Here is a 144,179-nt window from a genome sequence, read left to right as displayed (position 1 = left end):
CATTGTGACTCTAGCCCCAAGTATCTAAATCTCATGGAAATGAAATGAGAGCTAAGCACCTTGGCTCTTTTGGGAAATCCCAGTAAGCATCTATCTGCAAATGTAGGTGCCTAAATACCTTTAAAATTCTGACCCAAAATATTAATTAGAAAGAGCTAGCTAGGATATTCTGCTTTGACTCACAGGTTGGCATGGCACAGTGTATATCAAAGGAAACAAGCCCTTCCTGATGTTTTAGATTTACACTTCTCTGATCTGGTCACTTTCATCATTTGGGGTTTGCTGTCACACTATTTCTTACCTTATAGGATCTGAGTATGAAAAGCAGAGTTCAAAACCCATGACCTCACTAGGACAAAGAAAGAGAGAGGATACAAATTTAATACATTAATAATTTACAAAGAATTTTGTCCAGTTATTTCTAATAGAATAAAAATCAATTCATTCTTTTTTTTTCTTTTGCTTAATCTCACCTGGCTTCAGAACTCTGCGTTTGCTTGCTTTAGTTTATAAAATGTTGTGGATACCGCAGAAGTGGGAGGGTTGGCATGCAATTTCAGTTGTAATTGTTATAATCTTGATGAGATTAATGTTTTGGGCAGAGTAGAAGAGAGAGGAGAGGAAGGACGAGAAAAATGTAGGAGAAGTACAAGGAGGAAAAATTTGAAGATATAAATTGAAAGATCCAGGAGAAAAACAGGTGATTTGTCTAGTGGCTAGAGAATTGGAGTAGACGTTAGGGAACAGGTTCAAGTCTCAGCTCTGTAATCTTAGGCAAGTCATTTCCTCCATCTGTGCCTCTTTCCCCTCCCACCCTTTGTCTCTCTTCTCTGTTTAGATTGTAAGAGCTTGAGAACAGGAACTGTTCTTTCATTATGTGTATATATAGTGCCTAGTGTAAAGGGACCCAGTCAGTTTGGGCCTTCTGGTGCTATTAAGATGAAAGAGGAAAGGAAGATTGCAAAAGAAATAAAAACAAAAGCTTTTTATTTTGTCTTTATAAATTTCAGGTATTATGTATTTAAAACCATTCTAGAAAAAGAAAATTCGAATTAGATTAGAATTTACAATGAAAGATGTGTCCTGATGGGAGGAGAACTGGGAAGTGCTATTTTAGGAATAACATTGTGGAATACATGGAAGAAATTAGTGATAATGAAGGTACAAGGATTTGATTCACTTACTGTTTGGGAATGAAACTGTGTGCCTAACTTGCATGGGCAATTACAGTAATTGTGCATGCAAATTGGGTAACTGAATATGCAAATGTCTATTTACATCTATAATTATCTGATTGGGATGCACAGCCATGGGAATTGCTCAGTCAATTTAGGAAAATAATTACACATGCATTTTATGAATTGCATGGCTACACTATATGAAAATCAGTCTCTTCAATCCATCTAATCTGAGAGCACTGCAGGACTGTTATGCAGTATATGTAATTTAGTTTGTGCCTCTATGGTACCTGTACTTTGTACTGTGTTCCCTATAATACATTTTACTTAGACCTTTCCAGCTATGCATTTAAATGTATACCCATGGAAAGAAGATCATATCAACCATGTTCTTCCTGTTAATTGCAAATCCTTGTTATATCTGCTTTGTCTAAATTAATTTTACTAGCAACCTTTACTTTCCATGATGGCGGAATAGTCCATAAATAAATTACCAGTCCAGAAAAGGCAATGTTTGGGCATAACAGTGAGACACACAAGGTTAGCTATTAAACCATGACACGTGTGGGCTTTTAAAATAGTGAAGAACACTATGGATTTCCAAAAATTGCTGAAGGAATTTGGAATCTTAAGTCCTATTATCAAAAGTGACTCAGGCACTTAAGATCTTAGGTCCCACTGACTTGTGATGAGACTTGGGCCCAGATCCTCAAAGGCATTTAGGTACCTAATTCCCACTGAGGTCAATAGGAATTAGGCACCTAAATATCTTCAAGGATCTGGGTACTCTTTATTCAGACAAACTCCCTCTGAAGTTAATGTGAGTGAAAGAAGTTCAGGACCAGGCCTCCCCTTGTGTAACATTAGGGCTTTTAAATATGGCCAAGCTTAATATACAAGTACAGTAAGAAATATTGGGGAGTTAATCTGGTTTTCCAAATATAGACGCAGCTTAATAACCACATGTTTTCTAGCTCTGATGGCAAAAAGGAGTCCATGTTTATTCACAAGTGTCAAATTACCTGTGTGCCACTGATTTACAATGAAAAGAGCTAATTAATACAACATATTTCAAGCAGCAGGACAGTTTTTGTTACATCTTAAACAGATCCCTTGTTATAAACTAACATACACAAATACAAGTAATAACAGTAAATGCTCGGCCGGTAACAGTGAATTGAAGGATTTGAAGTCCGGAGCCCACAATCCTGACACATTGGGAGAATCAAAAGACAATAAAAAGAAACTACAGTACCATCTCTCTTCTTGTCCAGGGGATGAACCCCTATGGTCCCATGGAATGAACCCCGACTACGCAAGGAAGATGGTTCTGTAATCCTGGACAGAACCAATGAAACTGGAATGCTGGACCACAGGAACACCAAAACGTTGGAACACCAGGATGCCATCATCACCAGGTAAGTGGCTTGTCCTCTTCTTTCTTCTCTCTTCCATCTCCTATGCGTTGTCCTGAGTGGTAGTACATGGACTTGCTGATGGAAACGGAAACGGATGCGTGCAGTGTTTGACACAGAGGTAACTTGGTATCATACACTACTATCCTGGCCTACCTAGGATTCCTTTCAAAGGCTGGCAATGTGGGAGACACTGACTGTCACTAGGATGGACAGCCCTGAGCAGGACTGAGGCTGCCACCTAAATAGTCTGCAGTTGCTAGGCAGATTATTCAGTCACGTGATCCTAACTGCTCCATGCCTTTTCCCACTCTAATTTGAAAAAGGCAAGGGATGAGGGGTAGAAAGCTCTCCATGAAGAAGGGGGCCTAAAATGGAGTCCTAGTTGTTGTTTTGTAAAACAAGATGAAGAACCATGCCAATTAAGATTTTCCCTCAACAGTGCCTCCTCAGGAACTGCATTTTAGCTCTGTTAAATGAAAGTATATTCAATGTATGTGATTTAAACTTGGCATGCAGAAGTTCATTGACTCACCACCAAGAAATGGTTCTGAAACTTGAATAGACAGGCCCAAGTTTTGTAAAACTTGATATGTTCTAAGTTCACTATCAAAGCCAGTCTCCCTCCTTTTCCTCTTAGGATATCCCCCAGGCAGACAGGGTTGCTGGAACTGGAGGTGTTGGGGTGTGCGACAGCACCCTTTGCTTGAAGCAGTTTCCATCATGTAAAGGGTTTACAGTTTTGTTCAATGGCTTTTAGCACCTTCACTATAAAAATTATTCCAACACCACTGCAGGCAGTTTTCAAAAGATCTATACTATTGCCATATATATGGGAAAATGCATAAAATGATCTGGAAAGCACTATAAGAAGAATACATGTTCTTTGTTTTGCCCAAATGATATAAAATCAAAAAAGTGCTCTTTAGCCACCATATCATGGAGAAGACAGATATGCAACCATGGGCAGCCCTCATGAAACACTACCCTTACAGAGGCCCTATTTTAGGCTAAAGGAAGTTTGGCTGACCTGGAGTCATTTTCTAAAGAGAGATTCCACTACATCATGAGCAATAAAGTCTCTCCTCCACAAGAAGGTAATGTTTCCTACAAAGGAATGTTCATCTGCTCAGTTCAGGGCTCAGTTATTAGACCTGTAGGCTATCATATTTTAGTCCACAGCCAGGAATGAATTTAATTCCTTTCTGTGAATTTGGAGGCAGCTCCTCAGCTGACGTAAATTGTCACCACTCCATTGAAATCAACAGAGATATGACAATAGACATCAACTGAGGGTCTGCCTCTAGGTTTCATTGTCTTGTGTCCATGATTCCACTCAGCTTAATAAGGTTAGAATTTGACTTGAAGACTATGGAGAGAGTCCTTGGATGAGCAGAACTCTAGATTTTATTTCTTTTAGGCAAAGAAATTAGGGGGGAGAAGGGAGGTGGGTCAAGATGGAAGTGGCATGAAAATTTCTGAAATGTCATTGTTTGCCAATCTTCTTGAATGTTAGAAGAAAGCAGCAGAGACGCTTATCTGGCCACCTTCTTTATATCCAAGATTTAGCCACCATCTCTTGGAAGTCAGAGTGTAATATTGAGGCCACTGAAAGCAGGTCAAATGATTTGTATTATTGGATTACAAATCACTGTGAAATGGAAAAAAAAAATCTTAAACCACAGGATAATTTATGCAGTAATTGCCACATAATGAGCAAGTTCAACAGCAGATAATTACATGGAAAGTACTTTAATGATAACTATGTACTTTAAAAAATTGTTGCAAAATTGGGTTCATAATTAAATTATAATTATAGCAAATGCTAGACATTTATCATTCACAGAGAAACTTGTATGTTTCATTTTCAGTGTTTTGTAGCTTATTCTTTCTGTGTGATTCATCTTCTTTTTCATATTCACTGTGTTCCTTTTTCTAATGCATGAAGGATGTTGCCCTTTAACATTAGCTTGCAGATTACCAATTACAGACAATATTTTCAATTAAATATTAAAGTTCCTGTTAAAATAAGGTTCATGAACATGTAAATTCTTAACGATGCATATTTTGTAGGCATTGGGGGAGGAGGGAATCTGATCATTTAAAGTATGTGAAACAGCAATAAGCTATGATTGGGAAAGCTTGGGACTAGCTCCTCAGCTGATGTAAATTGACATAGGTCTGTTGGTGTGACATTGATTTTTACACCATCTGAGGATCTGGTCCTTTAAGTCTAAGAGCAATACATCCAATTGATCTTTATTTAGCATTTTCAATAACATAAGTTTTCTATATGGGGTAAAAGAGTAAACTACAGTACAGCAGAACTCCTATTTGATGAATTAATTGGAGACTGAGAAGATAAAATAAAAATTCATATAACTGAACATCTCAATTACAGTAGGTAAAGTGCATAGGTTAATTAATAAATCATTCAGTGATGGTCTACATAATAATGGTAACCAATATATACAATGTACCTGGTTTTTCTTTGCCGCCAAATCTCAGTGTTTTTAAACCTGTACAGACAGTTGAACGTTGGCTGAAGGACTGAAGTCACATTTGGTGTCAGCAAGATGATTTCAGCAGTTGAAAAGAGGTTAATCTTTATAGATAAATCTTTGTAAAAAAAAAATCAGCTTTCTACTCTTCTTTACACGTCAGTTGTATCTTTATATGAAATAAGGTTCTTTAAGGAATGGCATCAAGCCAAGCTGTCTCAGGAGAAGATCAGGGAAAGACTGTGCCTCAGGGAGAAAGATAGAATGCAGTGTTCACTATCTGTTGAGGAAGTGTATTCCCCCACAGGCACACAGAGGGAGAAGTCCTGGTCTCCCTCAGGCACAAGGAGTATAATTGTGACTGACCCTTGCCTGGGGTGGGCAACAGAGGAGTCTTCTCGTGTTCTTCAAAACTCCTGCAAAAGGACCATTCATGATCTGGTGCTAATTAAGCCACTCGGCTCTACTTGTAAATAAACATATTTCCCATTGAGCCTGTTCACTAATTTTCGAGTGCCTGACTTAAGATGTCTGATTTTCAGAGTTGCTGAGCACCTGCAGTGACTTCAGTTGGATCTGTGAGTGCTCAACAATCCTGCTGTCATACCCTAGATTTCTCATGTTTGGCCACCCAAAAGTCAAGGCACCCAAGTGAGTGGAGCCCTTTTGAAAATGTTGGCCTCATCATTTTACAGGTAAGTAAAATAAAGAGTGCATGGGTCAAGTGACTGACTCTAGCTCACACAATGATTCAATGATAGAGCTTGTAATGGATCCCAGATGTTCTGGTCACTAGGCCGCATTCTGTTTCCCTCTGAAATCCCTCTTACAAGGAAATTTATGTTTTGGACATAGAAGAACTATGGGGATCTTCCCATCTTGGATTAATTCACTGATGAAATAGTGGCTACTCGTATGGCATTTATCCCTTTTTTGACTGAGCCTGTTACTACTATTGTTAAATGGAAGCCACTATTTTTAAAATGATGCTGCTGTAAATGAAAAGAGGTTAATGCTCTCACTTAAGTGAGAGAGTTTGATCTTTGCAGGTTTCAAAGAGGAAACACTTTTTAATTGCCAGCGCAAAAGATCAAACTTGATTTCTTTGAGTTCTGTTCTGCTGATAAGAGATCCTTTTAATGAGCTAATAGTATGAACAGGATCTAGTATTTGGTCAGTTTGTGTGGGTGGTGAGGAATTTTGAGGAATCTGTAGACCCACCAATAGCAAAGAAATTAAAAGTCCACAAAGCAGAGTCAGGGCCAAATCCTCATCTGGTACAAATAAATGTAACTCTACTGGAATATATCAATTAATGCCATCTGAAGATCTGGCCTTCAGAATTTAAGCAACAAGAGAATAAGCACAATACATTGCAAGACTCATAAGGTCTGATTTGGTTTCACTTACAAGCATTTTATATAGGTGTGGCTCACTTGGCTTTCATGAGGTTACTCTTGGCTTATACCAGTATAAATGAGAGAAGAGGAAAACAAACCCAAGGCAAAGATTTTTTTTCAAGAAATGCCATCTCTTAGTGAGTCACTCTCCATTAGTTTAAATATATCTCTACACACAGATGTCTGGTAAACTGCATTTCTCACAAAATTAACTGTCCTTAACATCTCCAGCAAAACCTCAAATAACTATGCAGTAAATACTCATCTCCTGCTCAGTAACACATTCACAAACCCTCTCCCACTGACAAAGGAGGACCTTTATCAAGGGTTGCACAGCCCCCACCTCCCCAGGCATTTGATTATGCTCTCCAGTGACTAATGACAATATTCATTTCCCACTCACAGGGATTCCATCCCCTGCTCTTAAAATATGAACCCTGGACCAAATCTTCCTGTGAATATATGCTTATGATATGAATATGACATAACTGATATGTACTTTATGCAAGATGGGTCTTGTAAGATATCATTGGAAAGGTTGTAATTTACTGAATGTGATTATCCAATTTGTATGCCTGTATCATTTCTATATCTGAAGTTAAGAATATTGACTTTGTATCTGTATTTCAACTATGCTACTTTGGTTGACACCCACTGCTAACATTTCAGATACAACAATGGAAAAGACAGACAGGGCTGATGGGCCATCAGCAAGGACAATGGACTGTGAAAAGGCTTGGCCTCCTGTAGACACTCCATACTGACACTGACTCATGGACATTGTGATACTACAGAGTCAGGTGGTCTTGTCACCCGATACTAAACATTACCTGTGACTTCTTGTAACTTTCCACTGTAAGGGTCGCGGGTCAATTTTAGGAAACAAAGGATTCCCACCTTATGTAAATCCTATTTAAGGGTGGGGAGGAAGGCAAATTGGACTCTTCCTCTCCAAGACCTATCTGCCCAAGAAGAAAGACTGCTAAAGCCACCTGCAGGGAAGGCAAGGGTGAAGTCCAGACTGAGACAGGGGAATATAACTGGAACTCTGAACCACAGAAACTTTGCAATCTGCCTAAAATTAGGTTTAGGGTGAGAATTTATATTTTGTAACCTGTTTCTTAAGAATATTGAGCTTAGCTTGCGTATTTTGCTTTATTTGGTCAGTAATCTGCTTTGTTCTGTCTGTTATCTTTTCTATTCCTTTAAAATCCACATTTGGTAGTTAATAAACTTATTTCTTATTTATAATAAAACCCAATTTATGCAATTTCTAACTGGGGGGGCAAGAAGTGTGCATATCTCTCTTCACACTGAGGAAGAGGGTGGATTTTTATGAGTTTGTGCTGTGCAGCTTTTTCTATACAGCGCAAGACAATATTATTTTGGATTATCTCCCCAAAAGGGGTGAGTGCTGGGGGAGGCCTCTCACACAGAGCTGACTTCAGTCTGTGTCTGCAGGGAGGTGTAGCCCTATCCGTGTGTGTGCTGCAAGAGGTCGGAGAGCTAATTCAGCAAAGCAGGGAGAGGGAGCCCAGCAGGGGCATCCCAGAAAGGGGGTCCAACCCATCATACTCCCAACTCCCACTGAGGACAAAGACATTGATCTGCCTCCAACTAATTGGTCCTCAATCACAAGCACATCCATGCCTTACTACATGACACTTCATTCTACCCACATATACACTACATGTGGGATAGAGAACTTGTCTACTCCTCCCCATATATAACCCAAAGCAGTTCAATAGGCAAGCCCAAGGCCTAGGGCTAGCCCAGCATTTATATTTGCTTTTGTTTCCTTATAGAGACATTTTGTGGATGTTTAAATGAGTGGGGAATTTAACACAGTCTTTTACAGTATTTTTAAACATGTCGTCATGCTGGTGACACACCAAACAAATCTGCTAACCAAAGAGATAACGAACCTGTTTAGTTAAAGGCATTTTTTCTTTTCTACATTTTGTATAGTTCCATATTCACATTTATTCCTGCATTTACATGTAGTTATGATGATTCTATACACAACTGTTTTTTCTGCACAAGTGTGGCAATTGCGTGAACGAAATTTGGTGCTTATTTTAACACAAAAGCATTCATATAAATTTCAGGTCTTTGTCAATTTGTAGCTGGCTCATGTCTGCTTTAAAGGGTATACAGGAGAAAGACTTGTGCTAAACTCAGAACATCTCTCTCAAATTACATTCCTTCTATCGTCCTCACCACTTTTACTTAGGGTGAATGAGCCCCAACCCCAGAGCTATACTCAACATAAATCAAATCCATCACATTAATGTCAATGGGAGTTACTTATGCCCATAGAGAGAAAGATACCCCTTTGGAGGTTTCTCATGCACAGAGAAATCTTAAATTATTATTTTTAATGCTTTGATTGAATGACACATCTCATTTGTGTCATCAGAGCCCTTTCCTCTTGCCTCTTCTTTCTGTACAAATCTATCAATATTTGCTTTAGGAAGAGTCACGTGGAAAGCAGTGTGGCTTTGGGACTATATGTGGGTTTTCTGACCAAGTACAATGCTTTAGCAATGCCACAAGGGAAAACAGCTCCTTGCTGTGAAAATAACACAACACAAAAACATTTCCTGTTACAGGTATTATTTTGGCTTTTGCCATATTTTTGCTACTATCCAGGGTTATGAGCAAAATGGTGACACTTCCATTCTGCACTGAGTTGATTCAGAAAAAGATTTGCTTTTTCATAAAAAGAGTGGACAATATGGTCCCTTGGTTAGAGAATGAGGAGGACAATGGCAGTCAGGCTTTGACAATGACTTGCTGCTTGACATTGGACAACTCATTAGATCTGTGTCTTCTCATTTGAACAAAGGGGCTGAACCCACCTAAAGATGTTGAGGCCTTTTCTTGCTCATTCAGTGCTACTGGTAGTTCTTGTGGCTCCTGACACAGTGTTCAGGGAATGCAAGGAGCTATGTTATGAGTACAGAAAGAATGAGTTCCTTATGCTCTTTCCAACCTGCCTACTATGTATCTATCCAAGGGCATAATTTAACTTTAAACAGGTATTTGTACAGATTACTACTGGCCGAATCCGTTCCTTCATTGTATGGGGTTATTGGAGGGAAAGAGATTTGTTTTGAGTCATTCTGCCCCAACCCAGTAAAATAGCTCTAAGGGCCAGATTTAAACATGAGCATTAGCATTACTGAAGATACAGCTAGGTGCCTAGTAAGATTTAAGTGCCTGCGCAGGTTAGCACCTAATATCCAGTAAATATCACACTCACTCAATGCTAGCACCATTCCAGTTCAAACTCTGTTCCTCATGCCTCTTCACGCATTTGGCCTACATGGAATATTGCTCTAAACTAAATATAATTGTATAATTTATATAATAAAATAATATAATTAACATTTGCCTTCCTCATCACATGTACATGGTATCTTTATAGCAATGATGCTTAGTGATCCAAGAGTACAGTCAGCACTTTCTTCTACTTTGCAAAATCAAGGCAGTCCCAGTTCCTATGTGCAAACCCCCAACTAGCTGTTGGCATCCAGGTTCTTCTATCCAGCCTTGAAAGCTAATCATATTAGCTGCCACTCTGTGAAAATCCTAGTGACGGTACTAGTTTCATTCTCTCAGATAAGAAAAATGTGACCCTGATGGATATTGTCCACTTCCTCCATACGAACAGGGTAGGGTAGCTCTGCTATTGAGACCAAAACACAAGGTTTAGTTATACATTATCCATGACATTTGAACATAAACAGCTTTTGCTTCACAATCTCTCATGAAAGAGAATAGAGATAATGAAATAAATCAGTATGGCAGCAGAGCGGCCTTCTGTTAAACCTTTTATTTGCATCATTGTGATATGAATCTCTATCTCTTAGTTCTGATAAATATTTCACTCTCTGCCTCCTTCCTGCTCTAGTTTCCATTAGCACTATCCCAAATCCCTCACATTGTATTACAGGCTTGTTTTATTTATAATTAAGCAGACATATATATTGTTGCATTTGATAAATATTCTCAACTCCCTCTGTAAGTTGGGGATTCTAAACAGAGTGCATTAAGGTTAATTACCTAATAATTTACATCACAAAATGCATCCGCAGACACTTTGATTTTCACTAATTGTGGCATTGAACAAAGTAAACAAGAGTTTGCTCATATTCCAGTAGAGTGAGTCCGTCAAAAGGAAGCTTTATAGGAATTTGTGATGTCCTTTCTTTGTCCTTGAATGCAGTTGCACATGAACAGGCTTCTGTAGGGCATGTGCTAGAGTACTGGAATCTCGCCATATTGGTTTTATAATGATTTTCTTTTCTTAATACAATTCAGATGTCAAATATAGACCAACCAAATGTTATTGCATTTTAGTATATCAAAAGTGTTATGCTACAAAAGCAATACTAATAAGGTTTGATGATAATTCCCGGGGTCTCGGATCTAAGTAGAAGGACATACAGCAAAGGAGCTGAATGGAAAGCAATGGAAAGAATTCTGAATGGCAGGGTCTTGCTTACTGTTCTGTTAATCTGAGACTTATAACAGAGCATGAGCCCCATCTCCAGCTACTGTAAATCATTGTAGCTCCATTGACTTCATCAAAATGTTCAAAACACTAAATGTTACAAGAGAAATGCTTAATGCTGGTAATATATATGTGTCACTCAACCTGTAACTCCACTCATCATCATTTGGTTTATATAACTAAATAATTCTTTCTATCAAATAGAGGCTGAGGAGCCCAAACCTGCAGCCTTTGCTTCCCACTGAAGGCAAAGTAATTTACTCAGAGGATCGAAAGATTGAGGTCAAGCCCTAAGGATTCAGTGCACTAGCAATCACATTGGTCTGACTTTTCCAAGCAAAGCAAAATGGGTGTAGCTTTTGCACCTGCGAAAGCATTAATTTGTAGGCACAAACATGCCTGGCCCCTGAGCTCCTGGCCCAGGAGGCTCGCCCTCGGCCCCTCCCCTGCAGTCTCAGCTCGCTTGCTCCTTTGCCAGTGCAATGTTGTGGGCAGCGGGGCTGTGAGCTCCTGGGGCAGCACAGCTGCAGAGCCTGGCCTGACCCAGTGCTCTGAACTGTGTGGTGGCAGCAGCAACATGGCTGTAGTGCCGCCAGTCACTGGTGCTCCGAACAGTGCAGTAAGGGGGCATGGAGCAGGGGGAGTTGGATAGAGGGCAAAGGAGTTTGGGGTGGTGGTCGGGGGCGAGAGTGTGGATAGGGGTCAGGAGGGGAACAAGGGGTTGGATGGGGGCAGGGGTCCGAGGGGGACAGTCAGGAAGGAGAGAGAGTTGGATGGGGCGGCAGGGGACAGTCGGGGCAGGGGTTCAGGGGGCAGTCAGGGGACAGGGAGAAGGGGTGGTTGGATAGGGCAGGGGTCCTGGAGGGGCACCATCAGGAATGAGAGGAGGGGTTGGATGGTGTGGCAGGGGTCCAGGGGCGGTCAGGGGACAGGGAGTGGGGGGGTGTTTTGGGGGCAGGGAACAGAGTGGGTTGGATGGGACAGGAGTCTCGGGGAGGGGGGCAGATAGGAAGTGGGGGTTGGGCCACAATCCAATCCCCTCCCCTAACCAGCCCTCCATACAATTTATGAAACCCAATGCGGCCCTCAGGCCCGCCCCTGATCTATAGCTATATGTAGATATAGATGACATGAGTTTCCCAACATTGAACACAGACACAATACATAGGAGTGATGTAGATTATTTATAGACTCCTGTGAACATACTACATTAGTCTTTGGAGTAACTGTGGGCTATCTATATTGGAAACAATGGTAAGCCACTGACTGTGCACTACTTCTTACCCATACCACTCTATCTCCAACAGAAATATTCAATAATTCATGTCACCATGGTAAATATTTATATCTTATCCTTCAGAAAGTTGATATTCTGGCTTCATCATTTGACTACTATTATTTTTTATTTAGATCTTCTCTGGCATTTTCCAAAATAGCTTTTCTTTACTAAATTCATTGCTTTATATTCCCTCCATGTATATTCTTAATTCTCCTTGGAGGAAAATCACCCCTCCACAGATTGCTGCATCCATCTTGTACTAGCACTTAAATTCCTTTTAATCCTTTCCTCTGGACAGGGATGAATTTCACTCAGTTACCAGATGTTTTATAGCTAACTTTTTATGACACTGACTATAACAACAGTCTGACACTCCATTAAAATACAAGAAGTTAAGGGAAATGTAGGTTATTCTTCTCTAGGGTTATAGAAAACAATTCACACATTTTTGACAAACCTACAGATTTGAAACCACTTATTTGAGGTGTAAATTGAAAGTGAACACATTAATTGCATTGAAGAATTCCTCTCCAGCATCTCAGAGGTCTTTGACAATGGTATTTCACTACAGTGAAAGATCTGCACTGCACCAGGTATGTCACCCTGTGTCTAAACAAAGGATAAAAAGACCAAGCACAGGCACATGCTTGTAAAAGGATGCTACAACCAGAGATGAGTGAAGAGTCTTTTCTTTTTCCTATGAGAAAATTTCTCATTCCACGTCCATTTTGAAATTTTTCATGAAAAAATTTGAATGAAAATTTTTCACTTTCACGGCAAAATTAAAAAAAAGACACAGTAATTTTAGTTTCATTTTTGTTTGTTTCAACTTTAATAAAAATTTTTGGTTTCATTACAATTTTTGAAATCTAAAAAAATTAGTTTTGCCTTCAAGTTTTGGTTTTTTTGCAGGGGCAGGGGTCCCTCCTGTCTATCCCTGTTTTAGTTTTTCAGGGAGGGATATAAACAAGTCAAATAAAATTGGAAAACCTCACTTTTTCAGACATTTTTACCACTGGAAAAAGTTGGGGGAAAAGAAAAGTCTTCATATACTTTCCAATTTAAAAAAGTAGAGGGGGCGGTAAATCATCAAGAAAGTGTTTTCCCCCTACTTTATCAGACTTACACCCCCCACCCAACTTTTTCCAAAATGTTGAGAAGAGAAAGTGTATTTTTCACATTTCTCAACTTTCCCAACCAACCTTCCAGTGGAAAAAGGGAGGCAAAGTGAAAAAAAGAGAAGGTAAGAAGGAAACCCAGAACAAGAAATTGAAAACGAGATTTAGAAATAAATGAAAATCGTGCAATTTGAAACTAAACAAAAAAAGTCATTTCATTTCAAAATTGTCTGTTGAATAATTGAAAATTTTCATTTAAAATGACATTTCAATCAAAATGACATTTTTTGTCAACCCCCCGTTTTTCAGCTGTAGTGATTACTCCCTTCCCCCTAGAAGCAAGAGTAGAAAATGCAAGGATTTGTGTCCCTCTGAATCATGAGATCTTCCTTGGACAATGGTGCTTAATGCTAACCTTACAGTTCAATCTCTCCCATAGTAAGTTAGTGGAAAAGCTGGTTATAGCATTTGTGAGTGGGTGGGCATTTCTGAGTTCTCATACCAGCTCCGACATTGACTTTTTGTGGCTAAACTTACCACTTAGCCTTTTGTATCTTATTTTTCTCCATCTTTAAAATGGAGATAGTGTTTATGTAGCTACTTCCTTCGGGGTGGGGTTATGAATATGAATTAATCAAAGCATATACAGCATTTCACAGATAAAACTCATAGATGCTAAGTAGTAGTATTATAGGTTTGTTTTCCAGTACTATATACTAAGCATTAGTATATACTATTTTTCCACCATACATATGCAGACACTCAACATGAGCTAGATTCCATAACCTGACTCACATTGAGCAATACTTCCTTACCAACTAAACTCATAGACTCAAAGGTCAGAAGAGACCATTATTATCATCTAGTCTGACAATGCAGGCCACAGAATCTCAATCATCCACTTCAATAACAAACCCCTAACCTATGTCTGAGTTATTGAAGTCCTCAAATTGTGGTTTGAAGACCTCACTCAATATTACTACTTATGTAAATGTTACTCAAAAGTGTGAGAATCAGGTCCTAAATATGTACATACAATGTTGGACCTGTACAATTATGCTTTAATTAAAAGAAAGATCATTAGAAAAAAATAATGCAGACTATGTATACATTTGGCACTGCAAACTGATTAACTCTTTCTTTTAACACATATTAGAGTTTTCACCATTAAAAAGCAAAAAGCATTTAATTTATGAAGCGACACAAGGTGGGTGAGGTAATATCTTTCACTGGAACAAATTCTGTTCATGGAAAGGACACGCTTTCGAGCTTCACAGAGTTCTTCGGGACTGGAGAAGAAAACCAGTGTGACCAAGCTAAATACAAGGTGGGACAGATTATTGAGCAGACGAGGTTCACATATGTTGTCAGCAATTACTTGAAGTGAAATAGAACAGTATTGTTAAACCAAGGGTGGTTTATTAAAGAGGAGAACTTAACGAACCGGGCAGCATCTTTTTCTCGAAGATACTGTTGTTGCAACTGGAGTTGAACTGTGCAGTCTTTATATTTAAAGGGAAATCAATGTAATTGATTAAACAAAATAAAAACTGCTCCCAAAGAACCTATTACTAAATCTGGCCATTGAAGCAACACTGTTTTTAAATCAAACTGATAAAAATCAGTGAGAGGTTCATATGGCTAAACATGATAACTAAAATGTACAATGGAAAACTGAATTATGCATTTTATGAAGAAAACATATGCCACTAGTTTGAAAGAGCTTCTTATCTTCCTGCTTCTTTCTCATCTAAACATCATCTCTGCAGTGAGCAATGTGCTGGGGGCCTTTATTTAATGGTAACATTTTAATGGATTTTTTTTCTTTTTCCGGAGGATACATGCAGCAGTCAATCAAATTACCATCAAAGCCCTATGCACAATGAAAATATCTAGTTTAGAATGTTTTTTGATGGCACAGCCCACATATTTAGTTTTGTACACCTTTATAGTGCAGTCCTGAGCTTCCATCCCTTAATACTTCAACTTAACGCATTGTATATTGGAAAAAATTTAGTAATGCCAGGAAAGAGCTAAAAGGCTATTTTTCAATTTTAGTAGCACCATTCTAGCCTGGCACTGAATTTCAGTTTTAATAGTTTTATCAGTCTTACAAAGGCTGACATTAGATATTTAAGCTGGCATCCAGATCACCAATGTAAATGTACAATAGAATACTTGAAGGCATGGAATGAAATAAATTATGCCCTAGCCTGATGTAAAACAATTTTTTTTTAATCATACGCAGAGTTTCTGCTGCATAGATTTGTTTCAGGAGACTGTCTTTTTAAGAATACCATCATTTAAAAAAATCAAAGTAATTGTCAGACACTATTAATTTTACATTTTTTCTCTGGTAGTCATCATAAACAAGCTTTTTTTAATGTTTTCACACCTGCTAATAAACAATTTGGGATTTTCAAGCAGAATTAATTGTGGAATTTAAAGAAAGGATTTTAAAATTGAAAATATGGGTTTTGCCACTTGTTGTTATAGCTAAACTCTGTGTGACTTATGTCATAATTAAACTCAGGGGTAACATTTTCAATACATTATTAAGATTTTCATTAAACCTCATGTAGGGAAATATGTACAACAAAAGCTAACACTTCAATAAAAATTATGATGTATTTCATGATTATGCTACAGTAAAACTCAGATGGCTACCTCAGTATGTTTTCTTTACATTTGCCAAAAGAGCTGATTAAATGAAATTTTAAATGAAATTGAATGCTCAGAAATGTAAGGGCGCTACACTTTGTGAAAGAATAACAAAAGGTACCTGCATTTATTAGGCAGTCAAAGCAATGTATTTTTGCTCCTGATTTATAAAACAATTAAATGAAATTAGATAGTTGCAAGGCCAGAGTTGGTTCTGGCCCAGTATACAACACTGTGCATGGGGGGCTGAGGAAATATTTCTCAAGTTGTCATAGGAGACTTTGCTTGTTAATGAATCGCTCCTAAGAATCTCAAAGAAGAGTGAAATTGCATAATATGAGAAAGTTGTTACATTATATTGACCTGTCTCTGCTTCGACAGATGCAAATGCTGCTGCCGCTTCTGCTCCGCAACATACAATAAGATGCATTTTACTAAAGTTTGGAAAAGCTGCTCACTGATAATAGAGGACTAAATCCTGAAGTTCTTACTCAATTATTTATTCGGTTTTTTACTCAGGTAACATTCCCATTGACTCCAGCAATCACTGAGTCAAAATGAAGTAAGGACTTTGAGATTTGGTCCAATATGTGGAGGCGTTCTTAAGTAGGTAGTGAGACTGTCACCAGTCAGTGCTTTTTGATCCATGATTTGGAGATGTCTACTGATTTTGATTCCAATAAGCTTTTCAGCCACATTCTTAGGCTTTTTATTAATAAAAAGTTCTCAGCTACTGATCCTGCATATTTCTTCTGTCAGTTTTAATTCATGATTTCTATCCCTTTAAGTCAGTGTTCACATAGTTTTTGTATTAGTATAACTATGTCTGTTAAGGGTGTGTTATTTTTATTGTATAATTATATCAGTACAACCCCTAGTGAGGCCATGATATATGATACTATAAAGGTGCTTTATGCTAGTTAAGTTTAGTGCCCCTCCCAGATGGGAGAAGTTATACCACTATAAAGCATTTTTATACCTGTATAACTGTAGCCCCATCAGGAAGATTGTACAACTTGTGTATGTGGACTAAAACGTAGCACTTAGGTAGCTGGGAATTAGCTAGCTTCTATCTGCTTTGTACAGGCTTGTTATTAGGGCCCAGGTCCTCAAAGGCACCTAATTCCTACTGAAATAAATTCAATGAAATCATTTCAGTGGGAGTTGCATATCTAAACACCTTTGAAGAGTTAGGGCCAGACCTCCATTATCTAGGGCTCCGTTGCTTAAAGTTAAGCCTATGCTTAAAGTGCTTTCCTGAATCAGGGTTTATTTTTTGGCCACTGGAGCCACTATCACAGGGAGCAAAGAAGGAGGAATGACAAAATTGGACTGTTGCCTAGAGTGAGTCACCAATATTTCACTTCTTGCCAGGACCTCACCTGACATGCCTTCCCACGTGTCTTTCCTAATCTCTCTGTTAGTCCCAACGCATCCCTCAGGCTGGGAACCAGCAGGTGGGAGGCCTTACTGTTTGTGGTTTATACGGTATCGTTTGATGTCTTATTCAGTTACCTGTTTGGGACACTGACTGTATTTTCAGTTGCACGCTGAGCATGGACAAAAGTGGAAATTATAAATACAATTATTGGGACAACATTTCTAAAAGTGGCGCACACACAACTCAATTTGGCTTTTTGTTTTGATACTTATCGTTGCAGGAAACTCACTGAACAACACTCTGTTTGCAAGAGCCATCAAACTATCTCAGCTTTATGTTCCTATTAGTTAGCACTGTGGATTTCCTATGCCCTGACCCCATCCTGGGTGTGTAGAGTGTGGTTTCTGATCCCTATAAGGCAGTCACTGTGAGAGCTTTCTTTACTGTCATCTCATACGGACCATAAGTGTCTTCCCCAACACCCACAGTACAGGTGGCCTTTTACAAGTAAACAGGTTGCATAAGCCAAACTCTTTTCTGTGTCCTTGTCTGCAAACCCCCATGCATTTGATTTTCACTGGCACTGCCTGTACCGAACCACTGGTTCTACAGGCCTTACCCATGCAGAAATGATATTTACCCAAATAGCATAAATGGTGTGGGAAAATATCCATATTTTAGAGGTGGACCAAAGAGGAAGGGTTCAGATCCAGATAAGGTATAGGCTGGGGGTCAAGCATAAAACAGAGATAAAGTTCAGGTACAGATCTGATTGCACTAAATTCTCACATCCTTGTGAAATTTCAGGCCCATATCGTGGAAGATTTGAGGCTGAAATCTACTGAGAATTTCAGCCACATCAAAAAGAAATCCAAAATCCAAAAAATCATCAATTTAGGACTTTGTGAATCAGCCTCATTATTTGCAAATATAGTTTGTGTTTGAAAGTGGTCAAAAACTCTCACATACAAATAATTGCTGGTCTCTGGAGCACAGGCAAAATATCTGACTTTAGTATCCAGGTGCTTTGAAATTGCTCATCCAACCTACATGCTTTTCTTTCTGTTTCCTGATTACTGCTGCTTAAAATAGCAATCACTCAGCTAGGCACAGAATAAACAATGTCCACGGCAATAAGTGGTAGACGAACATTAGAACATGCAAAACACACTAAGCTTTCTCCATGTGTCACTAACTAGAATAGCTAAAGGATTGTCTAAAGCTTCAGGATGAAGACTGTTGTTGACAAGTACACTCCTGTGGCACAATGGAGTAAAGCTCATCTGTGCAGGAGACAGAACTTTCCCTGGGGATGGTCTGAGCCTGTGGAATGAACACCCTCAAGAACAGCCTATCACAAACCTCACCACTTTCAGCTCTAAGTGCAAGGCTCATTTCTTGGACCTAGCTCTCTGCAACACGTACATTTATATATATAAATATTTACTTAAATAAGCCACACTACCAAAACAAGTCACTCCACTGTCCATGCTTGTCCCTCTGGGGAAAGGATGAGAGCTCAGATAATACATGACAGATAAGTAGTCATGTTGCTTAATGCATCATTGGGAGACACTCAAATATTACAATGTGAGCGTGGTGTTAGACCCTAAATAGAACACAACAGAATACTTTCCTAAGGGCATGACTACATAAACGTTTAGTTTGCAGCAAGCAGGGGTATGGATCTACCCGACACTAGCCAGGTTTCAAAGAGGAGTAGATCAAAACTTGTTAACAAGCTGTTAATGAATGTCAGCAGGGTCTACATGGACATTTAGTTTATGGCAGGCTAGTGCGGGGTAGGTTCATACCCCAGCTTGCTGCAAACTAATTGTCTGCGTAGACATGCCTTAAGTCTCCTACTCCTGCACTAATATGTGACAAAGAGAGGCCTGGCACATTTAGGGAAGGAAGTGGAGGTCATGTATTAGTGGCTCAAATACATATATTTGTTGTCAAATACCCTATTCAACCAAAGTCTGTCAGAGCTTTGCAAAGTTGCAAATACTAACAGGTTTGAATGAGTCCCAGTATTTATGAAATGTCCATGATTTTTTTCCCAGTAGCTGACCATCTTTAAAAATAATCCCATTCTAATTTTGATATCCCTTGTATTAAAGCCACAGGGATGGATTTGGATACTGTGAATTGAATCCAAGTCTTCTATCATCTGAAATGTGAAATTCAAAATTCTGGCTAGAGCCTATCTTTCGCTCATCACTGTAACACAGAATGCTTTCAGGTGGAAGTTTTCTATTTCAAGACAGAAGATTGGATTTTAAGAATCTGCGTGTCATTTAGATCATCCTTTGAGTGGATCTGTTCTGGACAGACTGTTATAATACAGCATAAGGCTTCTTGTTAGTGCATCTCTAGGTTGCTATGCAGAAGAAGGTTAGCAAAGACACGTTTTCCCTTATTCACACATTTAGTTGTCTTTATTTCAGCTCTCAGCCCTGTAACTCAGCCTGATCAGCCAGTCCAGCTCCTCTGATACGCAAAAACCTGAGGTCTGCAAATTCAGTAACCAAGGTGATGCTGAGGCCACCTCTTTATTGTAGTCCCACCTAAGCAACTGTTGGTTTTCCATAGTCCCCCTCACACTGCCTGTTTTTGAAGCTATCAGATATTCAGCGTTGTGCTGACAGGGATGCTTTTGTAGTGAAGTAGAATATTGCACACTGATTCTAAAGTATATAATCTCAGGACCTCAGTATATACAGAATGCATTCAAATATATTTATTTATTGGCATTTCTATAGCCTATGGCACCAAAATAATGAGAATATGCATAACTCTACTGTAGAAGGCTCTCATATTTTTATAAAGATAGTGGAAAGACAGCAAGACTGGGAGCTAGGAATTTCTCCAGCCTAATCCTGGCTATGATACTGAGGGATTCTGTGACCTTAGGTGAGGCATTTAACCTCTGTTCCTCAATTTCTCCAACTTCCAGAAGAAGAAGAATTCTTACCTTTCTCATAGGGCTGCTGTGGGACTTAACATTTTTACACTTCTGTTGAATACATAAAGCACTACAGAAATGGTTAAGTATTATTATTATTACTACCACTGTTATACCAGTGGAGATTTGGACTCAAAGTATGGTTTAGGTCATAAATTAAAATTACTCAAGATGTCTCACTCTGGTCTTGATTTTACATACTGTAAAACAATAAGAATACACTAATGAGCAGAGAATTTCTAAAATCTGAATAATAATCCAAACCTCCCATGCCAAATTCCACAAATGACACTGATGCTTTGATCTGGACACACATGTGAATGAACAGACAGCAGGATGGATTTAAGCAGCAGGCCACAATTTTATTAATTTAACACCGAGGAAGGGCACTATATGCTCTCTCTCTCTCTCTCTCTCTCACACACACACACACACACACACACACACACACACACACACACACACACACACACACACACACACACACACACACACACACACCGCTAATGTGAGGAATAACTCAAGTTAGGTCCTCTCTGGTCTATCCCTAGGACTCGGATCATTTCTGAGTCCTCACCCATTTGGGGAGATCTCAGTCCATAAAGATTTCAGGTCTCACCTTTTCCTATAGACACAAAGTCCACCAGCAAAATCCGAAGTCTCTTTTAAATGTGGGATTTGATCTTTTCAGTCTTTTTCTGCACTGGACACTGGCTGCAGGTTATGACAAGCTAAGCAGTCTTACTGTTCCTAATATATATATATATATATATATATATTACAATTTCATGTCCAATTCCATTCAACCTGACTGTGCCTCCATGATACTAATCCCAAACAGGTGATCAATCAGAAAAACATAGCTCCTACACTACAGCGAAGGGGAGAGTGGGCAGGACAGCTAAAGTGGGTAAGATGCTTTTGAAAAGCCAGAGCAGAAGTTAAATAGACTGCAGGGGTGGGGCGGGAAAGGAGGGCAAGAGAGAGAACCAGTCAGACCACCTGGTCCCCCCAGCCCAACCAGAAGGCAGCAGAAGACCCAAGAAGGAGGATACGCCAGGTCTTGCCTCATCAAGCGTGTGCTTTTGCCTTCTCATTCCCTTCCCAGCACAGTCTCTCATCCGCACTGGTCCGATCACAACACCTCTCATTGATGGCAGGATGGCGGGATACGAGGTGGAAGCGCCTTTCTTTTCTCCATCCCTCAGCTGCATTCAGTGGATACTGGGCACTTTGGATTAAGCCCATTGACTTTTCTTGAGTTATGCCTTATTTACAATGGGACAATTGAAAGGAAAGTTGGGCCATGTCATATAAAGGCCATGTTGCAGGAGAAATATCTTCTGCAATTTGTTTCTATAAATGTAATAGCATGACCTAAATGAAAAGTCATCTTTAATTGTCTCTATTGTACTACTCTATTTTATTCATTACAATACACTAAGGCCAATGCTCTAGCAACTCCTCACAGCGTACCGTAAATTAATTATTATTTTACAAACCAGTTCTTGGTATCATTGCAAACAGCCAGTCTATAACATCATCTAGCATTGCATTTAGAAAGCTAAACTGGTTCTCCTTATCTGGTAGGAAAGAATTAGCATCTAGCCACTAAGATGCATAAATACATGAATAATCCAGCTCCTAAATATTTCAAAGATAAATACCAGCCACTAACCTCAATTCATGGAGACCACATCAAATAGAATGCCAATGGGAAGTTGTATATTCCGAATGCCAGTATGAATTTTGACAAAACATCCTTAATATACTGAAGTACAGGATATTCTGTAACCCATTCCCTGCCAATATTCCTCTATCAGTCGCTACCTTGATTGTTCAAAGAATAATTAAATCCTATAGCCTACATGGATATCAGAAAACAGTTATACTCTGCCCAATACCTCATCCCCACACCCCAAAGGGCAATGTAATGTGAAGTAATGTGAAGTAAGTACAAAAATAATGTGAAGATATTCTTTTATCTGCATTATATTAACACCATGCCCATTCCATATGTAATAAGACATAATCTTCATGGGGGAACATATATGTAGGGGCCAGTTTCTGATGAATATCATGTGCACGAACATATGTATCTCCCTTATCCTCACAGCCATACCCCACTACATTCCCAGGAGATCTGTAGCATGGTCTCCATCCCTGCCCCCAACAATATTTTTTTCAAATGCCAAAGTTGCATCCTGCATCCCTGTTCATGGCTACTGGTTTTCTGCCAGGCACATATTCCAGGATGACTTTGTTCCTTTTGCTATATATGACAAATTCAGGCATGTACTAACTTGGCCAATATACCATGGACCTGGTTCTGCTTTTAGTTACTTTTTTTACACCCGTGAAGTTCTGTTGATGCCAGTCCATTTATTCCTGCAACACACTGGGTTATGTGAGACTGGAGTCAGGCTCATAGTGCACAATGTAGCCATGTTTTCATAAGTATTAGATATAGAGGCAATGGTTGCAACAGGGAAGTAGGTGTCACAAAACCTAAATTCTGTGCCCATTTCTGATAGACTCACTGTGTGACTTGGGGCAAATCAATTAGCTTTTCTATGGCTCAATTTCCTCTTCTTTAAAACAGAGATAACTTCTCCTGCCTTCTACACAGTGTTTTGAGATGTTTCAGCTGAGAAGAGCATTAAGCATAGTGTTGTTATCGTCATGTCTCAGTCAGGGAGATTCTTGTTTCTTGAGAACCTGTTCACATGTTTGAACTATTTATGCAGGAAGAAATCAGCAGGTCAAAACACCCACTTTCCTTCTGCTAAAAGGAATCCTTTCTTTTCCATGTTTTTTCCTGACCTGACGTGTATGTAAAATGCTACTTTTGCTCTGAAACACTACTTACTTTGCTGTAACAGTCCATTTCCCAATGCTTTGTCAGAGCAACACTTTTACTCCTGGCCACAAGTACACTACATAAATAAAGCAGGTAAGATTTTCTTTTAGGGAGTGGCACATCTGGTGGTGGTGTCCTATGGCATGGCAACATATTGCTTAGCTCAGCAAAGGTACATGTCTTGGTGCTGTGGCAAGGATGCAGGGTCTCTGTGTGAGGAGCGTGTTAGAAATACTGGCAAGAACAAACGTTTAGGAAATTCCCCATTTGTGTAGGGAGTGTCTAATGCAGAGCCAGCACTGTTGCTCCATCCAATCAAACCAACAAACAAAATACACCCGCACGAGCACAGACATAGTCCTGGAGAGACTATTCTAAAGGCTAGTTTTTAGACAGGCTTGTGGTGGGATTTTCAGAAACGCTTCAGTGATTTAGCACCTACTGAAAGTCAATTGGACTTATGCTTTTGAAAATCTCACTTTTGGTCTTCCCTAAGTGTGGGTTTTTGAACAGAGAAAGAAGGAATAATTGTCTTCACAGAATTCCTGCTGGGGATTCCACTACTTCAACACCTCCCTTTTCACAACCCCTAGAACAGGGAAGTAACTGGAGATGGGAAAGGGAATGGCCAAAGGGCAATACTCTCCTTGGGAACCATCCCCCAACTAACACAAGTTTAATGACAAAAACCCATTGGTGGGCTGCCATTGCTCAGAATAGAAGAGCAGACACAAAGGGCCAAGTTCTGTCTTACAACAGGATAAAGTTTAACTCAAAAAATGGATTACATTGTAGCTAAAGCAGTGTTAATGTGCATACAAAGTTTGGATTAAAGCAGGCTGAATGTATTCTGCACATCCCGTTTCCCGGAAAGAAGGAGTGGTTTGAATACCTTCTCCCTGACCATATGTACACCTTCAGTACAGAGCTGTGGCGCTTGTAGGATGAATAACATAGCCTATGCTCATATATAAAGGTTTCAGTTGGTCATCAGTAGGGTCAGGAAGGGATTCCCCCCACCCAGTGAATTCTGGGAGTTTTTTTAATCTCCTTCCTTTGAAGCATCAGGGTTGGCCACAGGTGGAGTTGGGACATTGGGTGGGGTGATCTAGGGCACCAATCATTCTCTCTCTTCATTTCAGGTGCTTGAGTGGCTGGTTCTTGGTCACATGCTCAGGCTCTAACTGATCACCTTGTGTGGGGTTGGGAAGGTCTGATTGGCAGGTTCTTCCTCTGCAGCATGTGGGTGCAGGTACCTTGCCAGGATTATCTGTATATATTTCATTTAACTATTTCCCTGCCATTGTGGGGGCCTTAGGGCCCAGTGCACCTCCGATCCTCCTATTCACTGCCTGTGGACCATAATCATCTAGTGTCCTGCGGGTCTCATTTACTTTGATCTCATTTCAATTGTTGAGTGCAGTGTGTGGGTGCTGAGTGGCACTGGTGACCTGGAACAGGCATCAAACTAGATGATTGAATGGTCCCTTTTGGCCTCAAACTCCATGACACTTTTGGGACAGTGCATTGTTAAAAAGGAAATGTGAGGCGTGCGGCTGTGCTCACACCTGCCCACTCATGCTGTCTATTTTGGTCCAAGGTGGAAGAAGTAGAGCAGGTGAAATAACACATTACCCAGTCAATTGGATATACATAGCTGCTGTCATGGTACAATTCCCCACTCTGAACCTTAGCGTCCAAAAGATGGGGTACCAGCATGAATTCCTCTAAGCTCAATTACCAGCTTAGTACCCGTAGCGCTGCCACCAACCAGGAATTCCCGTGCCTGGTACACTCTGGTCCCCCCAAAACCTGGCCCGGGGACCCTCAAGACCCAGACCCTCTGGATCTTAACACAAGGAAAGTAAACCCTTTCCTTCACCATTGCCTCTCCCAGCCTTCCCCTCCCTGAGTTACCCTGGAAGATCACTGTGATTCAAACTCCTTGAATCCTGAAACAGAGAGGAAAATGCACCTTCCCCCCTCCTTCTCTCTTCCCCTCCCAGATTCTCCCTGAGAGAGACAGTAATCCTAACACAGAGAGAATTTAGCCTCTCTCTCCCCCTTCTCTCCTTTCTCCCCACCAATTCCCTGGTGGATCCAGACCCTGTCCCCTGGGGTCTCACACCGGAATTAAAAAAAAAAACAATCAGGTTCTTAAACAAGAAACTTTTAATTAAATACACATTTGCAAATAAAGAAAACAAACATAAGCCTAACTCGCCTTATCTACCTAGTTACTCACTATTTTGAATCTATAAGAACCGGTATCAGGGAGATTGGAGAGAAACCTGGTTGCACATCTGATCCCTTTGAGCCCCCAGAGTGAACAACAACCAAAACTAACAGCACAGCACAAAAACTTCCCTCCCTCAAGATTTGAAAGTATCTGTCCTCTGATTGGTCCTCTGGTCAGGTGACAGCCAGGCTTACTGAACTTGTTAACCCTTTACAGTCAAAGAGATATACAGTACTTCTGTGCTATTAAATTTTCTTATCTGTTTATCACAGCTGCATTTTCAGAATTAGCACAACTCCTTTAAACGTGGCCACACACAGTTCAGGAGCTAGCGCACTCCATGTATTTGGAAGAAGCAAGGACTGGGGTACAAATATTTTTATAGATCTTTTTCCACAAGTTTTTCTTCTGTTTCTTCTGTATACGCAAGTGTGTGCAGTGAGCCAGGAGTCTGCCTGACTTACAAAGGCTCCTGCAAACTGGGAGAAGCCGTTCATCTTTGAGGAATGCTCTCAATTTACCACAGCGAGTGATATGATGTTTATTGAAATTAAAATATCAAATTAATTTCAAAGGTTATGGCCAAGTCCTGCAAGGCCTTGCTTAAAGGGGGTAGTCCCATTTAAATCAATAACAGTCTATAGCACCACAGCAAAACAATTAAGCACATGCATGGCTTTAAAGCATGAACTCAACCCCCATTAAAATCAGTGGAACTATTCCAGTGGAGGGTAGGGTAGGGAAGCCTGTGCCCCCCAAACAACCTGCCTCCCATCCCAATCCGCCCTCTCCCACTTCCCGCCCCCTGACAGCCCCTTTCAGAACCCCCGACTCATCCAACCCCACCTGCTCCTTGTCCCCAACTGCCCCCTCCTTTGACCCCCCCAATCCAAACACCCCCCCGGACCCCACCCCCTATCCAACCCTCCCTGCTCCCTGTCCCCTGACTGCCCTGACCCCTATCCACAGCCACGCCCCTTGACATTGCCTCCCGGGACTCCCACACCTATCGAACTGCTCCTCTGCTCCCTGTCCCCTGACTGGACCCTGGAACCCCCACCCCTTATCCAACCCCCCAACACCCACCACTTTACCATGCTGCTCAGAGCACCAGGACCGAAAGCCACACCACCTGGCCGGAGCCAGCCACACCGCTGCACAGTCTAGAGCACCAGGGTAGGCCGGTTGCTCTCGCATCTGCGCTGCAGCAGGAGCTCGCAGCGCCACCGCCCAGAGCACTGGGGGTATGGCAAGCTGAGGCTTCAGGGGTGGGGGGACAGTAGGGGAGGGGCCGGAGGCTAGCCTCCCTGGCCAGGAGCTCAAGGGCCAGGCAGGACAGTTCCATGGGCCAGATGTGGCCCGCAGGCTGTAGTTTGCCCACCTCTGAACTATTCTTATGTTCAAAGATATACAGATGCTTAAGTGTTTTGCTGGATCTGGGCCTACTTATGTGTGTAAGGCTTACTTAAGTTGGAATTGGTATAACATCAGTTCAAATCTCTCTTCCAAACTGAATTAATCTTCATTCAGCTTTAAAGTGTGCTAAATTGTTAAGATATTCTAAAATGCCTCTTCCCTAGGACTTCTGAGTGAAATACTACATTTATTCAATAAAGCAGTCTGGATTTACTAGACCAGTAGTAGTAAGCACTTTTTACTTTCCTCAAGATAAATTAGAGTTGACTGTATACTTTTTTTTTTTGCTACAACTGCACAAGTTTACAAGTCACAATTGAATTACCAAACCGAGGAAAAGAAAGATTATTCCTGGGGGTTCTGTGCAGGTTGCAGACTTGTTTTCTTTTTTAAGAAGGGTTTAAAGAATTAGCAATAAATGTTATCAACTGCAGCTAGAAAATGATGCTGACTTATTACTTTGTGTGGGCCCTAAGGAGGGTCATGAAAAGCAAATTCTTTAGCTCAGCTTTCCAACGGAAAGCAGAAAAAAATATAACAATGACTGTGAACGTCTTAAACTCAGATTTATTATATAGTGAAAAAGATTAAGCTCATAGAAGTCTGTGGCTTGACCCAAGAATTACATAACTCTCCAATGCTTACATGGTTAGTGATTTTTTTTTTTAAGCATCATGTTTTCATTTTCACTAACAAAGTGAGGATTTTTCTAGTGACAATCCTTCATAACACTGGAAAGCTCCAGCTCTTCCTCCTTCCACTGGCACCATTGTAATTAAAGTATAATAGGAGGGTGCCCAACTTTATTTTAAACACATTGGGTTAAATTCTCCGCTGATCTGGGCTGTTCTGAGGATAAATACCTTAAAGATTGTGAGCCGCTTTGACACTCTGGTGATGGAATATTGGATTTACACACACATATATTTTCTGCGCTCTAGTGGCAGGCCTACAACAGGGAAATAACCTCTCAATGGCAATTTTCCTTTAGCTCAAATGGTAGAAACTTGTGCTCATGAAATAAAGATCTTGGGTTTTATCCCCTAATTCCAATACGTGTGGTAAAACTTGAGACCGTAGTCCATAACAACAAATCAATTAACAGTCCCACTGCCAAGCTTAACCTTTTTTCCTCTTGTCTGGTTCCTCAATTCTACCCAGGCTGTCTAAGACTCCACCCAACCTCTAATGCATTTATACTTATTGCCTGGCCTTTAATGATTCACGATCACTCCCTAGTGCCCTCCCAATGTTCTTAACCTTTTTATTTTTCTCTGAAAGCTAATAGTCTAATAATCAGAAAACAGCACAAATACTTGTTTAAATTGTTTACTTAAGAGTTAGAAGGAAATAGTAAAGCTGGTCAAAAACATTTTGTTGATGATTTATTGCATCAAAGCCTAAATGTTTCATAGAAATGTATACGTTTCTGTTACAATTTTGTCAGCAAGGATTCTCAGGTTCAGGATGAAATCTGAAAGACTGAGACTCATTTAGATGCGGGAAACTGAGATTGACAACCCTGCTCCAAATCAGGGGCTCGAATCTGAGGCTCCTACATCCTAAGTGAGCAACCCAAACTCCACCGTACTGTATATTATAGGGTTACACTCGCTCATGTTTTTTTCTTGAATGTTTTTCAAAAGGTGTCTTTTTCATTCAGCATCAGAATGAAAACAAAATCCCTTCGCCCAAAAATATCGCAAACCAGAATTGTTTTCTGGACAGTCCTAGTAAACAGGTTCTGCACATTTTGAGTCTCTTAGAATATGTATATGATAAAATTTCTTATATCAGGCTAGGTATTTTTAACAACACACCCAACCTTTGAACTGGGTCGGGTTTCTATCTTGAATGATATCACTAGAGGAAACCCCATTTTACAAAAGCTGGGTTTTTTTCAGTCAAACAAACACTGACATCACAGCCTTTTGCACATAGTTGTCCTAGTAGATGGAACTGCACAATAATGAATGGTGTTCGGTATAACCTGGATAAATCAGGGACTTGGATCACAGATGGCCAAGAAGTCGGACATCTTAATCTCAACACACACACTGTTTCTAAGATTATCCCTCAATCAAAGTTGTATGGCTTCAGCTATCCCTCGGTGACCTAAAGGAAAACATCTTCCATACTCATTCAGTTAAGTAATTCTTTTACAAAAAATAAATAACAGCTGAATCATGCCCAATGAATGACTGTTTACAACAATCTAAACCTAGACTATCTTACATAAGCTATATTGAAGTTGAGACAAATAAGATACATGATCTTGGAGTTATCTTCTTCAGGAGCCTTTATTATTTTTGTAGCAATCCATTTAAACAGTCAGGTCCACAAAAACAGAAATGTTTGATGCCATTATAGAATTTATTTCTCTTGTACAACAGTGGCTGTCCAAATCTTCCTGTATTCTAGGTAATCAGTCTTCCAGTCTTTTAGTTATTTGGGTCATAGTTTTGCATTCTAGAAATGAACCAGAGCGTCTTTCCCCCAAGGAAATATGCTGTAAATTAGGGGGTGTTCTTGAAGCCATGAAATAAGGTTTTTAAAAAGGTGTTTTCTTTTGCATTATTGACTATAAATCTTTGTCACATCAATAGCTGACAAACTTTGGCACTGACAATAAAGACTGGAATACACACTCTGTGTTACTAAATGTATGTCTATTGCCAACAGAAGATCCAACCTTCATGGTTCTGAGTAGCCTCTGAGCAGTTATTTATGAAATGTTCAGCACCAGAGCAGTTTTGTGGGCACTTCCAATATTTAAAACAAACAACTGTGGAACAACATAACATCAGCTAAGTGAACTGCCCATAGAATAATAACGCGCATGGCACTAAACCCAGCCTATTGGTCAGTATTTCAAATCAGCTCCAATCCTCAACCCACCTGCTCCCCAGATGTCTGAGAAAATGGTTTAAGATAATGCTTCCTATTATACCAGAAAATGCTCTGTGCAACTGTATATACTGCAAAAATAATGAAGTCTCAGTAATGTGAGCCCTTATTACCACACTCTGCTTCTAGTTCCAGAAACTCACTCATTCTAAATCAGCGCAGCTCCATTGACTGGGACAGAACCAGAACAGTTAACTCTAGCTCAGATTTGTCCCTTTGTTCTTTGCTGAAAAGTGTGGCGAGATCATTTGATATCATTATTATTTATTTATGTAACGTTAGCACCTAAAGACCCCAACTCATGGCCACTGTGCTGGACACTGTACAAACACTTAGTAAGATACAGTCCCGTCTCAAAGTACTTACAATCTAATAGACAAGATAGATAAAAGGTGGGAGGGGAAATATAGGCACTGAGAGCTGAAGTCTTTCCCGAGGGGACACATCACTCTGTTAATTCACCCTATATTTCATTTCCCATGTAGTCTGTATGTAGTGTTGATATCAAGTACACTTTGCTACAAAGAACTGGGAGTTAAAGGAAGTAAATATTGGTTCTAGACCCTAAACTCAACACCATGTAAAGCTACAGTTTATGTAAGTAGACGCCCATGATTTTCCCATTTAAATTATGTGAATTCAATATTCAGCCAGCGAACAGTCTGGGGAAGACATGAAATATCAAAAGAAATAAAGGCTTCCAGTCTGCAACCTCTCACTCACACCTAGTCTTTACTCAGATGAGTGTCAGTGGGACTAATCATATCAGTATGAAATATTCATGTGAGCAAGGGGATTTGCAGTACAAAACACTTATTAAGAAAGAATGCCCTGTAAGAACTAGTGAAATGTTTTATGCATTTCAGTTCCAACAGCCAAGTGGATTAATGTTTACAACTGTAAAGGATAGAGATTGGTTTTCTTAATTGAAAGTTTACATTCTGAAGAATCTGAATCGATCATGGGACCTGGATAAATACATAAAGTGGCCTGGTTGTTTAATGTTAGGTGATTTTTAATAAACAAAAAAAGATTAAGTTAAAGGCCACAGTTTTCTATGCAAAATACAATCATGGATGCCTTACTGTTATATTTCCTGAACTGAAAATTGCACCTGTTTCTGGGGTGGTTTTGTGATTCTGTGTCCCAATAACCAGTAAAGTCTTGGAAGAAATGGGCAAACTCATTTTCATTTATTAACTATATGAGAATCAAATTCAGGTCCCAAGAGAAAAACAGTCTCCATATTGAAAGTTTTTCACCGCTAAACCCCCCATTAGCAATTATTTCAGTTTCTATACTCCATAAACGTAATAGGTGCCTAGATACTAACATCAAAAATATAGAAAAATCTCAAACACATGATGTAAATTGCTGAAGTATAAATAATATTTCATAAATATGCAAGATGTGGATTATGAACCGATCTGTAATTGTAATGTTTATTATTTTCCTGGTGAGATGTAGCAATGTTTCAGGAATAAAACAAATATTGACCAATTTTTTGCAAACCGAACAACTGTCCCTTAAACCTTTCTCACTAGAGTTTGTTCTTCTGATCCTATTTTAATTCTAAATTCCCACTGAGATCAATAATCCGCACAACATATACTACAGGATATGCGTGGGAAGAGAGAGACAGGGGAAGGAGAAAGCAATTAGACTTCTGGGGTACCCAGAATGAGAAAAGATATGCACTAGTAGGGATGGACAAACTCATTGTTTCTAACTTTGCACCCGCAGGAACATCAATTCCCATAATGACATAAGCAGTTGAAGTAACTGCATGCACAAAGTGCACAGCTAGGCATACATTTTTGCATGTATCATTTTTCTAAATATTTAGGCCACGCTTCATGGAGCCCTACTGTCTCCATGTGGGTACAGAGATTATCGTATTTCAGGAATAGGGGCTTATACCATATTGAAATATCCTCACCACTGCAATGTCCTCCCAAGCCCGATGCTCAAACGTTCCAACACTCAGCTGTCATCCACACCAGGAGGCCCCAAAGGGATATATGTTAATTTGGGGTGTGCAGTGTCTTGTGGGAGTAAATCCAGGCACACACACTGGTAAAGGGTTAATGTTCTTTTATTTTCAGAGCTCCAGCAACCTGTTCTACACTCTTAAAGTTGCTTTCTTCCAGCACCGCTGGGGTTATCTGATTACAATATGGTGGCCATGTAGGGACCATCATTATATCATTCACTGTAGAAAAATATTAAGCGTACGTAGTACTATATATCTAATCAATCCACTGAATTTGACAATAGGTCAAGAATGTAGTGGGTCAACTCAAGTTGCACGACATAAAGCTTTTAGACTTGTTTTTCTTTTTGCCCCCTTCCTTTTCTTTCCCTCATCAAACACAAGTAAAATGATTCATTCTGCACCCCCACTTCAGAACTGAAAATTTTCTGAAGATTTAGCTCTGTTTATGATCACATATTTTTATAGCTAAGCTGAACCGCAAGGCAAAAGAAAAGAATCTAAAAAAAAAAAAAAGCAACCAGTTTTTGCCTCCCCCAGACTGTGAAGATTAAAACAGTGATTGCTTCCATCAAACGCCTTAGATCACAGCTTTCACTAAACAGACTATTCAAGCCAGATTTCCATTATTCTCATCATCATTTATATAACAGTGGCTGATTTTATCACCACTCTTTGTATGCTTTTCCCATAGTGCTTTAGAGTCGGAAGGATATTTTTCCCCCCATACTAACCAGCAACAGATAAAAACTCCTCAGCCCCGTGTCTAAGTCAATGTGTTTTCTCAAAGGAACTCGTTCAGTCTGGACAAGAATAATGCAAAATATATGCTGTTGTAGCCTGTGACAAACCATAAATTCTGTCATTGGGGATCTTCATTTATGCATATGGCACCTTCTGTTTAATATGGTCTTTAGAAGACAAAGAATTTTAATATTATAAAGACTTGTTGCTATATGCAGAGTAACTATGGAGAGAACTGCTAAGGTAAAGTATTAGCAACTCAGATTATCACAAATATTTAGATACCTAACTCCCACTAATAACAGAGTAAGTTAGGCATCTAAATATATTTTGATGATTTTGCCTACAGAAACTATTATAAAGAGGGTAGATCATATATCATTTTCTTGCTGCAGACTATATTTCATATTAATGGATCAGCTTTTTCTTGTTATTATGACATACTTCTTCTTGCATTTATCTTCTCTATCCTTAATCCTGTGTGCAAAGAGTACTGTCTGCACCATATAGGTATCATTTTGGAAAGAAAAGAGCTGATAACTAATTTTTAATTTCTCTGGGTACTTATAGGGTCTTTGAGGAGACAGCATAACCTAGAGCACTTAACTAGTAGTTATGAGACTTGGGTTCTATTCCTGCCTCGATCACTGGTCTGTTGGGTGATCATGGCAAGTCACTTCAACTCTATTTTCCGACCTGTAAAATGAGGATAATCATACTGACCTCCTTTGTAAAGTGCTTTGAGCTCTATGGATGAAAACCACACTATAAGAAGGAGGTATTATTATAACTTATCTGTTTCAGCTGATTAGCTTTCTAGACATGGAAGTATACGTGATATAGAGCTGAAATACTGCTATGTACCATTCATTCTGACATTGTTCTTTAATTCAAAATGCATTAACTCAGCAATGTGTGATCCAGTGAACTGAGCATGGGACTAGGAGCCAGCAGCTGCCAAGTTCTCAGGCCAATTTTGACACTGATCCCTTCTATGACCGAGGGCAAGTTGTTTAAACTTTGCTGCCTCCATTTCCCAGGTATAAAATGAGGATATCTACACTTGCCTATCCAGCTTCTAGGGGTTCCTGGGAGGATGAGTTAATTGGCACTTGGAAAATACTTTGACAATGCTAGGGTACAATATGAATATAAAACATTGCTTCAGAGCAATACAGAAGTTAATACAAGGAATTACACTTTCATCAAGTTTGCATTTTTCTTTTTTATACCTTAGAGTTAGTTTAATAATTTTTCTCTGTGAAAAAGACAATAGGTAAAATTTTCAAAAATCCACGTAAGTGATTTAGGAGCCTACATCCCATGTTTAAAAGTGATTTAAACAACAGGTGTTTTTGAAATTTTTATCCTTTAACTCATAAATCATGTAGGCATTAGCCCAGCCACTCCTCCATCATAATGGAAGGGTGGTTGGACCAAACCTGAGTGGCACTAAGACCCCATGCAGTATGTCACAATGCCATTTGCTCAAATTTAGCTCACCCACCCCTTTGTCATGATGGAGGGGATGGAAGGGCCAAATTTGAGTGCTACGGGGGGGGGCGCCAAACTGAAGTGTTGCCTAGGGCAGCAGATTGTGTTGAGTGGCCCCTGCTTGGAACCGAGGGATAGCTACATTAATCACATATTTCTCAGTGTTTACTACAGGTGGGCTAGAAAGCTCTCTTGGACCCTAACATGCTCAGCCTTTCTATATAAGCAATCTGACTATAAAATGCATATTTGTATAGAGAGGGAAGATAAGGAATACCAAGCCTAAATTCCTACAACATATTGCAGCTTGATTGCATATCTAGGGTGAAATTCCAGGGTATGTCTACACTGCAGTTACAAACCCACTGCTGACCCATGCTGGCTGACTCTGGTTTTCAGAGCTCAGGCTAACGGGCTGTTTAATTGCAGTGTAGACATTTGGGCTTGGGCTGGAGCCCAGGCTCTGGGACCCTGCAAAGTGGGAAGGTCCCAAAGCTCAGGCTACAGGCCAAGCACAAATGTCTACACTGCCATTAAACAGCCCCTTAACCCGAGCCAAAGTCAGCTGGCATGGGCCAACCACAAGTGTCTACTTGCAGTGTAAACATACCCCAGTGTCAATGAAACCAGTGAGAGTTTTGCCATTGATTTCAAGGGGGGCCAGAATCTCACCCCTAATCTTTAGTAGACAGCTCAGTACCGCATACACAATAGGACAGATTCATATTTTCTTCCAGAACCAATTTTTGCCTTTATTAAAATGCAATATTTCAACGCTTTAAAAAAAATACTAACCTTAGATACCAGTTGACCAGAGACAGTCTGTCTCTTTATCTGTTTTTTCTCCACAATATAAACATTAAGATTCATATGAATGAAAAAAGGAAATAATAGATGATAAACTCTACTTTTCATAGACTAGACCACTATTCTGAATGCCTTTTTCAGTCAAAGCTCCCACTGATGGGCAACTCCCACCTTGTCAAGTTCTCTGTATGTATCTATATCTCCTCACTATATGTTCCATTCTATGCATCCAACGAAGTGGGCTGTAGCTCATGAAAGCTTATGCTCAAATAAATGTGTTAGTCTCTAAGGTTCCACAAGGACTCCTGTTCTTTTTGTGGATACAGACTAACACGGCTGCTACTCTGAAACCTACCATTGATATCACTGAGAGCTTTGTGAAAGAGCTGAGTAAGGCCATCAGGACTGGGACAATGCTAAGAAAACTTGATAACTTTATCCTATCCAGTTTTTAGACCCAGGACCTTAGTTATTTCCAGCTGATAAAGATGTACCAGGGTGCTGTGCCCTAAGAGTTTTTTCACAACTGGCCGTTTTTTTATTCCCACTTTGGCTATGCTGCTAAAGTTTTCATTGCAATTGTCAAATTGTGAAATATGTTCAATGGTCCCATATACACCCTTGTTCCATCAGTTCAGAAGCCACCTTTGAGTTTCTCAGATTATAGATCATATAAAGATACATGTGTCTACATTGGACAGGTTCTAAATAAGAATATAGCAGTCAAAGTAGGTTTTTTGTATGCATTATTTGGAGCTCAGAGGAGAGAGTACATGAACATCTCATCAATATATACCGCCATATTTTAATAACTGCTTGGCCTTCCTAGTTAAATTTTAAATGACTGTTAATGACTGATGCAGTTGGAAATGCTTTGCCAAGAGGAATTATTCTTATATTAAGATGTTTTGGTATCACTGCTGAATGCTAAAGGCAGCCTTGAGAAATCATCTGTTCATAGTTAAAGCACTTATATTTATACAGGGTCCTTCTCAAATAAGGTATTGGATGGGGCCTAAACACCAGACTCACTTTACAGCACATTTAAATGCATACTGCTAGTTTTATCCTTATTCCTTCCATAAATCTGAATGCAGTGTTTTCCTTTATATTATTTATATAATGATGAGTAAGGTGAACTTTCAGATTTTGCAGATTTTATTCAAATTTTTATGTATCTTTCTGGAAACTCCTGTGGCAACGAGACAAATTACCATTCCCATATTCCATACAAATTAGGCACTGCAGTCCCACTTTTTAATGAATATATATACTCATTTTATGTAGTGATATATTTTGATTAATTGTAATGATAAATATGTTCATATTTTTACCAAATGTAAATCAGATACCTCCTGGCCATATCTTCCTGTAACCTACCAATTTGCAGTACTGGAATGTTCTATTTGGAAACACTTTACCATCCCTAAAAAGTGGTACTCTCCATACACACAAACACACAAACACACACACACACAATCTTGAATTGTGTATATGTTCACATCACTTCTGAAAGTATTTTACATTTATGCACAATCTTGTCTAAAGACAATAGAAGTTTTATCAGGGATGTTAATGGGCTTTGGATTAGGCCCCAAAATGAGCTGAATTTCTAAAATGCCAGTTACTGATAGTAGGTAAAATGTGACATTCTGTACAGGGTGGCAAAAGATTACTCTAAGGAAGAGCCTCATTTAAGTCAATGGGCTTAACTTTCTCTCAACTTCAATGGGCTTTAGATCAGGACCTTAATGCCTGGACACTCATGAATACTCTCATTTTCATAGAGTTTCTTCATTCTCTCTCATTTTGGGTCAGATGCTGCATTCCATGCAAACTCAATATTCCCACTGAGGTCAGTGGGGTATTTTAGGTCCACAAGGAATGCAGGACTAGGAGCTTTACTGACAGTCTGTGTAAAAGCACTTTCACTAAGAAGACCATACACTCTCTTATTCGTTACATTTTCTGTGTGACTGCATTGGCTTTTAATTCACAATGAAAAAAATCCCACTATCAAACCCTCTATTCAAAACCCACTGGATCCACTGACTTCAATGGGTTTTAGATTAGACTCTAAGGGTGAAGTCAGTGGGACTTTTTCCATTGACTTGAATGGGGCCAGGATTTCACCCTAAGTGTTTTATTAGTAAAATGCATAGGTTATTTCTAGCTAATGCAGACTACCTTTAGGATTCTGCCAGGCAAAGCTTGGAAGCTTACCCACCTTCTGTGACTCCAAAAAGCTTAACTTTGCATATAATAATTAAAACTAATCAAAGACAGCATGTGAGCATCATCGTTTGAAAACCCAATGGCCAAAAAAAATCCAGCTAATATATTAACTTTTATTATGTAATGCAACATAATAAATAAATCTATGAATTCATACGACCTGTACAAAAAGACAAAAAAGTTAGGTACCAGCTATTTGGATTGAATATTTGCTAAACAGATGATTTATAATTATATACACATTTGTGGCGTTAAGGCAAAGACAGATGATACCTTTGACACAACAGAAGACTTGAAAAATAGACATAATTAAAAACAAGGGGTCTCATCTCCAGCTAATAAAGTGGTTATGTCTAAAGAAGGCCTCCCTTCGGTTTTTAATAAAGTGGATATTATCAATCATGTTAATTAAAGTTGAAGGACAAATGTGAGCTTTCCTGCTGGGCAAAGCTGTTTTGCAGAGATATGCTAGACTGATCACTTTTAACCCTGATAAGCACTTTTTTAGTATTATAATCTGCACTGCATGTCCAATTAATGTACAACTTCTTAGCTTTCAGTAGGGGGGTCTTCATTATGATCATTGACTGGGAGTAAATATATTGTTGAACCATCCAACCAACTACATGTAGAGGAGAAATAAAGTCAATCACTAATCAATAATAATAATTATCTGTCTCAAGAAAATTGAATAAATTATGTCTATAGTGTCCAAAAGAACAAAAATATGTATAACCAAATATATCAATATACAGTTCTTTGGCAGCAACACGCTAACTCTTGATTGAAGTCTGAAATCAAATTTCCTAAATTATAGACCCAGTTGCCAGTCTTTTAAAAAGAAAAGAAAATCCACTTCTCCCACGAATCCAATAAGTCCAGTAAATGAAATCTGAATAAATCTTGCAGGCAGCTTTAGACTGTAACATTAAGCATAGATATTTATGGTCTGCTTTAAGTCTTAATCCAAATATACTGTATTTAAACACACAAAGTTCTGTGAAACTTCATAGTAGTTCAGATAGGGCCAAAATCCATAAATAGAATCCATATTCACCCATGAGAAACCAATAAAGAAACATCAATCCCAATGATGATAAAAATGATCTTCAAATAACAGAGGCAATGAGTGGTCCACACCTGGATGGATGTCACAGGGAAGTTGACTTTTACAGTGGGAAGACCAGAAACCCAGAAAATGTAGAGTACTGCCATCCACCAACTAGATTACCTTTCTCTAGTTTCAGGTAAACCTTATCCTCCTTGTCTAGATAGAGCAGGACTCCATTAGTTGCAGCTTCACGAGTGACATCTTTGTCCCCAGCAAAGGCAGAAATTACTGGTTTTCCATTTAGCATTAGATTAACCTACAAGAAAAAAACCCACTGAAAAGTTGTAGTTAACAGAGAAACATCTACAATACCAAGTATCTAAAGGATGGTGGGGCCTGGGTTAAAATCCCATTGTATAGCATGAATACATTATTTCCTTTCAAATGAGTAATTAAGGTTAATATGACTGTTTGCTCTGTTATCAAGTGTATTATTGTTTATGTGCCTATTGCAGGCTCATTGGAGTCAATGGGATGCTGTCAATGGGCTTTGGCTCAGCTAATATTCTAGTTCCTCTAAGTAATGTGATTTTCCATTCATGATTATATACAAGCTTTAATATTTTAAAGGCATCTAGGAGCTTCCCATCCACTGATAATGATCTGGCAAGATGAAGCTGTAAGACACTTGCATCAACTTAGCCCTCTTTGCATGCCTGAATTGCATAGGTCATTTAGATGTCTAACTGCATGTACACATCAGTAAAGGAGGCATATTTTCAAAATATTTAAGTACACAAAGATGCAGAAAGGGGCCTAGTGGGATTTTTCAGTGGGACTCCCACTGTAATCACAATATATTGCTCTTCAGTTTTTGACTGCAATTTGGTTTTAAAATCTAGAAGAAATCATCATTTTTATATGCCACTCCACTGTATTTCAATAATGATTCTATTCAAACCTTTGTCATGCACAAATGTCTAGGCTTCTGAACCCACTCAGATGCAAAGAGACTCACAGAGCTGGTCAGAAAATGGGGGGAAAAATACAAATATTTTCTAACTTTTAAATAAATTGGTGAAATTTATTTTTTTGCTAAAAATTAGTTACCAAACATTTCTTAGAAGCCTTGACTGTAATGCAGTCACAGAGGGATAGACTATGAAACCATTGTTCATATTAAGCATTCCCAACTGGTGAGAACTCCCATTAATTTTAATTAAATTTGTAGAGTAAGGCAGCAGAATCTGGCCCTTAATTGGGATTTGTTTATCTTAGAAATCCACTTAATCAGATGTCTCCAGGGAACCAGTTTCACTCTAATGATACTTAATGGCACTAACAGATGTTTCAGGACGTGGTAATTCCAGTTATGTGGGAAGCATTCCAGTGATTTAGTGTTGTTCAAGTCTGCGTGGGTCTGAGACTCAAACTGGTTTCGTCTGTTAGTGCCACTCAATAGCTTCCAATCCCTCCTTAGCTGTGATACATGCAAAAAGTGCATGAACAGTTTGATCACTGCCTGTTGCCTGCTACTATCTTATTCTCTGTGCACCAGCTCCAATGTTGGGCATCTCATGGGTGTCCTTGTCACAGTACTGGAGAAATAGCAGGCTTGGTCCCTATCCCACTGGAGAGAAACCTCTTTCCAATTATTTGGACTTTTAACATGAAGGGTTTGCTGAAGTTCAACAGTTGACTTAGATGCTAGCATTATTACTGGCTTAAGAATGGAAGGCCATTTACCAGTACAACCTGATTGAGAGAGTCTGTTGTATTTAATTAAATAGAACTAAAAAGGCAGCTACGCAAAAGATGCAAACTTTGGACCTGTACTACTCACACTTACATGGGTATATGTCCACTGGATTTAATGGAGCAATTCCTGATCTAAACCCATGGAAATGAGAGAAGAATCAGGCCCTATCCATGCAAACATCATAACATTATTTTTAAGTGATAAAACAGATATTTTCAAAGTGACTAGTGAGTTGGGGTGCCTTCGCTTTGGGATATAATTTTCAGAGACTGGGAGAGTTTCAAGGGGTTTCAGGTTGAGCATCCAAAAATTGAGGCACTCAAAATCTTTAGGCACTTTTGAAAATCTTGGCTTCAGAAATTACTCCTAAATACATAATTTTGTTGTGTTTCACATTCAGTTGCAGGCCTGAAGCCCACAGTTCTGAGCATTTTAGCCCAAATACATGAAAAAACATGGAAATGTGAGCTGAAATTCCATGGAAAACCATGCTGTAATTGGCCCTGCATTGTCGCATAACAAAATTCACATATTATCTCCTCCTTTGCCAACAGGTGTGTTAACACAGAGAAGATTAATGGCACAGTGTTTCTAGAATACATTTAATCTTCCATCAAATGCACATTTAATAGGATAGAAAGAACAAAAGTATGAGCTAACTATATAGCCTTTAAATAGATTATGGATGAAATGCTGACCCCACTGATGTCAATGGGAGTTTTGCCATTTACTTCAGTGGAGGCCAAGATTTCACTTCATATCTTTAGGATGAAATTCACTTATGATGCAGAGGATTCTTGCACCAATTTGCTCCATTGAACCCTGCACAGAGGATATACTGGCAGCCCACAGATAGAGCAACCACCCTGGTGCCTGTGCATCATATACCCACTCTCACATAGGCCAGTACAAAAGCCATGTTCAGGGAAGACCAGAGTTAGAAAAGAGGCAGATCAAAGAGAAACCACAGATCATGTTTTCCATGGATCCAGTGGTCTCAATGGAAGCTTCAGCCACTATTCCAGCATACCAGCTCTGACCGTTGGGTGAATTTCACCCTTTGGGAGTTAAGTCTTGGCTTAATGGGAGGAGCTTCATGATCCTAGAGGTTGGTTCTCAGGGCTCGTGTGTATGTCAGACTATGAGCTCAACATTGCTATTGAACTGCAAAGTAAAGCATAGTTTTTTGTGTTTTTCCAACATAACACAGTAAAATAATAGCAAACCCCTCTAAGACAGCCACCACCATCACCATCGTCACTGAAGATTTATAATGTTATAGTAGTGGCCCAGTGAAATCAAGTTAAATAGTCCTGGCCCACAATAAGGCCATTTTTTAAACAGCTACCTGATGTCATCATGTGGTTTCTAGAGGTTCACGTTAGAAAAAAATTACCAATAATGAAAATGATTTATTTATACAGAATGTGTCCCCAGAAAGCTAGACATCATTACAATGGATTTCACCTAGTTTCTAACTAGCAATGTAAGATTGTTATGAGGGATTCACTCAACTGAGTTAAATTAAAAAGTGTATTTTTCATAGGTGACCTTTATTATTTTAAACAGTCTAGCCCAGATCTTCATCTGGTGTGAATGAACAGAGCAATGGAGCTATGAAGGTTTACATCAGCTGAGAATCTGGCCCTACATTTTTTATATCCGTTCATTTCAATGGTATATACTATACTGTACAATTAAGGAATGTAATACAGTAAAGTCACTGGGCTTCTAAAGGAACCAAAAAATGCTCTTTTTATGTGACCCATGTGTAATGATATTTTGTTTAGTCACAATATTATTCTCCTTTTAGAATGTAAACAATTTACATATACATTTCTCATGGTAAATCAACGTACCTGGATTGTTTGACTCTGATAGACTTTAATTACATGAAAACTGAAACTGTAAATTCCTTTTCTTGGTGCTACAAAGACAGACTCCAATGTGAAAAAATTGCCCACATTTACTAGGATCTACAAATAAAAATACATAATGGGAATTAATGCAATTATTAAATATAAAAGAGCAAGACATCCAAACACATTTTTCTCCACTTAACTGCATGACTTACAGAATTCTGTTTTTATTCCTATATTCACTGACATTAAAATATGGAATATAAAATTATGGTTTGGTTTCATTTGCAAGTCATATTTATCAGTACAAGTTTAGTAAAAATCAACTAGCATAGAAATACCTGTCCAACTTGACTGTCTATAGATATCTCCAAATATTAGACCTATCTGTGGATATAGTAGGTATTAGGGCGATAGCATATCTTCCTATTAATCCTACAATACCTACTCAAAACACCAATAATTGCAGACGTAACGTATTAGCACTGGCCAATCAGTACTGGTCAAGGCAATGTCATCATCCCTGAAAGTATCAAGCTATGAGGTAGCACATATATGAATGACATCATTCATGACACTGGGTTGAAGGTGGATTGAGTTGCCAAAACACCTGACCTACCTATTTCAAACAACCCTGGATTTACAAATATTTGCTATTTCTCTCTTCTGCTCTCTCTAACTGTAAACACTTTTCTAACAACTTAGACTTTCTTAAATGACTCAAGGCAAGTAACCAAGGAAAAGACATTAAACAACTACAGCCTTCACACGTTAAATATCTTCTATATCGAAGTGTCTTCTTTCTTCTGAATTATTTATCCTTTATTTTAATTCATATTTTCAAGTTCTCTTCAAGAAACACACTTCCCAGAGTCAGCAGGAATAACCAGGAAGTTTGCTTAATTCTAGCATTCTAAATTACCCTAAGTGATGTATCTTGATATGATACAGTAAGGAAAATAACTCTCAGTCTCAATTATTTTGGATCTGCTCTAGCACCAGGCTGGTAGACGAAACAGGAGCACAGGTGTGTGTGTATTCATAGGTATGACTGAGATGAAAATAGTAGTATTACAAGTTACGGATTTTAGAGGGAAAAAATCATTTGAAATTTTGTGAACTAATTCCCAGGAATTAATGAAACAATGTTGAAACTTTGGGTGCATCAGCTGCATCTGAGAAAACACCTTTTAAACTCTCCCTGTCTTTCCTTTCACATAAAGGGCTAACTCTTGGGTGCTTTGCACATTTCCAAGTCTCCTACACATCCCCATAGGTCTTCCTATATCCTGAAAAGATTATTGACAATGTGGTGAATAAACTCAAGAATTCTAAGCACATTTTGTCTCTACTTTCGTGCAGAAAAGCCTACTGATTGCCATTCTCTAGGCTGAGTATAGGAGTCTCTGAACCTTAAAAAGAGTAATTTAGTGGGATCAATTAACATGCAGTTAATCATTCCAAGAAACTAGCTAGGCTTCATTAGCTATTTTATATAATATCCAAGGGCTGAAATTAGTCTTTCTTGTTACAGAGTGGGTAAGGCAGCTCACAAGACTTAATGTAAATTTCAGAGTGGAGTTGACTTCCCATAATGACTATGTCTATCTCAGCTATATTTATCATTTATCCTAAGATACTTATTCATTTCTGTGAAGGAGACCTCCCTTCTCCTGTATAACTAACATAACGGTTCTAGAAGAAGAGCATGATCTCTTTTAAACCAAAAACCCCACAATGTTTTGGGGCTTGGGGGGTTTTAATTTAAGAGGAATGTTTTGCAAAGATGATTTTATTTTGTCTGCAAAGACTGTTCATCCACTGAGGTTATGTGTTTGACTGGGGAAGGGGGGGTTGATACATTAGGGGGTTTTAAAATATTTAAAAATTCAGACAAAGGATTTTTAATATTGTACTGATACAACTAAGATGTGATAGGTCTTTTGGAAAACTATATATGTACCCTGTGTTTTCAGGATTAACTAAATGTAATCCATAAAAATGATAAATTAGTGGCACTGATTTTCCTTTCCACCTTCTATACTGCACATGTGTATTCTGATATAAGGGGACCAAAAAGCTACTCTGGTAGTTATTGAAGCTGGAGATAGGCTGCAAACCTCAGGGTAGCTCACAGTCTCCTTGAATACTCCCTTCCGGCTTTACAGCACTAAATGAAAGGACGTTTCAGAAACTTCACTGAAATACCACAGGATGATACCGTTTGAAGAGTGTCCACATAAACAATGGGAGCTGAAGACTTTTTTTAAATGTAAATAAAGTCTCTGTTCCCATCCTGAGCTACCTGAAAACCTGCTGCTTGTCTAAATTGCCCTCAGTCGAGCCTTTAGATGCATGCAACTTTCTTAAAGTACTTGAAGGCTGGATGCGAATTAGACTTGGGTGCTGCTCTGGACTTCAGAGCGAAGCGAGAATACTCCTGCCTGGTGTGTGCCCTGCTGGCATTTCGGTGAAGCCAGTCTCGAGCTGGTGAGCTGACTAAAATATCAGACTCCAGTGAGTGTTGGAGACCTGGAAAGTGCAGCTCTGAAATACCCAGCAATGGCCAAGCCTGCCTCTGAGTAACTTTCCAGCCGCTCCCTTTCAGCGGGGACCCTGGGTTTTAACAAGCTCGCAGCTTTGCTCACACCTGTTGATTAGCCCCGTTATCTAAGCCTGGCTCCCGGCTGGATGGCAAGTCCCCTGGCCAGAGAAGTGGGGGCATCCTGAAGAAATGTCTCCCTAACACTTGGGCAAACCCGGGTTCCCTAACGCCTCTCCTCCCGTCGCCCGCTTGTGTTGGATCGATTCAAATCACGCACGCCCCAAAAGCACAATGCGGGGCGAATTTTCTTTACCTGGTCGAAGTAGATGATCCGGGTTTTGTTGCTCATTTCCGAGGGCTCGTGGTTGGTGCTCCTCACGGCCGAGAAGGCGACCTTCGAGTTGGCAGCCCGCACGGAGATCCCCAAGGGAGAGGAGGACGAGCCCTTGGCATCGGTGGCCGGGTTGGAGTCACAAACCACCAGGCATTTCCCTTCCAGGACGATGGGCTCCGTGTCGTTCTGCGCCCAGACCGGCAGGCTGGGGAGAGCCAGGGCGAGAATCACGGTAGGGACCATGGACAGCGCCCTGCTTGAAGCGCCCATGTTCAGCACCGTCGCCAGGCAGCGTGTAGCGCCCCAGCCTCTCCTTCCACCTCTCCCCAAATCCAGCAGCAGCAGCAGCAGCAGCAGGGAAAACAACCCGCAGCAGCAGCAGCTTCGCACGCGCGCTTCCAGCAATCCGAGGGGGAAAGTCAAAGTCTTCCCAGCTGCCTTTTTAGAAAACAAAACCCCCTTTGTCCTTTAACGATCTCCTGAAAATACCCCACAAAAGCAAACAAACATCCGCGCTTCCCAGTGCCCCCCCTTTGACTCCCCCCCTCTACATCTAAAAAAAAAAAAGCCCTAAGGTGAATTATTGATGAGCGAGAGAAGCGCGAGAGATCAGGAAGAAATAAAAACATTTGCCGTGGCCATGATTCCCTCTGTCCGATCCCGCTCGCCCCCTCTTGTCCGGCTGGAGGCAGAACTGGGCTGTTGATTCCAGAGGTGGGCGCTTAGCCCCACCGCTGGCCAAGATTCGGTGTCATATCACTGCCGGGGCGCTCGCAAAGGGGAGTTTTCTCTCTCTTAGCCACAATTCCCAGAAGAGTTATGTCATAATAACCCTGCCCAGCTATCCCCTCTCAGAACAGAGAGCCTGAGACTACAGTCATACACCCCCTACTCCCCCCACATACACACTTGTCCCAGACGTAACTTCTTTCAAGAGCCTAGGAAAAAATAATAAACATTTTACACCCCTTGAATACATGCAACGTTTTGTTGTTGGTTTATTGCTTTCAAAGGGAAAAAAGGAGAAGTATTGACCTCAAAGACGATGAAAAGCTTCCTGGAATACAACTTCCAGAGAAGGGGGGATCTGCCAGAACAATGGTCTAATGCTGCTGTGAATTTATAGCACAATGGCATGATTTGATTTTAACTGGAACATCCTGCAGCGCATACTTCTGCCGGTCACACCAGGCAGATGTCCTCACTCTTCTTCATCGCAGCCTGTGTAGGAATGCAGCCCTACTCCAAAACAAACGCTGACCAATGAGGGGCTAGAAAATGAACATATTCTCTTGGACTTCCCATCTCTGAAGATTAACGGCCCTGGATTTTACTTGACGGCGCTGCCAAGCGGCTCCTTTTGGTAACGTTTTTGTAGGAGACTCTGCATATGAGTCGAAGGGTGTTTCTTTTTAGGGTATCCTGAAAGGATGAACACAGGATGTTGGAGGAGTAGGCAAGTGGCATTTCCTCGGATTCCCTATTTCAAGGTTGTTTTAAACCTGGCTGGGTTTTGTTTTCTGGAGCACATATTTCCTTGTAGTTTCCTCCAGCAAACAGCAATGGTCCATTGAAATTCCAGTTGCACGACCCTCTCTATCTGTTCTGGCCATTGGTTAAAAAAAGGTGCAGTCCTAAAAGCTGAACATGATATACTAGATTTTCTTCCTAACAACAGCAAACAAACAGTGGCCATTGTTTATTGGGTAATATAGAACTATTCTGAGATATAGGTACAGCATATTTCTATGAACTTACCATTACGGTAGCACACCAGTCTTTAATCAAATTGTTAAATAACAATAGTATCCATTCCTTTCTTGTTCAGTAATAATATTTTGTCTGGCTCCAACTTTCCTGTCTCCTAAATGCAGGAAACCCTTAGATGGGATTTTGACTCACATGTCAGTGGAAGATTTGATGCCATTGTGTTGAGCAGGATGCTTGGGAAACTGACAGTTCAGCTGTTGGCTCAGCTCAGTTTGCAAGCAGAAGGTGGCTACCATCTTGTGACAAAAAGACAAATGATAAAAGGATTCAAGAAGCAAGAAGTCTTTCAGGAGTCTTAAGAAGGAGTTGCTGAGAAACCTTCCTAAGTCTGAAAAACTCACCATCTGCTGAACCTTAAGGTCTTCTCAGGGCAAACACGGTGGAGCAGTGTTTTAGGAAGACACACTGGGTGTATTGAAGTCTATGGGACATTAAGGCCATGATTGTTTGCAAAGTCTTAGAAAAGCCATGAGCATATAAAATGCTTAGAATTTAGACTCCTGAACTTTAATAGCAGCAAAGAATCCTGTGGCACCTTATAGAAGACTAACAGACATTTTGGAGCATGAGCTTTCGTGGATGAATACCCACTTCTTCAGATGCATGTGGTGGAAATTTCCAGGGGCAGGTATATATATATATGCTAGCAAGCAAGCTAGAGATAACGAGGTCAGTTCAATCAGGGAGGATGAGGCCCTGTTCTAGCAGTTGAGGTGTGAAAACCAAGAGAGGAGAAACTGGTTCTGTAGTTGGCAAGCCATTCACAGTCTTTGTTCAATCCTGAGCTGATGGTGTCAAATTTGCAGATGAACTGAAGCTCAGCAGTTTCTCTTTGAAGTCTGGTCCTGAAGTTTTTTTGCTGCAGGATGGCCACCTTAAGGTCTGCAATAGTGTGGCCAGGGAGGTTGAAGTGCTCTCCTACAGGTTTTTGTATATTGCCATTCCTAATGTCTGATTTGTGTCCATTTATCCTTTTCCGTAGAGATTGTCCAGTTTGGCCGATGTACATAGCAGAGGGGCCTTGCTGGCATATGATGGCGTATATTACATTGGTGGATGTGCAGGTGAATGAACCAGTGATGGTGTGGCTGATCTGGTTAGGTCCTGTGATGGTGTCGCTGGTGTAGATATGTGGGCAGAGTTTGCATCGAGGTTTGTTGCATAGATTGGTTCCTGAGCTAGAGTTATTATGGTGCGGTGTGCAGTTACTGGTGAGAATATGTTTCAGATTGGCAGGTTGTCTGTGGGCAAGGACTGGCCTGCCACCCAAGGCCTGTGAAAGTGTGGGATCATTGTCCAGGATGGGTTGTAGATCCTTGATGATGCGTTGGAGGGGTTTTAGCTGGGGGCTGTATGTGATGGCCAGTGGAGTCCTGTTGGTTTCTTTCTTGGGTTTGTCTTGCAGTAGGAGGCTTCTGGGTACACGTCTGGCTCTGTTGATCTGTTTCCTTATTTCCTCGTGCGGGTATTGTAGTTTTGAGAATGCTTGGTGGAGATTTTGTAGGTGTTGGTCTCTGCCTGAGGGGTTAGAGCAGATGCGGTTGGCTGTAGACTATGGATCGTGTGATGTGTCCGGGATGGAAGCTGGAGGCATGAAGGTAGGCATAGCGGTCGATAGGTTTTCGATATACGGTGGTGTTAATGTGACCATCACTTATTTGCACTGTGGTGTCAAGAAAGTGGACCTCCTGTGTAGATTGGTCCAGGCTGAGGTTGATGGTGGGGTGGAAGCTGTTGAAATCGTGGTGGAATTTTTCCAGAGTCTCCTTCCCATGGGTCCAGATGATGAAGATGTCATCAATGTAGCGTAGGTAGAGAAGGGGCGTGAGTGGATGAGAGCTGAGGAAGCGTTGTTCCAGGTCGGCCATAAAGATATTGGCATATTGTGGGGCCATGCGGGTGCCCATAGCAGTGCCACACTATTGTGACAACTATTTCAAATTTGATGACAATATATATCTCCAGATCAGTGGCATCCAGAATAAATGTCATTTGTCATAAACTCCGGAAAGCAGGACTCAGATTTAAAGAAGTCTTAGTGTTATTGTTTTCAAACTGCATGTGGATACCTTCTCCTTAATGGGACACTGACAGAGATGAATAGGACAGTCAAACTGTGAAGAGCCAGAAGCAGTAAGAGACAAAAACGAAAAGAGATGAAGAAGACTCATACCAAAATATTGCTGTTTATGTGGAAAGTCTGCAGCTAAAATGTTCTTACATGGCAACATCTGTGTAGTGGATTCTTTTGCCAAATACTAGTGCTGTGTCAAAGCAGTAAAAAAAAAAATTGTGAAATTATGTACATGCAAAAAAAATTACAATTTTATTCCACACCATTTCACCAGTCCCATGAAAAAGTTATCAATTTCATGCCAAAAACAATGTTGTAGTTCAGGAGTATACAGAACTAGTAAAAAATATAGTGAAAAAGTTGTGATTTTTTTTCAAAAAGAATACTATTTTTAAATTCTGAAATTTCAAAATTTTGGAAAGTCTGAAAATTCCATCAAAAATTTCCAAATATTGAAAAAAATATTAAAATGTCTTCATTTTTTCCATTGAAAATCAAAAAATGTTGACAATAATTTCCATTGGAAAAAATCAAATTGAGAAAATTTTGACCAGCTCAAGTGAAGAGATCAGAAATAGGAAAAAGGGAGGAGAGAAATGAAACCTTGTTTATTGTACTGGTCAACATAAGTAAAGCCATCATGAGAAATAAGAGAGCGAGGAAGATAAAATATGATCCAACTTTTAAAAAGTTGGTTTCATTTTCCTTTTCTGAGCCTGCAACTTGCAGGCACAAATATTTGGAGGCTCAATTTTGCAACCACAATTTTCAGATTTAGCATCTCTCACATTGGATGTATAAATACCTAATCAGATAGAGACATGCAGTCACAAAAAGAGAAGCTGGGTTAAGGTTGGTCTGAAAAGCATAGACATAATTTACCTTCTATATTGGGACGGGGACAGCTCCAGCCAGGCCAATGGGGCTGTGCTTGGGGGTGTGAATTCCATGCCTACCCAAGGCTTGCAAAGATGGACCTGCCATGGGGTAGCCATTGGTCTGTGGGGCCAGGCACCTGCCCCGGTGTTTATTCAAGTCTCACACATGGACCAGAGCAGGATCTAACCAGGACCATGGTTTGGTTAATGCACAGGAGCCCTCAGCTGGGGGGGTGGGGCTTCAAAAGACGTGGCTGGAAACCATGCAGCCTCAGGGGCTCGGGGTGGGGCTGCCTCACTACTGTGTATGGGTTTTTCTGCTGATTTAGAGCTGGCCCCATGCTCAGTCACATGGTACACCAGGCCCCCTCCCTGCACAGCAGCTGGCAGAGCCAAGACAGTCAAGGGACCATGGAGACCGGACAAGCTTTGCTACAAGCTGCATCCTGTGGGGAGTGGCAGGAGCAACAACAGGGCACTGCAGAGAGGCACCGCTGCTTTTCAGAAGAGGACACTGAGGGCAAGGGGCGGTCATTGCCTGGGTGGGACTATGACTCGAGCTGTTCAGTCGATGGCCAAACCTTTAAATTGTGTCCCCTGCTCATCAATGTACACAGTTTGATAGTGCCCCCTCCCACTTCGTCCACCAGGCAAGCAAGTGATCATCCCTTCAGGCTAATTAAATGGGAAATCAGGCAAGGAGCTGCCAAGCATGCAGCCTGGCCTCCTCGGGCTCCCACGCATCCACCCAGGAGGGGGGCACCACAGGGCATGCGTGGCCCCACAGTTCGGCAGGGACCAGGGCAAGCAAAAGGGCAAAGGGGTCAGGCCACTGCCACAGCCAGCCCCCACTGACACCCTCCACCTCAGAAGCCCACTGAGTGCCTTGAGTTCATCACCTGGTAGCTCTGCCCCAGTCACCCACCTAGCACCCTGGGATGCCTCACAGGCACCCTTGCCCAGGAATGAGGGAAGGGCCTGGGGACCCTGGCTGCCAGTGCCAGGCAGAGGCAGGCACTCAGGCCAGGTCCAGCCATTACCTGATCACAGCATTGTCCAGGTGGAAACAGAGCAGCACCGCTGAGCCCTGGTCCCTGGGGCCCATACTTCAGGGGAGCCAATAGCCACAGATCACGAGGTGTGGCGGCTCAGAGCAGGAATGGCCATGAACCCTCCAGCCTCCTCCAGCTGCGCTGGGAGCTGCCACCTCTTGGAGCCTGCCTCTTCTCCTCACCCTCTACCTGATGGCTCTGCTTCACTTTCTGGCACCTGACACCACTCCGCCTGCGGGGGGGGCTGCTGGCTGGCTCCTGGCATGAGACTCTTCATCACTGACCACTTCCCAGTCAGACATGGCAGCACCACATGCCCTGAGGGTGGGAGGGGGCCTACCCGGGGTGGGGGATTGACTCAAGCTGTACAGGGGGCAGCTGAACCTTTAAATTAGGCCCCCCACACTAACAGTGTATATAGTTGCAGGAGGGCAATCCCAAACTCCACCCATGCTGAAAAGCAGGCCTTACTGGTTTATATTTTTTTTTAATTGTGCACATATTTTGTGCGTGCAAGTATCTTGATTGCACATGAAAATCAGTAGCTGATCATGAAGATAACTAATTATGGCCATTTGTGTGCACAGCAATCTAATTTCACTACTTAATTGTAGTAAATATGAATGCAAATTAGGAACATAATTAGATATACTTTTTGCATGCACAGCTATATGCCTAACTTGTTTAAAAATCAAACTTTTAATAAACAAAGTACTTCAGCTCACATAATCTATTCTGGAAGAATCATCCAAAAAATATAACAAAATATGACTAAAACTGTCTCTCAATTTGCACAGTAAATTCCAAATAAGAAAAATACTAATAATTGACTTTAAAGCCCTTATCAGTTACTGTCATTCTGTGAACAAATAGTGAGACATCTAACTTCAGTTTCATATTTCACTTGAAAGCTGGCACCTCTAGCATCATCAGGGCTGTTACAGACACTGGAGATGGTGTTGTCTAGTGGATAGGTTCTATTCCTGGCTCTGACAATTTGTGTGTGTGTGACCTTAGGCATGTCCCCTCAGTTTCCTCATCTGTAAAATGGTTCTGCTAGAACTTACCTGCCTATATGAACCACTAGGAGATCTCTGGCTATAATGTGCTATTGACTTCAATGGTCATTGGATCAGGCTCTGTAACAAGCTCATTATTATGAGTGGTATTTCATGTCATTGGCAATATATTTACTCAGAGTAAAAAGTATCTACCACCACTTCCTCCAATACCTGGGTTTTCCTTCAGAGTTTTCAGTCCAGTACAGAAGATCACAGCCAGGAGTTTTATTTCCGGCTAAGAATAGAAACACACTAATAAGGTTTCAATAAAGTACTCTGCTAATAAAAGGAAAAGTGAGATATTGATGACAAAAGTAACATTATTGAATAAGACAAATTCAAGAGCTATGGAACAGAACTAAAATCTTGTTTTTAATAATATTCCACCTGCAGGGTGGAAAAAGGGGAAAGAGGAGAAAGCAGCAGAATAGAGGACCAAAAAAAAATTCCCACATTGCAGTAAAGCTCAATAATTGAAGGGAAAATGGTACCTCTAACATTTCCCTAGCCCTGGGGAAAACAGTGGAGAGGTCATCCAGGAAACTCTAGTGCTGAACAGTAATGTGAAGTAAAAGTCAAAGTGCAACATGATGCTTTCGGATTTTTTTAATGTTTCCCTCCAGGAAAAAATACTAATCAGGTTAAGAAAATGTTGATACTAGTGCACTTGACAGTGCAAAAGCAGATATAATATCAATACCATCAACAAAACAAGGCAAACTCTTTATTATTTAAATATTTGCTCATGGCACCAAGACCCACCAATCTGGCACTCCTGCTGGCAGTTAAAATAGATATTAGGGTGCCTAAGAACTAATCAGCCCATTTACATGTGGATGTGGGCACACTATTTTAGATTCACAAGTTTCAGAATTGGACCTTTGTTACCTTTGACCTTCACCCTGGAAGTAGTTCTATACAGCAGACTCCTGCACTCATACTCAGGGCCGGCTCCAGGCACCAGCGCAGCAAGCAGGTGCCTGGGGCTGCCAACGGAAAGGTGCAGCACGTCCAGCTCTTCAGCGGCAATTCAGCGGCAGGTCCCTCAGTCCCTCTCGGAGGATAGGACCTGCCGCCCAATTGCCACCGAAGAATGGAGCTTGCCCTGCTCATACTAAGCTCTACTCTCTGCAAAGAGACTCCACGCCAGCACGAGGGGCCTATTTGTGCAGAGGTGCTAGCTGGGTCACGGCCTTTGATATTCTAGAACATTGAAAGTATTCCCATAATGATCTATTTAGTTAATAAACAGCTATTAGCACAATCCATCCTCCTATACCATTCTGTGAAGGTGGTTATTAGAGCATCTATTACTACGGTATTGCAATCAGTCCTACAAGAAGCAAAAGACAAAGATACTCTCTTGCTTCCAGCCCAGCCAGTAGGGAGCAAGCTTAAAAGTTATTGGTAATTATCAGTTGCTGGTTTGGGTGGAGATTTTTTTTAGTAAATGTATGAAATGTGGTATGAAGATATATCACATTTAAAATATGTATTTTAACTGCCAGCAGGAGTACCAGACTGGTAGGTCTTGGTGCTATGAGCAAATATTTAAATAATAAAGAGTTTGCTTTGTTTTGTTGATGGTATTGATATTGTATCTGCTTTTGCACTGCCAAGTGCACTAGTACCAACATGGAGATGCCATGGGAAGACTAAATTGAGGAGATAGGGTTTGCTTTTAGTTTTGAAGCAATAAGGTTAGTGGCCATCCTTATTTAATCTGGCAGGGAGTTGCTTAATCTTGGTATAGCTCCCTCTAGCAGGGAGTTTTTTCTCCCTTAAAAAAAAGGAAATTAATAGCAACAATATTACATTAATGAGAAGTCAGTGAGACTAAGCAAATTTATTATAGAGAGAGAGAAAGGCCATTACCAATCTTTAATTAAAACCAACAGTACTTTAGAGCCCTTTGCACAATGATTTTTCTTTGCCATACAGAGCATGCTTCAATACTCAGATGGAAAGGAATGAACTAAGGATGGAATGCCAGGCTTAACTTTAAAATCTTTCTCACAAGTTGGTTTGTAACCTTACATTAAATATAGCTTGTGTCAATACTGCACACAGTCTATTCCAGATCACTAGGGAAATACATGTAACTTTGAATAATTACTTTCTTTAGTTTACAACAGGGACAAGGAATCCACCCCAAATTTCTTCTCTGTATTCTGAAGTGCTAATTTATTCCCAGAGGTCCTAAGAATCCTGCTGATCTCTGGATAACTGAGGCCTTACTTCCTTTTACTTTTTTCTAACTGCATTTGCTGTATCTTTATAACACTTTTTCTGGAATTGCTGAATTTTTAACTTCGGTTTTGACATAGCTGGTTTGACATTGGTGAACGTGCAGGTGAATGAGCCGCACGAGGAAATAAGAAAACAGATCAACAGAGCCAGACATGTATCCAGAAGCCTCCTACTGCAAGACAAACCCAAGAAAGAAACCAACAGGACTCCATTGGCCATCACGTACAGTCCCCAGCTAAAACCCCTCCAATGCATCATCAGGGATCTACAACCCATCTTGGACAACGATCCCACACTTTCACAGGCCTTGGGTGGCAGGCCAGTACTCGCTCACAGACAACCTGCCAATCTGAAACATATTCTAACCAGTAACTGCACACCACACCATAATAACTCTAGCTCAGGAACCAATCCACGCAACAAACCACATGCCAACTCTGCCCATCACAGGACCTAACCAGATCAGCCACACCATCACCGGCTCATTCACCTGCACGTCCACCAATGTAATATACGCCATCACATGCCAGCAATGCCCCTCTGCTATGTACATCGGCCAAACTGGACAGTCTCTATGGAAAAGAATAAATGGACACAAATCAGATATTAGGAATGGCAATATACAAAAATCTGTAGGAGAACACTTCAACCTCCCTGGCCACACTATAGCAGATCTTAAGGTGGTCATCCTGCAGCAAAAAAACTTCAGGACCAGACTTCAAAGAGAAACTGCTGAGTTTCAGTTCATCTGCAAATTTGACACCATCAGTTCAGGATTAAACAAAGACTCTGAATGGCTTGCCAACTACAAAACCAGTTTCTCCTCCCTTGGCTTTCACACTTCAACTGCTAGAACAGGGCCTCATCCTCCCTGATTGAACTAACCTCGTTATCTCTAGCTTGCTTGCATATATATACCTGCCTCTGGAAATTTCCACTACATGCATCTGACGAAGTGGGTATTCACCCATGAAAGCTCATGCTCCAAAACGTCTGTTAGTCTATAAGGTGCCACAGGATTCTTTGCTGGTTTTACAGAATGAAGATGGTGGCTCTAAAATACAATGTAATGGCTCCTGTTCTAAATGGCTCTTTTCTTTACTGGCTGACAGACTCTCAAGCTAACTAGACTACTGACAGACTTGGCTCTTTCCCTATCTGTCTGCTGGCTCTTGTACAGACTAACTTGTCTTTTAGACAGCTGGCCCTATGGTTCTTAGCTAGATAAACATTTTGTTGGCTGAATCCAAAACTAATTCAACTGACTAATTATGAGCTTAATGGTTCTTTTAAGAAGTCCGTAAATACACAAGCAACTTCCTCCAGAAATTCTGCAATATTAACACCCTCCCTCAGAATACCATCCTTGCCACCATAGAGTTTACTTCCCTATACACCAACATCACTCATGATGATGGCAGCACTGCCTCAGATATCTACAAGACAATGGATAACAACACCCAGATATCTGCCCCAAACACATGTCCAAACTCATCCATTTCATCCTCACCCATAACAATTTTACATTCAACAGCAAACACTTTGTCCAAACCATGGGAACAGCCCTGGGTACTAGGATGGCTTCTCAATATGCCAACATCTTCACGGGCCACATTGAAGAAGGGTTTCTGGACCAACACACCAGAAAAATTAATGATATACCTGAGATACACTGATGATATTTTCATCCTCTGGACAAATGACTAAACTCCCTCACAGATTTCCACCACAATTTCAACAACCACCACCCCGTCCATTAAACTCTCTCTCTCTAACACTCCTACACCAGCATCAACTTCCTGGACACCACAATCAGCTTCAGCAATGGAACTCTACAGAAAACTATATACAAGAAATCCACAGATCACCACACCTATCTTCACAGATCCAGTAACCACCTCAAACACACCAAGGAGTGCTGAACAGATCTTAACACTTTGGGCGAAATCCTGCTATCACGTATACCACTGCCAATCTGGAGTTACTCCATGGTGTCACTGGAGGTACTCCAGATTTATACTGGTTACAGTGACACCAATAGAATTATTTTGGATTTACATTCCTGTAACTGAGAGCAGTTTGTGACTTATTTCCTCTTGGCTTTAAGAACTGAGTAAACAACAAATAACAAACGCAACAAATAAATGGAGTCATTTAAACTCACCCCTTGCTAATAATAATTTGTGAATTTCTTCAGTGAAACATTCATGGTCTGTAGATCATAAGAATAGCAAATATGACAATTGAATGTACAATTTTTGCTACAAACGATGCAATTATGCAATTTATAGAACTTGTGTGACTTACATTTATGAAATAGTTAATGTCAGTTGTATATTCAATTGCAGAATTTGCAATTCACAAATGGCCCTGTATTGTCTAGTTAAATAAGTCTTTCAACCAGGGAGAAGAAATAATACCATGTGAATTATGTAACACAGTATGAATGGTGAATTTTACAACTGACTACAGTGTATAAGTCAAAATTCATATTTGAAGACTATTGGACAATTCAAGATGAAAAAAATACTACCCTAGATATTTGTACTACTGACTGAATCAATAAGGGATGCATTTTAATGGGCCATGGATGTGGCTGAAACTCATTAACTTCCAGATATCAAAGGAAAGGATTTTTCATTGCTGACTTAGTTCCACCAACAATCAACATATCTGAGATATGACAACGCCCAACCCTCTATGGATCAAGGACCATTTTTGTTTTGTGTGTTTGTAGTGCACATAACACAATGGTTATTATTGGACACTGCTGTAATTCTAGTAATAATAAACATCAACACAATAAATCTCATTTGGGCTCATTTTAATTTCTGGGTTTAGTGTGCAGGTAATGGTGGTGGTGTGATAGAGAGGAAGTGATACTACATAGGGCAGGTGTCCGCAACCACTTTTGTCGATATAACTTACATCGCTCAGGGGCATGAGAAAGCCACCCGCCTGAGCAATGCAAGTTACATCAACCTAAGCGCTGACGTGGACAGTGCTATGTCGGCAGGAGACACTCTCCCACCAACACAGCTACTGCCTCTCGTGGAGGTGGAGCTAACAGGAGAGCTCTCTTCCATCATCTTAGAGAGTCTTCACCAGACACGCTACAGCAGTGTAGCTGCGCTGATGTAGTGCTTCTAGTGTAGACTAGCCCATAATCTGGTGGTCCCTTCTGGCCTTAAACTTTGTGATTCAATCTATTTTCTAGAGCACTGAGACTAGTAATGCACTATATGATAATGTGTCTTTTGTATTTATAGGCGCTCCATCATGGACTAGGACTCTGTTGTGCTAGGTGCTGTACAATACGGAGCAAGAAGATAGCCCCAGCCCCAAAGAGCTCACAACCTAAGTTGTGTGTGACAGTGATTTTTTCTAGCAAATATTAACTTGCTTTAGCAATTGGTAAGTTATGAAGCAGGTGTCTTTCATATTCACAACTGATCACTTTCCTTTTTTACATCTTATTATTTACAGTAATCATTTTCAGCCAATATGATAGCAACATTTTTGGACTAAAATAATAAATAAGAAGAAGTAGCTGAAACTTTGTAGCAAATAGAACGTGAGAGTCATCTGGTCTAATATTGTAATGACTTTTTATGAAAGCAAAACAATGTGAGATTTTTTTTTTCATGGTTTATTAGCCTCTGGTAGGCCTCAACACTGGCAGCCCTGCATATCACTAGGACAGAATACTAATAGAAAAGAAGACCTTTCATTTAGTGTCAAGGCAAATATTATGTATATTTGAGCTCTTCATCCATATGCTCCCCCTACAAACTTTCAAAACTCCTCTACTGATAAAAGGATTTTGGCAAGAAGAGCAATGCAGATCATTTACAATTTTTGCTTTTTTCACAGAAAGTAGCAGTTAAAAATTAGAATATAAAACAGCATTTTGATTTATCCCTGTTAAAGTATATGATGCGTCAGGGATGAAAAAAAGGGTACACAGATTCTGAGGATTGAATTAAATATTAAGAAGATCATGCTAGGAACGTCCATATTATTTAGCAGCTGCACACTATTTTACCACACTGAATAAGGCACAATGCCATGTGTGCTGCTTTTCCCTTGTACTGTGCATATATCATTTCCTTGATAAAAGATTATAAAAGATATTTTACTTTGTTCCTAAATCATTTTAGCAATTTAAATAGTGCATTGGCAGTAAATTAGATAAACCATATTCCTAACATATCTTGCTATTCCAGTCTATAAACTCAATAAATAAATTCCAATAATTTTTCATTATTACTTTTTTCATTATTATTTATAGACTACTGTAAGTATTTGTGGCACTTTACAAACAGACCAGTGGTAAATGTCCTTGGATCAACGAATTTACAATCAAATTCAGACCACCACAATACAAACAACCATCAGCCACTCTAATGGAGACATATACTGTACTGGAGAGATCAGTAGTGGAAGGCTTTGAAGAAGTGAGTTTGGAGGAGGAATTTCAAGGAGGACAGATTCATCTCTGAGGTCCCCCAAAACAGCCCCTGCTGAGATGAAAAAAAGAATAGCTATTTCCCATAAACTTCGGATAATTTTACCCAATCTTCCATTCTGTAGTTTTCATGCAAACCTTTCTAGTTCAAAGAAAAAGCTGTCAAGTACAACATATATCAGTTATTTAAACTGTGAAAATAAATGCTTTACAAAGGGGAAAGGAGGAAAACAATAAATTCATCTAGCAACTAAGTAGTGTAATGTTTCCGTTCATTCAAATACTGTCCATCAAAACCACTAATTTCTATCACTCAGAGAACAGACACCTTTGTCTACTACTATTCCCCTGTCATTTTTCTTCTCTTAAAATGTCTGTCTCAAGATTTATTGAAATACAGATGATACAACAGTTACTGGTGTATTATATGGGCATACCCAAATAGTAAAGACAAACAACTCAAGAAAGAAAGGAATTGAAGGACCAGACCCAAGTTGTGAGTGTTTTTGAGGATGCCTGTATTGGATTTACAGGAGGAAATCCTGGCTCTGTTAAAGGCAATGGAAAACATCCCATTGACTTCAGCTTGGCCACTATTTAACTCCTACGGTGCTTAGAGGGTTTGTATAGGACATGCCCAGCATGTCTGATGCTGCTAAGGAATTATCTGAACCTCAGTGGGCTAAATAAGATTTTTAAACTTCACAGAACAGAGTTTCTTGCATGATTTCAACATGTCTTGTAAATCATTCAGAAACAAACCTTCTGGTGATAATATTTCTATGCTTGGTCCTACTCTAAATCAGGAAGGGCTAAAAAATGTACAAGCATCTAGAGGTAGACAGCACTAGATCTGCCCCCTTTTTGCTCTCTGCAGGCCTTCAGACAAGTCACAACTACCTTCTGTGTGAGTATGCTGAGGGAATTCTCTCTCGCCCTTCATGCAAATGCACTGAAGTGGCCACTGTATGGGGAGACTTTGGCAAACCAGTAAAGTGCCTGAAACCACTATGGCTTATTGTTAAAGACAGCCTAGTCAGCAAACTGTTAAAAGCAAGTCTCAGCTTGACCAAGGCAGGAGGGGAGGGAGGTTTAGGGTACCACCGAAAGGACAGCTTGACCCCACGTCCTTCCTGATAAGAATTGTGTTGAAGTTGCTGATACATGCATTTTAAAAGAGTAGGATATGCCCTAGGGATGTCTATTGAGGTCTCAAGGCTGCAAGTTCTGGAAAAAAACACACCTGGTTATTCAATAATCAGAAGGAGCCTCTTGCTTGATCATTGAAACTACTTACTTAACATGTTTCTTTAAGGGACATGTCATTCTATTACTAATGTATAAATAAGGGGACTCATTTGGGGACTCTTGGAGACTAGTCTCTCCATCTGGATGCATCGTTTTCCCCAGCAGCAGATGGGCTGCCACTGTATCACTCAAAAGCCACACTCAGCTTTGGTAATTATCAAGGGTTGGGGGTGTTTTACTAATCTTGTTGTGGACGTGTGTGAGTGCTTGAGACTAATAAAGTTTAGCTTTACGTGAAAGCACACTTGTGTTGTCCTGTTTGTGCCAGCCATCTATCGGTCTGACAGCCGTATCTCCCCTGATTTATTTCCTGACGCCATCTCACACAGAGTAAAGTTACCAAGAGCTTTGGGTTGAAAGAACCCTGGGTAACAGCCACAATTAAGTCCTCTACATTATATGTCCAAAGATGGCAGAAAAGATGCAGTTATCTCAGCACATTAAAGATTCTACATGGTTACGCCATCAAATGCAATAACAATTGTACTTTAATACAGAGTCTTTTCTTGTCCTTTGGTAGGGCAAGATCATGACATCCATAATAAAAAAGGGATTGTTTGTTTTTAATATTCTTAATCAGCTTAATTCCTGACAACAAAGTAAGCCGTCAGGTTGTTTTAAATGGCAAGGCTCGAAATAACAAAGTTCCATTTCAGCATTAATGACAGACTGTTACTAGATGACTGAAGTTAATGTTTTGAAGAACCATTGAAGAGTCAAACAAATTTCTATTTTAAATCACTTTTGTGTTTTCTGTGCTAAGTCTGAAGTCTTTTCTTAGACAAAATTTAAATTAGCTACACAGAGAGTTTTGCCTGAGTAAGCATTGCAATATTTAATCATAGAATCATAGAAGATTAGGGTTGGAAGAGACCTCACGAGGTTATCTAGTACAACCCCCTGCTCAAAGCAGGACCAACCCAACTAATTCATTCTAGCCAGGACTTTGTCAAGCTGGGCCTTATATTTTATCCTATGCATTTTTTATTTTATTTTAAGTGAGTTTTTTAAGCAGTGTGTTAATGTACTGTGTGATATAAAGATGGAAAACAACTGAAATAACCAATAAACCCAATCAAAAGTAGGGGATGATCATCAAGAAGTTAATGCTTGGGATTGGAAATCAGAATTCCTAGATTCTTTTCCCAGCTCCGCTCCTTGCTAGCTGTATATCCTTAAGTCAGTCACTTAGTCCCAGATTTTCACATAACTATACACATGCAGAGAGCCCATATTGCATGCACAAATTTGGAAATCTGGACATTAGTCTTTGTGTGTCGCATTTGCCCCAGTTGTAAAAATGCTTGTAAAGCCAGGTTTACTACCTTGTGGGAGTTTTTCATAACTTAATTATTGCTGACTGTTCTTTATTGAAATCAAATTCATAGGTGAAATTCACCCCAAGGCCTTCTTACAACCCTGCAGAGGGCAGGCATTTCACCCTGTAAGTGTAAGGTATAAATGAAAGACATCAGCAGAGGTATTTTCAATTACAGTATGGTTATTCAGAGTACAACTCCAGTCATTTCATTTCATTTTGCTTCAAAAAGAGGTGCAGTAATGTTCCTAGAGCATATTTATGTCGTGTCAGCTACATTAATGTAACTGTTTTCAAAGTACACTGCTCGGGTCAGTGCTGCAAACTCTTTCACACACATGGGCCACACAACTGTGAGTAAGAGCTATGGTGCAGGAGTAGGAAGGGATTTCCAAGAAGGGTCTCCTTGTTTGTTAGAAGTTCTGTGAACAAAATAGACTATTCAGCTTCATAGTATAATGGCTGGTTCTAATTACAGTATACAACAGCCAGTAATAATGAAAGAATGGAAGTGTGAATTTATTTGATCAACAGAACTTTTGGCAATAGAGCTTTTTATTACTGGTAAGCATTCTGGCAGTTAGGAAATTAACTTATGATCAATCTTGGTCCCATTGAAGTCAGTGGTAAAACTTTCATTGACTTCAGTGGGGTAGGATTTCACCCCGAATTTCACCATTTGAATTTATGCCACTCAGCACTAAGCAGAATCAGCACCTGAATTGGATTTTTTGCTGACATATTCTTTTTTTAAGTGAGCCGCTTGAAGTTGATTTGTGGTTCTGCTGAGGAATCGGCAGCAGTGACTTTTGGCATAAGGAAATAGGCATTTTCTAGGAATACTCACCAGCCTCTTTATGCTCTACAGCAAGGGCACAGTATGCGCTCTTTTAGAGGTCCTATGGTTTGATTCTCTTTGATATAATTTCCCTTCTGCCACACTTTGCATTTATATTTGAATTGTAGTAAGTCAAACTAAAAGGCTAGCATACATTTCTGAGTATTAAGGTGTTATTCTCAGAACAATCTAAGAACGTTCATAACTCATATTGTAATTTTATTTACACTATATATTTGCAGGGCAACATTTCTAGTTTTGTTAGCAAGAAGCAGTCTGCATTTCCTGCCATTGGTGACATGTTTGTATAAAAGGGGTCACATGAAAGAGGACTACTTTCATGAATAAGGATTGGCAGGAATGGACTTTCAGAATCTTATGGAAGTCATCTTCTAGGAGCTCAAAGATTAGGAGTCCTTAAGACTTAGAAATGCTCAAAATAGCCAAGAATGCCTAACCAGGGCCTGGTCTACACTACGCTGTTAAACCGTCCACACTACACTGCTCTTTATATCGATTTAAAGGGCTCTTTAAATCGATTTCTGTACTCCTACAAAACGAGAGGAGTAACGCTCAAATCGATATTACTATATCAGATTAGGGTTAGTGTGGACGCAAATCGACGTTATTGGCCTCATTATTTTACAGTAGCTACCCACAGTGCACCGCTCCAGAAATCGACGCTAGCCTCGGACCATGGACGCACACCGCCGAATTAATGTGCCTAGTGTGGAAGCGCACAATCGACTTTATAATATGTTTTATAAAATCGGTTTAAGCTAATTCGAATTTATCCTGTAGTGTAGACGTAGCCCTAGATCAGTATGTCATCAGAAAAGCAAATGAGGGCACGGATGTGGCAGTTCTTTATCTTTACAAGTAAATATTAAATTATTGGAATACTTTTGACTTCAGCAGACATTAGAAAACTCTCAGAGAGATGCAAAGTCAATAAAGGCAGCAGTAGAGGAGGAAGGGATTTCTGAAGTTAAATTAGGGGGAGCTCTGAAACTCCTGGCCACTGATGTAGTAGCCTATTAGAGAAAGCCGAAACGTCTTCATATCAGATTCCACTCAGGAAAAAGCTTCATTCCCTCGATGGGGGCTAGAACACCTTGCCAATGAAGTACTTGGATATTATTGTTTTTAAATTAATGCTCTAGGATATTCACACAAAGATGTAGATATTGACTACAGAGTATGATTTTTTCTAATGGGAAGAGACCATGTCAACTGAGCCACAAGAAAATGAAAGCTGTTATTATTTCTAACAAAAATGGCTATGGGGGTGGGGAGGAAGCATCTCTCAAAAAGAAAACTATTTGCTAACTTAATGGAAGAAAAACATGAAAATTATCATTACCATCACGGATGCTGTTCAGGAACACAGGGATCTGGATACCATGGAAATGGCAATTGTATGCAGGGTTATTTTACCTGATTCACATATAAATGAAGACGATTCAGATTTGGGAATGTAATGATCCACAGCAAACCATGTGGCTGTAATAACTGCATATTTTTGATTATAGAATATGTGGACAATAATAATGGAGATGCATAAAAATGACAAGGGATTGCCTTATGTAGAGGAAACAATTTAGCAATGCATTTAAGCAACATACTTAAGTCCCACTGACTCCAACATCAACCTAACTGTGGTGCCCTAATGCTGATCTGAGTAAAATGTAGCACATATGTTTGTAGATTTTTTTTCCCTAGGGTCATGTTCCTTTTCCTTGTGGGGGACAGAGTGTTTCAAACCTGTTAATCCCCATCTCCTGAAAATCCTTTTGCCTGTTCTTAACTTTAAGCATGAGTAGTCCCAGGCAATAGGTCTTCAAAAGAACAAATGACATGCCAAAAGCTAAGCAAGTGTGTGTTTGCAGGCTGTAAGTGCCTTAGATGCGGAAGTCAAATTCAGCACTTCACTAGAGATAAGTAGCATCTTCCAGGGCTGGACATTTAGATCTAAAATAAGTTGAGAAACATAGTCCTCTCGATCAACATTGCTTTCAGCATCAGTAGACAAAATGGCTAATCAATAAAGGGCTTGTACCACTATTCTCCTTTCAAGGTTACAATATGCAAGACAAAGATTTTATTACAGTTACAGACTTTTTTTCCCTTCTGTAATTTGTTGAGCTTCTGCTAATTATTCAAATTCAAAACCGTAGTTTTCCCAAATAATGCACCCAAAGTGCTTTTCATGTTGAAAATCATGGATGATCTTCCCCAGGATCCGTTACTTAGATGCCTCATGACAAGTTTTCATTCTGCTTTTCTGATGTTGTACCCTGCCTGTCAACACAACTAAAATCTCAGATCGTCAGTCACTCCAATAGCATGTCACCTGAATCTACAACATTAGTCATGAAAAAAGCACAATTTTATTGTACTGCTTTGTAAAAAAAAAAAAAAAAAAAATTATGCAGCCTTACACTCTTCTCATTATTCATTCTTAGTTGCAAGGCTGTAATAGATGCAGATGAACATGAATTTTTGCTAAACGTTTTCCTCTGTGGGTAAAGAGTCCACATTTCATTACAAAGCAGATGATACATTATTTAGTAAAATTACAGTAAGTAGAGTAAAAAATTAGAACACCACACAGTTATTCTTTCCTCGGGAGGACTTCATAAAATTCACTCAAAAGACTGGGTATCAAAGAAAAGTATTAAAAAGAGAATTTATAATATGCTGAGATTTTTCCCCTCACAGTGTACAGACATTTCAGTGGATAAAATATTTTTGGCCCCCAAAATAGATGCATTGGTAAGAAAATTAGAAACAAAACCAGGAAGATTCACATAGATAATCTGGGATTTTGAAGGTCAAATTTTAAAACCTTGTAAGTGTATAGTATCTACTTTAACTATACCACACAGAGCAAAATTCAACCCTGCTCAGAGAGCAAGTACAATTTCTATATGCCATCTAAGTACCCCCAAAAGCTCTCAGTTCCATGGCACAAAATTTAAGAAAAAGTTATTTTCCTTTAACATTATATTGGTGACTTTATGACATAATGTCTGCAGAGACCTTCCTGAATTCCCTAATGAATGCAGAAATCCAGCCAAATAGCTCTTGAGAGTCTTGATCTGGTGATTCCCCAAATTTTACCTGTGAATTTGAAAGAGAAAAAATACTAAATATTTAACATTATCCACGTAGCTTGAACAGCATCTTAGATTTTCATGATCAGTGCCCAAGATTAAATGCATTCATTATTATTGGTATTATGATTACAGGAACATCTAAAAGCCACAGTTGAGACCGGGGCTCCCTTCCACCAGACATTATGTAAATATACAATAACAGGTGGTCCCTGCCACAAAGAGCTTAAAATCTAACATGACAAGTTAGAGAATGGAAGTATAATTACCCCAGTTTTACAGATGGGTAATACAGAACAAAGGGCTTCATCCTAAAACTTCCATTGACTTTAATGGTGTAGGATCAAGCCCGGAAAGATTAAATGACTTGCCCAAGGTGATAATCTTTGGCAGAGCTGGTAACTGAATCCGGATCTCCCATGTCTTAATACATTGCAGTTAGCTCAAGATTATCCTTCCCCTTAATTTAGTATTATTCTGTGGTTTCAATTCATACATCACCAAAATTCCAGGTCCATCCACAAATCATCAGAACTGATCACTGGACCATAGTGACAACTGAGGGAAAAGAGATTAAATAACCACGGAAACTGAGTTATCCATCCCGCTGATTTTTTCATGTCCCAACTGAGACATACACAGGGGGCAGTGTGGCTAAAATTATACAGCTGTTGCCGACGATTTGGCTAAATGTAGAACTTTGTGTTCCAGGGATAGCAATTTAACAGATTACGCAATAACCACATTAAATGTTAAGACTATTTTTAATTCTATATTTTAATTAAATCAATTAGTGAATCCACAAAAAATAGAGCTGTTCATAAAAAGAGGGGGGGAATGGCGAAAAAAGGAAATCTTATCTTATTTTTTATTTGAAAAAAAAACTTTTAAAAATTGACTAGCTGTAGATTTGGTAAAAATAGAAGAATAACTGAAAGTCTTATCTACAGTTTTCTGATTATTTTTTCAAATTATGAAATTTCATCATAAATTTCAAAATTCAAATCACTTCAACCAGCTCAAATAAAAACAGCAAAGTTCTCAATGACTCTTGCTGAAACTGTTCTATTTTGTGTAAAATGCTTGAATAATCACTGTGAAGGACAATGAGGCAGAGAATGACTCTATAGCAGTGGTGGGCAACCTGCAGCCCGCAGGCCACATGTGGCCCATGAGGGTAAGCTGACTGTGGGCCACGAAACATGTTGCTGTTATTGACCATCCACAGGCCCAGCCCGCCGCAGCTCCCATTGGCCGGGAACAGTGAACCACAGCCACTGGGAGCTGCGGGGGGCCATGCCTGCGGATGGTCAACGTCAGCAAAATGTCTAACAGCTCACAATCAGCTTACCCTCATGGGCCACATGTGGCCTGTGGGCTGCACCACTGCTCCACAGCCATGTGGTTAGGGCACTTACCTAGGTTGGTGGCAGAACTGGATTTCAGTCCCTGCTCTAATTAACATTTAACTATTTGCAATAAACAGAATAGCTTCAGCAAGAGAGATTGATGGACACAAACGCTAATGTCTGGTTGTGAGGGTACTCTCCTGGGAGAAAGGGTTCAAATACCTGCTCCAGAGTGCGAATTCAAACCTGGGTCTCCCACATCAGTTCCCTAACCACTGGGGTACTGAGTAGAAGCAGGAGTGTCATTATCTCGTCCTTTGTTTTCTTTCTCTAGCCCTTAATTTCCTTTCGTTAAAACAAAAACACAACTAGTTTGACACAGTTAGCTCAACTTGAAACTTTTTTATTTTGAGACACCAGAAATCCTGAAAAAAATCAGTTTCAGTTAGACCAGAACCAAAATTTTTCTTCATTTTTTTTAGCTGCTAGCAAACTTAAAAATAAATAATAATAATAATCTTAATCTTCACATAGCTCTCCCCATGCTCCCATTGTCTTCTATAGCCCCAGCACCCTGGTCAGACTGCATCTCCTGCAATGTACCATATTCTCTAGCAGCACATCCTGGGAGCTGCTGGACCTGGTTCATCACAGGAGGCGTAGTCCTGGTGCACAGAAGAAAATGGAGACATTTCTGCTTTGACCCAAATATTTCTGTTTTCAGGCATTTGTTTTCTAATGAAAAATAAAAAATTAAAAAAATTCTGTGGAAAGCAGACACTGAGGCCTGGTATAGACTGGGGGTGAGGGGGTCAATCTAAGTTATGCAACTTCAACTACATGAATAGAGTAGCTGAAGTCAACATACATAGACCTACTCACCGCAGTGTCTTCACTGCGATGAGTCGACTGCTGCCACTCCCCCGTCAACTCTTCCTGCACCTCTCACAGCGGTGGAGTACAGGAGTCAACAGGAAAGCACTCAGGGGTCAATTTATTGCATCTAGACTAGACGCGATAAATCGACCCCCGCTGGATCGATCGCTATCCATCGATCCGGCGGGCAGTGTAGACATACCCTTAGAAGAATTTCATTTAATTAAAAACGCAAATTCCACCCAAAAAAAAGGGGAGGGGAAGAATTTTGACTATCTCTAGAGATAATCCACACAATGTGCAAACTATTAGAAAACAAGTCAAAGCAGCCAGCCTATAAAAATCCAGAGCTAGGGATGGGATTCAAGGCTCAGATCAACTACAACCCTATATCAGTTCTCTGGTTTTAGGGCATATGATGGTTCTTAACTTTAAATCATTTACTGGGGTTTAATTAAGGAGGTTTGCCATCATTTTCAAGGGCAGTTCCTCAATGTCATCAATAAGTTAAGACCCTATAGTGCTAGAAATGGCTTTTCTAACAGATCAGAAGAAATCATAGAACTTGCTCAAAAGGTTCACAATAAGAGAAGTTTTAAAAGGCATTTTGTGATTCTTCAAGGCTTTATCTTGTCTATAACTGAGAGCAACAGTCCTCCCAAGACTGAATCATATTCTAGTAGTATTACAAGCTGCAACTGAAACAGAATGAATGATCTGAATAAGGAGATATTACTTGTTCAATTGATTAACAATTTCCTCTCTCTCTCTAATTTATCATTCCAATAATCAGATTCCTATTTGCGACCATGGGTCTACCATCTAGAGAAAAGGAGATGGACCACCCAAAACAATATTGGTTGGTATCGGCTCAGCAGTTTTAACACTGTGCTCCTAACTGCACCTCTTGGGAGCTGGAAGCCTTTGGTCTTTGCCAGGCCTTTCTCAACACACCAGGGGTGTACCATTATTTAAGCAATAATGAGTGAGGCATTTCCTAGGGCTAAGAGCCATCTGGGAGCAGTTGACAGCCCACAGCTACCCCATGGGCAATTATCCCCAGTTTATCATAATACCACAGAAATGCTATGTGCTAAGGTCATTATTATTTCATTTCTACTTATGAAAGCAGTAAAGATAGACCTATGGGGGTCTATTTTATTGGCACTTGCAAGGTATTTCCAGAACATGTATCCCCTGTACTATTGCCTACGGGTGCAGTTTATAGGATAGGATAGGATTCATGCAAACACACACAGTTGTCTGCTTGCTCTAGACCATGTCCTATAAACCCATGTTCCAGAACAGAACCCTCTAGAAAAGAGCACGCCTTTCCTTCTGTTTGAGGAATTTAAGCCAAAAATCGCAATATTGAAATATAATTATAAAACCAAATCCTGAGGCACCTTCTGTCCACAAGACAGCTTGAAACCTGTGGGTCTCCTGTGAAAGGGGGACAAAGAGTTCCTATAGGGGATGATGGCTTATTGGTGCATGTGTATAGTGTAAATCCTGATGGTGGGGCTACAGAGCAGCAGTCCACATCCAGCAGCAGTTGGACCGGGTGACATGGTGCAGCTTCATGGGTAGACTGGCTGCAAGACAATTCTGTTTTGCAGCAATTTGCCAGGTTTCAAAATTTGTTTTCCTTTGGCACTGGAACAAAACCAAATTCCTTTGAATGCTTTTGCAAAAATGGAATGTGTCAAAATATCTGTTTTCCAACCAAAACTTGGGTTTTTCAATTCAAGGAGGTGTATGTCATGCTGGGTAAGGCATGGACCTGGAAAACTTAGGTAGAAGACCCAGGTGCAAGCTTGATTTCCAGCCAGTCCTATGCCCAAGAAGCTCCATCTCTACTCCCTCTCAGGACACATCGCCTGCTTCTCTCATGTTCTCTTGGCTTCCTCTCTCTCACTACACACACACACACCCCTGCAACTATCAGTCCCAGGGAACCCTCTGGGCCCACACAGTCCTGCCTCTGTCCTCGGCTTGCATGCAGTCTAGTGCCTTGGATTGTGGCTTCTATTGTTTCAGCTATCACTAAGAAAAGGGCATTTAATTGCTTCCTCATTTCACCTGAATGAAAGGCACCTGGCATGCTCAGCTTGTGAGATCTGTGATAGCTCACAGATCAAAGATGTTTTCAGGCAGCCATTGAAATAACCTCCAGCATAACACCACTATTGCTACAGCCAGTGGCGCTGAGCCAGTGATACTACGATGCCAGGAGATTTTTTTTAATGTCATTGTGGACAAAGCTTTAGAGTTTTTGCGTCAGTTTCTTCTCCTGGACAATTGGGATAACAGCCTGATGTACTTCATGTGAGTGTTATGACTTAAATTTTGGAAAGACCTTGAAGATGAAAAGTCAATGCAAGTGCTAAATATGTATTCATTTTGTTTACCATGAGCCCTGTTTGTTATATAATAATGGTTTGAATTTTGAAGGTGAGCACCTGCATTTCCTGTTGTCATCAATAGTAGCTGGAGGTGCATAGCGCCAGTGAAACTCAGGCTATAAACCCTCAGAAAAAAGAAATGGCAAATGCTTATTCAAATCATTCTGCCACTGATCTATACACAATGTGGGATATGGTATTTCTTACCAGAGTTATACCTAAATCTATATGTACTGAGGGAAGTGTATCTAAAACATGTGTGAGCTCCATTTATGGAAGTTTGTGCATTTTTAGAAAACAGCTTTTAAAAAATGTAGATTTCTTTCAACTATGTTTTAATATAATATGTACCAGTGTGTCAGCGTAGAGCTTCTTCATTTCATCACATCTTTTTGACAACTGGGAAAGATGTCCTTCATACTTCTGAATTAGATCCTGTAATAAATTTAAAAAACCCACAGTGTTGAGTAGCAACAAGGATACAATATGAAAGCAATACTCGACATCAGTCAGATGATTTACTGATAACAAAAAAGAGAATGCAGGTCAAATTTTCCATGTGCCACCAAGACTGTGAGATGTGCAAAATATAAGCCTACTCACAATCTTCTGCATTTCCATACAAATATCAGATTAATGAAGCCAATAAGAGAGTTTCAGAATTTGAGAGCTCTCAGGAGTTTGTTCACTGAGATGACTTAAATCTATTAAAAACAATGAAAGTAAAAAAGGCAAATTAAAAATTGTTGGGTCTTTGAGCTTTATTAGCCACTGTGCATGTGCACCTGCATGCACTGTTGTTGCATTCTAACACTTGTCCATACAGGATTTAGTGCATCAAAAACACATGGCTTATGTTGCACGTACCTATATCCAAGTTACCTGCTGGAAATAAGGCTACAGAAATCTAAATTTCAAAACTGGGGATGTTTCTTAACAGCTGTTCTCTTCAAATTAGTCTTATTAAAACCATGTATATTATTACAATAGCTTAGTACTCATCAATGACTAAAAGATGACATTCCAATCTGCCCAGTCTAAGGGATAGCATGTGATTACATTGCTTCTGGAGAAGCCAGTGGCGTGGGAAATCAGTCTCTCTGCCAGTCTCCCTGCTGTTTGGGGACAGAGTAAACTCTGCCAAGTCTATTCCTGGGGTAGTGTACTCTCTACTGTGCCAGAACAGCTCTGACACTATGTGCATTGTGAGGGAGGAGGAGGGCTCTGCCACCACACCCTACCCAACTGCATGGGGAAGGGACGTAGCAGCTCTGTGAAGCCTCTTCATTAAAACTAAAATGTTTTGGGAAGGTTTCTCAGGCCCAGGATGGAATTTCTAGTCAGAAAAGAGAGCCCTCTGTGAGCATAATCAATAGTCAGGGGGTTACCACACTCACCAGCAATGTGGGAGACTCAGGTTCAAACTCCTACCCTGCTGGATTAGGAGTAGGGCCTTGAATCTGGGTTCAACACATCCCAGGTGAGTGTCCTGGGCACCAACCTATCAGCTATTCCCCTTCCTTCTCTCATGATAGGACAAGAAGCAATGGGCTTAAATTGCAGCAAAGGAGGTTTATGTTGGACATTAGGAAAACTTCCTAACTGTCAAGGTGGTTAAGCACTCAAATAAATTGCCTAAGGAGGTTGTGGAATCTCCATCATTGAAGACTTTTAAGAGCAGGTTAGACAAACACCTGTCAGAGATGGTCTATCTAATATTTAGTCCTGCCATGAGTGCAGGGGACTGGACTAGATGGCCTCTTGAGGTCCCTTCCAATCCTATGATTCTCTGTATTTTTGCAAAAAGTTTTCACAAGGTCTCATTTTTGTTCTGCATCAGAACAAAACCAGATTCTGAAATCTCAAGAATTTTTGTGGAACAGAAATGTTGGTTTCCAGCCAGCACTAGTAAGTAGCTATCACAGAGACATAACCATCAATTTGTATCCTATTACACCCTGCGTCAGCTGAAAAGTCAGGTTATATTGAGCCCTAACCAAGTAGAATACATTACTCATCAGCAATCTCCAGTCTAAAATAAAGTTCTTGTAAATGTTACCTTTAGTTCCTTGTAGAACTGAGACTCTTGGGTTGTTGTCTTGATAGTCTTGGACTTGATAAACTTTCTGTACTGAATAACATTTTCCAATTCTTTCTTTAACACTAATCACAAAACAGAGAGGAATTGACACATTTCAAGAACTTCGGTAACAAACACTCATTAAGTTGTGTAAAGGCCTGCTAGGCCTCACAGAAAATCATACAAACTTGAACCTTCAGATCCATAGCACTGGCTGCTACCAGTTGAGCTATAGGACTAACTGCAGTAGATGGCAGCAAGAGAAAGCTATTATCTCAGAGGTGGGGTGGACCACTAGATCTGGGTACTGAGTTCCAGAGGGCTGATTAAGAATGTAGTCCAGCCCTGTTTCTCCTCTACTCCAGGAGTTGGGGGAGCTTCTGCCTTATGTGATGCCCCCAAGAGGTAGGACTGGCCCCTGGGGCTGCAGGCTGGGTATGGGATTGGTTGAGTGAGGAGTTTGACCCATCTCTCTTTCTTCTCCCTCCACCTTGGGAATTGGGGAGCTACATCTGGCCGCTAGAGGGAAGGGGAATGCATCATGTGATGGGTTCAGTTGATGGGTGAGCCCAGTCCAATTCTCTTTCTCCCATCCCCCAACACTACAGATAATCTGGCAGCTCCTAGTAGTTCCAAGTACACAGTGTCTGTTGTTGCAGATTTGGCCATGGCAGCATGAGCCTGGCCTTAGAATAGCCAGTGAATTGGGCAGGCTGCCAAAATGCTCCCAAGGAACGCAAGTGACAGAAGGGAAATAATGATTTTTAATAGTTTATAGCTCAGCAAAATCTGAATGAAATTTCATGGGATGAGCTAAAAAGGCACTTCAATAACCCAGGGGGTGTATGCCCGATCAAACGCTCGGTGCAAACAGAAGCATAAAGCTTCTCTGAGAAAAGCATAGAGTTTCTCCATCCTTCATAAAAATGGGAATCTAAATATAGGGGTCACTACCAGCTCCCCCTGTAGTCAGTGCTTCTGTCATTTTGCCTAGCATAGAAGATGGACTTCTTGGTCAACAGTTCCAATTATCATCCATAGCACACTTTTTAAACAGTAGATTAAACATTTGTAAACGTCCTGATTCTGATAAAATTGAAATACATTTGTATTTGTTTTTTATGCCTTTGTTGCTCTACCGGGGCAAATCCAAAGTCCATTCACTTCAATGGTCCTCACACCCTTTACATCTAGCCCCAAATTCCTTCAAAACCCTCTCAACTGCTATCTTATATTTGACCTCTCAGTTTTGCTCCTTTCTACCAGCTTCAGTAGTGGTGCATTTACACTTACTAAAGATACTGGTTTAGCTCAAATGGCTTCTTGAACTTCATTACTTAACTATATTGAGTTTTCCCTTGCTTTTCTGCATGTCTTCTGTGATTCTCCTAGAAGTAATTTTGATAGAGCATCTGTATCTCTTAACATCTGAGTTTAAGGCAAACTTAATGGATTTTGCTATTATCAGACAGTATATTTTGATAGATCATTTCTAAACCATATGGACACATAAATATTTCTTTTTAAAATTCCACATGATAACATGATGCTTATATATAGCCATGGCAACCTCTTACCTCAATATTTTGAACCTCTTTACAAACTACAAAATAAGTGCAATGAAAACCTGTTTTGAGTGACTGCACAATGTATGAAAGTCTTTCTGTGAATTTAGAAAACGTATTTACATACCATCAACTTCAGCACGGAGACCTTTGATGGAAGCTGGAAAGAAACAGAGTGGGAGATTGGAGGGAGGAAAAAAATGTTAATAAAAATTATGCACATAATGTGAAGATGGGGACTTTTGCAAAAGGTTTTTTTTTTTTATTCTATTACCACCAGGAACAGCTTCAAATTCTGTCAACTCCTGAGAAAATTTAGCCAAATCAGGCTCATGTAAGATGATCTGTTCCACAAGGGCATGAAGCAAGGTGATCTTCCTCTCCTTACCCCGCAGCAGCGATAACTACAAATAGAATACAGCAATAAATTGACAGTCTAGGTTATTAGACATTTTTAAAAAATTGGAACAGCAGGGATGTTGATAGCTCCTAGATAAATTTGACAGGAATAGAAAATACAATGGAATTAAACCTTTCTCTTTTCAATCTGCCAACCTACATACATTTCTGCTTAAAATTAACTTTGCATTTTCTCAGGTCCTTTATTGTTCCTTTGCAATGTCTCATTTTTCTTTTTTAAAACTTAAGATATCTTAATTGACTGCAATTGATTCTGCATCTCCAAATATACTCCTGCCCTGGGTCCCATTTAAAAGCATTATGTGGTGTTCATATAGACAGTAAGGTTCCTTAATAGAATCTGGGCAGATGCTTTGTGTCAGAAAATGATTTTGAACATATTTTTCATTATAAAAGATGTGGCATTACAGTACTTATAAAAAAAATTACTGTCTCATAACTGTCACTCGCATTATAAATTACACACACACACACACTAAAGTCTCCTGTGGGAAAAGAAATCCGAATAATTTAAAAAAACCACCTCTCTTCTATTTACAGATGAGGCATAATCTGATAATATTCTTACAAGGTTCAAAGCATCCTACAGAATATGAATTGAATTCTCAGTTCTGGGATCAGACCAGATTCCGTTATTGCTAAGTAGCGTGAGGAAGCAGGTGTATGGACAGGAACTGTGCTCAATGGCAACATTTTCTGCTGGCAAATTTTGATGAGGCAGGGAAAGATGTGACAGAAAAGTTAGTTAAGAGATTGTTTGAAACTAAGGGCTAAATTATGGTTGTCCCATGGCAAGTGTGGCAAGTGCATAGGATTGATATGGCTGTATAGGGTTAATGTGCCTAGCGGAGCCAGTTGGGCACTAAATTGGCCAGCAGCTTTAAGCAGCCCAGAATGGATATATCAGAATGGACAGCCTGGTGAGCTGTGCTGGGAGGACTGAATCCTTTGCCTTTGCAGGTACCACCCCCAGCCCTCACACAGCTCTGCCGCACGTGGCAGCTTTCCCATAGCCCTTAGTTTAAAAAATCCTCTAGAACCTTTGTAATGTTACATGCCAGCAGTCTGGTGCATTTTGGTTTAGGTGGAGCCCATCCTTCCTGCATAGGTTTCCTCTTTCCCAAAAGGTTCAAGGTTCCCCAGTTCTTGATGAACCTAAAACCCTCCTCCCTGCACCATTGTCTCATCCACACACTGAGACCCCGCAGTTCTCTCTCTCTTCCTGCCTCCGCATGTGGGCCACTTCAGAGAATGCAGCCATGGAGGCTGCGAAACAAGAGTGCTGCAGCTGCAGAGGTTCAGACTAAGGGGGTAGTAAGTCCACATGGCCTACCCTGTGCACAGGACCGGCTCCAGGGTTTTTGCCACCCCAAGCGACAAAAACAACAACAACGACAAAAAGCAGCAATCACAACCGGCGGCAGTTCCACTGCGCCGCTTTCTTCTTCAGCGGCAGGTCCTTCCCTCCGAGAGGGACCGAGGGACCCATCGCCAAATTGCCGCCCCTTCCCCTTGGCTGCCCCAAGCACCTGCTTGCTGAGCTGTTGCCTGTGCAGGAAGAGTCAGACCCTTGGAGGTCTGGCACACTGAAGGGGTTCCTCCTAGAGACTATTACAAAGCTATGGGCATAGAACCGATCCTGTGGATCTTTGACAGGCTGTCTGACTGCAGGTGGTCCCTGAATTGTGTCCCTGAAAGTCTCCTCTACGTACCTGTCTGTCTCCCTTAGCTCCTCCAGTGCAGCCACTCTGGCCTCAAGAGCCCATACTGTCTCTCTGAGAGCCATGAGGTGCTTGTACTGTATATTCACCTATGCCACCAGCCTCTGAGGAAGGTAATTGTACATGCTGAATTGAGGGCAATAAACTAGATAGCCCCCACTCTGCTGCTGAGCTTCTGTCTGCATTATTTTTACTTTTGCAGGTTTTTTTGCTGGGGAGAGTTATTGGCCTAAGTTTAGAGTATGTTTGTTAGATGTATGGGAAGGGGAGAGTTCTCTCTCCCTTCCCCCTTTCTTCCTTCCTGTGATTCTTTTCTGGCACCCATCTAGTACTTGGGTTATAGTCCCTTAGCCTCCTCCTCTGCGGCTAAGAACTCAGCAGCCAAACTTTCTTTACCTTGTTAGCTCACTCTGTCTTATGCACTCTCACTCGAGCTTTCTAAACTCCCAGGCTTGTTAAACTGCTGCACTCCCTGAGTTGGCCCTGCCCCCTTGTCAAGGGATCCTGAAGAGGTTATGGATCAAGGGACAGCAGACTACAGCCTTGTTAATAAGCTCTCAGAGGTTAATGACAATTAGTTACCCCATTTTTAAACCCAACTGTGCTTGCCCACGCTAAAGGAAAACCATGTTTAACATTATGTTAGTTAATATGCGCTGTAACACAGTGTTTTCAATGCTAGGAAAAAGTATTAATTCACTTTGGTCAAAGAAGACAATTGAAATCCTTTAGCCATCTCTCTTCCAGCCTTTTCATTTAAGTAGTTCCCAATGGCTAAGATGTACTCCAACACAGCAACAAATTTCTGGCTGGTTTGCAGCTCTTTGCACGCTCGGATCTTCTGGTTTATTAGCTGAAACACAAGAGCCTGACTTCAGTTCAACTGGAAGGTGTGAGTACAATGAGGTCTTCACCTCTCTCTCTTTGATAGGTCTAACTGTTCCTAGCTGAAGTACACAAGCTATAGTTTAGCTGTTGTAGGCCTGTCTTTCCATTAATTTCTCTTGGAGAACAGGCCAGAGGTTCTCATGAACCCCTTGTTAAAATTCTGCCATCAAGATAAAAGGAATGTTGGCACAATTTCCTTGCTTCTGACGAGGACATGCCCTTCCTGAATTCTGCCAAATTATCCATGCCAGAAAGGATTTATCCCTAGTCTCACAAAAATGCCATGAAGAGCAAATATTTTGCTATTGGAATATGCCAGATTGCACCAACTATCAGGGGAAATGGATATCCTAGAGCCCAGAAGAATGTCTCTATCCTTCACCTCAGTCCTGCCCATTTCTAGGTATACCAGCTGAGCACTGTGCTATCTTATCAAAATACTCCAGACATTTTTTTTCCAGGAACAAACTTCATCATTTCCAGCAATCAAACTTAATATCACTGTTTGCTCAGTGAGGCTGCCTTCTTTCTACGGTTAGGGATAAGAGAGCTTTTTTAAAAATAGGAAAAACAAGTGAATAAATTCTCCAGTGCCTCACGCTTCTTGTGTGCAAGATACAAAGCATACAAAGTTTGTAGGAAGGGGGGGAAACCCTTGTTAAAATATTGGCTGTACATCAGAGTCAGGCACTGTAGTAAAGTATATTGATAATACACTACTACTTTATGTAGAAATCCTACACATTACACACCTATGTTATTCAGCCCAAGTAATAAGACACCTAGGGAACTAATACACTGTGCAGTGAGTAATAAATCACCCTTGATTGTATTATAACTTCAAAGCAGTCATTATACCACATTCCCCAAATATTCATGGTTATTTGGTTTCAGCGTGGGATGGCAGGAGTGTAACACTGAGCTAGACAGGGTCAGATGTGTGTGTATCACCAGTGTTCTCTCTCTATTCTTGGTCTGAATTGTGCTCAGTGTTACCATGGTTTTAATTAGAGCTAGGGTTGCCAACTCTCCAGGACTGTCCTACAGTCTCCAGGAATTAAAGATGATGTCATGTTGATGGAACCTCCAGTAATACATGCAACCCTAATTAGAGTTGACGGGGGACGACAATTCCATTTTGTGGCAACTTTCATTTGTTTTCACTGCAATGCAGAATGAAAACAAAATCTTTTGAACATTTTTGCAAAAAACAAGTTTGCCAAAATGTCCATTTTCAGCTCAAAATGTATGTGCAGCCTGATGGTTAGGGCTCAGGCCCGGGAAGATGCAGGTTCCAGCATCTACTGTAGCATGGAGGTGTTTTTCCTCAGCTTACTCTGAATCAGAAAGAGCAGGGACTTAAACTTGCGTATTCCACTGCTTTGGCCAGTACTCTAACTAGGCCAGGACGTCTCAAACTTCATCGCACCGCAACCCCCATCTGACAACAAAAATTACTACACAACCCTAGGAGGGGGACTGAAGCCTGAGCCCACCCAAGCCCTGCTGCCCTTGTGAGGAGAAGCTTCGATTTGGGCTTTGGCCCTGGATGGTGAGACTCGGGCTTCAGCCTCGGGCAGTTGGGCTTGACTTTCAGCTTCAACCCAAGCCCCAGCAAGTCTAGCACCAGCCTTGGTGACCCCATTGAAACAGGGTCGCAATCCACTTTGGGTTCCCAACCCACAGTCTGAGAATCACTGAACTAGGCTATAGAGTCAGCGAGTACCTAGCTCTGAGAGTGTGTGTGTGTGTGTGTCTCTCTCTCTCTCATCAAAACCAATACATCTCTGTGAAACATTTTTATTTCACCAAATTGTCCCAACCAGCTCTAGTTTTAATGTCATTCCTGCAGCTATAGGGGCAAGAGGCCTTGGAACGCAAGAAGAGATTTAAATTAACAAGGGAGCACTTCTCCTGCTTGCTGGCCAATGGGAGATGGAGAACCTGAAGAAGCGTGTGAGGGGGGCCCAACCCAACCATCACAGGCATACAGTCTCCCCTTGCCACTCTACTCTGGGCTGTCCTTCCCACTGCCAGTCCGATCAACACCAAGGTGAGACAGAGGAGGTAGCATTTAAAAAAAAATACTACAGTATTTTACCATAGCAGCTCCCCAAACACTGCAATGTCACTAATAGATGCTGTTCTAGTTTAGGCTTTTTTTGGAGGGGAGACTATTATTGTGGACTACTGTGGCTTTAAAAAAAAAAAAAATAGAAGATTCACCCATCTAGTGCCTTAAAAATTTATTCCAGGCAAAATGTCAGCTGTGCTGACTGGTTTGAACTGTGTCTCGTGTCACTCCTGAGATCCTGCATTCTGCAGGTGGCACTGTGTTAATAAATGACCTCAAGTTTTGGCTTATCCTAGGGTATTTTAAACACACCAGCAGGTAGTACATATTGTATTTCAAATCTAGCCCATCTCTAATTTAGTTTCATACTAGTTTCGACTCCCTTGGCTATAAAAACCATGAGCAATATAGATCAAAACCTTTTTGCACATTGCTTTTGAATAATGCAGTGAAATGACATCTTATACATCAGACTGTCTGCATTATTACAATATGAGCTGTCAACATTATGGCTGGTGAACTGTTTTCCCATCGAAAAGCTCACCTCACATACACCGACTTTTAAAATTTGCATCAAAGACATCTGGTGCTTTAATATGTAACTGGTGGATTTGAGTTAAACGCAAACCATAAGCAAGTCATGTCACTTACAGGCTCCAGATCACCCATGCACACGGGAAGTTCTCGTATCGTAAGCAAAAGATCCAATCTTTGGCCTAAATGAGGAATTTTACACATCTGCATAGAACAAGATGGAATCTGAATCAATTGTGAAATGATCATCCAGCAAATACTGTGTTCATCAAACATGTACTTTTAATAATGGGTTTGCCAATTCAGACATAGGTGCAGATTTTTATAGGGCTATTCTCATGTATTAATTTTACACTACCCCTTAAAAATTTAGTCACGCAATTGCACACATAAGGAGCATGTGCAAATTAAGCACAGAGATACACACACATTTGGGGCCAGATGTTATTAAAAGCAATGACACTGACCTCTTGGGAATAAGAATGGGAGGATCATAAGATTTGCTTAACTTTTCTCCATATACTCTCCTCCTGAGTGCCCCTCCATATCCCTGGCTGGGATTAGAAATATAAATGCCAAAATATCATAGGAAGGGCAGTTTCTTGAAGTGTTTTAACCCATGCTGGAAAAGAGAATCCCAGAAATCTCATGTGACATGTTTTTAATGACTGCTACATTTGCTTACCTCTAACATAAACTGATCAACCACATGCAGCTCTGCAGGAGATCCCTTGAAGGACTGATACATTTCTAAATCTTTTGGAGTTGGCAGATATCTGAAAAATAATGAATGAAAATAAGACATTCTCTTTCCCAGAAAAATATTGTATTATGATACAGTTTGTCCATTCCATATATTGCACCTCCGGTACTGTGTATTATATTCTACTTGTTCTGTTTCAGATTATATAGTAAGGTTACTTTCCCCGGAGTTCAATCTAACTGCAGGAGAAGCTAACAACAAGTGGCCACAGTAATGATTACAGTAATCAGTATCTGGTTATCACAGTAATCAGTTAAACACATACATGTGGCCTTGGAAATAATAATAATATGCAGTACTCAAGCAGTGGCTTTTCATTTGTAGATCTGAAAGCACTTTACAAAGGTGGGTAGGTAGAATTATCCCTGTTTTACAAATGGGGAAACTGAGGCAAAGACATTAATATCAAATTTTTTTAAAAGTGACCACTAATTTTTGGCATCTCCACTTGGTGGCACCCAGTTTGAGATACCTAGGGTCTGATTTTCAGAGGTGCTGAGCATCTGCAGAAACTTCTGAAGTCAAGTGAAGTTATGAAAAATCATGCCTTAGGTGTCTCAAGCTAGACACTAAAAAATAGCATATACTTTTGAAAATTCTGGTCCATGTGACTTCTCAAAGGTATCCCTCATAATACTGCTTAGAATAATCAAACTCACTATAGAGATGGGTGCAAATCCTTGTGTTTTGCTACTGATTTCCAAACATTAACAGAGAATTCACTCACAGAAATAAGGAATGGTTTCTGAATCAAAATAACGCTTATGTTTGTCCAATAATATTCATCTAGTTCCTCAATGCAATTGGTTGCAATTATTTTATTTCATATTTACGCCAAACTAAAAGCAGAATTTTGTCCACTGGCCACGACCTTAACATTTTAATGTTGCATTTAGCTGTAAAATTTTGTGAATTTTCCTTTGGATAGTAGGATTTGGATTTCCCATTGATGTTTATATACTGTAACATTTCTGTAATATAGGAATGCTTCAGAAAAAGTTTCCTGACTCATTGTAAATATGTACAGTATTTAGATTCCTGTTTTCCTAAATAATTTGGGTCAAGTTTTCAAAAGTTCCCATTTCAGCACCCAGATGTAGTGGGCAGATTCTCAGAAATGATCATTTTCTTGCAGTTTCTATTGTTCTGAGTCCAGTGTTCTGAAGAGAAACTGCTAGGTACTGAAAACTTTTGAAAATCTGCCCCCTTCATTTAGGTGTTTAAATGGGAACTGAAGGACACCGAGCCTTTTTGAAAACCGGTCCTTGATTCTGAAATATGTATTGTCTGTTCAGTAACATTTTGAAATCTGTTTCATATACAGAGAAAAAAGCTCTCAAACTCTTGCTGAAATTTGTAACTCTGTTAGACTCTGACAATACATTAGCACAGAACATAACACCTGCCCTTCTATAGAATCTAACATTACATGCAATTGCATCTCTTAATGCTTCCCTCAACATCATCGCTATACAAAAGAGCATTTTGAAATCTTGAAAAAAATCCTCTTCCATTTTATATCATTGCTTAATAGGCTAGAACCCCAGCTAGTGTAAATCAGTGTAGCACCCCTAACTTCAATGGAGCTGAACTAATTTAAATCAGCTGAAGACGCTGGTGTAAATATAGCGTGGTGTCTTGAGGTCCGGACACTGGGTATATATTCAGGGATTATATGTATTTGCAAATACAGGGTAGGTCTACAGCAAGGGCATTGTTTAATATCCAGGGTCATGGGCATTGTTTAATATCTGAGTTATTCCTGATAAAAATGCTCCCTGAAAACCCTCCTTTAATTTCAATGAGAGTTCCCATAACTAGTGCTTTCTCTCCTAAGAGAGAGTTTACATTAGTTGCCACCTGCAAGTAGGGTTGAACTTGTTCTGTGCACTCTGCCAGATTATGTGACCAGCAGCATTTGTTCATTCCTGTTAGCTCCACCCACCTGTTTGCTTGTATTAACAAAGTATTTCAGGAGAGTTAATTCTTGGTCAGCATGTACTTTGGTCAGGATAGTTAGGAACTAGAGAATAAGGTCACTTTTTGAAACCAAGGCTTTGGAGTCAGATCCTCTGCTGGTGTAAATCAGCATAGCTCCCTTAACTTCCACGGAGGTAGGCTACTTTTCACCAGCTGAGAATCTGGCCCACAGACTGCATAAACTAGTAACTGAGTTGCACCCAGGTACCAGGAAATCTTTCACCAGAATATCATTGCCTTTAAAAATGTTAATATGACTTTGTTTGTGCCTATGATACAAGGGAGTTATTGAATTTTCTAAATCTTCTTCTATTGCAGGCAAGTTTTTGTACAAACATCTCATTCCAGATATGCAATACTACTGATCTTCCAGTTCTGGTCATCTTCTAAGCATACATATAATTCCATACATTTTATAAGTGATGTATGATGTGGACAAATGCCCAGTGCAGAGTAGATCAGGGTTCCAAAATCACTTTTCAAAGGGCAGATCTAAACCTAGGCTCTAAAGCAGAAGGAGCAGTATTTTAATAACTCTTTAAACACCTGCTTCCTTCACCTCTCCAACAATGTCTTGATCAAATAAGTTGGAGATGTTCTTGATTGCGGAAGAGAAGCAGCTGCTGTCAATTTTTCCAGGAGAATTTTACATTTATGGCAAAGGTACCAAACCTCTGGAATAGGCACATACACATCTGTATGTATTATGGGGAAGATTTTCAAAGGCAAAAAGGGCAGTTAGGCATCCAGGCTCACAAACTATTTAAAGGGATACTACCCAGTTCCTATACACTGTAAGTGGTTATGTCCTACTTGTGCTTATTTATATCCATAGGGACAGATTTTCAAAGGCACAAATTTAAAAATTACAGAAACTTCATTTTCAGTGTTGGATCAAAAAATCTCTACCCCTAATAAATACTGTGTGTGATGTCCATAACATCCTGTCTGTCCAAAAAAAGCTTTTATAAGACCTGCCTACCTTGCCCCTCTCCAAACCAGTATTCAAAAGGGAAACAGAATTCTCTTTTCAGAGCAGCAGCTGTGTTAGTCTGTATCTGCAAAAAGAACAGGAGTACTTGTGGCACCTTAGAGACGAACAAATTTATTTGAGCATAAACTTTCATGGGCTACAGCCCACTTCTTTGGATGCATGTCCGAAGAAGTGAGCTGTAGCCACGAAAGCTTATGCTCAAATAAATTTGTTTGTCTCTAAGGGGCCACAAGTACTCCTGTTCTTTTTGAGAATTCTCTTTGTTTCTCTTTTTCTCAAACAAATAACTGATGGCATACCAAGCTAACATTGTATCAAGGTGTAGTGGATTTTCCCCATAAAGATAATGCTGTCACGGACATGGGAAATCCCACTGACCCAATGCATTACCATTTCACTAACATTCCACTACACCCAAAATTATGCCTGACTTGCTGTCACTTCCCAAACTCCTGCTTTCCTGAAGCTTGCACTAGCAAGAGCACGGCGGCTGCTGGTTTCTTTGGAGAACAATGGATAGCAGACAATGACATTTATACATGCTCCTCTAATTTTCAATGCAGCAGTCAGGGTACATCAGATGCCTGGGTAAACACTTTCCCTGAATTTCCCTTTATTTGCAGAAAACGAATCTGGTAATAGATATCATAAAAAACTGAATCCAAAAGGTTACCTTCTTAAGGCTGTAATCTGCTCATCTGTAAGTCCACCACCATCTTCATGTAGAATGTATAATTTTTCTTTCAGCTGGTTTGGTTTTATATGAAAACTTTTCAGAAAAATGTCTAGAGGGAGAATGATTCTTTGATTACTTGGAGATAAATGTACAAGGGAGGGAATCCACTGGAACATTTCACATTCACTTCCCCGATAAAATTAGTTTTCACTTAGCAGCCATTAAAAGTTCAAGTGAAAACCCTGGTCTTTATATTCTCTGCAAGTACAAATAGTGGTAGAGCATCAAAAATCCATATTATTTTTTGTTAGAATGCAGTCATTGCATTAGACAGAACTATCAAGATACTGTCAGCTGAAAGCACACAAGTGCTCACTATTAAATATTCCTGTTGAATTCAGTAGTCAGAGTACACTTTCATTTGTTTGGAATAAAAAACAGCATATAATTACATATTGATCTTTATTTTATTTCTCCTGGTGCTTTAAACATCAAAGATATTAAACCTACCATTTATTGTTATTTTTTTTAAAGCTCATGAAAGGTACCAATTGATAGCCCTGCAGACTAGTCATCTGTTTATCCACAAAATAAAGGCAGCAGCAATGCAATCTTCCCCTACACTGCACTTCAACCCTCCCCTGGAAGGGCTACCCCTAAAGGTATGTCTACACTGCAAAAAGTGTGCTCTTAAGTCAGGTTAGCCAAGTCATCTGCAAATAGCATTGAAGACATGGCAACTCAGCTTTGCAGCTAAAGTTCAACACCAGCCTCTACTATAGGCTTTCACTCAAGCTGCTAACCTGAGTTGTCACATCTTCACTGCTATTTTAACTTGGGTTAGCTAACTTGAGTTAAGAGCACACCTTTTTAGCAATGTAGACATACTCTAAGGGACACAGTTTCCTGGGGTTCCATGCTCTGAATATGGTAGTTTGGGGTTTTTTTTTTATAATGTGCTAGAGACAGCCTGGTTCATATTAGAAGCCACAAAAGGGAAATGGGAATAGTCAAACAGGCTTATTTGTCTGTTCCCAAAAATGGTGGGTTAAGATCCTGCATTCTAAGCTAACTACCTGAAAAAAAGGACTGTCAATCTCTCTGTGAATATCAAAGTTCAGCCCCTAAAGGCACAGCCCATAATACCATAACTTGTTTGGTATTGTGTTCTCAGCCTTCAGCGTCATCACCACAGAGCAAAGGGAAAAATACATCTAGAAAGAGATGGAAAAGTGAGAAGCTTAAACATGCTTCTAAATGTTGCTACGGACTTTGGCTCAGATTCTCTGCTGGACTGGAGCTCAACAGAAGCGGGTTGTCAGGAACCACACTTACGATTCACTGATTCTCTGCCTGGTCCCAAGCCAGGTTACAGTAGCTTTGGGAGGGTTGCACCAGCTGGCAGTGGACCCCAAGGGACTATCTGCCAATTGAGAAGAGATGGAATATAGAATGTTCAATCTGTGCCTCCTTCCCCCACACCCTTTTCCGCCCACTGCATTTGTTTCATGGCAGCCTACGAAGGATGAATCAGGATTAGAATATATTCCTGATCCAACTCTCTCTTAAGTAATACTGTTGGCGTGAGACCTGAAATACATATGGATCAGAACTGTGACATTTTATACACATGTTTGGCCCAAAGTGAATCTGTGGAGACAGGAGAGTAGATGGGAAGAAGAAATGAAATTTTATGCACTGAATGATTTATTCAACAAATTTAGTCTCTTCCTGATCACAAACTGTCCTCAAACGGTTCACGATTTTCTTGAATGTATTCAGACTTTGAAATTAGTCACTGACTAATTTTTGGTCTGCAGACAGGTGAAATTTTCAACTCAAACTTTTTTTTCTGGTGAAAAATGCAGATTCACCAACACTATAATATTTTATGAATTTACTTCATCAAATTGTTTTGGTCAAAAAGAAAAATTTTTAATTCTAAATAAGTTAAACATTTTTGTTTTGACATTTTCACAATAAAACATTTCAGTTCAAAATGACTTTGTTTTGAAATTTCTTTTAACTTTAAAATTTTTCAGACAAAAAATTCTCAAAATTGAAACAATGATTTTTTTCAGTTGCCGACGAACCAAAAAAATCCATTATTTGCCTAACTCTGGTCAGGAGCACTCCAGTGTAAGGATTTAACAGCTAAAATTCAGCGGCTGTATGCTGGTTAGCCACAGAGGTCACATGGGCTTGCTTCAGTTTCTGGAACTCTTAGAATCAGGTTCCTGGTGCAAATATTTGTGATCTGAGTTCAGAACTGGCTTTCTACTAATATTCTCTAATAGGTGCTTAAAATTAATTGTCCATAAACATTGGTGCCATTGAACTTATTTTCTAGAATAATCAGTGAAATCTGACACAAAAAGGATGGACACAAAGGTGAACTGAATTGAGTTGTTTATTCAAGGGAATGTCCACAATTTTTTTTAGGTGTCCCCCTAACTTTCATAGTATTTGAGCCCAAATCTCCACTCTACTTCTCCTTCCCTAACTCTATGTCACCATCAGAAACTTTTACAGTTCCCTCAAAATTAAATTTATTACCAACAGCTCCTCGGAATAATATTTTGCTCCCCTTACAGAGCTTTCCATTTACAGATCTCAAAGCATTTCCAAAGTCAGTTAAAGGATCATGCCTCATTTGCACATGGGAAAACTGAGCCTCAGAAAGGTGAAGTGGCAAGCCCAAGGTCACACAGCACAGTCTGGTTTTCCAACTCCTACACCAGTAATTTATCCATTAGATTAGACCACACATTTTCCCATTAGCATAAACTTTTCATTGTGGCCCTAGATCAGTGGTTCTCAACCTTTCCAGACTACTGTACCCCTTTCAGCAGTCTGATTTGCCGTGCATAAGCCAAGTTTCACCTCACTTAAAAACTTGGGCTTTGGCTTCAGCCTCATGCAGCAGGGCTCAGGTTTCAGCTTTCTCCCTGGGGTTCCAGAAGGTCTAACACCGCCGTAGTGACCCCATTAAATGAACTTGCCCTCGGTTTGAGAACTGCTGATATAGTACATCGAACAGTATAAGCAAATCGTTGTCTATATGAAATTTTAGTTTGCGCTGAGTTCACTAGTGCTTTCTTGGTAGCCTGTTGTAGAACCAGGCAAATATCTAGATGAGTCGATGTACCCCCTGGAAGATCTCTGCATACCCCCAGGGATACATGTACCCCTTGTGGAGAACCACTGCTCTTGATGTCCACTTCCCTGGCTGACTGACAGTACTGTTCTTGTCTCTGTCACATTGAGACACATAAGCAGGTTCTAGAGCAGTTTATTTCTTCTACAGGAAATAATGAAATAGCTAAAAATAAATTAAATAATGTAAACTATATTAGGCTATAATTCTAGCTATATTTTAAGCTATATTGTGTGCTTTATTACTCTTTTTCCTCTTCCAATTCCTTTCCAACTCTCTTTGCTTTGAAAAACACGCAAATTTTTAAGAAATTATAACCTAACGATTTTTTGAGACTCATCTTGTTATTCATTAATTTATTTGAGAACTGTGGTTGCCAGCACTTACTGTGGGATTAATCTAGCTTCCTTTTTAGAATTAATTTAACTTGTGATCAAAGTTTGATCAGCTTGCAAGAGAAATCAAAATAGTCTCTGAAAAACAATTATTCTTGATCCCTTTACAACTATCCTTCCTCATTAAAGTACTTGAAAGAGTTTCCCATCATCTTACTAGTCAGGCCAAGTTAACCCATTGATCTGTTTCATTAGCTGTGAGAGTTCATTCCAGTTTAGGTCTTCTGCAGAGCCAATGAGTAGTGCCCCAGATACAAGGAGGAAGGCTCTAATTGATGATCTGTCATTCAGACTGGAATCTTACATTAGTAGTCTGAACTACCTGTGCCTGCATGGATAAAAAGCCAGTACTCTCCCTGCAGGGGTCTGTAAATAATCCAAAGCAGTGGTGGGCAACCTGCAGCCCATCAGGGTAATCCCCTGGTGGGCCACCAGACCATTTGTTTACATTTACACAGCTGCCTACAGTTCCCAGTGGCCGCAGTTCACTGTTCCCGGCCAATGGGAGCAGCTGGAAGAGGTGGCCAGGCCCATGCCGCTTCCCGCAGCTCCCACTGGCCAGGAACGATGAACCACGGCCACTGGGAACTGTGGGCAGCCATGTAAATCTAAACACAGGGGTGGCTCCAGGCCCCAGCACGCCAAGTGCATGCTTGGGGCGGCAAGCCGCGAGGGGCACTCTGCCGGTGCCGTGAGGGCGGCAGGCAGGCTGCCCTCAGCGGCTTGCCTGCGGAGAGTCCGCTGGTCCCGTGGCTTCGGAGGACCTCCCGCAGGTGTGACTGTGGGAGGTTGTCCGAAGCCACAGGACCAGCAGACAATCCGCAGGCAAGCCGCAGAAGGCAGCCTGCCTGCCGTGCTTGGGGCGGCAAAATTCCTAGAGACCCCCGTCTAAACAAATGGTCTGGCGGCCAGCCAGTGGATTACCCTGATGGGCCGCGTGTGGCCCGGAAGCTGCAGGTTGCCCACTACTGATCCAAAGGGTGGATGAACTAGATTACTCCAGCTCTTTGTGTGTCAGTGTTTTAAATTCAACAAAAGAAAGACATTGTACATTTAGTGCACTTGGCACATCTGAAAAGCATGTGTATATTTTATTAGAAATTTAGAGGAAGTTATGAACAATTTCTGCTTCTCTGAGGCTAGTTATGGAGGCAGCTCCACAAATTGGCACCTGTGCTACCCTGACTATGAGTTGCATTCTCAGATTTCCAAAGCACTCAGAATATTAACTGTACCACTCTTTTCCTGATACACTGTACCTCACTCTATCCCCACCACCCCGTACCAGTGACAGGTGCCATTAGCCTCATGCAAAGCTCTTCAAAGTCAATGGGAGTCCCACCACTGACTCCACTGGGTTTGCATCAGGCCCATATGCCCATCTTCTGTGACATCATGGGATGAGATGCAATATATCCACCAAGCACAAAAGAGGAGTACAGCTGTACCATACAGATATATATTCACCTCTTAGAGAGAGCCAGGTTCTAAAAGTAAAAGGTCAGTAAACAGCAACTGAGCTTGCTTTGTGACTTTTAAAGCTAGTTTTTGTGGCCATGGAGGACCCTCCTGAAATAAGACCAAAACCTAAGCAAGCAGGGAGACTCCTGGAATAGGAGCATAGAAAAGAGAGCGGGAAAAGCCTTGTATCATCTAGTCCATCTCCCTGTCAAAGTAGGACCATGCTCCTCAGGGCCTGCTCACATGTTTTGTCTAGTCTAGATTTCAGTGTCCAAAGCATGAGGCTTAAAATTGTTTCGTTTGGGAAAATAATCTACAGCCTAATAGATATCACTGCCAGGAAGCTTTTCCTGATATTCAGCCTACATTTCCCCTTTTCTCAGTTTCATCCCACTGCTGCTAATGATACCTCAGCACCCTAAATAATTCTCCTCTCATTTTGGTGCTTGTGCCCTTCAAATATTTGTAAATAGTGCCCTTGTCCTCCTTCCCAAAGCATCTTTTGGGGAAGGGGGTAGGAGGAGGTGCACACATACACATACACACACAATCTTTAGGAGTCAAATGTAGAGAATTGGGCCATGCAGTCCTAAAATCTCTATTTAGATATTTACATGTGAACCTACCTGATTTACACATGACATTGTGGTAACCGTAAATACAAGCTGCAGGCAGGCTTTGCCTTAGGAATGCAGAATATGTGCACACAGTTCATATTATCACACTTACTGAAGGTATGTGCAATTTTTTGATTTAACATAATATGCCGATTCACTGAAGGTTCGTTGCCTGAAAATATCACCATGTCCTGGATATGAAACTGGTCGTAGATTCTAGATTCATCTATTTTTTTCTTATGTCGGCTACATGATGCCCAGATTGATTTCTGAATCTAAAAATACAGGAGCAACAAGATAAATTTAAGTCACAGTAACATTATCACAAAGTTTCCATGCAAACAGGTTCTTTAAATTACTGTTGTTCTTACAGTGGCAGACCCATCATTTGAAATGACAAAACCAGAAAACAACAGGAGTACCAGCTACATGGAAATATGAAATCACTCTGTGTGCGCCAGGGCATAGCTGCAAACAATCCTCACGTGTGGTAAGTGGTCATAATGTACCCTCCTATGGGAAGGTATGCGTTGAACCTTGCAGAGTTTCTGATACATCCTCCCTTTCGCAGGAGACCTCCCTGAATGTGTTGCAAGTATGCAGCTGAAGCTAGATGCTACGTAGACAACCACAAGGTTCCCAGAGCAGTGTTCTACAGAGAACAGCTGTTCCCAAGTTCCACTTTTCACCTAAGGTATGTTACCCCCAACTGCATGGCATGTACTGTTCTCTCTCAATCTCTCCCACTCACCCCTTTCCCCCACCCACGCACAGATCTGTTTTAGCTCACCTCCTACTATGTTGCTGGAAAGCACAGCACGAGACTCCAAGTTGGGAGACTGTAGGTCAAAAGTCATACATGTTTCCAGGGTTTGAGGGGGCCACTAAGACCAAAGGAGCTAGCTCAGAATGGATGAGTTGGCACAGGTAAGGGCAAGGCCCGGTGTTTCCGCTTGAAGTGGAAATACAGTGCCAACAATGCTGCAGGAGCATTCTCTGTGTAGCTGCTGGCTTGCTGGACGCAGGAAATTCTGGGCATCTCACAGGAAAGCCTGTTCTCATCTAGTGAGCTTCAGGACGTTGGCTACAAGCCAAACAGGCAGAGTCAGATATAGAAAATGGACAGAGTAACCAGGCTTGATCTGCCCAATGCTCCGTGCATAGTTTTCCTCAAGAAGGAAATAGGACTAGCAAGTGGAAGGAAAACCATCATGTATTATCAGGTGCAGCCTTAGGCATAGACTATGTGGCAGCGTAGGGCATCCCATCTAAGGAAGTGTCTGACGAGTACTAATACTGCTGTTATCACTCAGCAGCAGACTAGTCCTAAACTGCTTTTCTCCAGATATGAAGTTTAATTCCCACCAATAACTCCCTCCTTTCATTTCTGGAATAGGTGGCTTGATAGGTCTCTTCCCCATCCGTTATTTCTAGGTGCAGCTGGCACTCTGATGGGCCCCAGAATATTGAGTGCAGCACTGCTTTCTCTGAAGCACCTGTGTCACTCAGGCAGAGGATTCTGGAGAATCCTCCATACTGGAGAATTCAAGGCAACCATCAGTGGCTCTGGCTGGAGGAAGTGACAGACACAGCAGAGCAGGTGGGCTGAAAGATGCCATTAAGGATGTGCATGGGATGGGCAAATCCCATCTTTGACAGATATGGCAATCACCGGCCATATCCATGGGAGACCTTATTGAATTCACTTTAAGTATATTTGGGGGCCATTGTATTAAATGAAGTTTATGTATTATTGTGGGACAGGACTGTATGTAACCTCGAGAGAGGGGAGGCATGACAGATGTGAGACCTGGGGGTTCAAGGGACTATATTGACCAGTGTGCCAGACAAGAACGGACTTTTGGAACAGAAAGTGTTAAGAGATTTTGCAGGAGAATATCTGGAGGGAGGTGAATGCAAATTCCCCCTCTACAGTTATGCGAAAACCCAGCCATTTGAAATTATGCCCTGAGGAGTGCATAGTCATTGTCTGCTGATATCCTGTTATGTGAGGCCAAGATCAAAACCCCAAGCTGTATAACAGGAAAACATAGCTGTTCTGCTTCTGAACCTGAGACAGCTATGAACTTGAAACCACAGGGAAAACCCAGTTGTGGGTTTTAAAGAACTGACATTTACCACAGCCTAAGGCTGGAGTTAGGGTGACCTCTGGTATGCTTTTTAGCATGCATGTTGGTTATTTTGTTGTTTTTAATATATTCTCTCTGTAATGCAGGCAATTACACTGTTCTTAACTCTGAAGAGAAACCAAATCACAGATACTGGCTAAGAATATCACAATGTAGGCAGGGAACTGGGCAGCTTTTATAAAAACCCAGTCCAGAGGGAAAGAGATGCAGGTCTCGGCCCAAGAAAGGTGATGGCTGAGGAGCTGGGAGCCTAGAGTTGGTGCTCTCAAGGGACCGTGAAGAAGTAATACAGGTGCAGTTGCCCTGAACTGAGACAAGATCTTCAGCTAATGTGCCTGTGGATTTTGCCTATTCTCAACATTTAAGAAAAAAACTGGCATGAGAACATTGTCAGGTTCATTCCTTGATAATTGTTAAATACATTAACATATAGATTTTCAACCAAGTGTACAACTGCCTGTGCAAAATGTGCATGTACAACTTCACAACCTATGTGAATGAATATTTGCTGCAATCCTACTTGCAAACTGGGTAACTGCACATGCAATTAGGTAACCAGGTTCTTTCATGGAACAATTACTCCACTTGCATGGATAATTACTGCAGTAGTACATGCAACATAGTTGCATGTCCTGTCATTTTTTTAAAAAATATTTCCGCTTCCCACTCCAGCTACTTGATCATGATGAAGAGCAGTTACTTTTATCCTGACCTTGTCTTGAGGGACAACATCCCAGTGAAAAGCTTTTGTTCTTTTCCATGCTGGAGAGGGGCGGGAGGGCGGAGGGAAAGAAGGTGGTGGTGGCACCACTGCCTGAACTCTGGAAAGCGGAAATGATGATCCTGGGGTTGTTTGCTCTGTGAAGGGGATTGATCGGGGGGGTGCTTCAGAACCCACAGCAAGACAGTGAGCTCCTTCTGCCCGCTTATTTGGAGAGATGATGAGTTTTTCATATACAGCCTCTGAGGTGCCTTCTCCAAAGCCATCCTGAGGTTCTGAGAGCTTCTTCCACAGCATGCAATACCTGTCTATAAGCGATACCCATTCATTTTGGAGCTTGCTAATGTCCTCTGCTCTGTTATTCTGGACAGTAAAGGGTATTCGAAACCTAAAATTTAAGAAAGCCATTATATAAACCCAAGAAAGTGTAAATAACATGCTGACTAACACAACCACAAGTATTTCTGATTTAAGCAGAATGGTGCTAGACAGCTTTACTTGTCAAAGGAGACCAGCGCTGCTGACTCTGACCTTTTCAGTCAGAGTTAATTGCTTAGGTTTCTAAAGTTAGAGAGCTGAAGCTTTGCCATATATTGACTCTATGGTACAGTTTCCTCATAATTCCTCTTCTCCTCATGGGGGAAGATGAACAATCTCCTCAGTATTGCCTTTGTGCTTAGTGTACAAACTATTCAGAAACTATTTACAACTAAGATAGCCATTGAAGGATAAATCCCTCCATGGCCTCTAAAGTGACGACTAGACAGTCTTTGTTACCCAGGTTTAAATGTAGGCATTTGACTTCATTCTGTGGTACTTTGAGACCCACTTATGCAGCTCAGTTACCCAATCATTTATCCACGTGATTTTGACAGCCTGATTTTTCTTGCTGCTATATCCTACTTTTGGACACCTAGGGACATGGTTATTCAACCTTATTTTTAATTGCCCTGTTTATCAAATTATTAATTACTAGCTATACTTACAAGTAATTGTGTTCCTTGGTCTGGACGGAGAAAGTATCATATCCATTCTCTTTAACGATGCTCACATTTCCATCTGACAAATTAATTGTCTTTGCTACAGGGTCTGCATTCTTGTTCTCTCCATTGTTGCCAATGCAAGATAAACTCAGTTCTCCTTCACTTAGCTGCACCAAATATCTCAAGGACAAAGGAACAGAGATATCAGCACAGTTCTCGCTTAACCGCTATCACCATTAGCCTTGCCTTCTGCTTTAAACAGCAGAAGATACATTTCTTTATCAAAAAGTCTTCATACTCCCATTTCACCTTTCATCCAAGGATCACAAAACATCTCACCAACGTTAAATAATTAAGATTAACACCACACCCATAAGGTAGTCTGTACATAGTGTGACAGTCCTTGGGAGTTTACAATCTAAATAGACAAGAGAAGGGGAAGCAGCCACAGATGTGAAGAAATGTGCCCAAAGTCACACAGCAGGTCAGTAGTAGAGCTAGGTTTACAACCCAGGTCTCCTGACTCCTAGTTCAATGCCCTAACCACAAGACTACACTGCCTTCTCTGCCTTTAATTTCAGTGAAGTGTTGTCCTTCTTCTATATCGTTTAACTTGCATTCACTCATGTATTTTCTCTTCCTCCACATTGCAGAGGAGATAGTTCTTAAGTCAGGGAAAGGAGAGGTGGGTCAGAAACGTGGCTAGTATTTAGAGTTGAGGAATTTGAGCCTTATGTTATTATTTAATACTTACATTACAGTAGAACCCAGAGGCCAAGAATCTCAAAACTCCATTGTGCTAGGTGCTGTACTAATGTATAGTAAATTATAGCCCTTGTCACAAAGAGTTTACAATCTAAAAGATTAGAGACAGTAGGGAGATGAGAGAAATAAGCAGTTGGGGCTGAATGGAGGGAAGATGGCATAACAGAAATAGTAGGATGTGCACAGTTCTTAGCCCTTTAGTCAAGCTTCCTGGGTTTTGCTCCTGGATCTGTCATTGGTTCACTGTAATATCATGAAAGGCATTCACCTTCCTTGCCTCAGTTTGCCCATGTATTAGATGGGGGTAATAAAGACTACCTTATGGGCGTGGTGTTAGGCTTAATTATTTATCGTTGGTGTTTAAACATCTAGTCTGATCTCCTGCACAACACAGGCCACAGAACCTCACCCACCCACTCCTGTAATAGACCCACAATCTCTGGCTGAGTTACTGAAGTCCTCATATCATGATTTAAAGACTTCAATTTGTAGAGAAAGTGACCCAGGCCCCATGCTGCAGAGTAAGGCGAAAAACCTCCAGAGTCTCTGCCAATCTGACCCAGGGGAAAATCCTTTCCAAAACCCAAATATGGTGATCAGTTAGACCTTGAGCATGTGGGCAAGACCCACCAGCCAGACATCTGGGAAAGAATTCTCTGTAGTAACTCAGAGTCCTCCCCATCTACTGTCCCATCACTGGCCGTAGAGTATAATTTAAAGAAGTTTAGTTACTATGGAAGAAGAAAACATAAAACATTAAATGTAAGTTATAGCTATGCCTACATGCTGAGTCAAAGTGATAAGAATTATTTAATGGAGCTGGCAATTATATTGATCGCTCCTTCCTTTAGAATGGGGACTTATGGCTTAATAGGATCTCCGGGTGTCTCCACTATTATTTACTTTTCCAAAAAAAGAAAGAGAATTAATATAATGTCGGAAGCAACCAAGGCTTTGATTTGCAAGATAAATAAAACTCAATTTTTGTTTGTTAGCAAACCTGTTAAATGTAGCAGGGTAGCAAATCCTAAGATGCTCTTGAGGATACTGATTACAAGACATACAGTGGTAACCTTTTAAAAATAATTAAAATCATTTCCTTGGAACTCTGAATTCTTTTGAGGTAATTGCTATGTGCAGATAATTACCATGTTAAATGTTTTCTCTCTTTCTTTCTTGCATTATGAGGGGTCCCCATAGGCCTCTTCCGTGCCCCCCCCCCCCAAAAAAAATAAAAAATCTTTTGACAGGATGACCTGGCATAACAGAATAAACTGAAGAGGCATTTAAAGCCTTTGCTGAGAGGCTCCTAGTTCAATAATAGCTCAAGGGGTAACAAAAAGTCATTGTTACCAGCAGATGGCTATTTAGTAGCCTGTGTAAGTTGGAGGTTCAGTCTAAATCCTAGCACATTATTATTCATAGTTTTAAAGTTATCTTTAAAGTTTTAGGGCAGTGGCTGGTCATCTCTACATGAAGCCAAGAGGAGAACAGAGAATGACTTATTGGCTGCAGAACAGCCATTTGTTCAGTGAAAGAAAACTGTCCTCTAGTAGAGAACTTACGGTGTACACTTACCTTCTTTAGCTGCTTTGACAGAAGTTTTACTTCTTTTGATTAGTGGTTGAAAATGGAGTGGTTAGGAAGGTAAAAAGAAAAAAAGGTGAAGATGAAAGAGAAGGAAATTCTCCAGGCTCACCTATTAAAATCACGTTATTATTTATTTGTATTGCAGAGCATCTAGAAGCCTCAGTCATGCACCCGGACGCTACTGTGCTAGGTGCTATTGCAAGCCTACTAACAATACTTACCTTATATGTTCTTCATTTCAGATAGACTGATTCACTAAATTTGAATCCAAAAAGTGAACCAAAACAACATTTCTTGATCCACAAGTTAAAATCCTAGTGTTAGATAATTATTCGAGCTTGTGAAAGATCCACCCCCTTACTGCAACTGGGAGATAGACATTATTGCTACAATAAGAAAAAGATATTTCATACTTCACCCATTTAATAGATGCAAAACTGTCTTGCTGCAGATCCAGTAGTCCTTCATGTATCACATCACCTTTGGCAGGTCTTCCAGAGCAGGACACTGCAGGTCTCCTGTATGAATTACTGCGAGTAACTTTGTTCACCAGGTGTGATATCTGTATAAATGACAGTAGCTAGTGTATGTTTTACATACCAGCACTCTTGCAGCCTATGTTAATGGGTTGGATTTTTTTTAAACATATCCATGAATAAAATGGACATCTGAAGAGGGAGATTAATTTCATCTTACATAAACTAAGTGATGTAGCTCAATGCAAATTTGCTGGTATGCCTCTACTCCTAAACATGTAGATGTGTGAGCATGGTATATCCTCCTCCTAAAAAGGCTTATTGTCAAATACAGATCTCTCTGTTACTGTTCTCATATTGTTTCCTTACTTAATGTACAATTAGTTTCTGCAAATCTCCAAGCACTCAGTTAATACACAGGTAGCATTTGTCTGGTTTGAGGTCTCATTCCAAACTCTAGACTCGGAGAGGCTTCATTGACAACTTTGTGACCCATTTCAGTTGAACCCAGGTCTAGTCTCAAATGAACCTGGACAGAAAAATGAGCAAATCTAAACTAGTATATGGTTTTGTTTGGAAAACCTGCAAACTCTCAAAAGCTTTGCAAGGTTCCAATTAGAGATGGGCCCAAGCGAAAACCCAAGAGCCAAAATCCCTCCACATTTTGGGAGAGTTCAGAATCAGATCTGAACTCTGTAGCTGGCTCCACTTCTACATCTGGCTGAATCAGAACACCCATGGGCATTGTGAAAGTTTGAATCCTAACCCAAACTTTGCAGGTGGCTTTAATGCCTCCCATATAATGGACTGAATCAAAACTCCAGACCTGAGCATCCCTGACCTTATGGAGAGTTTGCTTCAGTCCAGATCTATCTAGACTCAGTGTGAAATTTAGGATTTATCTGAACCTGAAACTTAAAGGGAAACTCACAAGTTGCAAGCCTCCAAACCAGAGAAGGGTTCGCATGAGTCCTTGCAATGTTAAGCTGCAGAGTTACTGCAAGCTCCAGTAACTGTATCCAAGTTGGTTTTCAATTATGTTCTGTTCCCACTACTTTTAGCTCCTGCCACTCACTGTATTTTACTGGGGAAAGACTGAAACCTCTGGCTCTTTCTGCAACCCGAGGATGGCCTCAGCTCATTTTTCTCATAAATATCTACATATTTTTTTCTCATATAAAGATGAAACAGCGGCCTGGAGAAGTTTAGGTTTGAGTCTGAGTTCAAGTACAAGTAATGGGAGAGAAGTGAATTGGTTTGTTTAAATAGTCTCCCGACCCAACCACATTCCAGCTAAAATTAGAGAAATGAATCCATCTTCTTTGTGCTGGACCTCCAATCACAAAGCTAGACATGTTTCTTTAACACTAGAGTAAGTTACAGAAGAACTCCTCAGGTCATATTCTGCTTTCATTTATGGTATGCTTTCCCTACACTAAGAGCAGCCATTTACTTAATGACTTTTGATTTGGATTAAGGAAAATAACACAACAGGGAAATAAGAAATGTGATGTCTCCCTGAGAGAGCAAAGTGTGTCTTCTTGCTAGCATGCTGCACAAACAAAATGGCAGCTGCTCCTACAGACAGACAGCTCCTTAGTCATTTAAAGATGCAGCACGCAAAAGCGAAATATGTAACAGCTACATGACTACATATGCCACATGCCCCTGACTCAAAGGAGGCTGACTAAGAACACAACTGTACAACTGAGGGAATGTCTCATCCATTGACTCGGTGGAAAATTGTACCTACTAGTTAGCTCTCATCATGAGGGACTCTCTCTCTTCAGAGTTAAAGGGTTCCCCTTTCCAATGAGCCACCTTACAGGTCTGTCTGAAAATAGAAGCATTTGATGCTGAATTCTGCCCTACACTTACATTCCTATGTCCCATGTAAACCCAGTACAATCACTAAGGTGTAAATCAGGTGAAAGTCTGTTAAAAAAATATATTAAGTATACATCAGACTCTCCATTTGCACAACACATAGCATATCTTAATATTAAATTGATGAAAATAAATAAGTTATTACTGCAGATTAACCTACTTTTCTTTTATCTTCAAGAGACATTGCTTCCAGCTCATAATCCGCACGCTCATGAAATGCAATGCTGAAGCGCCTCCCTTCACTGTTTTCATAGGATTTAACTTGTGAAAATGGGAACTGTTTCTTGATGATCCCTTTCTCAATGTTAAAAATGGTCTCTGTGTTAAAATCAATCTGGAAGAGAAATATCTTTCTCATTTGATTTCATTCCTTCCCTTCATTAACAAGGAAGGGCCCATCACCAATATTAACATGAAGTATTTTGGTTCCTGGCTAAAGGGAAAACTGAGAAAACGTATCTGTTCTGTTGACAATTAGAATTAAGAACAAACTTTTTCTTATCCAACCACTGTCTTGTATTTACTGTAGTTACCAAAGAAATATATATTTAGTGCATCTGCGTTTTCCTTATCTCTTTGATAAATATACATCAATTCATCATTCTGAAGCATTGTTTTCTTTGAAATAAACCAGTGCAAGAGTTTGTTCTACAGCAGCAACACAGGCTAGTGGAATAATCTTCTCACTGGAGCATTAATTACTGGGCAAAGAACAGGCTGATGCCTCTAGCCAGGTGTCAAAGTTGATTGGCAATCACCAGTCAAGTGGCCATTCTTTAGCAATGGAGGGGAGCAAAAACAGATTGATCTGCATTTTAACAAACAACATCATGGAACTTCTTTCACCATGAGGCTCCATGTCTCTGTCCTCAGAGTGGGAACAAACTTTATTTACGGGTAACGCTCAGGAAAATACATTTCGAAGGGTGACTGTTCTATAAAAGTGAGGGGCAAAAAACACCCCAGATATACTCTCTCTCTCACACACACACTTTCTCTTTCACCTAAGACAACAAAGGAACCTGCCTTTTGGCCTTTGAGGGCAGATCCTTACTTGAGAATTTGATCAGCTATATTGCTGAGAATATGTGGCACTATTTTTACCTTGATCCAAGTCTTGTTTATTAAGTTTTAGTTACTAGGAAGCATTTTCATCTTATTTCTCTTGTAACCATTTCTTACTTTAGTATCTTATACGTGTACTCATTTAAAACCCACCTCTTTGTAGTTAAATACATTTGTTTTATTCTTTAATCAGAAACTAATCTACTAATACAGTAGTAAAGTGTTGTACATTGACCCCTTACAGGGACAATGGACTTCTAATATTGGAACCACCCAGGAGAGGGCTGCATGGTACAGAACTCACATTTTGAGGGAAACTCAGGACTGGATATATGTTGGGGTTGCCTGGCAAGCAGTAACCAAGGCTGCTGGAAGCCAGAGTGTTGCTGGTGTGTTGCTGACAAACTGCTGGATTCAGTGTCGCTGGACCAGAACTGTAGCTATACACAGACATTCAGGGGGTGACCAGCATGCTGTATGGCTGTTTGTGAACAGCCCAGTAGGGGAGCTACAACAGCAAAGCATTGTGAGGCACCTAAGATTGCAGGGCAGGTGGTGACAGCCCCTCACTTGTTTTGATTGCACCCTGGAATGTGATATTATGTCTACACTTAAAACAGCAGTACTTCAGTGAAGACGCTACCTACGCTGATGGGAGGGCTTCAAGGTGGCAGCTAGGTCGTTGTGAGAATTCTCTGGGGCTAGGCCAATTTAACTGTGTCACTCAGCGGTGTGGATTTTTCATACCCCTGAGCGATGTCATTATAACTGATCTAATTTCCTAGTATAGACCAGGCCTCACAATAGCAATGGATGTGTTTCGCCCTTCACTGTAGTTAATCCGCCTCCCTCAGAGACAGTAGGTAGGTTGACAGAAGAATTCTCCCGCTGATGTAGTGTTTTAACGTAGACATAGCCTAGGTTATTATCTTTCTTGCACAGAAACAGAGTCTAGTTCAAGCAGAATATTTTGCATGCAGACAAGCCCTTACTCTGACTGGACTCACTTCATCCCAGCACAGATTGTGTGAATCCATTCTGAGCACACCGGGCATTGCTGGTTAAATGAGATGTGAATTAGAGCTATGTCAATTTACACCAGATGAGGGCTTGGCCCAGTCAAGGGCAGGGGCAGGAGGGAAGAGCGGTATAGTTTGCTGTTTTACTGGGTTTGCAAAGCTGTTGTAAACTTTCTAAAATAATCAGGAAATCAGGTTTGTGATTTGAAAAATATCTGAATGTTTTAGAAACTAAGTAGCTAAATCTTAACGTAATGGTTTGTAGATCAGAACTTTGGGCAGAGATTTTCAATAATGCACAAAGGAGTTAGGAGCAACTAGTCCCACTGACTTTCAATAGGACTTGTGTACCTAAATCCCCCAGGCATATCTGAAAATCTCTTCCTTAGTTCTGAAGTGCACAGGTAGGATTTATAGATCATTACTAGAGAGACATGCTGTCAAAGGAAATTTTAAAAGAAAATAATCACTTTTATAAGTGTCAACTTGTAAATGAAGAACAGTGTGCAAAGGGAAACCATCACAATCAAATATTTTTGTCATGGAGCACAATAGCTAGAGATGAAAGGTGTCTTAGATCTTCAAGTCCATCCTACAACCTACAGGTTATAATTCCCCAACAGAGGAGGTATCAAATATTAATTGCACAGAACTTTTGGTCTAAAAGGCAGAGAATTAGTTTAATATTTCAAACATTTCCACTGGATTTTAATTCAGGCGATATATTGGACTACAGAGTATACTAAACCCACATTCACATTTATGCAAAAATATAGTATGTGCAATATTTCTGCAGAGGCAAGAGGTTGTATTCATGAAGTTACCTGCAAAATTCGTTTCTGCCACCTATATCGTTTGTATTTGTAGACACTGAAGTTGAACTGTGAACCAGTCAGCAAATCCTGCGAATCCTGGAAAACATTATTGATATCAACGAAAATCTTATGTTCTTTCAATACATGTTAATATGACATTCATTAAGATTCTTGAGTGAAGTCCCCCTCTGTGCAATATGTCAACGGTGCCAGAGGCTTTGTCACTGGGAAGAATTGTGCCACCATAATGGCTTGATTTTCACACATGCCAAGCATTCACAAATTCTACTGAAGTAACTGAAGCTAAAGGCGATATCATGAGAGGGAGAAGGAATGAGAAAGAGAGAGAAAGAAGAAGAAATAGAATTGAGAACAGGTAGTAAGGTGGAAACAGAGACCTCAGAATTCTACTAAATGTATTTCGTACAATGCAATAGCCAATCTATTAATCAAATTAGCAAGCTAAAAGGACATCAACCTTTGTAGAAAGTCACTTTCATCATCAGATTACTGAACAGGATGAAGTAGAACTAGAGATATAGGATTTGCCTATGCCCATAAATGCTGGGGTGCACAATTTATCACCTGGCTATTGCACTTACATGTACTGATTTTACAAGCTATAGGATAATGTGCTCTGTATTTGTGCACCGAAGATGAGGATATAACTGTGTTCAAGTTTGATTTAGCACTCAGTTTAATTATCATAGACTATGGTACTGTGGGCAGTAGCGAAAAAAACACTTATAATGTGTTATTTCTAGAACACATCATCCATATCAATGTCCTGTTAACTATAAGAGAGGGAATTTCTGCTGCAACAAAGACTTATTCTGGTGTATTAACTCACATCAACACAACCTCTTTAGTGTTGTAAAATTAAAGAGAGACATTCATACAACCTGAAATTTTTGATACAATCATCCTTACAGCTCTCCTATCTCATATCACAGAGCTATAAAGTCTAAACCACCAAGAACCAAATTCTGAATTACTTACACAGAGAGCAACCATCTACCTGCAGTATGAACTGCTTTTACTTTAGATTTAGGGAATGCAGAAAGACTCACAAAATGGCAGCTGCCTCTGCTGACAACGGTCCAAAAATGTTAAGCTGTAGTATGCAGAAAACAAAATGATAATATCACATAACTACAAGCACCACAAACCAGTTCTCAGTCACTCAATTTTTTACTTGGGCAAAAGCAATTAGTAAAAAAGTGAGTAAGAACCATTAAGATCTGGGTCCATAATTGCTAGTTCTAACTTCACTTTGTTTCATCACTTGAAGAAAATGATGTCCATGCAGCCTTCTATGTTCCTGGCTAATCCCCAGCTGATAGACTGTTCAGTTCTGTGTTGCAAGAGGACACCAAACTGCTGCTTACTTTTTTTCCTCCTTCTAGATGAATCACATGCAAGCAGAGCACTTATTAAGCAGCATAAGAACTTATTAAAAAGCAAACCCCAAAGGAATTTAGAAGAGGCCTGATGACTCCCATCTCTCAAAAATCACTAACAGCTTCTCTAACATAAAATATTTTCAAATTGTGCTATTATCATTGTGTGAAGATTTCTCATAGACATTCCCATGAAGAGGCCAGTTTTCAAAGTCCAGCCCTAACAGGCTTGCAGAGGTTGAAATATTAATGAAACCTGATGAATTCTGATGGTGACTGGAGGGAGATCATGCTATAAAGATTGGAGAGCAGAAGGAGGAGTTGGAGATACCTGGAAAAACTGAAGGAGAGTAGGAAGGGAAAGAACCAGATTGAGAAGTAGGAGCAAGGAAATGCCCATTGGAGGAAGAGGATGGGAACTGGGCGATGAGGAAGGAGTGTCTGGACTCAAATCCACACTTTACATGACACCAGCATAGAGCTTGTGCTTTTGCTCCATTTCAACTCACTTCTACTCCTACCTGAGCTGCACGGTGTCAGCTTATTCCATGTGTCATAAACAAAAGAGGAAGTTATCAGTTATTTATTGCTTTTCAATGAACCTAGTGGAGGTTTTAGTGGCAAATAAATCCAGTCTTTGTGCCAAGTCAAATGGAGCGTGCCACGTCATGTGCTCGGGCCTGGTCTACACTAAAAACTTATGTTGCCATAGCTATAGTGGTCAAGGGTGTGGAAAAGCCACACATCTGAGTGCCAGAGCTAGCCAACCTAACCCCCGGCATGGACACAGCCGGGTCAATGAAAGAATGCTTCCCTCAATTTAGTACTATTGTTTGGGGAAGGGAAGTTACTATAGCAATCGAAAAACCCCTTCTGCCAGTATAGTCTGCATCTACACTACAGGGTTATAGCAGCATAGCTACAGTGCCCTCGCTATGCCTCCGTAGCACCCATATAGTCTAGAAATGGCTCCAGATACCTCCCTAAGAACTCTACTAAAATCAGTTTAAGTTAGGAACCCAAATACCTTGGACTGGGCCTAGATTCCCTTGGCTCAGCTGACCTGTGCTCAGTACAAGATCCAGATAGGGGAAAAGGCACCTTTAAGCCACTGTTATGCTCCCCTTATCTTTGGTGGGCAAAGGACCAAGCCAATCCCAGGCATAAGTAAAAGTTGCTCTAACTTACATCAGACTACCCTCGGAGGCCGGGGACCTGTCCCTTTACTCCCAGCCATGTCTCCTCCACTAGGTGCCATACAGACTGGCATCACAGGAGTGCCTATGGTTGCCATACCCCTCTTGAGGACTCTTATACTGAAGGAATCCCAAGAAACTAGATCCATTCCATTTGCAGTTGCTGTGCACTGCCAGAACGACACAAAGCAACTGGAGGGGGATCCGGATCATATACGAGTATTAGACACACAGTTTGAAATTATTGTAGAATATATTTTAAAAGTGAGCAATCTTACCATCGGGAATGCCATATTCATTGCTTCCTTTTCTACATGCATCTCTTTCTGTGCCAAATCCAAAGCTCCTTCGATGCTCAGTTCTTTATTTTTCACCATGTTCATAATTTTCAGGATTTTTTCCTGGCTGAGCTAGAGCACAAACCAATCAGAAGTGCTTTTAAGAAGTATGGCACTAAGCTAGTGAGGCGACAGCAGAACCTGTGACAATTACAGCTACAATATCTGCCCTAAATTTTCCATTTCATTCATATTTTCTTTTAATCGATAACCTGGCTGGTGAATATAAGCTTTCATTGAAACAAAGTGTGAGCCAGTAAGTTATCAAATATACAAGTGCTTGTACAATTTCAGAATACAGAGTTGGTCATATCTGGAGCTGAAATTGCTGGGAATAATTTTTTTTTAATTTAGAAAATTTAGCAAGAGGTGAAAATATCAGTTTTATGTGCATGCCTGTGTCTTAGCCATGGTGCGGAGTATTGCATTCTAACAGCATGAAAGCAAATCAGTATCATCAGAAATTTGAGAGGGGGTTGGAAAAAAAGAGTTTGAGCTGTGTATCACCTGGTCTAACTGTCATCGAAACTTGTCAAAATATGTTAAACAGCAAAGAACTGTGCTTATTTCAGTGGTACATAAACAAAAGGTAACATTGTTAATAAGTCTAAACATAAAAAAAATTGTTTTTAAATGAAGCTAGTGGAGGCTTTACTATCAGATAAAACTCAAGCAAGGCAAAAAAGGAAATCAGAGTAAACAGACACCTTAAACTACAATAGCTTATGTTGTTAGCAGAGCACTTTCAGGGACTTGGTTTCTCTTTGTAGCAGCATGTACAATTGCCATGTCAGATCAGACCAGTGGTTGATCTAGTCCAGTATCCTCTCCCCGTGAGAAAGTATATGCAACGGCACATACATGGGGGGAAACAGACAATTATGCCCAGATTTGTAAAGATATTTAGGCATTGCTCTTCTCAGCCTTACAAGGCCTAACTGACTAGCTGGAGTTTCATTTTAAAAAGCGATTAGGCTCCTAAATTAGGCCTTGCAACACTGAACAATGCCTAATTATTTTTAAAAATCTGGGCTTCAGTGATTAGTCTAATGGTCAAACTAACAAGTACAAGCAAGCCCCAGGAGAGATCCATTTAGATTTGAGCAGCACTGTCTAGTAGTTCACTCCCACCTCCCTCCCACACATGCACTCACCTAATATGAACAGAAAAAATGTCAAAGAAAACCTGTTTTTTCCTCTTCAATTAAAGCATTTTCCTGACGTGCTGGAAACTCAGACATAATGACATTGTGCTACAGCAAGTACCCTAGGAGTTAAAACTGACTGGATCATTATCCAAACTGAATGAAATGCAAAAGACAAACAAACAACTTAAGTGAATTTGCTCTTTAAAATTCTAGGGGATTATTAATAGCTCAGGTAAGGATTTGTTTCTGAATGCAACTTTTATCTTGACAGTGTTCCTTTAAAGGGGAACAAATAATTGAAGACTCTGTGATGGGTTGGATCACAGAAACCCCCTTGGGAACTGCCAATTGATGTGCCAGGACTACTTCTGCTTCTGCTTTCCCTACCAGCCTGGGAATCCAGCACCCTGTCTTGTTCAGCCAGACACGCCAGTCTGCTCCAACACAGACCCAGGGTCTGAACTACGTGCCCCAAAGCTGCAGACTTAACAGAAAACAACTTACAGAAGTGTTCCTGTCTTTAACACCCAGATGCCCAGCAGGGTCTAAACCCCAAATAAATCCATTTTACCCTGTATAAAGCTTATACAGGGCAAACTCATAAATTCTTCGCCCTCTATAACACTGATAGAGAGAGTAAAAAGTGATTTTATTAAATACAGAAAGTAGGATTTAAGTGGTCCCAAGTAGTAACAGACAGAACAAAGTGAATTACCAAGTAAAATAAAATAAAACACACAAGTCTATGCCTTAGAAAACTGAATACAAATAAAACCTCACCAGTTCCAGTAAGCTTCCTTTTACAGACTAGTCTGCTGCTAGTCTGGGTCCAGCAATCACTCACAAGCCCTGTAGTTACTGTCTGTTGTTCCAGTCTCTTTCAGGTATCCTTGGGGTTGGAGAGGCTGTCTCTTTAGCCAGCTGAAGACAAAATGGAGGGGGTCCCCCAGGGGTTTAAGTAGACTTTCTCTTGAGGGTGGAGACCCCTCCTCTCTCCTATGCGAAGTCCAGCTCCAAGATGGAGTTTTGGAGTCACATGGGCAAGCCACATGTCCATACATGCCTGAGTTTCTTCCCAGCCAAGCCACATTCCTGGGAAAGCTCCGATGTGGATTGGCATCTTCAAGTTTATTTTTGGCTTAAGTGATTCTTCATTGGGCACTTAATTTGAACATTCCTTTCTCAAGAAGCTGACCAAATGCTTTACTAAGGCTATCAAGCAAGTATACAGCCAATATTCCTAACTTCAAGTACAAAAATGATACATGCATACAAATAGAGGAATGTATTCAGAAAATCATAACCTTTACATAGATATGTTACCTGGTATATGTGGCATAAAACATATTCCAGTTATATTATATATATATTCATAAGCATATTCCCATGAAGCCTTATTGGGTACACCCTCACAGTCTCATTAGAGTTGCTAGAGAGAGACAGAAAGAAACAGGGGAGTAAAGTTGATAATTCCAACTGCAGTTTGCTGTTTCCTTCATACTCCCATTGGAGCATACTGTACATCTCCAGGAGGTCTGAGTCTGCCACACGCAGCAGTGTGGAGGGTTTCACTCTCCAATTTCTCTCCAAATATCGCTTGCTTTCAGGAAGAGTTGGGAACACAGCAGTCACTTCTTCCTCTTCCCTGTTAGGATTCCTCCTAAAGATGCCTTTGTTCCAGTTTTTGGGATTCTGTGTGAGGCGTCCAGGTGTTGTACAGAAGGCACAGCCCAAGGCAAGGGCACTTCCAATTCAGGCTGCTCTTGGGGCCAAAGCAGTACTTTGCAGGGGCTGCTAAATTACAAATGTTTCCCCTTGCAGCATAAGCCAAAAGGCCATGATGCTACAAACTAAAGTACCATCCCTGAGTCTTGTGAGGGTCCAGTATATACAGTCCAACACAACATCTGCAGTGGGGAAGTTTTCCCCCAGGCCCTCATAGGTAAGTATAGGGGCAGAGTGGGCAGTAACAATCCCACCTCCCCCTCAGTTCTCTTCTGACACTGTGTAAGGCAGTGGTGGGCAAGCTGCGGCCCACGGGCTGCATGCAGCCCATCAAAGGAATTCACTGTCGGGCTGCAAGGCAGTTTGTTTACATTGACTGTCCACAGACAAGGCCACCCGCAGCTGCCATTGGCTGCGGTTCATCGTTCCCAGCCAATGGGAGCTGTGGGAAGCGGCAGCCAGCACATCCCTGTGGCCTGCACTGTTTCTCCCAGCTCCCATTGGCTGGGAACAGCGAACTGTGGCCACTGGGAGATGCAGGTAGCCATGCCTGCAGATGGTCAGTATAAACAAACTGTCTTGCAGCCCACCAGAGGATCACCCTGATGGACTGCATGTGGCCTGTGGGCCACAGGTTGCCCACCATTGGTGCTAGGTGTTGAGGTTTTGGTTTTGGTTTTATTTCCCAGCCCTAATCACCTGACACAGGCCTAGGTTATAATAGGTCAATACCCTGTCACGTGACAGATGTCCATCTCTGTTCCTGTTATGCATAGGCTGCCACACTCTGACTATTTCATAGTGATGGTGACGTGCAGTGTATGTGTAGGTTCATGCTGCAGTGAAAAGCAGGCCTTGTCCACATTGTGGTGTGTAACAACGTGTCAGAGAAACCCCCTTCAAGAGCTTTCTCCCATTGATAAGAGTCTCTCTCTGTTGTTGGAAAAGACTGCAGCTGCCTGAGACTTTCCTGACCAGAGCCTTTTTTTTATGGTGGAGAAAGGCTCCAGCAGCGGGGAGATAGCCGGACACGACACTGTTAAAAATAGCCATGTAGACATGGAGGCAAATCTTGGGTGAGTAGAGAATCACGTAAGATATGTATTCACATACATACCCGCTCTCTTCAGGCGTGTCTTTACCTGCCTAAGCTGCACCTCACAAGCTACAATGCTGTTTATATCCATGCTGGGAAGCTACATGCATAGCTACACTACATGCCACTGAAAAAAGCGTGTAATATAAACATACCTTATGTTAATCACCCTCAGCAGGTAAATCAGCTTTTGTATCAACAGATATTGTATAGAGAAAGTAAATAAAACTAATACATATTTTTTTTCTTCTAAAACCTTGGCATTTTTCATGCTAAATGCAAAGGTAATTTATGGCACAGCTCCAAATAGTAATATGAACCGTGAGGAGTGAATAAAAGCATGATAATTCTTTCATATCTGCTTAGGCACATACAGTTCTTACAATAACCTCCCCATTCTGTATTTGAATTTTAAATGGTACATGTACTTACCACACACATATACAGTTATCTCTTAACACTATGATCCCCCCACTGAACAGTTTCAATGTAAACAAACAGGAATCTGAATATATTTGAATTTTAAAAAATGGTTTCCTTAAGGCTAAATTCTGCCAACTTTTAACTACCATATCCCATTTGCAAAGCAAATCATCTCCCTATACGGAGTTGCTTAGTGTGACCAAAATTGTTATGCGAAAAAGGTGCAAAACTTTTGAACAAGAATGAAATGTATAGTCCAAAGGTCATAGCTTGGCCTCATTCGAGTCAATGGCACAACTCTCATCGACTTCAACAGGGCCAGGATTTCACCTCACTTGTTCAAATCCCAGTTTAAGTGGACAAAATAATGTATTTGCACTGGTTTGGATTTGTGAATATAACCATGTTGTATACCTGTACAACGCATGTGTTTAAATCCTAATCTGTGCACATGCATTCATGTACTTTCTCACTTATACAGGGTATACAGAAAAGAGTAAAATTTGTGCATACAAAAATCCAGCTCTGCATTTTGTCTCACCAGTTACATTTCGCTGACAAAATCTTCTTTAAATTAGGAAAACTGAGCCCCTAAGACATGAGAACAACATAGTACATCTTTTAATTTTTTAATAATGCATAAAGACTAATGGTTGCAATAGAGAAGCAAGCGGTTTATCGAGTCAGAAGTTTCAAATTATTAATTGCTAAGTTAGGCTGCTGCCATTTCACAAATTCCCCAGAAAGCACAAAATATAATGCTCGTTATAGTTCTTTTTAATAGCATGATAGTTTCTAATGCCATTACTTTGCTCCCATTGTAACTGTGAATAGGGGGAAACATTTTAGAGACAAAAGAGGAAACAAGGTAGCTTTTCAGTTGGTGAGAGCTCTCAGAATTATTTGTCAGAAATCTGTCTGGGTTGCTGAGGTTTTTGACAGCCACATGGTAGCATGCTATTTTACTTGCAAACAAGACATGAGTAGCAGATCCTGACCTTTATGGTTAAGTATTGAAAGAGACTTTTCTCTCATCATGTCACAACTTCTGTAATGCTTATGCTTTTATTTGTTGGGGGGGGGTTGTTTTCTTAAAAAGAAAACAGCTTTCCTCAGATTAAATGACATTAAATGTCACCAAGTCAGATTGTTTTATATTGTCTAACAGAATGTGACTGGTGCAACCAGATGTAACATTCTAATCCAACATTGGGCAACAAAGCAGCTTGAAAAGAAAAATTAAACTGTATTTATGACAGAAAATACACATTATGGAAATAAATAATAAATCCATTAATAACATAGGCCTGCTACTGCCAGGTTAAAGTTGCTTGTTCACTACATTGTCTACCTGAAGGATGATCCACTGGTTAAAGCCATAGCATAGGACTTGGGACACCTGCATTCAATTCCCTTGCTCTGCAACAGACTTCCTGCATGACTTTGGGCAAGTCACTTAATCACCCTGTTCCTCATCTATAAAAATAGGGGTTATGATCATTCTTCTGTACCTCACAGGGGGTTTGTGAGGGTAAGTACATTAAAAGTTTGTGAAGTGCTTTGAGATATACTACTGAAAAGTGCTATTTAAGAGCTAGATATTTATTATAAATGTGTCTAAAGACTTTGGGTGATTTGAAAGTAAAATCCATTCTCAACTGAGGAAAGGGTGCAGGAACTCATGTATCCAGTACTTCTGCCTACAGGTTGGAATGGTGGATAATGTGCTTATATGCTACTTGGGTATGGTGATAATGGATCTTTGTAGTGGTGGGTTTTGTGACCCTTTGCTTTCTCTGGGCAGCTGGCATGGATAGCCCTAAATGACCTCTTGCAGGATTTTCCATCATTCTCCCCTCACCCTAGTGCAGCCCCACACGGGGCCTTAAGTGTTATGGAAAGCTTTGAGCCAGCTCTCCACATCAGGATAAGTTTTACTTGAATCTTTCCAGACCTTATATGGATACACTGAAGAGAAGTTTAGCCCTTTTACTTGAGTCATGTCAAATTAGATTGAACAAAGCAATAGAAAATATACACAGCTAAGAAACAACCTGGGAATAAAATGGACTAAGTGACCTATAACTTTTTTCATCTCTAATCTGTAACATTCATTTAGTTATAAACAATGGGCATTTGCTATGTATCCACAGGCAAAATGCAAAGGGTAACCAACTCCAGTTCCCCTTAGGGATATTCCATGCAAGGTCTGATGCTCAGGTTATTTCTGTTCATGTGAAATCCCATCTTACCAGAACAGTATTTGGATCATAACAGAAGTGGGGCAATCTGACACAGAAAATATCTAGAACTAGAGATTATTTTCCATACCAACATCAATGCAAAACACAGTGGGTTGTGCAGCAATGAACCTCTCCAGCTAATTAATGGGTTTAGTCAAATATGTGTGATCTCAATTTATTTACTAGAATCAATGGGAATACCCACAGTAAAATACCCTTTCAAGTTTAGTTAGCTGAAAATCACAGCCAGCAATGCACTATGCCACGTCATTGTCAATGTGAAACCAAATCCTATTCTCCATATAAACAGACCTTTAATTCTAATTTTGCTGCCTTGATTATAGGCTGAGAGTGAGGGTACATCTACACTATGGGATAATTCCAATTTTACATAAACCAGTTTACATAAACCAGATTGTGTAAAGTCGAGTGCACGCGGCCACACTAAGCACATTAATTCGGCGGTGTGCATCCATGGTCTGAGGGTAGCGTCAATTTCTGGAGTGTTGCACTGTGGGTAGCTATTCCATAGCTATCCCATAGTTCCCGCAGTCTGCCCCGCCCCTTAGAATTCTGGGTTGAGAGCCCAGTGGCTGATGGGGCAAAAATCATTGTCGCAGGTGGTTCTGGGTAAATGTTATCAGTCATTCCTTCCTCCGGGAAAGCAACGGCAGACAATCATTTCACGCCCTTTTTCCCTGGATTGCCCTGGCAGACGCCATAGCATGGCAACCATGGAGCCCATTCAGCTTTTTTTTTTTTTTTTTTTACAGTCACTGTATGTGTACTGGATGCCGCGGACAGAGGCGATACTCCAGCGCTACACAGCAGCATTAATTTGCTTTTGCATGATAGCAGAGATAGTTACCAGTTGTTCTGTACTGTCTGCTACCAGTGTAATTTGGCAATGAGATGATGGTTATATGTCCTTCTGTGCTGTCTGCTACTATCATGGGTGCCCCTGGCTGAGAGCGGCCAGGGGCGCAAAAGCAACACTGGGAATAACTCCCTGAGTCAATTCCTCCTTTATTGTTTCTAAAAAGAGTCAGTCCTGCCTAGAATATGGGGCAAGTGTACTAGAGAACCAGTGTATCAGAGGGCACAGCTGCTCCATGTCAGATCCCGCTGAAATGATGAGCTACATGCCATTCACAGGGGGTGCCCCTGCAATAACCCCCCCCCCCCGTTGCTTCCCTCCTCCTCCAACCTTCCTGGGCTACCATGGCAGTGCCCCCCCCATTTTGTGTCATGAAGTTATAAAGAATGCAGGAATAAGAAACAGTGACGTGTTAGTGAGATAAAATGAGGGGGAGGCAGGACATTAAGCGGTGCGGGGGAGAGAAGCCCAGTATGCCGCTGCTATGACAGTCCAGGAAGGACAGAATCTTTTCTTTACACAGGAAAGGGAGGGGGCTGATGGAGCTGAGCCCCCAGTTGCTATGATGAGGACAGTTACCAGCCGTTCTGTCCCATCTATTGGGAATGACCAGGAATCATTCCTATTTTTACCCAGGTGCCCCTGAGGCCAGCCAGGGGTATTCAGCAGTAATCAAGCATGTTGTACCATCTGGCACCAGGGAGGGAAGAGGAACAGATACTGCTCGTCACTGCTGCAGCATCGCGTCTACCAGCAGCATTCAGTAGACATAGGGTGACATTGAAAAAAGTCAAGAAATGATTTCTTTCCCTTTTCTTTCACGTGGTGGGGGAGGGTTAGGGTTAGGAGGGAGTAAATTGACGAGCTCTACCTTGAACCACGCTGGACAATGTGTTTGAATCTACAAGCATTGGGAGCTCAGCCAAGAATGCAAATACTTTTCGGAGACTGCTGGGGACTGTGGGATAGCTGGAGTCTTCAGTACCCCCTCCCTCCTTCCAGGAGCGTCCATTTGAGTCTCTGGCTTCCCATTACGCTTGTCACGCAGCACTGTGTAGCCTGTAGATTTTTTTTTCAAATGCTTTGCCATTTCGTCTTCTGTAACGGAGCTCTGATACAACAGATTTGTTTCCCCATACAGCGATCAGATCCAGTATCTCCCATACGGTCCATGCTGGAGCTCTTTTTGGATTTGGGACTGCATTGCCACTCGTGCTGATCAGAGCTCCACGCTGGGCAAACAGGAAATGAAAATCAAAATTTCGCAGGGCTTTTCCTGTCTACCTGGCCACTGCATCCGAGTTGAGATTGCTGTCCAGAGTGGTCAGAGTGGTGCACTGTGGGATACTGCCCGGAAGCCAATACCGTCGATTTGTGGCCACACTAACCCTAATCCGATATGGTAATACCGATTTTAGCGCTACTTCTCTCATCGGGGAGGAGTACAGAAATCGATTTAAAGAGCCCTTTATATCGATATAAAGGGCCTCACAGTGTGGACGGGTACAGCGTGAAATCGGTTTAACTGCTAAAATCGGTTTAAACACGTAGTGTAGACCAGGCCAACACTCCCCTCTTCATTTACACAAAGGAAGAGAACCGAAATAAATGACCCCTGGCTGCGGGGCCTCCAGAAAAGGGCAGCACTGATGCTGAGAACTTGTTCCCTCTCTTTCTGGTGCTCAACAGAATCAATGCTTTAGGAATGATTCCCCTCCATATTGTCCCTTACACAAACAGGTACTGGAACTAGATCTGCTGGGGGTGCTGCCACACCTCCATCATATACAGGGTTTACAGTTGGGTTCAATGGCTCTCGGCACTCCCACTATACAAATTGTTCCAGCGCCCCTGTTCACATCCCATGAATTTCTGAGTGGAAGTTGGATTGAGTATCAGTGCTGCCTGAGACAAGGTGGTGAGCTAATATCTTTTACTGGACCAACTTCTGTAAGAGGTACTAATACTTAAGGAGGACGTCCTGCAATTGCATCTGTACAGCAGCCAGGGATGCTGCCACCACTTGGTAAAAGGAGAGGGAATAGCAAGATAGGTAACATTTCTAATAAGAAATTAAAGCAGAGCCTTAAATCTGCATTATTTCTTGGATTCTCAGAATTTGCCATTACAAGAGAAAAGAAAATCCCAATCTTGGAAAAATAAATATATACAGGAAGGAAAATTATTTGAGCACATCAGCCTGATTCTTTATATCCAGCATCTGGTTGCACTTTCATTCGTTTTAAGGTCTAGTGCTTCAAAACTGAATCTTAAAGAAACAATAAAAGGGTCTGCTCTTATCTGGCAAAGCAGGATAAAGTGACTTTGAGGTAAAGCCTTAGGGCATTTCCTGTTGACTCAGTGCCTTCCAGCTACAGGGCCTTCTGCAAAACAAGTTTAGTGGGCAAACTTAAAAATAAATGCCAAGATGTAGTGCAGTTATTGACCTGTGATGAAATTTATCGTAGCAGCTTCTATGTTCCAGCCTATGCCTTTAACAAAAAAGAATAGCTTGTTTCAGTATGTTTTTTAAGGGAGCTGGCTTAGTTTGTGGCAAAGAAGCCTAGGCATTTCCAGACCTCACCATAATATGTTGCACTCCATTCTGCCGGGGAATCAGAGATGGTATTTAAGTGAATTCATGGACATATGGACAAATTCAGAGCTGGTGCATAGGGATTCAATTCCATTGTTGCATTCTGACGAATTGCATCTGACGAAGTGGGTAGTCAGCCACGAAAGCTCATGCTCCAAAACGTCTGTTAGTCTATAAGGTGCCACAGGATTCTTTGCTGCTTTTACAGATCCAGGCTAACACAGCTACCCCTCTGATACTTAATTCCATAGTTACCAGTTAAGTAGCATTCACTTACTCCGGGTCTCAACCTGGTGCAGAACATCCAACCATTTGCCCCTACACATCCATTTCTGGCTTTTATGAGTAGGAGATATTTGAAACCCATCCATTTCTGAGCTAGCTTAATTTACAATGAATATCAGTACAGATGATTGATGTGACATTCCTCACTGGCACCACTGTCTTCTGTAAACATTTGAGGAGCTGGTCAAATGCTTCTGTTCCTCAGATAAATTGCCTAATAATATTTGCATTATTTGACCAGCTCTGCAACTGGCTGAATAATATCTGTCAACATTTATTTATAGATGATATTAATCACGGTATATTCCATTCCCACTGGAGTCCCTGGAAGCTTTGCCATTGGCCTCAATAGGAGCAAGAAGAGGGCCAAGGGTATATTATTATTTTTTCCTTTTGTGGCATAAATTTGCATGGTACTTAAAAGACAACAATACACAGGGCCAGATTTTCAAAGGTATTCAGGCACCTTAAGATGAAAATAGGTGCTTAGTGTGATCAATGGGAGATAGCCACTTTAGTAAATGCATATGCATCTTTAGGCACATTGATTCCATTGTAAATCCAGCCCACAGTCTCTACTCTGAGAAGCTTATAGCCTAAAGCCTAAAGCCCCAGTCATGCAAACTCTTAAGCATGTGAACAGCTTTACTTTTGCAAGCAGCCCCAATCAAGTGAACTTTATGCATGTGACTAGTCACATTAAGTAACTGCATAAGCATTTGCAGGGTCAGACCCTAAAGTAGCCCTTATACTAGGAAAAGGGCCCCTTTGCCCTAACATCATCTAGGGTTGATTACAATTGTCCGCTTAGATAAACAGGACCAAACCATTTTCAACTCCCAAAACACACAGTGGACTTCTACTGCTGAAACAACAATTCAACAAGGGCCAGGAGGTAACAACCTGGATTCCTTTTGTCACCACTGGGTCACTTTCCTGGTATACACAGACCCTTATAAATCTGCACTGGGAAAGCCCAGTGGAAGCCTTAGGATGATAGATCCCTCACTGATTTTGCTCTGTGCCTGCACCTTTTGTTACCTTTGCTTGTCATATTATTTGCACATGTGCATGTTATACATACACACACACATACCACAATTTACTTGCTATAGCTTTTGCATATTTATTTTGCATATTAAGACCAAAATCTGAACATGTGGGACAGTCTCATTACTTTTTCCAATGAGGAGCTTCTAGGAAAACTGCCTGGCAGATAATCAGATAAACAAAGATAACATAGTCTTTGACTGCAGCAAGCTCTCAAGGCCCAGAAAGAAGGATGTTCTTTAAAAAATCCCTTGTTGCAAGGGAGCATATCCTACTCCCTTACAACTGACAGTGCTCGGTTGATTATTACGCAACCCCAGCATTACTGTTATGATCAAGTGCAAGACCCAGAGAAAGAAGCCCTTTTGCAGCAAAGGAGCTCAGCATAAGAAATATGCTGGTTTCACAGACCCTAACTTCAGTACTCCACCTGCCCGAAAGACAGAAGCTATATTGACAGGAGAGTGTTTCCCATCCACACAGCGCGGTGTAGACACCTCTGTAAGTCGATCTAAGCTACGTTGACTTAAGTTACATATTTTACATAACCTAACTAGCATAACTTAGATCAACTTACCTCATTAGTGTAGACCAGACCTATGATTTCAAAACAGCACATACCTCCTTACAAACTTACTGTTAATTTTCTCTATAGAGTTGCATAGATCCCAGGTGCAACTTTCAATTTTTACTACTTAATGGACTGAAAAAAAATATTATAGAAAGTGGCTGATATTTCACTACATCAGTTCACTACTAAAGTAATAATGCCCTGTTTCTTTTAATTACAGTAATTAAAATAATCCACAGTGATAAGAACTATAAAGATTATCATATTTGCTTATGAACATGATAGTCCACTTAGTTCTGTGATGAAACAATGATTACCAGGCTATTATGCAGTGACATCTAATTATTCTGGAGAAAAGTATGAGTATTTCTGTTTGTAAATTTGTATGCGATCACATCTCATTCTATCATATCTTGTAAAAGCAAGGATATACATCAGAGAAGAATCTGGTTGCCAGTGCCAGATCTCTGAAATGCCGGTCAAACCATACCAGGGGTTTTTCTTAACTGGAATTTAAGAGTGTGTTATTGGAACATATTAGTTAACACATTCTAACTAACATGATCCCATAGTCTAACATATAAAAGACAATGGAGACTTTCATGTGTGTTAAGCTGGTCAATTGAAGTCTAGGCTTTAACTCAATCAGTTTAGCATATTCTAAAGTCAATACTCCCTTGTCTTCATGAGTTTTACAGCCTGTTAGAATATGCTACCCATTTGTTCTATGTATGTACTCGATCATAAGCCAGTCCATTTATAAGCTGACCCCCCGCTCAAGATGGATAAGTAAAAATGGCAAATTTTTATGACCCATTCATAAGCCGACCCCATAATTCAGGGGTTGGCAAACTTTGTCTCCCAGCCCATCAGGATAGGCCGCTGGTGAGCTGAGACAGTTTGTTTACCTTGAGCATCTGCAGGCACAGAGGTAAACCTAAGTCAACAAAATGTCCCAGCCTGCCAGTGGCGTATCCTGACAGGCTGAGACAGCAACTTGGAAATTTCAGGGGAGGGAAGAAGCTGGGGGTCAGGGGAGTAACCCCTGTGACCACCACCCACACGACTCCATGCCTAACACGGGACCTCCCCCACATGACCCCTCCTCGTATAACCCCTCCCACCCCCACCCCTAGCCCAGGACCCCCATACTCTCCCCATCCCATCCCACCTTACCTGTGGTGGGCCAGGGAGGATGTCGCTGGCCCAGCTGGAGCTGCTCTGGCAGGCAAGGCGGCATGGCCACAGCCTGCTCTGGGGGGTGGGGCCAAGCAGCATGGCTGCAGCCTTCCAGCCCCAGAGCTGCAGCTGCTTCGGAGGCAGCGGGGAGAGCGGTGTGGCCAGAAGTGGAGAAACTCTGGCCCCACCTCTTTCCTTCTGGCTCTGCTGGCTGTGCTGCCTCTCCTTGCCCCCTCTGTTGGGGGGAGGGACTGGGGATCTCCCTCTCTAGACCCATTCATAAGCCGACACCCTTCTCTGGTGCTTCCCTTTTTTACTAACAAAATTTAACTTATGAATGAGCATATATGGTACCTTTAAATCCTAGTCAAGATAAGGCATAAGACTAGATTGTAAGTCCACAACATGCCTGCACAGTGCTCTCTCTTTCCTTTTACTCTGAGTCAAGTGTTTTGACAAAGGTATGTCACTGATTATTCAGAGTCAATATAATTCCAGTCATGGGGTGGTCCCTCTTCTAATATCTTCTATTATTTTACCAATATTCCCTGTCCATGCACCAAACTATGGGTGAGAAGAAAGATGGGAAAGAATTTCTGTCCAACCCGATCATTCTGAATGACACATTGGTTTATTAATTGATAATTGTCTTAAATAAAATGTTTCTCATTTATTATTTCAGAAAAGGAGAAGGGATTTTTCTCTTTGCTATTCTGCTTTTGCATTTCAATCACATTATCACAAATTATGTATATTAGTTATGCTTTTACTGCTTCCTGCAAGTAAACTAGAAATAGCCATACAGTTCAGTAGTATGAGCTTTCTCAGCATCATTTCACTAGGGTTATCTAGTTTCTTGCTATTTGATATGGCCCTTTCCTAGTTTTAGACCACCTCTATTTCCCTTCTAAGACACCCATGCTATGCTCATTAGGATCCAAATTTCAGGATCTTGTACAGTGCTGTGGACAAAACACAATCCATTAACAACAAATCTCTCGAGAAGGCTCCAAAGTGACAGGAGGCTTCAAGAATTCCAGCAAATATTAATCTGTACTTTCATCTCTAGCTTGCCCAGAGGCTTTCTTCACTACCTTATCCTTCATGTTGGATAGCAGATGCATGGAAATGCAACACTCACAATTATTTTTCTTTTAATCATGCTCAAGGAATCCAACATCACTATCTTTTAAGATGAAGAAAGGAGGTTGAGGGTGGGCCATATGACAAACCATTTGCAAGTAGATTTGTTATCATGTCTGCAGGTGGCTTGGTGTTTAAATGCAGATGGAAACCCAAAACATTTCACAGTGAAATGGCAACTTTCATCCAACAATCTCAAAGTGCCATGCAAACAGTAATGAATCTGAACAACACCAGTGGGAGCAGAAAAATTGTTCTACCCTGTGCTATGTTTGACATTCAGTAGCAGTTAACTGTAAGGAGTTGGCGGTGCTGCATCACCATCTCTGGTCATATAGTAGGTCATTAGAGGTCCCACCTGAGCAGGATGACAACAGAATGCTGAATGGGATTCTAATGAAAATAGTCCATCTTTCAAGCTACCAGAACTACTCCAGAGACCAGGTACATGTGCATGAATATGCATGTTATAAAATTAGATTCATTTGGCCTTATTTAAATGAAATTGATCCCTTGATAAGTATACATTAAAAACCCGCCTTAAGCAATGTTGCAAAGGACCAGCAAAAAACCCACACACACCCAACAATCATGTAAGAGAAATGGCCTTTAACTAAAGATCTAACAAAAATTGTGTGGGAAAGCCTTGGGCAAATGGTACTTTAAAGTGGTAAATTAAAGCAAAAGAGGGTGTGAAGGAAGTAGGGGAATATTTGACCTACAACCATACCACCTAGCAATGTGATCCTATCAGCTCCCACAAGACAGGTAGAGTTAACACTTACATAAGAGGCCTTAAGGGAGATTTAGGGCTAAATTTTCAAACAGATGTACAAAAAAGGCTTGTGCATTCTTGCAGGCTTGTTTTATGCATTCACATACCTCAGTGCATAAGTGGGATTTATGCACTTGCATAGCTATGTGTGCATGCAAACCCTGAGCTGTATTAAGCATCAGGATATTTGCATATCAACTCTCTGCCCCCCTGCTCCCGCTCCACTCTTCCCATATTAGATGCTGCAAGAAATGTTGTTAATGATTTGCAGGATACTACTCTGACCTCAGCGGGAATGCCTGCACAGCACCAGAGCAACCTCTCCATCCAGATTCAGGCAGGGGACCTGGAATAATTTTTATAGTGGGTCACTGAGGGTGCTGAGAGCCATTTAACAAAACTGTAAACCCTGCATATAATGAAAACCACTTCAAGCCAGGGAATGTTGCAGCACCCTCAGCATCCCTAGTTCCAGCACCTATGTATTCAGGTTCACAGGGCTCAGGCAAGTGCTCTAAAAAACAGTTATACTGACAGCTCTTTGAAGTTGCCGCTCAGGCAGGAGCATGGACCCTCTCCTTGGACTTCGGAGCCCAAACTCCAGCCCTAGCTGCAACTTCAAAGTGCTCTAAACTCAGCTATCTTTAGTGTGAGTAATGAGCCCTGCTAGCCCGGATCTATTGATCCGGGCTGGCAGGCTGGTGCCCACTTGCTCTATAATGCTGCATAGATATACAGCGCTGAGCAACACCACACAGACGGTAGACAGTGAGGAGAGAGAACGTTGCTAAGATTCAATCTGCACCTTCTTGACATCATTATCAAAGCTTTTCTAGATGAGGCCCGAAGCTTCAGCGCATTGTTACACTAAGCGGTGCAAGATGGGACATGCAATATAACCAAAGACGAGGTGTTATTTCTTAGGGCTCATCTACACTTAAAACACTGCAGTGGCACAGCTCTGCTGCAGTAGCGCTTCTGTGCAGCCGCTACCTACATCGACGGGGGGTACGTTGATCAGTGTAAGTAGGCCACCTCCTGGGTAGGCAGTAGCTAGGTTGACGGAAGAATTCTTCCATGAAGCTAGAGCTGTCCACACGGGGGGACGCAGCTACACCACTCAAGAGTATGGATTTTTCACACCCCTGACAAACATAGTTAAGCTGTTCTATTGCAGATCAGGCCTCGCTGTGCAACAGCTGCAAAAGCTGAATAGCTCAGCCTTTGGCTGACCAAATACACGTCCCTCTGCAAAAGCTTTGAGGACCAGACTCTGTCCTCAGTGACTCTGATGATATTGTGTGAGTGTCACTGAGGGCAGAATTTAGTCATCTGCCTCTTGTTCTCTCCCATGGGCCAAATGAGCAACAGAGGGAGTCTTCACTCCATTCTGCCTAATGCAGTTTGGTTTTTAGTAAACCTGTCCAAGGAACTTCTCAAGTTTCCTAGTGAAAGTTAAACTAGACTCACAAATAGGATTCAATTGTCCCTAGCTTCAAAGCTCTGCTTGGTGCAAGGGGGCTGGGGAGGGATTCAGGGCCATCAGGGAGCTGTTTACAGATTTCTGATTCTGTGCTGACCCCAACTCAGCATGTTCCTATGACCCCTGGGTGTGGGGGCAGAGGACTCTGTGCATTGCCCTTGCCTCCAGGCACTGCCCCCTGCAGCTCCCATTTGCCAGGAACAGGGATCCATGGGCAATGGGAGCTTCAGGGGAGGTATGTGGAGGTGCAGCAAGGGCAGAGCACGTGGAGCTCTCCACCCCGACTCCTCCAGGGGCCGCAGCGCTCCTGGAGCGGCGCACGGCTGGGGACAGGGCAGGCATGCAGGGAGCCTGCCCTGGCCCCAGTGTGCGCCACTGCCATCCCAAGCAGTGTCAGGTCGGAGCCTGAACCCCTCCTGCACCCGTCTCCCCAATTCCCTGCCCTAAGCCCCTTACCTGCACCTCGCACACCTCCTGCACCCCAACTCCCTGCCCTAAGCCCCCTCGTATACCCTGCACCCGAACCCCCCACCCTGAACTCCCTGCTTCACCCTGCACCCCTGTGCACCCCAACCCCCTGCCCTGAGCCCCCTCATACACCTGGCACCCCTCCTCTGCCCCAATCCCTTGCTCTGAGCACCTTCCTGAACACCTCACCCCGTCCCACACCCCAACCCCGTGCCCCAGCCCTGCATACAATTTCCCCACCCAGATGTGGCCCTCGGCCCAAAAAGTTTGCCCACCCCTGGCCTAGGGATTACTTCCTCTAACTTATGCCAGTAGAGGGCTGGTTTAGCTCCATTCCACGCTAACTGCTACTGATACTCCCCTCCCCCAGCATGCTCTTTAAACCAGGAAACCCCCGTAAGGATACACCATCACTGTCCCTCTCCACAAGGGGAATTCTCTATCGGCCATTTATGGCCTGGATCAATCCAATTCAGCATGCAAGTTCTTGTAACTATAATATCACTTGCGGAACCCAGTGTTACGCTACAAAAATATATATCTGGCAGGCACTATGGGATCATTCAAACCTGGTGTCAGTGGTGAAACCTCATTGCCTTTGGTGGAGTTGCAGCCGCTTACACCAGGTATGAATATTGAGGGAGCTTATCTGCTTTCAACAGAAACCAATTTAATTCATATGTTCCACTTTCTCTATATATGGTCTTTAGTGAAAATACCCTACATTAACAAGGAATCCTCCAAAGAAATGATTTGGTAGAGAATCTCTCTCTGTTTGCACAATGTTCATTACATTTAACAGCTATATTTATAGCAATAGAAAGTTGCTTATTAAGCTCTTTTAAGATTAATGAAGCAGAGTTCCTGCGATGACATACTTACTACCCCTAGTGCACACAGTCTCTAATATTACATATTAAGCAGTGAAGGTTGGGATCGCATACTAATCACTGAAGCTAAATAGTCCTACTGCAAATTCCCTGCCAACACAATACAAAGTTGTTCTCAGTTTTTGCAAGGCTGTCTCTTCAATTATGCACAACTAACACAACTTTTGCATAAGCAATAACAATTTCTGCCTTTACCTGTGGAATAGTGTCTTGAGTCCTTGTATTATCCATGGCTGCAAAACTTCTATTCGTTTCATCAGTGCCCATAGGGTTACACACTATATGAAGCACACCTGCTTTTCAGCAGCACAGCTCTCTCTGGATCTTGCAGCGAGTGTTGATTATTAACAGTTACTTCCTTATACATTGAGATCTCAGAAACTAGAATGGTGCAGTGCTTCCTTATAGCAAGCCTGCTCTGTGAGAAGAGAAAAAGAAGAAGTTGATTGTTTGCTTGCCTTTGAATTGATACTTATCTTTTAGTTACTTCCTGATATCAATGAATTATACTCTATTATTAGACACTGATTCCATGTGAACTCAAAGCACATACGTTGCTAAAACAATGTTAAAAACTAAATATAATAAAATCTTCCAAAGAAATTGTAAATGTTCCTGCCACCGGGACTGGCCTTTCAGTATGGTTCAGTGCACACCCAGCTACCCTAAGTGCATGTGTTCGAACTGCAACTTGAGCATGTGCATACTAAGCAAGGGCACAAATGCACCTACACTGAAGCTCTAATTTCCAGCTCAGGTAGATGTACATGCACTACCTTTGATCAAGTATAGAAGCCCTATAATCCCTCACTCTGAGGCAGGTGGCTGTGGACCCTAGAAGCCCTGGCATCCCCAACCCCAGAGCTGTCATCCTGATCAGCTGCCCCAGAGCCGCAGACCCTGAAACCTAATTTCCCCAGCAGCCCACTGGGCAGGCAGTCTTCCTAGATCCAAGATTTCCACATACTTCCAAAACCTGTGTTGGATCCGATGGAAGTGCATCAAAATCATACTCTGTAAACATTTCAGTGTTGACAAATGGGCAATTTCTGACAAAAGAAGTGTTTCATCAATTTTTTTCTGAGCAGCTCTACTAATAAAAGCCTTCCTGTTTTATCATAGGATATCAGGGTTGGAAGGGACCTCAGGAGGTTAGCTAGTCCAACCCCCTGCTCAAAGCAGGACCAATCCCCAGACACATTTTTACCCCAGTTCCCTAAATGCCCCCCTCAAGTGACTGAACTCACAATGCTGGTTTTAGCAAGCCAATGCTCAAACCATTGAGCTAGCCCTCTCCTCCAAAAAGAAATTAAATATATGGAGATATACCTACCTCATAAAGCTGGAGGGGACAAAGTCATTGAGTCCAGCCCCCTGCCTGCACTAGCAGGACCACATACTGATTTTGCCCCAGATCCCTAAGTGGTCCCCTCAAGGATTGAACTCACACTTCCGGGTTTAGCAGGCCAATGCTCAAACCACTGAGCTATCCCTCCCCCTCATTACAGTGAGGCTTGATGGCTGTGTAACATCTGGAGATCCTTCTATTTATTTTTTGAATGAAGGAATCCCATGGAACTTTGTCGCTAATCTGATTATGGCACTGCAGAACATTTTTGCATTGCACAATTATGGGTTTATTTTATAAAAATTCAGTGGAATCATTAGACACGCTCCCTCTACAGTCTACAGAACAGCACTTTTTGCAACATTCATAATATGTGAGAAAGCAATTAATCAGAATGGAGCTCAATTGCTACTTTTAGAGCAAACATTTTCAATTAATCTGAAGTCGATAATTACACCTTCCTTTAATAACTGCTCGTGTGATTTTTTTTTTCCCAAGGCCTTATGTTAATTGACTCAAACATATGCCAGGACTGTGGGTTGCAGCAAACACTTGGGAACACTCTCTATTTAAATAAACTCGTCTTCCACTCTTGCTTATGAGCAAGAACTTCTTGAAGAGGTGGGACTTAAACCTCCATGCCAAGACACCACCATGTTTGGAGTTCAGAGTATAGTGAATGACTGAAGGAATGACTGGTCAATAGGGCAAATTGATTTTGTAGGAAGTCAACACTGCAGTGCTACAGGGGCATAGCTGCATTGGTGCAGCTGCGCTGCTGTAGTGCATCTGGTGAAGACACGCTATGCCAATGGGAGGGCACTCTCCTGCTGGCATAATTAGTCCACCTCAGTGAGCAGCAAAAACTATGTTGGTGGGAGAACATCTCCCACCAACATAGCATCAGTGTGAACAATGTAAAACTTGCATTGTTCGAGGAGGGCAACTTTTTCATACCCCTGAGTGATGTAAGTTAGATCGGCTTAAGTGCTAGCATAGACCTGCCCTAACACTTCTTCACAGCGGGTGAAATCCAGAGAGTCACCTCAAGGACAATACATCACTAAACACAGCTTAGTTTGGACTTGACTGATGCTCAGGACTTGTGCTGACTCTGTGCAAGCAGAGGAAAGGGAAATTTTACCCGATATAGAATCATATACTGCATCACTTCCCTGTCCCTCAAAAGATTCTACAGTTTCATTGAGATTGTTCTTTAACATAAGAACAGTCTTTCTACTGGGCGTATCCACAAGGCCCCGACTCCATCCACCTTTAAGTCCCTTTTAAAACCCATTTCTGCCTTTCTGCTTACAGTAAACTTAGCTGAGTTGTTCTTAAATGGTCTATTGCTGATCCCTAATTTCTGTCCAGGCTTAGCCTCTGAGCTCCTCAAACTAAGAAGCATCTTCCTATGGGTTTGGAAAACACCTCACCCATAGTGCTGCTACTATTAACAAAATATTGTTACCTCTTTTTGACCCTACCAGTTAATATCTGTAAGAGGATAAATTGATGCTGGAGATAAGTATCTTTGACGAAAACTTGCTATTTACAAAGAATGTACAGAGTCCTATTTTCCTGAGCATAGGAGCACTAACAGTAGGAAGTCATAGTACAGAGTTATAAGATCTCAATCCTAGCCCCCTTCCCTGAAGTCAGTGGCAAAATACCTCCCCTTGATTTCAATTATGCAGGTTGAGGCCCTGAGACAATACAATACAAGTAGTAGTAACTGTACACATAGGGCATGAGTAGGGCTAATGGCACCTAGAGCCTTTGCTTCATGACAATAGGAGACCTGGGTTCAAATCTCCCCTCTCTGCTTGACACACATAAGAACTTGAACCCAGGTTGTCTATTTTCCTTGTAAGTATCCCAACCACTGGACTAGCAGGAACAGAGCTATAACAAGGAATTTTTGCACCCGAGGCAAGGGTCAGCTCCAGGCTGTTTGGCAGCAGGTCCCCAAATCCCTCTCAGAGACAAGGACCTGCTGCCGAACTGCCGCCAAAGAACAAATGAAGTGGCAGCAGCAATTTGGCGGCAGGTCCTTCCCTCCGAAAGGGACTCAGGGACCCGCCGCCGAACTGCCACCAAAGAAGTGGCAGCAGCAGAGCTGTCACCAAAGCACCACTGATCGCAGTAGAGCTGCGCCCCTCTGCTTTGTGTGCCCACAGCAAGTGCCACACTCGCCTCGCCCTTGTTACAGCACTGAACAGGAATCCGGGGACAGTGCTCTCATCCTCTGCTGATGAAGCTCTTCCACTTTGTATAAAATAATTCAGTATTAAGGGTGCTAGAACCTGAGCAACTGTATAGTCCAGTGGCAGAGACACTCCTGTGGGATGCAGAGGCAATCAAAGTCGAACACATTAGACTTAACTTCCTTTGAGAGGCGGGATTTAAGTTACACCCAGCATTGCAATGTTTAAGTCCCTTTTGTGACTCTGGCTAAAGGTGTGCACTGTATTCACTGCGTTCTTGCTTTGTGTTCTCATTTATTCTTTGTATTACAATAGCACCTATCACCCCTACCGTGCATGGCATTACTACAAATTCCAGGAACAAGAGTCATACACTAGTGGTAGCTTTCTTTCCTGCTTGTTTTAATTCCCACATCAACTTTTCTATAAGCGTATCCTATACCTTGGGCGTATTCCTCTTTAGAGCAGCCTCTGAAAAGAGAAGACCAAAATTCCTAATGACGCTATGTGCACTATTATTGTTTTTAACCAAGTACAATGGAAACTGTACCAGGACTATCAACGGGAAGAAAGATGTAGGGAGACAAAATCATAGTAAACTAAAGAAAAAAGAGCCTGGAAGAAATGGAGTGTAATAGAAAAGAAGGTAGGTCAATTTTCTGAGGAAAGAGAGAAAAGAAAGGTTCCCTGAGCTCCCACGAAAGGATCAGAAGAGGTGGCAGACGTATTCCAAAGGAAATATAGTGCAATTGAAAACACCATTCTTCAGCCTTAGCTAAGGGGTGCACCAGGGAACTAAGATGGATTGGAAAGGACAGTGTCACAGCAAAAGAGTGACATGTACAGTTCAGCTAGCAAAGCAGAGATTTTGCATTGAACTGCAACATACAGAAAAGGAAAATGATACATTTAGCGCAGTTATGGATCTGCAGGGCAAGATAAGACAAGATGAGAAACATTTATATAAAAGGAGACCAGTAAAAAAATAATAATAATAAAGCCTATGACACTGGGACTGTATTGTATTTCAATTGGCTGCTTAAGTACTGTAGAACCCTGGCTTTCCACTCAAACCTCCACTCACTGTAATCTGTAACCTTTACCATTTTTTGGTTTTAGTTGCTATTTTAAAGCTGCCAGCTTGGCAGTGGGGGCAGATTGATGTCCTTTATATACAGACCTAGAGTACTATGGGCCCTGTAAGCTTCCACAAACACTGCCCTGCCTGTGTGGCCTCAGTCCCCAACCTGGAGCTATCCTGGGTCAGATTCTGCATGGCTCCTTTGAGGTCAGTGGAACTTTGCTGAGTAACACCAGTCAAGGGTCAGGCCTGAAATTATCACTAGGGGTGACAGTCGTACAGCCTGGAGGTCCATACAGTCCCAGCCCCTTTGCTGAGAATGCTGACAACGTATATGTATCTCCTTTATTTTAATAGTTTGGATACAAACGTTAAAGAGGGGAATGCATTTAATCATACACACACACACACACACAGTCCCACCAGTTGATGTTATAATTACCAGTCCAGAGTCTGGATCAACCTAGTGGCCCACTAGGCTGACCACCAGTAGGAAGGAGCCAGGTTCCGTCGGTCACGACATGATGCTCTGGGGAATTCTTGGTAGGATGAATCCAAAGTTTTATGGCAAGGCACCCTGTTTAGTGATTTTTCTTCATTGGGACCAATGAGTTTTGCACTGTCATGCTGTAATCAATTGTTATTGGACAATTTAACAAGCTTGTCATTCTCATTCTTTATCACAGATATCTTGTCCCCATTGATATGTGCCTGTCACATCTTTAGAGTCATCAGTCTGCCCTCCTCTGACATTTCAAGAGGGGCATCTATCTCCAGCTCCTCCCTCATACATCTGGCTCAGCGATGGCCTTCACACTTATCTCTTTACATATACATTCCTCGTTTACACACAACAGAATTTACAAGGAACATTTTGAACAGGAACATCAAATTGCAATGCACAAGAAAACAATCAGGGCATTCTTTTACTTATTTTAAAATGCTAAACCTACAACAAAATAGTGACCTTAAAACATCTGTTACTGCCTTGAAATCAGCTCAGAAAGATTCTGGCTGATGCATCTTTACCAAATGGCCCATTAGGCCATTCCTTTCTGCTATTCAAAAAGGATGACTGCCAGGATATCATCAAATCATACACCAATAGATTTAATACATGCTACAATTTCCTTCATTCTAAATTATAGAAAATACAAACATTAAAATCCTGCTACTATATATCTCCCTTTTGACCCATCACTGCTTGGTTCACTGGTGGGGGGTAACATTCAAGGCCTGCGTTCACAAATGAATAGGAAACAAAGTAATTCAGCCACATCCTTCTTATTTGTCAGCCCTGGGATTTGGGGTTGTTTGTTTGTTTTCTTGGGAGGGTGTAGGGAGAAGGTATGAACATAAAAACAGCCATATTGAGTCAGACCAAAGGTCCATCTAGCCCAGGAGTGGGCAAACTACAGCATGTGGGCTGAATCCGTCCCACCAGCTATTTTGATCTGGCTCTCGAGCTCCCGCTGGAGAGCGGCGTCTGGGGCTTGCCCTGCTCCCACGCTCCAGCTGGGGAGCAAGGGTGGGGGCCGCTCCATACAGCTCCTGGAAGCAGTGGCCTGACCCTCCTCCAGCTCCTATGCCTAGGGGCAGCCAGGGGGCTCCACTCTGCATGCTGCCCCCACTCCAAGCACTGCCCCTGCAGCTCCATTGGCTGGGAACCACAGCCAATGGGACCAGCAGGGGTGGCACCTGCAGACATAGCAGTGTACAGAGCTGCCTGGCCGCACCTCCACATAGGAGCTGGAGAACGTATATACCTCAAGTGATTCCCGAAAGCAGAGGTAAGCGACACCTGGAACCTGCACCCCTGAGGCTCCTCCCATTCCCTAACCCCCTCCCACCCTCTGAACCCCTTGATCCCAGTCCAGAGCACCCTCCTGCACCCCAAATTCCTCATCCTCAGCCCCACCCTAAAGCTGTGACACCCCCCACCTCCCCACGCACACACCCCACACTCCACCACCCCAGCCAGAGCCCCCTCCCACACCCTGAACTCCTCTTTTCTGGCCCCATCCTGGAGCTCGCACCCCCAACCACAGCCTTTACCCACTCCCACACCCCAACCCGTATCTGGTGAGCATTCATGGCCCACCATACAATTTCTATTCCCAGATATGGCCCTCAGGCAAAAATGTTTGCTCACCGCAATCTAGCCCAATATCCTGTCTTCCGACATTGGCCAATGCCAGGTGCCCCAGAGGGAATTAACAGAACAGGCAATCATCAGGTGATCCATCCCCTCTTGCCCATTCCCAGCTTCTGGCAAACAGAGGCTAGGGCCACCATCCCCTCCCAGTTAATAACCATTGACAGACTTATCCTCCATGAACTTATCTAGTTCTTTTTTTAAGCCATGTTATAGTCAAGATCAGGTATTTGTTTTGGGTTTTTTGGTATCTTCAAGACCTTCTGCATCCACTCAGGAAATTTTAGTCACAAGAAAACCATGGATCTCAGATCAAGACAGAGGTCTCCTGACCTTTGGGGATAGAACAAGAAGTTTGGTGCAGCACAAAATCATGGACCATCAAAAACACAAACACTGTCAATTTTAAAGGAAAATGCAATGAAATAAACAAAAAAAATCACATTATGAGACAACTACTATAATCTTAAACTTATGCAAAACATTTTCACTAGGCAGCAAAGCTAAATGCATTGTGGAGAGGGGCATTGTTGCCTTAACATGTTACATTTCTGCCCTTATCTGCCTGTATGTTGTAACAGCTTCATTTTGTTTTGGACGTTGAGAATCTATCCAGATTTATTAAATGAGGACCTCCCTCCTCCACCCCCTTTAAAAAAAAAAAGTGAACATCCCAGGCATAGGACTGAAAGACAAGATGCTTCTATCTGACCTGAGTTTGATCCTGGTTTTAATTAAGAAAAATATTTATGAACAGATTAGATAATGGAGGGCCCCTTGTCCATCACATACAAAGAAGGGGAAAAGTCTGAGTTTATTCAAAATACAAACTTCTGACTGATCCATCAGGTCTGTACACACAAGTATAGCAGGGCAACAGGGACATCTACTGGACATCACCAATTAGTACAAAATTCTCTCACAAACAGTATTAGCATCCTACGTAAGAGGATGTAGGAGCATGTACAGCTAACTAAAAAAAAGGTATCATATATACATCATTGTCACATGCCCCATAGCACCTCTGGATGGCCAAGGATGGCACTGGAGGAATTCTCTTTCTCCATTTCCCCTCACCAAGGGTTGCCATCCCTTTCAGGGAGTCATGTGGCTCAGATGTCTAGCTAGGTCAGTCTCAGAGTTCAGCTCCTTTCCAGGATAACAAAGAGTCCAAGTATATGAAAAATGTCTTCCATTCCCAGCCCCTTCTGGTCTACCTTTCAGTCTTCTCTGCTCTGGGTTAGAGCCCAGACTCCCAGGCTGCTTCCCTGGAGTCCCCTTGTAAAGGTTGGGGACTCACAGCTGCGGCACCTCCTGCTGGTCATTGGGAATTAGCTCTTGCCCAGCCTCCAGAGCACGCTCTGCAGGCCAGTGTCCTGCTGGCCCCCATGTCCCTCCAAGGACTCAGTGCCTCTTGTCTTTGGGGTGCTGCCCCCTGGCAGTGCGCCCACAGTCACAGGGTGTCCCCACCCAGGCAAACCCCCAACCCTCTATCCCCACCTTGCCTCAGTCATGGGCTACTGCCAGTCACCATCTAGCCCCCAGTCACTGAGGCAGACTGCAGCGTAAAAGCCACTTATCAGAGGCAAGCGCGCAGTTGGACATGCTGTCTCTGCCTACCCCTTTGGGCTACCCCTTGCAGCCCCAGTACCTAATTGGCCTTCCACTAGGCCACAGCCTGTGGGGTTTCCAGGCTGGAGTTCCCAGCTCCCTTGGTCTTCCCCCAGCCTTGATCCATTCCAGGTACCATCTCTCAGCTCCCTGCAGCCAAGTCCCTCCCCCTCAAAGCTAGAGAGAATCTATCTCTGGCTTGTGGCCCCAGCCCTCTTATAAGGGCCAGTTGGGTCCTCATTTAGCCACCTTGGGCCTGATTTGGCCACGGTCCCCATCTGAGGCTGCTTTCCCCACTCAGCCCTGCTTTTCCTTCCCTGACACAGCCCTCTTCCCGGGCTGTTTTAAGCCATTTAAGGTAACCACCTCACTACACTCCACCCACCCAGTTCCCAGAAACCCAATAGGTACAATCTCCTTCTTCTTCCAGGCCCTACGTCAGGGCCTTCCATAGCAGCCCAGTTGACTCCCTGTGGTTCCTCCTCCTCCAAACAGGAGTTCTCTGCCCTTTTATGAGGCCTGTGAGTTTATCAGCCTGTTACCTCACCCCAGTTAGTCCTGCCTCCTAATTATGCAGCCAATTATGGCACAGGCAGGGCCAACTGAATAGAACTGTCTAGCCCCAGGCTCCTGGCCATTAAAGAGGAATGTCACCCCATTACAGTCATCCTTGGTGATTTCTATGCTCAGCCTCTCTTTTTAAAATAGAAATTATAGATGGTGTCTTTAAATACAAAAATTCCTTTGTGTTATGTTCAGACACCTAGTTATCATTAGATTAGGGCCTGATCCGAAGCTCATTGGAGCCAATGGGAGTTTTCAATCTTTCCTGTCACAGTGTATCTACAGTCATGGAATAGCAAACTTTAATATTGAGAGAGTTGGATTTTTATTAAATAGCAGATGGGGCTTTGCAGGAAGTTCCAGGGCAAAACTTAGCTGGCAGAAGGCAGGTGTGAAGGTCAAAGGTGCATGATAAATAATGAGGAGGACAGATCACTGATGCAGAGTGATCTAGATCCCATGGCAGGCTGGGTGCAAGCAAACAATATGTGTTTTAGTATGACTAAATGTAAATGAACAGAATGTATGCCCTCAGTACAATATGCAGGACTCTATCCTGGGAAACAGTGGCTCTGGAAAAGACTTGGGGATTGTGGTGGATCATCAACTGAACATGAGCGCTGGGTCCAAAAGGACTAATATGATCTTTGTATGCATAAACAGGGGAACCTCAGACATGTCGAACTTCTCAGACAGTGAAATCCTGCACGATCTCAGCTCGGTGGCAACTGTCCTGGAGGCATTCATTATCTCAGTGAATATGTCCTCGCGCATTCTCTTTCTCATCACCGAAAGTCTGCTTTCGGGTGTTGATGACATGCCAAAGAACACATTTCCAGCTGTCAGCCAGGGGAAAAAATAAAGGAGCCATTGTACATGAATAAAATGTTTCCATAGCAAGGCCATTTTCATAAAAAAAAACATTACGTTATGGCTTGCACCTAGTTTAATCAGAATCCATAACCGTTCACTGTGCTGTTTTGCAGCTCCAGCCATGGTGAGTATGCTCCCTCCCCCCCGGATCATGGGTGATCGCACTTTTATTGAAGTTTATGGCAGGCTCATACCAGGAGCAGAGGTAGCTAGTCGAACAATGGCCCTTCCCTGTAGGACCATGGGAAGCGGTTTACGAATGGGGTGGTGGGAATCTTTTCACTCCCAAATTGTGAAATCTCTCATGTGGGGCTCCAGTCCCCTATCAGCCACTTTAAACTACTTGCTGACCCATGCCACGCTCAGAAAAGGCACATTAGCTGCCACATGATTTGGTGATCTGGAATATGGGGAGGCGGGATGGGTTTACATGCCCTTTTCTTTCCATGTAAGAGCACTTTTAATGAGAACTTTCCTCATTTCCCCTAGGCGACCCTATGTGCTATCAGTCTCCTGCAAGTAACAGAGGTGGAAAGGAAAGAGATGTTGCAAACGTCTGGCTATAGACTTGGTCTTTATGCTGCTATGCTGTGTACTGCAATGATGCCAGCAGAATTAATTCAGGAGTTGCGTGGGAAAATGTCCTATCATGGTGGAAGAAATATGACTGCCTTGCTCAAAAACTTTCTGCAAAGGATTACAGAGTACCTCCATGAAAGTTTCCTAGCGATATCCATGGAGGATTCCTGGGCTCTCTCAGTCCACATAAACAGACTTTTCTGGGGGCCAACTCTGCGTAGCTGGAGCAGCTTCTTGTAAGCAAGCAGAGAACCACAGCATCTCGCTTTTCTTCATGGTAAATATGCAATAACGCCGAATGTGTGTGTGCCCATTAAAATTTAACTGGACTTTCATTGATAATTCTAGAAATACTCAGTCACGCCACAAGGTGGTGCCAGATCCTACCTTACCATCACTAAAGATGTTTTTAAAAATCCAGCTTGCAAAGGGGAGTAAAACTAAAAGCCATACATGAGTGTTGTAACTAACTCTAACACCTCAGCGATGCAGATCAGTCTGTGAGCAAAGCCCACTACATAGCACTGCAAGTTAACCAGTAGAGTTTCAGAGCTTCCACATCTTCCAGTTACCCCAGAAAGGTTCTCCACATTGGTCCACATGCACCCGTTTTAGGGGTGCATTGAGGGAAGACTTCTCAAAGCACCATGCTAAACTGTGGTCCCAGTGTACGACGAAATCACTACTGAGGGATAAGGCCACTATTCCAGCTTCACTAGTCACATCACACTTAATTAAAGCCTGCAAAATTACAGCTTTGCCTGTTCTTCTGTTAACAGTGCACCTACACTGCAACTGCAGTGTGACTGCACCTCACCTAGACATACCTGGGCTAGCTCAGATACTGATGTAGTGAAGCTGCGGCAGCATGGGCTGTACTAGCCTGACCAGAACCTTGGGTAATTACTCAGGCAGCTAGTCCATGCCAAAGACTGTGCTGCTGCAGGTTCACTGCTACTGGTTAGCAGGGTTGTGGCATGTCTCTGCCAGGCCAGAGACAATGGTGAGTGCTGCCGATCACTGACCAATCATCTACTCAAAGTAAAACACCTTGAGACACCTGCTTTGCTCTACCTGGGAGAAGTCACTTCCTCCTCTTGTCTGAAGGGAGGAGTAGTAATGGAAAATTACCAAAAGGCAAAACAAAACGAAGCAGGCAGCCCCAGCAGGAGTCTATAAAGGGTGTCCTGGGAAGGGTGAGGGGACATACATTGAAGGAGAGCCATTTTGCACCATGTAAAGAGAAGGGAGGCTGGTCAGGGACAGAGTAGGCAGTGGGGTAGAGGACCCTGCCTGATTGACAGAACACAAGTGATCCTCCAAGGGAAGTGTGAGCTAGACATTGTGTTCAGGAGGTTTTATTGTTTTGTCTGATCTATGCTCTCCTGTACTTTTCATAATTAAAATAAAAGAGCATATTTTAAGATGTTAGACTGGGCTGGGTTGAGGTGGGGGTGGGGGTGGGGCTGGGGGTGGGGTTCGACTGCTTCAGAACTATTGTGTGCCCCTGAGACAGAAACTGTAAATCAGACACTTCTCACCTTTGAGAGGAGTCCTGTGTAGACCACGTTCAAGTACTGGTGAATCTGAAGAGTAAGCACTGCACCTGGAGGGTGAACAGCAGGTTCCAACAATCAGAGAGGGAGTACCAGATAGGTCTGCTCCCTGAGAGTGTGTCTAGGGACCCCGAGATTGGGGCAGTGGCTAGACTTTGTTCAGGCTCCAGAAACTTGAAAAGCCACAGGCCAGAGCAGAGAGGACTGGATTCCCATTCATCAGTCCTTGTGCGTGCCCAGGAAGGGGCGCTCACTAGAATCTGAAACACCTGTAGAATAGAAACTTTTTAAACAACTTTAAATGTGTCACAAAATCCTTTTCCTGTGTTTTGACCCATTCTAGATTCCAGTTCCTTCGTAAACCTTACAGAAGAAAATAGTGGAACTTGGCAAGAAATGGTTTTCCTATCCTGTGAGACTGAGATTTTTACCTTTTTTCTGTTCTGAAATGGGACAAGAAGTTGAAATTTTGAATGTGTTCGGACTGACCAAAAAAGTGAGATCAATAGAAAGGTTTCATTTTGAGAATATTAAACATTTTTGTTTTGATTTTTTAAACTAAGTAGAAGTTAACTAAAATTTCAGAACAAAAAGTTGTTTTGATTCAAAAACAAAAAAAGTATTTTTTTTTCAAATCAGGAGATGTGTCAAAACCAACCTTCTCTCATGAACAGTTTCAATTTTGACAAATTGACATTTTCTGAGGAAAGCATTTGGTTAGAAAATTCCTGACCAGCTCTAGAAAATGCTACTCCTACGGAAACAAATTAATACTTAACGCAAGTGTGGCAGAAGTGAGACCTTACTGGTGAGTGATAGCCTCTATGTCTATCCTCATTTCCAGAAGGTTCATTCACACACACACTTTGTTTAAAAACCAAGATCTAGTCTACACTTAAATTTTAAGTCAACATAACTGCATTGATCTGGAGGGTGAAAAATCCATACTCCTGAGCAACATAGTTATGCTGAATTAACTTAGGGCTGGTCTACACTGGAGGGGGTGGTAATCGATCTAAGGGCTTGTCTACATCAGAAAGTTGCAGCGCTGGTGAGAGAGTTACAGCGCTGCAACTTTGAAGGTGTACACATCTGCAGGGCACCACCAGCGCTGCAACTCCCTGTTTGCAGCGCTGGCCGTACTCCCGTTTTGTCTCGGGTGTAGAGGATCCAGCACTGGTGATCCAGCGCTGGTAATCCAATGTAGACAGTTACCAGCGCTTTTCTTGACCTCCGTGGAAGGAGGAAGCCTCTGGTAATCAAGCTGGTTTCCTTTCCCGGTTTGCTCTCTCGGTCCCGGAGCCACCCAGCAAACCGCAGGGAAGGAGACCTGCTTGCTCGGGGTTCCGGGACCGAGAGAGCAAACCGGGAAAGGAAACCAGCTTCGCCGCGGTTTGCTCTCTCGGTCCCGGAACCCCGAGCAAGCAGGTCTCCTTCCCTGCGGTTTGTTGGGTGGCTCCGGGACCGAGAGAGCAAACCGCGGCGTTCCCGGTTTGCTCTCTCGGTCCCGGAACCCCGAGCAAGCAGGTCTCCTTCCCTGCGGTTTGCTGGCTGGCTCCGGGACCGAGAGAGTAAACCGCGGCGTTCCCGGTTTGCTCTCTCGGTCCCGGAACCCCGAGCAAGCAGGTCTCCTTCCCTGCGGTTTGCTGGCTGGCTCCGGGACCGAGAGAGCAAACCGCGGCGTTCCCGGTTTGCTCTCTCGGTCCCGGAACCCCGAGCAAGCAGGTCTCCTTCCCTGCGGTTTGCTGGCTGGCTCCGGGACCGAGAGAGCAAACCGCGGCGTTCCCGGTTTGCTCTCTCGGTCCCGGAACCCCGAGCAAGCAGGTCTCCTTCCCTGCGGTTTGCTGGGTGGCTCCGGGACCGAGAGAGCAAACCGCGGGGAAGCTGGTTTCCTTTCCCGGTTTGCTCTCTCGTCCCGGAACCCCCCTTGAAGCCGCCCAACAGCGCTGCAGTGTGGCCACATCTAACACCACTTGCAGCGCTGGTTGCTGTAAGTGTGGCCACTCTGCAGCGCTGGCCCTATACAGCTGTACTAATACAGCTGTAACAACCAGCGCTGCAAAATTTTAGATGTAGACATGGCCTAAGATACGCAACTGTAGTCGAAGTGTCCTAGATCGATTTACCTCAGGTCCTCATGGCACGAAATCAATGTCCGCAGCTCCTCCTGTCAACTCCGCTACTGCCGCTCGCTCCGGTGGAGTTCTGGAGTCGATGGGAGCTCATTCGGGGATCGATATATCACCTCTAGATGAGACACGATATATCGATCCCCGAAAAATTGATCGCTACCCACCGATACGGCGGGTGGTCTGGACGTACCCATAGACACATAAAACACAGCTATGTTGATGGAAGGATGTTTGTCAACCTAGATACCATCATTTTGGTAGCTAGGGTCCTACGTGATGGAAAAACCCCTTCCATCAACATAGGCTGCATCTGCTCTATAGCGTTATGGCAGCATAGTTACAGTAGTACAATCCCCATATTGTAGACATAGCCCTAGTCACTGAGGGCTGGGGTTAAGAATTAAATTTCAGGTTTCCAGTGATAATTTAGGCACTTAGGACCCAGTTTTCAAAGTGTTATGCACATAATTGTGTATCTAACTTGAACATGTGTAAGCAGAGTCAGGCTGAGCGCTACTCTGACATCTGGTGGTGAATTGTAGAGAGTGTGGAAAGAATTTTAAGAATTTGCATTGGCAACCACCCCCCACACACACACTTAGCATAACCCCACAGCAGCTTGGGATGGTGATTTTAACAGCTCTGGGATCCCCAATTTCTTTGTTATTGGGGCAGGGGGGAAAAAAAGTTTCTCACCCTGATTGTGTGAATGGGGAGCTGTGGGACTGCTTTGTGACAGAAATGACTTAACCTCAGTTGGGTGGTACTTGCTAAACATGGGACATGGGTTCCAAAATCCCATGAATTGAGAGAGGTTGGGGGCTGGTGTGTGTACCTGAGGGCATGGACTTGGAACACCAATTGCACAGCCTCCTCTCCACTGTTAAAGAGTAGAGCTAATTTTTTGATTCTATTAGGAGTCCATCTAGAGACTGCTGAGCTGAATTCATGTTAGGCCAATGGTGCACCAGCACTAAGGCTCCCCTACTAACAGCTGAAATCACTGAAAGAGCTGAATTGAGATCATGGAGTGCTGTGTTAACTAGTGGGGGAGCATGAAGACCCATTGTTAAGCAGCTGGCAGAGCAGTTTGCAGTGTGTTGGAGCAGCCCATGGAACAGTGAGTGGAGTGAAGCAGTTTGCAGGGACAGCGGGAGGAGCGGCACAGCTGGTGTGGTGGAGCTGGTCGTGGTGAAGGCTGCAGCAGAGCTCCATGGAGAGGCGGAGCAGTTGGCCCTGGCCCATGTAAGGTGCCCATTAACACCCTGTGTGGACTTCCCCCACCCCACTTTCCATCCAGGCTGTTGGGGGTAAAACTCTGCAGATAAACTCTCAAACTCTGGGGTGGCACTGACCAGAGACTTTGGGGTGATTGGACTTAAGGCCCTAAGGGGAAAAGGACATTGTCAAACATACATGGGGGTGGGTTTTTTGTTTGTTTATGGTTTGTGTTATAATCCTGTTTGTGGTGTTTCTCCAGTGGGATGCCGCATTGTTTCCTTCCTTTATTAAAAAGATTTTGCTACACTCAGGCCATGTCTACATCTAAAATTTTGCAGCGCTGGTTGTTACAGCTGTATTAGTACAGCTGTATAGGGCCAGCGCTGCAGAGTGGCCACACTTACAGCAACCAGCGCTGCAAGTGGTGTTAGATGTGGCCACACTGCAGCGCTGTTGGGCGGCTTCAAGGGGGGTTCGGGGAACGCGAGAGCAAACCGGGAAAGGAGACCAGCTTCGCTGCGGTTTGCTCTCGCGTTCCCCGAACCACCCTGCAAACCGCAGGAAAGGAGACCTGCTTGCTCGGGGGTTCGGGGAACGCGAGAGCAAACCGGGAAAGGAGACCAGCTTCGCCGCGGTTTGCTCTCGCGTTCCCCGAATCACCCTGCAAACCGCAGGGAAGGAGACCTGCTTGCTCGGGGGTTCGGGGAACGCGAGAGCAAACCGGGAAAGGAGACCAGCTTCGCCGCGGTTTGCTCTCGCGTTCCCCGAACCACCCTGCAAACCGCAGGGAAGGAGACCTGCTTGCTCGGGGGTTCGGGGAACGAGAGAGCAAACCGGGAAAGGAGACCAGCTTCGCCGCGGTTTGCTCTCGCGTTCCCCGAACCACCCTGCAAACCGCAGGGAAGGAGATCTGCTTGCTCGGGGGTTCGGGGAACGAGAGAGCAAACCGGGAAAGGAGACCAGCTTCGCCGCGGTTTGCTCTCGCGTTCCCCGAACCACCCTGCAAACCGCAGGGAAGGAGACCTGCTTGCTCGGGGAACGCGAGAGCAAGCGGGGGAAGGAGACCAGCTTGATTACCAGAGGCTTCCTCAGGTATGCTGGGATACCTGCTTATTCCACGGAGGTCAAGAAAAGCGCTGGTAAGTGTCTATACTTGATTACCAGCGCTGGATCACCAGCGCTGGATCCTCTATACCCGAGACAAAACGGGAGTACAGCCAGCGCTGCAAACAGGGAGTTGCAGCGCTGGTGGTGCCCTGCAGATGTGTACACCTCCTAAGTTGCAGCGCTGCAACTCCCTCACCAGCGCTGCAACTTTCTGATGTAGACAAGCCCTTAGACTCCGTGCTTGTGAGAGAGGAAGTATTGCCTCCTAGAGGCGCCCAGGGGGGTGTGGTATGTAAGTGTCCCAGGTCACTGGGTGGGGGCTCGAGCCGGTTATGCATAGTGTTATTGAAACGGAACCCCTGGATACTGAACCCGGCCCTTGTTGCTGCCAATTCAGAGGGGCAGAAGGGTTACACATGTAATTACTGCCATTATGTGCTCTGGTTAGATTGCTGTGCAAGCAAAAGACCACTTATCCACCTAGTTGGCAAGCTGAATGTCCACACAACCTTTTCTCTAAATACAACCATGGTAACTGCATGAATAAGTTAAGCATGCAGTTATGCAGACATCTGCAAGCTCAGCTGCATATCTTTTTTGAAAATCAGGATCTCTGTCTCTAATGGGCCAGTTGTATCATTTTACCGAGCGTTCACATGCAACCTGACTAATCAGCATGCGAAGTACAACTTTACACATCTTGAATGCACACTTTTTGAATCAGTTATGTCAGTGTTAACTTTTGATGGATTAATGTGCTAACATTCAGGTGAAACAAGCCTTGTGGCAGTTATAGATCACTGATACAGTAACACACAGAGAACAGTTCTGCATCATTGAGGTGTAAGGACATTCTTCAGCAGCAAGAGAGGAAAGATTAAATGAATTAAACCAAGATCTCAACCTGCTGCAGTATAGCTGATTTGCCCTCCAGGAAGTGTCAATCATTATCCTATATTTTAGGATGTGGGGAGCACTCTGCTGCTCTCCCTACATGTATTTTTAGCCTTTTTCCCTTTACAGATTACAGCCACCAACTGTTTGTCCAATGGCCAATTTTCACTAAAAGCTTTTCAAAATTCCAGCCTCAATTTCACCAGAATTACCCATCATTGGGTTATTACTTTAAAAAGGGGGGGGGGGAAGGTTAACAATCACAGTCTCATTTAGTCTCAGCTTCACATTGAGTCTGAGAACATTTAGAGATTATAAAGGAAAAAATCTCACCCGCTTTATGTGGATTCATAAAATGTTACTGAAAATATGAAGCCCAGACTCAAAGATTGACCACATAGATTTCTATATTGGGGGGGGGCATAGTAAGATCTTGTGGTTTACACACTTCACTGAGATTTGTTAGAACTGGGTCTAATTCTCAGTCATGCCACTTGCCACAGTTATTCTATATGCTCTTGGCCAAGACACAATCTTATTGTGTCTTTTCTGTAAAATGATGATAAAACTTCATTTCTCCCACCCCATTGGCCTGTCTTGTTTATTTAGATGGTAAACTCTTTGGGGCAGGGACTCTCACTCTGTTTATGATTGTGGCAGCTACTACAGATTATAGCTACATACTATAGGTTGCAGCAGTGGGTGGCAAACAATTCTGCTAGTACTCTGCACCATGGTCACTCCTGAACCTCCACAAGATCCAGTTAATCTGGGCTCGCATGGTTCGACTGAATACTAAATTTGTCCCAGATCTCACACATACAGAAAATACTTAGCAAGATATGTGAGTAGCATCATAACAAATGCACTGTAAGGGCAGATTTATCCATCAATATGGTGACCGAGAACCACAGAAGTCCGAGACAAGGAGAAAGCCCTGTTAGATCTTCCACCCTTTCTCCTTGCCAATGCTGATTTAACAGTAAGGCTCTTTAGGATAACGATGGAACCAATCCTGTGCCCAATGAACCCAACAACAAAACTTCCATCAACGTCAGAGTTGTCTATTGATTTTATGCAGCCATCTCACATAGCCTTGGGAAGAACAAAACAAAATAAAAAATAAAAAAAAACCACACCTCACTATAAAGCATAGATTGAATATTACTCTGATTTGAATAATCAAAGTACTATACTTGACTTCAATGGAGTTATATCAGCTTGTACCATTTAGGTACCCATCAAGAATATCAAGGTTATAAAACATTAAGTTCTTAACTGAAATTAGTCAACAGAAGTGGCCTTGGTGAATTGAAATTGAATATAATGTTCTTTATCATCAGGAATTATGTAAGATGAATGACAGATATAAGCTTTGCATGACACTGCTTTATCACAAGGTTTCCGCTCATGTTGAGTGCCAGACTACTTTCAGTATATTGAACAGAAAAGTGTACCACATTGCAGCTAATTATAAACAATTGTAATATATGAAGAATGTCGTGCACGTGACCACAGGCATTTTTTTTATTTACAACGGTAAGGAGAAAAAATGATTGAGAAATGGCTTCACTGTACAGTTGCTAAGCACTTTTCATGTATGTTTATTATCCACAGGTTATAAGTAAAAGATCACATGAACGAGACTAACAAGTGTATTGTGATTTCTGTTTGAAGAGGTTCCTGTGAATTGTTTCCTATCATACTTACTTCTGGATGCACATAAAGATTAAGGCAAATACCAGAATTTCCAAACCACTAAGCCAAACATTGCTAGAAATATGATGCATGAATCTGGAATCCAGAAAAGTGAAAGGCTCCGACCACGAAGGAAGAATGTCTTACATCTTGATACTAGTGCTGGACAGGAGTCAGTGGCAGTATTGCCTGTGGAAATAGCACAGCAGGATCTGATCACACTTATTCTCAGCACTGACCAGCTCTGTGACCCTGGGCAAATCACTTCACTTGTCTTTGCCTCTATTTCCCCTACCATCCTTCATGTGCCTGATCTGTTTAGATGTCACATTCCTCGGGATGGGGACCAATTGCTCACTATGGGTTTGTAGTGTACCTATCACAATGGGGCCCCTATCTCAGCTGGGACTGCCCACTGCTACTGCCTCACAAACAATAATCTGAATAAAGATTGAATAAGAACTTCTGGATTTGTCCTATATAATCAATAACATCAACTGACTTCTGGGGGAGTGAGAGTCACTCAGCACCATCTAGGATCAGACCCTTTGGCTTTTCAATTCAGAGCATACCCAATGCTGGGATTCCCGCAAAGACCCTTCCACTTGGCTTATCCAGAATACCTCATCCGTTCTGGGAGAGCACTTCATCATCCAGTTCTCTGGTATTTGAAAAACTCATCTCAGTTCAACTCCAGCTCATCAGTCAGGTCATTTTATTAAGCATGTAACAGCTCTGAGCCCATGCTGGCTAGGCCATGATGCAGGGGGGTTAGGACAGGGTGATCCCACAATTCCAAATCACATCACACTGTTTATATACATTTTCCCTAGCTACTAACATCTGTACTTATGTAACCCTTCTGCCCCTCTGAGTTGGCAGCAACAAGGGCCGGGTTCTGTATCCAGGGGTTCCATTTCAATAACAAAATGCATAACCAGCTCGAGCCCCCACCCAGTGACCTGGGACACTTACATACCACACCCCCCTAGGCGCCTCTAGGAGGCAATACTTCCCCTCTCGCAAGCACGGAGTCTGAGTGTAGCAAAATCCTTTTAATAAAGGAAGGAAACAATGCGGCATCCCATTGGAGAAACACCACAAACAGGATTATAACACAAACCATAAACAAAAACCCACCTCCAAGTACGTTTGGCAAAGTCCTTTCCCCCTTAGGGTCTTAAGTCCAATCAACCCAAAGTCCAACAACCCAAAAGTCTCTGGTCAGTGCCACCCCAGAATTCAAGAGTTTATCTGCAGAGTTTTACCCCCCCAGCCTGGGTGGAAATGGGGGGGGGGAGTCCACACAAGGTGTTAATGGGCACCTTACGTGGGCCAGGACCAACTGCTCCGCCTCTCCATGGAGTTCTGCTGCAGCCTTCGCCCCAACCAGCTTCACCACACCAGCTGTGCCACACCTCCAGCTGTCCCTGCAAACCACTTCACTCCACTCACTGTTCTACAGGCTGCTCCAACATGCTGCAAACTGCTCCGCTCTGCCAGCTGCTTAGTGATAGATCTTCAGGCTCCCCCACTAGTTAACACAGCACTCAGTGATCTCAGCTCTGTCAGCTGTTAGTAAGGGAGCCCTGGTGTTGGTACACCATTGGCCCAACATGTATTCAGCTCAGCAGTCTCTACATGGACTCCTAACAAAATCAAAATTAGCTCTACTCTTTAACAGTGGAGAGAGAAAGATGTGCAATTGATGTTCCAGGCCCTCAAAAGGGGGCCAGGCCATCAGATATACACACACCAGTGCCCAACCTCCTCAATTCACTGGGAGTTGGAACCCATGTCCCTTGTCTAGCAAGTGTCATTTAATTTATATTGAGACATTTCTGTCATAAAGCAGTCTCATAGGTCCTCATTCACATAATCAGGTGGCAACATTTTATTTATCCTGCCCCACTAACAAAGAAATTGGGGATCCCAGAGCTGTCAAAATAACCATCCCAGGCTGCCTTGCAGGTGTGCCCATGCAAATATCTGAGATATCACACTTCTTGACATTCTTTCCACACTTCCCATAATTCACCACCAGATGTCAGGGTAGGGCTCATCCTGACTCTGCTTACACTTACTTAATATAATTGATCTTTACAATGTCCAGACATGTAAGGACCAATCACTTGTGCACTCACCTTATCTATCTGTCAAGCTTTTCCCACTTCTCAACTAGCCTGAAAACACTGTCTCCAGCACACAGCCTGGCACACTCTCATATACAGTTTAACCTTGCACTCAAATCAGCTATATTCAAGTTTACTCACAGCCAACATGATCTGTCTACCTCCTACTACCCAGAATCAGCGTTGCAGGTCAACGGGAATGGTTAGAGAGCACTGCTGCCCAGATTTTCCATTGACAGCTGAGGCGATAAGAACCACTGCTAGTGATATCTGTCACCAGTGAAAATGACCAGAAGAACACAGCTGTGTCAATCACATCTGCATGTCTTTCTCCACAAGTCAACAAGAGGACATAACTGATCCTCAGCATTTATTACTCTGAAGCACTTAATGTCTATTGAATATGACACAGAATCTGCAGGTGCTGGCAAGTGTTTTTCAATCAAGTATGCTTTGGGCTAGAGTCACAAAGCAATTTAGGTGCTTAAAAGTAGCATGCCCCTAAGTCCCTTAGGTTCTTTAAAATTATTACCACTTCTCTAAGGACATCTGTAGTATGTCAGTAATCTTATATGTAGTAATCATGCCACTAGTCATCTTGTCATGCCATGTTCAGTTCAATTCAGCACTCTATGAAGTACTAGGCACATAACTTAATATCCTTCTATACCATGGCATGCTGTACGGCTTAACTTTGAATGCTGGTGGCTTCGTCAGAATGTAACTCCCCCAAACAGAAAATTAATCCCCAGTCCTTAAATCTCTCATCTTGGCAGTAAACTAACACATCTCTCACTACAGACTTTAATGATGGCTCCAGGAACACTCATGGCTGTTATCAAAGTTCTGAGGTATGATGTCATAAACAAACATTAGTTAACCATGTCATGGTATAATTCCCCAATCTGAACCTTAGAGTCCAAAAAATGGGGTACCAGCATGAATTCCTCTAAGCTTAATTACCAGCTTAGATCTGATAAGCTGCCACCACCCAAAAAATTATAGTGTTTTGGGGCACTCTGGTCCCCCCAAAAACCTTCCCTGGGGACCCCAAGACCCAAATTCCTTGAGTCTTACAACAAAGGGGAATAAACCATTTCCCCTCCTTCTCCTTTCTTCCTCCCAGATCTTTCCCGCCCTGGGAACACAAGGAGATCACCATGATTCAACTCCTTGAATCACAACACAGAGAAATCAGGTTTGTTTCCCCCCCTTCTCTCCCCCTCCCAGGCGTTCCCTCCCTGGGCTATCCTGGAGAGATAGACAGATTCAAGCTCCGTGAATCTAAACAAAGGGATTCCACCTTTTCCCCCTCCCTGTCTCTCACCAATTTCCTGGTAAGTACAAACTCAATTCCCTTGAGCCTCAACAAGGGGAAAAAATCAGACAGGTCTTAAAAGCAAAACTTTTAATAAAAAGAAAAAAAAGTAAAAGTTGTCTCTGTAATTTAGATGGTAAAAGTTACAGGGTCTTTCAGCTTATAGACACTAGAGAGAAGCCTCCCCCCAGCAAAATACAATTTAAAATACTTCCAGCAAACTACACATTTGCAAATACAGAAAACAATCAAAAGACTATAACCGCCTTTCTACTTAATACTCACTATTCTGAATATATAAGAGACGGTAGCAGGGAGATTGGCAAGAAACCTGGTTGCACGTCTAGTCCCTTTCAGAACCCAGAGAGAACAATGCAAAACCCAAAAAACACAAACAAAGGCTTCCCTCCACAGAGATTTGAAAGTATCTTGTTTCCTGATTGGTCTTCTGGTCAGGTGTTTTTGGGTTCCCTGTTTGTTAACGCTTTACAGGTAAAATAGACATTAACCCTTAACTATCCATTTATGACATATGAGGGCAAAATATGTACATAAAACAGCTCATGCTCAACAGAGGATTTCTCTTGCAATATGA

At 41.7% G+C, this 144,179-nt stretch overlaps 2 protein-coding genes across 3 annotated transcripts; both read right to left on the bottom strand.

The window, feature by feature from the left end:
• Positions 1-37,277: 37,277 nt before the first annotated feature.
• Positions 37,278-46,669, bottom strand: CBLN4 (cerebellin 4 precursor). The gene is made up of 4 exons (XM_030533561.1): positions 46,566-46,669; positions 44,643-45,129; positions 41,785-41,901; positions 37,278-38,482 (listed from the first exon to the last, which is right to left on the bottom strand). The coding sequence occupies exons 1-4, from the start codon at positions 46,667-46,669 to the stop codon at positions 38,285-38,287; spliced, it is 906 nt and encodes a 301-aa protein (XP_030389421.1). The 3' UTR covers positions 37,278-38,284.
• Positions 46,670-64,118: 17,449 nt separating this feature from the next.
• Positions 64,119-121,520, bottom strand: LOC115635286 (formin-I-like). 2 transcript variants are annotated; one of them, XM_030533743.1, is made up of 17 exons: positions 121,304-121,520; positions 103,097-103,228; positions 100,232-100,318; positions 97,484-97,657; positions 95,374-95,522; positions 92,609-92,785; positions 91,614-92,010; positions 88,864-89,026; positions 83,119-83,230; positions 79,394-79,484; positions 78,826-78,912; positions 75,913-76,065; positions 73,346-73,475; positions 73,199-73,231; positions 71,486-71,589; positions 69,778-69,861; positions 64,119-64,803 (listed from the first exon to the last, which is right to left on the bottom strand). In XM_030533743.1, exons 1-17 carry the CDS (start codon positions 121,373-121,375, stop codon positions 64,699-64,701), a joined length of 2,250 nt encoding a protein of 749 aa, XP_030389603.1. In that variant the 5' UTR covers positions 121,376-121,520; the 3' UTR covers positions 64,119-64,698. The 2 variants fall into 2 exon arrangements, with proteins under 2 accessions (XP_030389603.1, XP_030389604.1); XM_030533744.1 differs by lacking the exons at positions 75,913-76,065; positions 78,826-78,912.
• Positions 121,521-144,179: the final 22,659 nt, after the last annotated feature.

Source organism: Gopherus evgoodei, chromosome 14 (genome assembly GCF_007399415.2).
Source record: "Gopherus evgoodei ecotype Sinaloan lineage chromosome 14, rGopEvg1_v1.p, whole genome shotgun sequence".
Classification (NCBI taxonomy): domain Eukaryota; kingdom Metazoa; phylum Chordata; order Testudines; family Testudinidae; genus Gopherus; species Gopherus evgoodei.
The sequence above is the reverse complement of the archived record's forward strand: the minus strand, read 5'-3'. Positions and strand labels throughout refer to the sequence as shown.

Coding starts and splice junctions, on each gene's coding strand:
- CBLN4 (XM_030533561.1), bottom strand. CDS start 46,669: ATGGTAGCCACCTTCTGCTTGCAAACTGAGCTGAGCCAACAGCTGAAC. Junction 45,130..46,565: donor ATCAAATCTTCCACTGACAT/GTGAGTCAAAAT, acceptor AGATCGTTAAAG/GACAAAGGGGGTTTTGTTTT. Junction 38,483..41,784: donor ATCAGAGTCAAACAATCCAG/GTACGTTGATTT, acceptor TTTTTCTTGTAG/GTTAATCTAATGCTAAATGG.
- LOC115635286 (XM_030533743.1), bottom strand. CDS start 121,375: ATGGGCACTGATGAAACGAATAGAAGTTTTGCAGCCATGGATAATACA. Junction 89,027..91,613: donor ATGTTGTCCCTCAAGACAAG/GTCAGGATAAAA, acceptor CTGTATTTTTAG/ATTCAGAAATCAATCTGGGC. Junction 64,804..69,777: donor AGCTCTACGCTGACACACTG/GTACATATTATA, acceptor TCAAATTCACAG/GTAAAATTTGGGGAATCACC.